The sequence below is a fragment of the Garra rufa genome, chromosome 6 (genome assembly GCF_049309525.1).
Source record: "Garra rufa chromosome 6, GarRuf1.0, whole genome shotgun sequence".
Taxonomy (NCBI): domain Eukaryota; kingdom Metazoa; phylum Chordata; class Actinopteri; order Cypriniformes; family Cyprinidae; genus Garra; species Garra rufa.
In genome coordinates this window covers 36,968,683-37,072,238 of record NC_133366.1, presented here as the reverse complement: position 1 = coordinate 37,072,238, position 103,556 = coordinate 36,968,683, and the positions used below count along the sequence as shown (strand labels likewise).

Sequence of the window (103,556 nt, the reverse complement as noted above, 5' to 3'; positions counted from 1 at the left end):
AAAGCAGTTTCTCAGTGTGTAATTTGCTGCGTGAGGCTGCTTTAATTTGGTCAGTGTGGACCTCAAAATAGCTGCAGCAGCCTGCTGAAACAAGGAAGAGCTAAGAAAAAAACAAGCAGGCTATTGCTTATTTATACGTTTGTTCCATTGAACACATCTCAATTAGAATACAAACTTCTCTGACTTGAAGTGACAGTGAAGTGACTGTCAAAACGCTATCGGACTTCATGAAGCCAGATTTGAGCTCGTTTATCCACTCTCTGGTCTTGACTAATACAATTTACCGGCTATAACCCCGGGGCCCGGTCTGCTTTAACGCCTATTTACCTCAGGAGAGTTTAGTGCGAAGCCGTTACGGTTTAAGTGCGACCGTCACATCTGACAGAACAGAGCGCGCCGCGTCCAAGTACTTAAGCTCTAGGAGACTCGAACCTTTATAGCGCACTACTTTACAAACATAAAGAATAGACGCGCCGTAGTTTAACACCGTGGCGTCAAACCTTGTTAAAATATGAGAGAGACGGAGCTTACCTCAGTAAGAATGCCCTCAGGGTCTAGTGTTTTACAGCCTCAAAGCGCAGGCTCATCTTGAGTACTGCCCTCATATTCCCTCTCTCTCTCCCTCCCTCTCTCTCTCTCTCTGGAAACACTTCTTCCACAGCCACTGGAATATTAGAGTGCGCTTGCTGACTGGTACCGCTTATTCCAAACGTGCCCATTTCCCTGGAGATTAACGCGTCTCTCTCTCTCCTTCTCTCTCTCCTGACACACACATACACACAGATTAATTCCCCCCTCCCTCACGGCAAGGTAACTGTGTGTTGACGTCACACCATCAATCCATCAAGCTATGCCTCACTTAGCAAAAACTCCTGCACTGCATGACAAGCGCACTAGAATATTTGTAAACGGGCTTTGGTTAAAATGATTAAAGACTACAGCATGCATGACAGATGTCAGAGGGAGTAGGTAGTAAACAATTCAGTGCAAAGATGTTCTTGACAGGAGGGGAATCTCCTTGGTTGGGTGGAACAGGAAAGATACCTTTAAGAAGCCTAAAGTACAGTCCTGGCCAAAAGTTTTGAGAATGACACAAAGATTAGTTTTCACAAAGTTTGCTGCTAAACTGCTTTTAGATCTTTGTTTCAGTTGTTTCTGTGATGTACTGAAATATAATTTTATAAATTTATAATTTTCTCTTTCATAATCACTTCTTGGAGTTTGTCAGAATTAGTGGGTTTTTGTTTGTCCACCCGCCTCTTGAGGATTGACCACAAATTCTCAATGGGATTAAGATCTGGGGAGTTTCCAGGCCATGGACCCAAAATTTCAACGTTTTGGTCCCCAAGCCACTTAGTTATCACTTTTGCCTTATGGCACGGTGCTCCATCGTGCTGGAAAATGCATTGTTCTTCACCAAACTGTTGTTGGATTGTTGGAAGAAGTTGCTGTTGGAGGGTGTTTTGGTACCATTCTTTATTCATGGTTGTGTTTTTGGGCAAAATTGTGAGTGAGCCCACTCCCTTGGATGAGAAGCAACCCCACACATGAATGGTCTCAGGATGCTTTACTGTTGGCATGACACAGGACTGATGGTAGCGCTCACCTTTTCTTCTCCGGACAAGCCTTTTTCCAGATGCCCCAAACAATCGGAAAGAGGCTTCATCGGAGAATATGACTTTGCCCCAGTCCTCAGCAGTCCATTCGCCATACTTTTTGCAGAAGATCAATCTGTCTCTGATGGTTTTTTTGGAGAGAAGTGGCTTCTTTGCTGCCCTTCTTGACACCAGGCCATCTTCCAAAAGTCTTGGCCTCACTGTGTGTGCAGATGCGCTCACACCTGCCTGCTGCCATTCCTGAGCAAGCTCTGCACTGGTGGCACTCCGATCCCGCAGCTGAATCCTCTTTCTTGGATGCCCTGAAGCCTTCTTAACAGTGCAGTGGAAAGTTTTTTTTCGGGATTAAGTTAATCATGGCAAAGAAGGACTATGCAATTCATCTGATCACTCTTCATAACATTCTGGAGTATATGCAAATTGCTATTATAAAAACTTAAGCAGCAACTTTTCAAATTTCCAATATTTATGTGATTCTCAAAACTTTTGGCCACGACTGTATATGTTGGTGCATTTTGCCTATAGTCTACATTGTGGAGACCAGTCATCCAGAATGAAAACATCTTAAACAATAGAACACATAATTCTTCATATTATCATTTGTTTGATCACAAAGCAATAATATTGTGACATACATATTACTACAATTTAAAAATAAAAATTTTCTATTTTGATATATTTTAAAATGTAATGTATTACTGTGATGGCAAAGCTGAATTTTCAGTTACATGATTCTTCAGAAATCATCCTAATTTGCAGATTTGATGCAAAATTATTACTGCTGCTTAATTATTAAAAGACTATTTCCAGAATAAAAATTTCCTGGTAATTTACTCACCCTGAATTCACCATGTTTTTTGAGGGAATTTTTTTTTTTCCCCATATAGTGGACTTCAATGATGCTCAACAGATTGAAGGTTAAAAATGCAGTTTCAGTGCAGCTTCAAAAAGTTCTAAACAACCCCAGCCGAGGAATAAGGGTCTTGTCTAGCGAAACGATCTGTCGTTTTCTTAAATAAATGAATATTTATACACTCTAAACCACAAATACTGGTCTTGTAGCTCTGCGATGCACATGCGTACTCTGTGCACTCTGGTTTAAGACAGTTAGGGTATGTCGGAAAAACTCCCATCTCATTTTCTCCTCCAACTTCAAAATCACCTTACATCGCTGTTTTTTTCTTTTTGTAAAGGGTGTTTGATCATCTTTGCACTTTCACTTCGCAAACACGGTACTCGGTATACTTCTACAGCTATATAGGATGATTTTGAAGCTGGAGGAGCAAATGAGATGAGTGTTTTTCAATATACCCTATTGAACCGGAGTGCACAGAGTACGCATGTGCATTTTTAAAGAAAATAATCGATCCTTTCACTCGATAAGACCCTTATTATTTGGCTGGCATCGTGTAAAACCCTTTGAAGCTGCATTTTTAACCTTCAATCCGTTGAGCACCACTGAAGTCCACTATATGGAGAAAAATCCTAGAATGTTTTCCTCAAAAAAAAAAACTTAATTTCTTTGCGAATGAAGAAAGAAAGACATGAACATCTCCAATGACATAGGGGTGAGTAAATTATCAAAACATTTTTTTTTTATTCTGGAAGTAGAGTAATCCTTTAACAAACATTCTCATTATCGATGTTGAGAACAGTTTTTGCTGTATATATATTTGATTAATTTTTTTTTCTCAAGTTCTTTAATGATTAAAAAAGCTCCAAAGAGCCGCATTAATTTGACATATTTAGTAACATTATACGTCTTGACTGTCACTTTTAATCAATTTTATGAAATAAATCGTAATCATTTTTACTTACACCAGATCTGTATCACAGTTTCCACAAAATATCAGTAGCAAAAACTGTTTTTGACATTGATAAACAATGTTTCTTACTCAGGATATTAAAATGATTTCTGAAGGATCATCCCAGCAGGCAACGGACGCCAATATATCATCAGGTTGACGTCGACCCAAACGTCGGACAGATATTGCATTTTGGTTGAGAATGGAAATCGGGTTGACGTCAGTATTTGATGTCGACTTAACGTTGGATTATGGTTAAACAATCTAAGAACAACAAAATATCAATGTCAGCTGACGTCAGTATTGGACATTAAATTAACGTTGACGACAGACTTTGTATTGACATTAGTCACCTGAAATCACAACCAAAATGTAACCAAATATCAACGTCTTATGACATTATGTGCATCTTATGTGTGTGGGGTGGCAAAGGGTTGGTTGTTTTTAAAGGCTGACTTGAAAATATCTGAATAAATGGAGAAATATGTTGAAAAAATTACATAATTTGACGTGTGGCCAAGGATGGTGTCCCATACTTAGAATGTGTGCTCTGCATTTATCTCATCCCGGAACAGTGGGCAGCCGTTTTTGGTGCAGCGCCCGGGGAGCAATGGGGGTTCGGTACCTTGCTCAAGGGCACCTCAGTCGTGCTGGTACCGAGACTCAAATCCGGGACCTTTGAATTACAAGTCCGACTCTCTAACCATTAGGCCTTTGACTGCCTCACACAATGTCCTTTAAAACCCTCTTATAATGGCATTTGTAGTGGTCTTCATTATTATTTTAAATGCTCATAAATCAGCCATGAAAAATGTATTGCTTTATATGTGGGGGTTATATTTAGTAAAAACATTTACCAAATATTCTCTGCCATTAATGTCCCCTTGAATACAGTAAAAGCACACTCAGAATCATTTTTGCATGTCAGAAGCTAAATACTGCATTTGATGAGACGGTAACCATTTAGTATACGGCCCATTTCACACTGTTAACTAGTTGTTTATTAGCATCCATATTAATAGCATATTGGCTGTTTATTAGTACTTATAAAGCGCATATTCTGCATGACCATATTCAACATCCAAACCAATACCTAAACTTAACAACTACCTCACTAACTATAAACAAGCAGCAAATTAACAGTTTATTAAGGCAAAAGTCATAGTTAATGGTTTGTTAATAGCGAGAATTGGACCTTAAAATAAAGTGTGAACGGTGAGACTTCCCATTAAAATTACTAACCTAATTAAAAGCAAGCAACTTAGGCTTTTAAAGAATGTGCTACTATCACGAGTTCTTATGGAAATCACCTAAATAAATCACTTAGACTAAATATTTGTGACAAGGTATAGTCTTAAAAATAAAGGTGCTTTACCATGCCATAGAAGAACCTTTTTTGTTTAAATGGTTCCATAAAGAATCTTTAACATCTGACCTTACTGTTTCACAAAAGGTTCTTTGTAGCGAAAGAAAATTCTTCAGATTATTAAAAGGTAAGAAAGAGATGGTTCTTTGTGGAACCAAAATTGGGTTCTTGACATCTCTGTGAAGAACCGCTGTGAAAGGCACCTAATGTACATAATACTAAGAGAAGAGTAGGTTATGAGTTCTTAAACTTAAAATGTTTGAATTGCTCTATTGGAATCTTAGTCTGGGTTTCACACTGCCAGAACTCCAACACTAATCACAGGTTATCTCCAGGACTTTAATGGATGTCATCTGATCCACAGTAACCTCAGCAGCAATCCAATGTTCGTTGGTATGGAGGCGTAAGAAAATGAATTAAATAAAGAGGTGTTCAGCGTGGAGCTGCCAGATTGACTGACATAGGCTGTAGTTTGACTTGTCTTTGAGTCTGGCTGAGCCCTGAAATTTCCTCTAAATGAAACCCTCTAAACTCTTTGTAAACTCTTTAGCAAAATCACATGCACAACAAAAAGTCGAGCATATTTACAGCCATAACAAACTCTTGTGATTAACATACTTTCTAATCTTGAGTGATACTGCTTTCATTGATTCCAAAGACTATATGACCAATCCCAAAAGCTTGACCATTGGGAGGATCAAACTATTTTGGCTCCTATTCAATACATTTTTAAATAAAGTCTCTATTTGTAATACTTCTTCCCCTAAATATGATAGTCCCACATGACACACCAAACTGATGGTTGGCCGTCAGTCCATGTCGGGCCCTCATTAAGCATCTCGGCCCAGTTTTTGCTGTGTGTTCCACACTTTTGAAAGTAGTCGGTCACCATTGGTGGCTTTTTGGCTGATTAAGCATGTTGTATCAGCATTCAAGCCATTGTTCAAGCCATTGTCTTATCTCCTATGAGCATTTGCATACATTAATATTTTCAAAATGACATGACTGTCTAGAATGTTGCGATTAAAATGAAATGTGAAAATGAATTAAAAGTGTCAATTTACAGAATTACATTTATATTTGCTTACACTTTATCACATTGCTTAAACATGCTGTTTTTGAGCAATAGGGGTTTGGTTCCTTGCCAAGGGCACCTCAGTTTTTTATATTATTATTTAGTTTTATTTTATTTTTGTTGAATAAATCAGTTGAGTAAATAATTCAATGACTTACTAAAGCAGTCACCTGTTTAGTTCCTGAATAAATCAGCTTTTTTTCTGAACAAATCAGATAAATGAATTCTCACTGAACAAGACAGTCACTTGTTGTGACCTAGTGGCAAAATGATATCACCTGCAGAAAGAGTCACTGAGAAATTCCCACCACTACTGCACAGTCTTAGGGTGTGTTCACACTTTTGGCTTGTTTGGTTCATTTGGTCTGGACCAAAAAGGAAAACTATACATTTGGTCCTTGTCCGCTTAGCATTTACACTGGCATTTTTGACAGCAAACCTAACCAAACCTAAAGGCAAAGTGATACGGTTCACAACTGGATTGGTCAGGCTGAATGGCGTATACTTTGTGACGTAACTCCCCGTACAAGTTCACTCCAAACAAAAGGAAGAGGTGCGTTCGACTTAAAGCAGCGCTGCGGGTGTATGACATCAAAGTACTCATTCACTGATCGATCTGCTGTTCGCCGTTTTAAGTCGAATACATGAAATGCCGTCTGCTGGACTAAGCTAGCTCATTGTTGCGTGCATATGAATGAATGAATGATGCATTTATATAGCGCTTTAATTGTGTATTGCCGTACTCCCAAAGCGCTTTACAGTCATATGGGGGATCTCTCCTCAACCACCACCAGTATGCGGCATCCACTTGGATGATGCGACGGCAGCCACAGTACAACGGCGCCAGTGCGCTCACCACACACCAGCTACAGGTGGAGAGGAGAGAGTGATATAGCCAATTCAATGGAAGGGGATTATTAGGAGGCCATGATTGACTAGGGCCAGTGGAGGGAATTTGGCCAGGACACCAGGGTTACACCCCTACTCTTTACGAGAAGTTCAATGGGATTTTTTGTGACCACAGAGAGTCAGGACCTCGGTTTAACGTCTCATCCGAAAGACGGTGCTTTTTACAGTATAGTGTCCCCATCACTATACTGGGGCATTAGGACCCACATAAACCACAGGGTGAGCACCCCCTGCTGGCCTCACTAACACCTCTTCCAACAGCAACCTAGTTTTCCCAGGAGGTCTCCCATCCAGGTACTGACCAGGCTCAGCCCTGCTTAGCTTCAGTGAGCAACCGGTCTTGGGCTGCAGGGTGATATGGCTCTGCTCATTTAGTTTTGGATACACCGCTTGTTCGCTTCATGAAATCATATCGCATAGCATCGTATCTTGTCATTACTCCCTGTGTTTGGTTCGTTTAGAAGTATTTGGTCTGTGTTGCGTTCGAATTTCATTCCAACCGCACCAGAGTTCGTTTGTAGGCAGACCAAGACCCATCTTTTTAGTGGTCTCGCTCCGCTTCTTTGGTGCGCACTAGGGTTCGGATGGCAGCATTCACACTTACTCAAATGAACCACACTAACAGAGCAATCACACCAGAGTTCATTTTAATCGAACCATACATGACAAGTGTGAACACACCTTTATACTCAAATGGAGCTAAAAAGCCTATTTAAGTCAATGCACATGTACAGTCCAGTATTATGTGTTGCACTTTCTCCTATTCATAGTAATACTGACTTGGTATTTCTGGAATCAGTTTTCTTAGAATGCATGGAACACTGTTCAACCAATCAGATTTAAACTGTTGTATAACATTCTTCATGTTATTTTAAATAAAAACAGAGGCCTGTACATAAAGCATAGCAGCACTGACTCAAACAGTGCATTTAATGTGGATTTCACTGTATATATGCATATAGACTTCAAAAGAGTACATCCTATTTATTTGTATCAATTGGTTTCACACAACTTTTTAATAGAATTTTAGTATTTTTAGATATAATTACATAGAATTTAGATAGAATTAGAGGACTGGGCACAGACTGCTTTAGCGCAAGAGGTGAAGTCTGGTACACACTGTACGTGTAAGTGTGGAGTGAGGGACCGTGCCTTTTGACCCCCGTGTGTGACCTCAGTTCTGGAGTGTAGTGGAGTCCTTCTGTGAGTAAACACACACTCAGCCAACGGGAAGAGAGGATTTCCTCTGTTTAAACACTGTGTGTGAGAGTGTGTGTTCCAAGAGAGAGGAGACAGAAGCAAGGTCAGTGAAATGGATCTACTGAGATTTGAACATTTTTACTGTTATTTTCTTTGCATTAAAACCTCTAAAATTCTGATTAAATGGTGTCTTGCTATTATGCATCCGTATATTATAATATAAACAATTTCCACTCACATTTAGTACCTACAAAGGATGGTCAGAATATGTAATAGGCAAACCAGTAGACAAGGAGAAGCAGTGGAATGAAAAGAAAAGAAAAGGTTTACCATGCACACAATGCAAACTGTTTGCGTGTGCACTTCAGATAAGGTTTCCAGTTAAAACACAACTTAATTCAGTAATTGTTTATAATTTAGTTTGAATATAAACCGGTGCAATTGGAGGATTTCAAAGAAACAGAACAGCTGGAGAAGAAGAGATAGAAAAATATGCACTTGTAAAACGTGTGCTTGTACAGAAATGTCCATTTACAATTACATGAGGTACACAGTCAAGTCATTTCTGAAAGGAGCTGAGCTTTCAACCCCATACTAGCACACGGAAATCACCATGCTGTGATTTTCCTTAAGTAAAGAGTGTATGTGTGTGTCAGGAACTGGTGTCTCTTTGAGTCTGTGTCTCTGGCTGTGTGAGATATGTTTCCTCTCCAGAGTGGAAGTGCATTATGATCAGCTTTAGGGAGTGTGTGTGTGTGTGTGTGTGTGTGTGTGTGTGTGTGTGTGTGTGTGTGTGTGGACATTTCTGCAAGCACTTTGTGACTGAATGAAATCCTAACTTAACATACAGCATAAAAGAAAGTAATTTAAAACAAAATGATAAGTATGCACACTCATTCTGACTAAATGCCACTAAATATGTTCATTTAGCTTATTCTTACAAAGCTATTACACAATATCATTCCACGAAAGTTTAATTACATAAGGTGTGTGTGTGTGTGTGTGTGTGTGTGTGTGTGTGTGTGTGTGTGTGTGTGTGTGTAACTCACGGGTTCATGTGCAGAACCTTGCATTTTTTTCTCTCCCTCCATCACCTCGCTACGAAGGTGTGGACTACTCCAGATAAGATAAGAGCCATGCGGACCAAACCACTCTGGCTTTGTGGACAGGGGAAGATTGGACAGCTGAGGTGGCAGCGCCAACAGGAAATAGCCCCCTTTGAAACAGGAAAAGGACGTGAAGAGTGTTTGTCAAAGGATACTGAAAGGATTGTTACATCAACTAAAGGAGCTTCTGTGTGTTTAGGTTGGTGTGTGTGAAAGGCCAGATTACTGGAAATGACCTTGCGAATACAGTCTTTACTATAAAGGGACTAACTAATGTCTTATTTCACATCTAAATGCAAAAAGTATAGGGTTGCCTATGCAAACACACCCCAAGAACACAACAGTAAGTTCACTGATGCCTTTTGCATAGCTTATATTTTGCTTTGTTCTGGAGTTACACCTGTGAAATTATCAGTACTAAATTCAAAAAGTCAGACATATCTGCCATTTTCTAGGCCTGACCAATTAGGGTTTTGGGGGTTTTATCTGAATAAGCAGCAAATTGGACCAAACTTTATACTGTAGCTCTGTCACAGTATAGTATGAACAGAAAAAGACCTGGATGCCCACTGTGAGTGACCTTCACCCTAGTGTCTGTTTTAATCTTTAATAATAAGGAGTAAAAATAGCCAAGATCCTAATGAGACAGGCCTTCATTTCCATTCGCCTTGCCACATAGTTATTCAGAACAAAACCACAGCCGTTGCCTATTTGAGGGGGTCAAGCTTTTGCTGGTAAGCATGGGCAGGTTAGCCTCTAACCTGGTTAGCTCCTGCTAAACATGTCATGTTCTACAAAACGCATGTTTTACAGATTTTAAAAAGGCAAACAACTGATAAAATCACAAAAGGTTCATATTAGAGATAGCATTGTAGATATTTTATCTCATTTTACCACTGCCACAGTTTCTTCAGAAATGGATCAATGCACAAGTTACCCAGTAATTGCAGCAAAATTCATTTCTCAGCTGCACACCATCAGGAACCAAGTAGTGCCTTTATAAAAACACTCTTAAAAATAAAGGTGCTTTAAAAGGTTCTTCACACCATAGAAGAACCATTTTTTCTTACCTTTTTATAATCTGAAGAACCTTCTTTCACCACAAAGAACCTTTTGTGAAACAGAAAGGTTTTTCAGATGTTAAAGGTTCTTTATGGAACCATTTAGACAAAAAGGGTTCTTCTATGGCAGGGGTGGCGAACCTGTTTGGCATGATGAGCCAAAAAAAAAAAAAAACTTTATCACTGCAAAGAGCCACACAACAGATTCGCAAACAACAGTATATCTGTCACAATAATTTATACACTATTTAAATTAGCCTACCTCCTTTTACTTTTACATATCAAGCAGAATGGCTTTCCATTTCTTTCAACAACAAAAAATAAATCCTCCCATTCAGATAGTCATTGACAAAATTTTTGGTACCCTTGGTAAATATGGGCAAAGAAGGCTGTAAAAATAAATCTGCGTGGTTCCTCCTGTTGATCTTTAGTCAAAAAATCTGCAAAATTCAAACATTTCATTAAAAATAAAAAAAATTAAGTGGGGGGAATATAATATGATGAAATAAATGGTTTTCTCTAATACACCCTGGCCATAATTATTGGCACCCTTGTATTCAAAACTTTCTGCAACTTCCATTTGCATGAAAAACAGCTCTGATTTTTCCCCCCTTCATGCCTGATGAGGTTTAAGAAAATATGGCAAGTGATTATAGACTATTCCTCCATACAGAATTTCTCCAGATCCTTCAAATGTTGGTGCTCACTCTTCTTCAGTTTATCCCACTCATTTTCCATAGGATTCAGGTCAGGGAATTGGGATGGTTATGGCAGAATCTTGATTTTGTGTTCAGTGACCAGTTTTTGTGTTGATTTTGATGTTTGTTTTGAATCAATGTGGGGATGGAAGATCTAACCATGACCCATTATAATATTTCTAACTGAGCAAGTCAGTTTTACCTTTTTTATCTGTTGGTATTTGATATAAAACATGATGGCATGTATCTGAACAAGATGTCTAGGACCTTTGGTGTAAAATTAGGTCCACAAAAAAGAACATCTGGTGATATATTTAAATGTGGACATGAGGCACTTTTTTATCCCTGTGTGCACCAAACCTTTAATGTGTTCTAGCTCCAAAAAAAAAAAAAAATTCTCATTTCATATGGCAATAAAAGCCAGTCCTGGCTGAAGTTCCAGTATGGTAAATTAATATGGTGGAGTTTGTTTTTGCATGAGAGCAGATGATTTGTTTCTTGAACAGTGTCTGAAATGACTTGTTGTGATGGGGGTGCAGTTTTCCTTTATTTTTTTATATTTTTTTTCTGACACTAAAATTCAACTGATTTCTGCAATTTTCCATCTGTGATCTTTGAAGAGTATCTGGCCACTTAAATTGTTCTCTTCGCTGCACATTAAGACAATATTGTCACACATCATGTTTCAAGCAGATTTTTAACATCTCTAGTCCATTAAAACTTCTTAATTATTTCCCTGATGTTGGAAATGAGAATAATTAATGTTTTAAGTATTTGTAATTGTGCATTGTGTAAAGATCAACAATCTTTTGCTGTACATCAGAAGTATATTCTTTGGTTTTACCCATTGTGATGAATGATTAGGTTGGTTTGGGCTTTGTGTTACTAATATTTATTCATCTGTGCACCAAGACGTCATGACTGGACAACATCATGTTTCCAGTCACCTTGGTGTGCTAAGAAATTGGAAATTTCAATGGAAATATATTTAGGAGATAATTTACTCATAAGAATTTCTAAGGGTGCCAATAATTGTGGCCAGGGTGTATTTGAGAAAAACATTTTTTCATAAAGTTATATTCCACCTCACTTTAAATTGTTTAACTTTAATGAAATGTTTGAATTTTGCAGAATTTTTGACTAAAAGAGCTAAAGGAGAAACAATGCAGATTTATTTTTACAGCCTTCTTTGCCCATATTTACCAAGGGTGCCTACAATTTTGTCCATGACTGTAAAAATGTTCTGCGCTCATCTTCGTATTTACGCTTAGCTGTACGCTTCCCTGACTCTGCCATGACGATTGATATTAACGAACTGCACGTCACTCGTGTTAGTCAATTGGCTAATGTATGTTAAATCGCACAAGAGCTTGAGTAAAATAAATAAATAAATAAATAAAAATCCAAATTAGATTCGGCAAATGAATTTAAATGCATACACATTAATTGCAAAATAAAGTTTCGACATTTTAAAAATAAACTGCGATTGTAAACACAGAACATGTGGACAAATTGAAGAGCCGCACAAGAGCAGTGAAAGAGCCGCGGGTTCGCCACCCCTGTTCTATGGCATCGTGAAGCACCTTTATTTCTTAAGAGTGTATGATCGAAAATCACTACATATAATACAGTATTTTTTCACAATGTCTTGATTAATGTTTATTTTATTTTATATACATTAATTATTTTTTGTTATTTTTATGAATTACTTGCCATTTAATACTATTTTTATTGTTACTTGTTATAGTTACATTGTGTATTTCCTTTTCTTGTGATTTGCCAATATTGTATATGGGCCATTCTACAGAATTGGTCCAAACTGCTGTCCTACAACCAAAAAACACATTTAAAAAGAATTTACATATTCAAATCTTAGATGTTTACTAAGATCCTTCTATTATCTATTGAAACACACAATACTATTCAAAATATTAGTAAGCTTAATGTATATTAAATAAAATATATTAAAAAAATGTGTCCCGCATTTTTATGTCACTACCGAAACAGTGCAAGTTTTAGTCCCTTGGCGAAGACGGAATTTAACTACACCCCTACATTCATGATCAGGAAACTACATGGTGAGTAGATAGGCCCCATAATTTTGAGGTAAATGTGTTCAAAAGTCTGAAAAATCTGACTGTAACTTTAAGGAATGTCACTACCGAACACCTTTTTTCTGCAATTAAGCACACTTTTTTGGGAGTTTTTTCCATAACATTTAGTTGTTATATGTGTACAACTGTTTAGAACTTTGCTAGCTAACCATGTGCTGATTAGCATCTCTGAGCCAGGTTCAAAAGTGTCTAAAATTGGCACTACCGAAACAGTCACATGCAAAATTTTCGGTAGTGACATCTTTGTTTTTTTGGGTGTTGTTCCATAAATTTGTCACTACTGAAACAGCAACGACCAAAGTCATCATTGTTTCGGTAGTGACAAAAAGGAAAACATAATCTTCATATGGGACCCTAGACCACTAAACCAGTCATAAGGATCAATAAGCTTTTCATTGATGTATGGTTTGTTAGGATAAGATGACATTTGGCTGAAATACAACTATTTGAAAATCTGGAATCTGAGGGTGCAAAATATTTTTTGCCTTTTACAAAGAAAATTTGGATTCAAAATACAACAAATCGCATAAGTTACACTTGAAATATTGTTAAAAATGTAATTGCCTGAAAAAAATGTATAAACAAAACAAAAATACAAAAAACATTTTAATTTACAAAATATATATTCAATGTAGATGTAAGCAAAATCTTAATAGATCAATATTACCCTTCTAATTAAATTACATATTACTGTGTTTTGGTAGTGACAAATTCGGGGAGAGGACAAAAATTCCAAAACTTTCTGAAAATACATAAGAATGAACTGCACAATTACTAGAAATGTGTACCCTGGGTATTATACAATTAGCATTCATACAGATCTTTTAGAAAAAGATTTTTTATTCTCTCAAAATCATAATAATCTACATTCACATTTCTTTTGTATCTTTATTTTGTCCTTCTCTATATTTCATTCCTGCACCTCAACAGCCTTTTTCATCTTAGAAGTGTTCATCGATCTTTCCTCTGAATGAAATGGTCGGATTGACAGAGGACAGGAAGAAAAGGTGGTAGCTTGTCCTTCAACTGAGGGTGTGAACAGCTGAATCAATATAAATAAGAAAACTTCCTGTGCACTTTCCAAGTGCATCGTTGTACGCTTCAAATGACAGTGCACCACATTTTTTGGTTTGGAGAAGTGCTTGCAAAAATGACAAATATATTGTTTTGTGTAGTATTTGGTTGCTACATTTCTTGTCACGAGGTTCAGAATTGATAAGCTTAGATTTTGCAGACTTTATATTTGGATTAATAAGTGAAAATGTGAAAAACATGTGAGCATGTGTTTGAGTGTATGTGCCTGGGGTACTGACCTATCACACGCCGTCTCTGATTGGCTGTGGCAGGGTTCTGCCGGGGTCTGTGTGAGGTGTCTGTGGAGGTGACTGCTCATCTCTGTGATTGGCTGATCCCTAGCAGCAGCTGTTCTAATACATAAAACTCAAAGTCCAACAGCCAGCATTAAAACGCCTCCAGGGCATCTGTTTGTCAGACACCACCGCAGCCAGCAGGGAAATAGAGGGTCGGTGAGCTGGAGCACAACACAACACACACACATAAAGAAACAGAGTTATCACTGTATTCAGGATGTGACTTTCATTACAAAGACAAAGAAAAAGAGGTTACACTGTGCTATTTAAATACAAGGAGAGATGCAGAATCATGACAAAGAAGATAAAATTGAATAAAGAGTATCAAAAGAAAGTGAAAGAGGTAAAGGAACACACACTCTCTCACTCTCTCTCTCTCACACACACACACAAACTTAATTTAATTCCCTGCTGGATTCCCCTACAGTAGCCCAGCATGTATCATGATTAATAGATATAGTTTAGAAGTGTTTCATGGGTAATTGCTGCTTAGCTTGAGTCAGTCATAACCACACACACGCCAAAGAAAAGATTATAACGCATACCAACAAAATAGCCAAGACTGCCCAAGTTTAGACTATGCTCAGATATTGGTGCGACTAAACTAGATTTTTTTACATTCTATATATAAAAAAATGTGAGTGGTCCGAAATTCACTAACCTAATGCCACAGTGCTGCTACGCAGTTGCTATGGTACTTTTAGTGTTTTTTAGTTACTACAGTATATGGTTGCTGGGGTGTTCTGGGAGGTTACTTACTGGCTCATTTTAAAACAGTCCAATCCATCAGTATCTATAGTGTTCAGATCCCTATAAGGACTGTGGATCTCTTTCAATGCAAATCTTTCAGATTTTTTATTTTTTTTGCCAGTTTTATTGCCCACAAAGGGGACACTTTTATCATTTGAATTTTATCGATTCCGATTCTTTTCGATTCCCAGTTTCGATTCCAATTTAGTAAAACAACAACAACAACAACAACAACAACAAAAGTCAAACATTAATATATCAAACATGTTTATTTTCAGTGCTTGCTTGCCCCCTCCTTCTCGGGTAAATTTTGCAAGGCCCCCCTGACATTTCCTCTAAAGGTGTTTATTTTTGAACCTTTTTTATTAACCAAAACATTTGTTTTGCCTTTTTGTTTTTCTACTGCATGTTATAAAAAATTCAAACAAACTTTAAATTAAAGCTATACTTTTGAATTTAAAAGAAAACCCTCTGCTCTTTTTAACATCTATATACATCAGTGTTGTTTTCGTCAACGATGACGATGACGAAATCATTTCGTTGACGCCACTTTTTTCCATGACGAAAACGAGACGATGACGAGATAAAAATGGCTCGTTGATGACTAAAACATGACGAGAAGTGTGTGAGTTTTCGTTGAAGAGACGAGAATAGACGAAAATGTTAGTGGGTGGTCCGTCAGACGTTTAAAATGCATGACATTTCTGATTATTGTGCATGCCAATTAAAACCGAAAAAAGTACCTGCCGCTATGGCAAGCCGTTTTAGCATTAAATGCTCTTTGCCATACTAGTATGGCAAGCCGTTTTAGCATTCCATCCGTGTTTGTCTTTTATGTTTTAAAACATTCCTTCATTATTGTAATTATTAGTAAAAAATAGTCGATCCGGAAGCTCACATTGTGTTGAACTATAGATCTGCTATTTTCAGAACTTATAAGTGACACTACCCAACAGCAAAATACTTACTGACCTACATTAATTTGTTAAAAGACTACTTTTTCCCCTTTTTTGACTAAAACTAGACTAAAACCTTTTTGACTTTTCGTCGACTAAAACTAGACTAAAACCTTCTTGACTTTTCGTCGACTAAAATTGGACTAAAACTATCACATATAGAAGTGACTAAACTTTGACTAAAACTAATAACCATTTTAGTCCAAAAGACTAAGACTAAGACTAAATCTAAGATGGTTGTCAAAAACAACACTGATATACATATACAGATTAAAAGCTCCTGAATTATTTAATGCAGACATTCTTCACAACTTCGGAGTACTCTTTCTTAAGTAAGTGAACCTGCCAAACAACAGGGAGATGCCAAAATACCACTCACTAAACCTGTCCTTTTGAACTGGACTGACTGAATATCTACTGTTTGTATTTATTATAAAATAAACATAAATGAAAAAATACAGTAAATACATTCTAAATCTGTTGATGCTGGTGCTTATATGCGCATAAACACCACTGACCCTAACAAGATCCACCTCTATGGGTAAGCATTCATTATTAAACGCTCACAGGACATTCATTTTGACAACTATGCAAATATTTCTAAATTTCACGCAAAAATACTATGGATCAGAGCCCCGAAATCATGAATAGTTGTGTGAATAAACAGCGGACGGACTCATGCGTACCTAATGTACATCTCCGATATACAAGAATGAATACATTAGGCACGCGCAAGTTTGTTACTATTACTCTGATCATCTTTGCCTTTACATTAGCGGGAGGGTTTGTTTCATGCAGCCAAGAGATGAAGTAGATACCTGTCTTCCTGCGGGGGTATAGGTTACTTTTATGTGGGCTTTTGCGGGCGGGAGTGGGACGAAATAACATACATTTCTGCTGGAGCGGGTGGGCGCGGGACTAAAAATCCGTCCCCTGCAGGGCTCTAAGATGAAGTTTGCGTGCAGCGGTAGCTTTGTCTTCGGTTTTTACAAAGCGTAGCCAAACTTTTGAGCGCTTCCAGCAATCCATTATAGACTGATGGTAGACTGATGTTTACATTACCACATAAGGTCCTGGCAGATTGCTAGATGAAAAAAATGCACCCAGGAATCGATACGAGGAATCGAAATTTTAATTTTATAACAAGTATCTGATTCTTTATCTTAAAGGAACACTCCACTTTTTTTGGAAATAGGCTCATTCTCCAACTCCCCCTGAGTTAATAAGTTGAGTTTTACCGTTTTGAAATCCATTCAGCCGTTCTCCTGTTCTGGCGATATCACTTTTAGCATAGCTTAGCATAGATCATTGAATCCTATTAGACCAATAGCATCGCGTTCAAAAATAACCAATGAGTTTCGATATTTGTCCTATTTAAAACTTGACTCTTCTGTAGTTATATTGTGTACTAAGACCGGTGGAAATGCAAAGCTTAAATTTTCTAGGCTGATAAGATTAGGAACTACACTCCCATTCCGGCGTAATAGTCAAGGAAGTTTGCTGCCGTAATATGGCTGAAGCAGGAGCAGTAATACCACGCAGCACATGTGCAAACGCTAAACTAGCTGGGAACTCATTTCTGATAATACTCCGCCTGCTTCTGCCATATTACGGCAGCAAACTTCCTTGACTATTACACCGGAATGGGAGTGTAGTTCCTAATCTTATCAGCCTACACTGTAAACAAAATCTGTAGAAATTACAGTATTACTGGCAGCTGGTTGCCAGTAACTTACTGTAGATTTTAATTTATGCTATTTACTGGCAACAGTTTGTTCAAAGTTAATTGAACATTAAACATTAACAAGTCTTTATCTTTACAGAATAAAACTAAAATAACAGCCTCATGCAAAGCATTCTGGGAACCAAAATCTGAAGGAAAAAAACAGAAAAAGGTTGATGAAGGTTTCTGGTTCCCAGAATGCTTTGCAGTAGGTTGTTATTTTATAGTTTTATTCTGTAAAGACAAAGACTTGTTAATGTTTAATGTTCATTTAACTTTGAACAAACTGTTGCCAGTAAATAACATAAATTAAAAATCTACAGTAAGTTACTGGCAACCAGCTGCAGAACTACAGCACATTTTTTACAGTGTAGAAACTCGCAGCTTTGCATTTCCGCCGGTCTTAGTACACGATATAACTACAGAAGAGTCAAGTTTTAAATACAACAAATATGGAAACTCGTTGGTCATTTTTGAACGCGATGCTATTGGTCTAATAGGATTCAATGATCTATGCTAAGCTATGCTAAAAGTGATATCGCCAGAACAGGAGAACGGCTGAATGGATTTCAAAACGGTAAAACTCAACTTATTTCACTGTGCACTGATAACATTAACATAAACTTGTGTGCAATAAGACATGAAAGAGAACTTAGTTTAGTACTCAGATACCGTGAGACAGCCACTTTCTGTGTGTGTCATCAATTGGCACGGAACGGAATGCCACTGAACCGAATGAAACTTGCATATTTTGCTGATTATTGCTGCTGAAAATGGTTAATTGTTGTCATGTTTTGGGCTGTACTAATTGCTCGGAAAAGGGAAAACATTTGGAGTACTATAGACTGCTAAAAAAGTTATAACAAATCAAGGAGAAGAGCGCAAAAAAAACTGTCTGAGGAACAAAAGGTGTTTATGGTTGGCCAAACTAAATCAGGATTTCCAGGACAAGAATCCTGACAGCATTTGTGTGTGTTCTAATCATTTCCGGTCAGGTTAGTGAAATATTAGGCTAATATTTTAATTAATACTGCTCATATTTATCTTTACCACATATTAACTTTACTTTGTCAAAATATTGTGCCCTTTGCTGCTTACTAAGTCCTTCTCCATATGATTTAGCAGCTTCCATGCTTTTTTCCATGGTTTAGACAGCATAAATTAACAGAGCAACGCATTCAGTAGTACATTAACCATGCAATCCATGCTGTTGTTTACATCCAAGTATCATCAATATGGCCACGCATCTGGGTAACTGACAAATCGTGATGTAAGTGCAAACCTTCTATATCTAATATGGCTTAAAAATGCATGATTTCAGTGCGCTAGACATGATAATCAAAAGAAAACAGATGTATCTGAGCTACGAGATGTAAAGGCACAGCCCTATTCTGGAAAAGGGGGCAGGGAGCAGCAACTCATTTGCATTTAAAGAGCCATGCGTGAAAACAGCGTGTTTCTGCATCTGCTCAAAATAGGCATTTTCAAAATGATATAACCAATGATCAGTGGGGTATTTTGAGCTGAAATTTCACAGACACATTCTGGGGACACCTGAGTAACTTATATTACATCTTGAATAAAGGGGCATAATATGTCTTAAAAAAAAATTTTCTCTCAAGGTTAATTGCTTTTCCTGTTTATAATACTCTGTAAATAGACCCTGGGTTCTAAAGGCTGTTAAAAAATAATAATAATATATTTTATTAAAATCTAGGTCTAGCTAAACAAAAAAGTACTTTATTTATTATTATTTTATTTAAAAAAATGACAATAGGGATTGTCACCACCATTATTTTATTTTGTTTTATTTTATTGTAGAAAAATAACAATAGTGATATTTGTTACCACCACAGAGAATGCCAAAGCATGTAAGACAAAAAGACACTATTGGAGAATACAAGAAAATCACATTCCATTATTACCATCACAATACAAATACTGGACCCAGTGACCCTTTCCAGCATCTCCTCCTTTCTCTCTCTCTCTCTCAATCCCACACACACACACACACACACACACACACACACACACACACACACACACACACTGATACATACATACATACATACAATCACACCCCACAGACACACTCTCATACACAAACATTAACATAAACTAGTTCAAACAGACAGAAACTCACAAACATGAATGTGAATCTCTCTCATTATTCTTTCTTTGTACACACACACACACACACTCACAGATTAGGATGGTGTTCACAGCCCACTGATAGGAGGATATTTGGAGAAAGAAGAGAAGGTTAGGCCACCCAGAAGAACAAAAGAGAAATACAGGAGGGAAGCGGACAGAGGAGAGGATTTGAAACAGTTCTCAAATCAAAGCAACGCTGCCTCACACACACAAATATCCCTTTCTCCCACACACACACTTGAATGTAGCATGTGACCATGTCTATCACATGTCTTTTTCAATCCTGATCTCTGCATTTCTCTTTTGTGTTCTTTGATTTCAACTTTTGTCTCATTTTGGTAGAGTTTATGTGTCTGTTATCCATTTAGCACCAGGCAGAGATCCACAGGACTAAACTTTTGGACTTTAGGTTCATAATGTGGGCATCTTATGAACAATAGCCATCATGCATTGACTAAAAATGAGGTAAAACAACATTCTGTGTCAGTTCATATGTTGGCGCATTTAGAATTAGTCTCAATGACATACGCATGTGTGAAACACAAGTAGGCTACGTTTAAATGCTACCTATGTACATGCTGATTTAAGAGGTTCTAAGAACTTCTCCTCTAAATGTCTACCGTAAGTTGTCATTCATTGTCCATTTAGCCAACATTTACCATAAAATGTTTCAAGAGCGCCCTCTGTTGATGCTCACAAGAAATGTCTATTAATGGTTTCAAATTAATGCCACTTCAATCATTAAATATACAGTATGTGAATTTGTACTTGCAATATTTATACATGTATTGCACTTGTTTCATTTCCATACATAGGCATAATCTCTTCACATGGCCTTGTTTGAAAACAATAACAACAACAACAACAACAACAACAACAACAGAACTTTCAGGAAAAATGCAAAGGGAGAAACAATCAGAAAGAAAGTGACCAACATGCCAAAGTAAGCCAAGACTCCATACATACTCAAGTGCAAAAGTAATTGGCCATTTGCGAAAACTTTGTGCTGTTGTTTAATGCATTCAATTAGATATTGGTGTCAGCTCTCATGGGAGACTGGAGCGCATGTGTATTTTTAGCTCTAATTAAACACATATCAATGCTACTCTCAGCCCTCTCGCCGGGAAGTAATGAGAGAAGCGGACCTTAGAGACATAGTATTGCTGTTTTAGGCATTCTGAGATCCCTCTGGGCCAACAGGAGAACTGCCATACAGTTGCTGTCTCCTCTCTGATCAATAGTATTGATCAGGATTATGCTAATAGGCAAGGAATGAATAATGGGTGAGACTGCTTGGATCTGCTATGCCAGCAACTATACAGAATAGAGCTAAATAACGTGCCTACACAACTTTACATAACTGCAGAACTTTGTGAATAGCAGTTGAGTGGCAGAATTCAGTTTTAAAACTTTAACTTTGCTGAACTTATGACCTTTTCACAAACTTGCTTAATCTCAGCGACAAAATAGTGACAAGGCCTGAGTCTTAAAGGAATAATTCACCCAAAGATCAACATTTGCTGAAAATGTACTCACCCTCGGTTCATCCAAGATGTGGATGAGCTCGTTTCTTCTTCAGAACATATTTGGAGCATTACATCACTTGCTCACCAATGGATCCTCCGTAGTCAATGGGTGCCGAAAGAATGAGAGACCAAACAGCTGCTAAAAACAACTTGTAATGTGAAAAGCTGTGTTTGTAAGAAACAAATGCATCAAAGCATTCTTGACAAAATATGACACACAATAAAATTTCCTCAGTCAAAAAGTCAATCCCCTGTTGTCCTTTTGAAATATATATACATAAATTGATTTGTTGTTGCACTTTGACCCATTTGACCCTAAGGAATCATTATGTTTTTGACAATTAAACGGCCAATTTTTAAGAAATTTCTTGTATCAATTGCTTTTTTATTGCCAATGTGAGAACATCTTGTAAGGAAACGTAAAAATCAAGACCTTCCCCGACTTCCAAGGTTGTTGATAGTGCTGGGTAAGATTAGTTACAAATTGTAGTCTGTTACTGATTACAAATTACATGTTGAACACTGCAGTCAGTAACTTTAGATTACTTTTGACATAACATAATTACATATTGACTTTGTTTATAGATCTCAAAGGGATTATTATAAAAAGACAATAAAATGTAATTCCATTAACCGACATCAGAGAACAAAACAAAAGACTGTTTTTTTATGTGTAAGACTCAGGATGTTTTTGTTGGGAAAACCAAAAGTGTGTGGTGCTTACGCACATGAAATAAATGCTTACAGTGCTCAGGATAATACTGAAAAAGCCATTCTATATAGAGGGTTTACAAGGGGTCACGATTATGAGGTCAGTTACCCGGATGCGTGGCCATATTGGCAATACTCGGATGTAAACAACAGCTAACAACTAAACAACTAAATCATATACAGAAGGACTTGGTAAGCAGGAAAGGGCACAATATTTTGACAAACTAAAGTTAATAAGTGGTAAAGATATGTACAAGCAGGATTAATTAAGATATTAGCCTAATATTTCATCTACCTGACCAGAAATGATAAGAACAAACACCAGTGCTGTCAAGATTCTTGCCCTGGAAATCCTGGTTTAGGTTTGGCCAACCACAAACACCTTTTGTTCCTCAGAAAGTCTTTTGCACTCTTTTTCTTGATTTGATACAACTTTTGTCAGTCTATAGTACAGTGGCCAAAAGTTTTGAGAATTACATAAATATTGGAAATTGGAAAAGTTGCTGCTTAAGTTTTTATAATAGCAATTTGCATATACTCCAGAATGTTATGAAGAGTGATCAGATGAATTGCATAATCCTTCTTTGCCATGAAAATTAACTTAATCCCGAAAAAATCCCGAATCATTTCAGTAATCGTCTTGTTAACTCAGGTGAGAATGTTGACGAGCACGAGGCTGGAGATCATTATGTCAGGCTGATTGGGTTAGAATGGCAGACTTGACATGTTAAAAGGAGGGTGATGCTTGAAATCATTGTTCTTCCATTGTTAACCATGGTGACCTGCAAAGAAACGCGTGCTGCCATCATTGCGTTGCATAAAAATGGCTTCACAGGCAAGGATATTGTGGCTACTAAGATTGCACCTAAATCAACAATTTATAGGATCATCAAGAACTTCAAGGAAAGATGTTCAATTCTTGTTAAGAAGGCTTCAGGGTGTCCAAGAAAGTCCAGCAAGCACCAAGATCGTCTCCTAAAGAGGATTCAGCTGCGGGATCGGAGTGCCACCAGTGCAGAGCTTGCTCAGGAATGGCAGCAGGCAGGTGTGAGCGCATCTGCACACACAGTGAGGCCAAGACTTTTGGAAGATGGCCTGGTGTCAAGAAGGGCAGCAAAGAAGCCACTTCTCTCCAAAAAAAACATCAGGGACAGATTGATCTTCTGCAAAAAGTATGGCGAATGGACTGCTGAGGACTGGGGCAAAGTCATATTCTCCGATGAAGCCTCTTTCTGATTGTTTGGGGCATCTGGAAAAAGGCTTGTCCGGAGAAGAAAAGGTGAGCGCTACCATCAGTCCTGTGTCATGCCAACAGTAAAGCATCCTGAGACCATTCATGTGTGGGGTTGCTTCTCATCCAAGGGAGTGTGCTCATTCACAATTTTGCCCAAAAACACAACCATGAATAAAGAATGGTACCAAAACACCCTCCAACAGCAACTTCTTCCAACAATCCAACAACAGTTTGGTGAAGAACAATGCATTTTCCCGCACGATGGAGCACCGTGCCATAAGGCAAAAGTGATAACTAAGTGGCTCGGGGACCAAAACGTTGAAATTTTGGGTCCATGGCCTGGAAACTCCCCAGATCTTAATCCCATTGAGAACTTGTGGTCAATCCTCAAGAGGTGGGTGGACAAACAAAAACCCACTAATTCTGACAAACTCCAAGAAGTGATTATGAAAGAATGGGTTGCTATCAGTCAGGATTTGGCCCAGAAGTTGATTGAGAGCATGCCCAGTCGAATTGCAGAGGTCCTGAAAAAGAAGGGCCAACACTGCAAATACTGACTCTTTGCATAAATGTCATGTAATTGTCCATAAAAGCCTTTGAAACGTATGAAGTGCTTGTAATTATATTTCAGTACATCACAGAAACAACTGAAACAAAGATATAAAAGCAATTTAGCAGCAAACTTTGTGAAAACTAATATTTGTGTCATTCTCAAAACATTTGGCCACGACTGTACTCCAAACGTTTTTTTCCCGGTCTGGTTTATTAGTAAGGCCCAAAACATGACAATAATTGACTATTTTCAGCAGCAATAATCAGTTAAATATGCCAGTTTCGTTCTGTTCAGTGGCATTGTTTATGTTCCTTGCCGCCAATATGCCCAACTGATGACGAGTCCTGAAAATACATTTATAATATAAATGAGTCACGCAAAGAAAAGTGATTAATTCAAACTACAGTTTTACAAGTTATATATGGTCTTATACCTCAAAAATCTTTATAATCAAACTATAATGACAGTGTAATTTTAATTACCTCATGTGTCATAATGTCAACGAATTGCGGATCTGGTGAAAACATCCACATTGATTTGAACAAATACTTTCTCAACTTCTGTTTGCTTATCGCTGTCATTTTTGTTGTGTGTTTACTTTGTTATTAAAAGCAAAGCGTGCAGTACACATTTACATAATCATCTGAATGTCGCTTTTAGCAGCGTGTAACTGGATGTTCATTAACAGTATATTACTGCAAAGGTATTTACAACTTTTTTAACTTCTAAGCAAAGAATGTAATACTCAACTGGAGCTGAGCTTTGTAGTATGGTAGATCTCCAGAAACAGGGTTGGGCACCCCTGATATAGAGGGTTTGCATTTATGTCACGGTTTGGTCAGTTAGTTGGATGCACAGCCATATTGGAGATACTCAGATGTAAACAACAGCATCAATTGCATGGTTAAAGGAGTAGTTCACTTTCAGAACAAACATTTACAGATAATATACTCACCCCCTTGTCATCCAAGATGTTCATGTCTTTCTTTCTTCAGTCGTAAGGAAATCATTTCAGGATTTCTCTCCACATAATAGACTTCTATGGTGCCCCCGAGTTTGAACTTCCAAAATGCAGCTTCAAAGGGCTCTAAACGATCACAGCCGAGGAAAGAAGGGTCTTATCTAGCAAAACGATCTGTTATTTTCTAAAAAAAAAAAAAAAAAAAAAAAAAAAAAAAAAAATTGAATTAATATATATTTTTTTAACCTCAAATGCTTTTCTAGCTCTTTGTGTACTCTGTGTAGAGATTAAAAAGTATATAAATTGTAAATATTTTTTAGAAAATAACCCATCGTTTCACTAGATAAGACCCTTCTTCCTCGGCTGGATCATTTAGAGCCCTGAAGCTGCATTTAAACTGCATTTTGGAAGTTCAAACTCAGGGACACCATAGAAGTCCATTATATGGAGAGAAATTCTGAAATATTTTCCTCAAAAAAACATAATTTCTTTACGACTGAAGAAAGAAAGACATGAACATCTTGGATGACAAATTTTTGTTCTGAAAGTGAACTACTCCTTTAATGGACTGCTGAATAAATTGTTCCGCTGGCTAATGTATGCTCTCTAACCATGAGAAAAAAAACATGTGGAAGATGCTAAATCATATAGAGTAAGCAGGAAAGGGTGCAATAATTTGAAAAACAGGTGGTAAAAATACGTACCAGAAGTATTAATTAGGATATTACCCTAATATTTTTACCTACCTGACCAGAAATGGTAAGAACAAACATGAATGTGGTCAAGATTTTTGCCCTGGAAATCCTGGTTCAGTTTGGCCAACCACAAACGACTTCTGTTCCTCAGACAGTTTTTTGCAGTTCTCCTTGATTTGTTATAAATTTTGTCCGTCTACAGTACTCCAAATGTTTTCCCGTCTGACCGATTAGTACAAAAACATAATAATCAGAAAAATATGCGTTTCGTTCGGTTCAGTGGCATTATTTACGTATCATATCTTTTCCATATGATCAGATGCTTTCTCAATTTGTTTCAAATTGTTGTGTGATTATTTTGTTACTGAAAGGAAAGCGTTCAGCAAATTTTCATGTTCATCTGCAAGTTTTCTCGGTAACGTTAGCGTGTACGGCGTCTGGATACATATCACTGCAAAAGTATTTCCAACTTCTTTTAACTTCGAAGCAAAGAACTAAAAAGAACTTCGCCGTTTATATATTATGGACTTGAATAACATAGGGCTTTATGAGACTCACTTTATGAGCAACATACTGTTTCATTTGAGAGACAAACAACATCACACACACAAACAAAATGCTTCATGGCAACCCGTCAAAATAAAAGTTCGGTTTAACGCAAATAAATTACTATATAGACCTTTTTCCTGAGTAAACGATGAGCGCGCCATTACGAATTCTAACGTCAGATTGAATGCTTTTCTGTTCCGGTTTCCATAGGGACCCACTCAAATAGCGTCCATCTGTTTTTAATGTAGCTACCTTCCGCTGCTTCGTGTCATCTACACACTCATTAAAGTGAGGCACTGACAAATGACGGTCATTGCGACATTGCCAAGTGATGGCGCTATGGAGCCATGTGCTTTTTAAAAACATTTTAATATGTTTAACATTAGTTTATTAGCTCGGAATATACCCTAATTTGACTAGAAACAATGCAGACCGGAAATGCAAAGCATTCTTTCAGTTAAGAGTCGGACTTACTTCCGTGTTCAGGAAAAACGTCTATACTATTATAGAAATATTTATAGAAATATATTACTATTATAGCGTAGAATGTAAGTCTATAAATTATTATTTGAATTAATTTTATAATAATAATGAATCAATTAAGGAATAATTTTCTTCCAGCAAAAGCTTTCAAAGTTTTAACAAGTCTCTCAGTTTGTTTTTATTAAATGAAAAATGAATGTTGTATGTCTTCATTTGTTTACCAGAAAATTTTAAAAACATAACACAGAATTTCTGAGTAAAAACAAATCATTGGGCCCTATTATTGTTAAAAAAAGAAAGAAAAAAAAGTATTATGAATTCAATTAAGTACAGATGCGTTTGATTATTAAAATAAAATAAAATTGAATGCAGAAAAATGAAAACAAAAACACATAATTTGGTTTAAAATATAATAATAATAATAATTTTCATGATTTCAATCAATTAGACATGCTTTTCGATTCATCAAATTTAATTTAACCATTAAAATGCAGCCAGAAAAACAAAAAACAAAAAAACATATAACCATTTAAACAGAATCCAGAAAAATTAAAATTGAATTGGAAAATTAAAACGAATTTCATAGGGCTCTACATTCAGTCTCTTGTAAGTTGAGTGCACCAGCAATAAGATGCTGGCTGCAGTTCACTTAACGACCACTACTGTCGCTAATAAAAAGGGTTTGGTAATTTTACATACTGGTACATATGAATTCCCTTTAATTTAATAACTTTTTAAAATTGTTTGTTGACTGAGCGTGAGTGAATTGCAACTTACAATTAAGTAACTGACTGATTAGTTTCTAGACTCTACATTAATATTAATTAGTACAAATATTAGCATTTGCAGCTAATGTGATGGCAGGTGGTTTCTCATAGAAAGACAGACTGACAACAGAAAGGGAAGTTTATTTTGGTTGCGAATTGCATCATTAAATTAAACCATCGTTACATTCATATACAAGACATACCACTGAAATCTCAAAGGAGAAATACATAAGCCGAGTTGAAATGCCATTTCATGGCACTCACTTTGAAAGTTTAAGCTTGGGTTTCATTTAGATGTGCAAATCAGAGGGTTAACATCTGGATCAATGAGAAATTCGAAATGCAGGATTACAGACTTGATCATAATGTTGATTGATTTAGCATTAACATGTGCCATTTCATTATTACAGAAGTACACAAATTATAAAGATACTGAAACAGACCAAAAAAAAGACAATATATTACAGAATGTTCAATAAAGACTGCAGATGGGCACAATTGTGCATTTTGGTATAGATTACAAAACCATCAGATCTAAATAAACTGTTTAAGTTGTGCCATTAAAATCTGCTGTTATATGATCTAAAATGAAACTCTCTGCTTTACAAACAAATAAAACAGATTTATAGCTATCTATCATATGTTCATAATTATTTCCTATATAGTTCTTATAACACAAGGTAGGAGTTCAATTGATAACCTCTTCCATTTTCTCTTCATCTGAACAATCGTCTGGATATGATATTCAACGTTAATTAAAGTGTTTGTAAATGAAGCAGGTTTATCAAAAGCACTCCCATTCAAAACATCAAGCATAATAATTTGATTTAAACCCATAGGACAGTGTTCAAACAGAAAGAGACTTAGGTGTAAATGATGCTGTCTACATTGGCTTCAGTCATAATCAGTCACAATCAGAATAAATAGTAATATTCATTGCTGACATGTACATTCATCACAACACAGTGCTCTCTGATTGGTTGGTGTGATTGGTGACCATAGCTACAAAATAATCGCACAATATCAATGTAAAACACATTACAAAAGAGTAATAGTTCGGTTAAACGGCCTCCACAATATCAACTGTCTGTGTTATGCGTGATTCTTTTCGGCCTGTAACCTTGCATGCCTGCAGGAAACACAGGCAGATGATACATCATGCTTTAAAATAACACTAACCTGGTTGATCAAAATCGCAAAAACCCTTGCAACAGGATCAACTTTACTTTAGGGGCACTTCATCAGACCTACATGTATTCATCCATATTTACAAGGACAACCATATCTGCAAATACAGTTTCTTAATCAACATGTATAAATGGCTTTTGCGCATATGGCTGTTGTAAGTATGTTCGAATGCCAATCAAAACAAAACAAAAAACGGAATTATTTTAAGTTGATGAGCACACACATACGACAACAATAAATAGTTTACACCCATAATGCTTGTGAAGGCGTCTGCCTCATGTACTGTAAGTTAGAAGTTGAGTGTCTCTGACATCATCTTCCACCAATCCATGAGCTCCTCCTTCTCTTCCTCTTTCCTCTCTTCCAGCGACTCCAGCTCAAAGTCCAGCTGTGAGAGTTTGAAAAATGGAGATGTCAGAATAGGACATGAGATTTATTGAGAAGAGGGAGAAGATAGAGGGTCTGTGTTTACCCGAGTAGCAGGGCTGTGGGGAACAGCTACTTTCTTGACCACAGTGAGGTACCCGTTAGCAGATGCGGACACCTTGTAGTTACCAGGAGCCAACAAGCGCCAGTAATCGCCATCCTTAGCTAAAGAAAAAATAGAGTGATTTGCATTTGAAGTCTTACTTCCATAAGTAGCAGTAAATGACCACAAGAGGGCAGACCTACACACTAGAGTTCATGTCTTAAAGGTCCCATATTGTACACATTTCTAGAGGTTTATTTAAGTTGTTGATGTCCTTAAGAATATATATTTGCGGTATAAGTGCCAAAATCCATCTCAATATATTTTTACAGCTCCTTTTTTAGGAGCTCTGTCAAAAACAGGTCGATTTTGGCCCATCTAATTAATATTCATGAGCCTCTCTTCTGATTGGCCTGTTGTTTTCTGAGTGACGCACAGCCAGGCCAACCACAGGTAACTACGGTCATGTATGCTTTAGCCGAGCCCAGAGCCATAGAGAGAGCCTAGCCTGCTGATACTCAACAGGATATTTCAGAATGATCATTAATGTTTTTTCTTTTTCAAACACTGAATGCAGTAAGCTACATAACTGTTGCTTTAGTAAAGCCCATTTCACAATGCGCGCTGATTCTGGAAAATTACGGGAACAAGCGCTGTGTGAACAAAAGCCAGAACCATAAAGGCAGTGTTGTAGTGATGATGCACGTTACCCTGTGACACTTCACGACGAAAAAATACGTGCAAAGTGGAATGAAGCAGCGATCGGGCAGAGCCAGCTCCGCACTATCAGCGCTGAAGCACAGTTTGTTCAGGTTAGTTTAGGTTTAGTGAAACGTACGTGTCGCATTACATCTCACATCCAAACGTCACATGTCTTTATGGGTTGTGTGTAAAGCATGCACAGGTTCCTGAAAACAACTGTGAATGAACCAAATCAAACAACTCCGGAACAGATCATGGGACACATTATCCGTGTATTTACCGGAATCACTGTGTGAAAGAGGCTAAAGTTGACGTGCCACTGGTCTCTTATATTCACGTTGTTCTGAAGCCTGTGCAATGATGTAGTTTCGACATGATCTATAGACTGAACAGGGTTTTCTCAACTTGTTTTCGTGTTGTTGTTGCTTAGCAATGTTTTGGACACGATATTGTCTGGGTTTGACAAAAGGAGGGTGGGACTTGATTGGTACTCGGGGTGGTGACTGAAGGCGGTGACTGAGTAGATCGGGCGTCACATCTTTACGGAAGTCGCAGCGGCTCGTGAAAATGAACAGCTACTTTAAGCAGGCTGTGTGCAGTTTACTGTGGATCGACTGTTTTGAAACTCATATGGTAGTTACATAGCCTCTAGACCTCAGTTATCATGAAAAAAGCCAGGAAATTTCGATTTTGACAATATGGGACCTTTAAAGGAGAAGTTCACTTCAAGAACAAATGTTCATGTCTTTCTTTCTTCAGTCGTAAAGAAATTATGTTTTATGAGAAAAAACATTTCTCCATATAATGGACTTGAGTTTGAACTTCCAAAATGCAGTTTAATGCAGTTTAACTTGAAAGGGCTCTAAATGATCCCAGATGAGGAAGAAGGGTTTTATCTAGTGAAATGATTGATTATTTTCTAAATAAAAAGGACAGTTTATATACTTTTTAACCTCAAATGCTCATCTTGTCTAGCTCTGAGTCAACTTTTAGGGTATGCCGAAAAACTTCCATCTTATTTTCTCATCCAACTTCAAAATCGCCCTACAATGATGCAGAAGTACCGACTTTGTGTTTACAAGGTGAACGTCCCAAGAAGATCAAACACCCTTCACAAAAAAAGGTAAAACAGCGATGTAGGACAATTTTGAAGTTAGAGAAGAAAATTAGATAGATATTTTTTCGACCTACGCTAACTGTCATGAACCGGAATATATAGAGTACACACAGAGCTAGACAAGATGAGCATTTGAGGTTAAAAAGTATATAAATTGTAATTTTTATTTTTAGAAAATAACAGATCGTTTCACTAAATAAGACCCATCTTCCTCTGCTGGGATCATTTAGACCTGTTTGAAGCTGCTTTTAAACTGCATTTTGGAAGTTTGAACTTGGAGGCACCTTAGAAATCCACTATATGGAGAGAAATCCTGAAATGTTTTCCTCAAAAAACTTAATTTCTTCACAACTGAAGAAAGAAAAACATGAACATCTTGGATGACAAGGGGGTGAGTAAATTATCTGTACATTTTTGTCCTGGAAGTGAACTTCATCTTTAAAGATGAAATGTTCTGTTAAGATACTTTATGTACCAGCTTAATTTGCAGAGATAAGCATTTTTTTGTTCCAATAATAATAAAAATAGTTTATAAAATAGTTTAAAAGGACTTCATTTAATGAACAGCAAAATATCTGTTAAAGGGATAGTTCACCCAAAAAATTTAATAAATCTGAGAACTTTCTGACCCTGCATAGACAGCAACTTTACTACCATGTTTAAGGCCCAGAAAGGTAGTAAGGACATCATTAAAATAGTCCATGTGACATCAGTGGTTAAACCTTAAATTTATTAAGCTATGACAATACTTTTTTGCACAATGAAAAGAAAAATAACGACTTTATTCAACAACTTCTTCTCTTCCTCATTTACAAGCAGAGGAAGACGCACGCTGTGCATACAACATGTCTGAAGATTTCGACAGAGAAGATGATATGCAGTTTTTGCCCAACCTTAGTTATCTGAACCAGACAATGAACTACGAGTTGGACGTAGGGATGTTACAATGTCAAAATCTCACAATACAAAAATAATATTGCAATATGAAGCCCACAATACAATATTTATTGCAATATTTAAAAAAAAAGACAAATGTTGACAAATTTTGTACAGTTTAAAGTTAAATTATTTTATCTAATTCACTTGAGAGCTCAAAATTAAGAGCTCCAACCCATGTTCTTAACTAAGAAAACTTCTTAACTAAGAAAAAGTACTTGAACTTTAAAGAGGGACTCAACCCTCTTTTTAGTCTAAATTACATTCACACTGGTGTTTTAGTAAGCCAAACAAATTAGAATTTAATTCTAATACCAACAACAACTATGACAGCATTAGCCATATATTTTGAAATTGGACTGCAGTAGTGTTACCCATTAGCCTAGCGGCAGGGAATTACATTTGCATCCAAGGGCAGTCTAGTTACTCTCAGTCCACTCGAGATTTCGAAAAATCCAAGATGGACCAGGCCAATCACGAGTCAGTGGGCGGGCTTAACATGATGACGACTGACCCGCGACCATAAGTTCCGTCAGACATTCTCTGGTTCTGTGAATTACGCGTTAGAGATAGAGCGATGGCTGCTGCTAGCGAACAACTTTCTTTCGAATCGGCTTTGGCCGCCACTCTGAAAGACTTGGAAGTTAAGCTTTTCTCTGAGAAAAGAACAAGAAACTGGTCGTACTGTTGTGATTTGAAGATATCTATTATCACATCTCTTCATCAAACTTTTCCACAACACACATGCAAGGAACTCTCTTTTCCGTCGCTCTGACTACGTCACCTTCTTCGTTGCTCTGATTAGTTGTAGCGCTATCCTATTGTGTGGAGAGGGAGTTTGAAAGACAACCGTTTATCCCACCCCTCCGGTTGAGCCCTGTCTATGGAGAGTGCCCAGACCCTACATTTATGTGGTTCTGGCTTGTCAGGATAGTTACCCATTCAAACCACTAGCTCTTTGCAATTTATACCGCACTTTTAAGCTGTTATTTTGACTTATTTTGAAACTGCAGTAGATTATTTTGAAGGAAAACTACAGCTTCAGTGAAATCTGTGAAGACACAGATACTGTGTCAAAGCATAATGGCCCAAAACACAACTATAAAAAGACCTTTTATGTAAGACAAAGAAGTTTAAATATATTTAAAAAACTACACGTTTATTGTTTCGTATCGTCATGTGACCACAATAATATTGAGACAGTTTTGCTATCGCGATATCACAATATTGATAATAGCTTTAGATCCCTAGTTGGACGTAAAAATTATTGTTGTAGCTTCATAAAATGAAGATAGACTATTTTAATGATGTCCTTACTACCTTTCTGGGCCTTGAACCTGGTAGCTGCGTTGCTGTCTATGCAGGTTCAGAAAGCTCTTGGATTTGATCAAAGATAGCTTAATTTGTGTTCTGAAGGTGAACAAAGGTCTTACGGGTTAGTTCTAAAGTATATGCATACATGTGCTTGTTTGTGTACCTGTGGTGATATCGTGGTCAATTCCTTCAATGGAAATCGAAGCATTTGATATGGGGTTCCCTTGGAGATCATGGACAAATCCCGCCACTCCTCTGTGAACCTGTGAAGGACACGAAGGATCAAGAGGGATGAAACTACCCCCTTCTAATCCTGACTCATGAGTCTGAGCTTTACAGAAAACAAAACAACTCTCTCTGCCTGTCAGCATTTTCAGATGAAAACTAGGCATTAGAAAGCAAAGGATTCGGTTGTACCTGCTCTATGTAGCTGACCAGCGAGTTGCGGTTCTGGTCCCAGTACTGCTTGAGTGTGTCCTCAGGAGGAAACTTATCACAGCTCAGCTCCAGAGTGATCTCAAAACAATTGCTGCTCAGATAGTTGAAGTCCTGCATACCTGACAGAGAGAGAGAAAGGGAAGGATCAAAGGACAGCAACTGACATTAAGTAGCATTTTTCTTGGTAATTTTTAATTTTTAATTAACATACACTACATGGGCAAAAGTATGTGGACACCTGAACATACACTCATGTTGCAGCTTGTTGCACATTTAATTAATGACAAAACCATCTGCATTAATCCCCTCCTGTAACAGCTTCCACTATTCCAGGAAAACATTCCACTAAATGCTGGAACAAGGCTGTGAGGATTTGATAGAACATCAGTCAGGTCAGGAACCATTGTTGGGTGGAGCCTGCAGTCGCCGTTCCAATTTATCCCAAAGATGTTCAAGTCATGCTGTCAGGCTCTCCCCAAGCCACAAATTTGAAAGCACACAATTCTCTTTTTTGCAAATTAATTCTCATGCCTTGTTCATAACATTTGAACAATCTGGTATTTATGGTAGCCTGTTTCCACCACTGAATAAAAAAAATAAATAAATAAAAAGGTTATTGGGACTTTTTATCTTACCAAAAAAAAAAACTTTTTTTCTCAGAATTGCATACTACAAACTCTCAATTCTGCCTTTTTTCACAGAATAGTGTGATAAAAACTCACAATTTTGAGAAATAAAGTCAGAATTGCAAGATAAAAACTATATTTTCATATTTGTTCTTGCAATTGCAAGTTTATATCTTGTTCAAAAAGTCAGAATTGTGAGTTTATATCTTTCTTCTCAGAATTGCGTGATATAAATTCACAATTGTGAAAATTATTCTTGCAAATGTTATTCTTGCAAAACTGTTCTAGAATTGCATGATACAGACTCACAATTCTGACTTTTTTTATTCATGCAATTCTGACTTTTCTCAGAATTGTGAGATACAAACTTGCAATTGTCAGTTATAAAGTCCAATTTTGAGGTAGGGAGGCTATGTTCTCAGAATTGTGTGTTATAAAGTCAGAATTGCAAATCGAAATTCTGAGAAAAAAAATGAGAATTGCAAGTTTGTATCACGCAATTCTGGGAAAAACAGTCAGAATTTCAAGTTGTAAACTCACAATTGCATCAGAAAAGTGTCACAATTACCTATATATTTTTTTTTAACCAGGGGCAGAAACTGAATTCCATAGGTATTAAACCTAATGAAGCATATTATTCCATGGCATTATACTGTATATACCGTTAAAAAAATATTATTATAAAAGTTATTATTTATATATATATTAATTATTATTAATTATTTATAAAAGTATATAATAATTAATAATATCTTTAAAAAATGTGACCCTGGACCACAAAACCAGTAAACCAGTGTCAATTTTTTTAAACTTATACATCATCCAAAAGCTAAATACACTTTCCATTGATGTATGGTTTGTTAGAATATAGGACAATATTTGTCCGAGATACAACTTTTTAAAAATCTGAAATCTAAGGGTTGCAAAAAAATCTACATATTGAGAAAATCACCTTTAAAGTTGTCCAAGTGAAATTCTTAACAATGCATTATCACTACTTCAAAATTACATTTTGATATATTTATGGTAAGAAATTTACTAAATATCTTCATGGAACATGTTCTTTACTTAACATCCTAATGATTTTTGGCCTAAAAGAAAAATCGATAATTTTGTCTCATGCAATATATTTTTGGCTATTGCTACAAATATAACCATGCTACTTAAGACTGGTTTTGTGGTCCAGGGTCACAAATAAACAGAAAAAGTAGCTTTGACAATATACACTCCTTCATACAGATGTAAAGCACAATTAATACATTATTATGCTGTATGTAATACCACTACTTATTATTATTATTATTTTTGTAATAAATCACAACACAACACAATTAATACAACATATGAGTGATTTCCTGAAGCTGTGCATTATACCTCCAGGCACGCTGTACCAGGCTCCTCCATTAGTGATGCCCTCTTTGAAGCTGGAGTCATCATCATTCTTGCGGCATGGCGGCCGGTTTTGGTCAGACATCACTGGGTTATAGCTGGAGTAGGCCTTAGCCAAAGATTTAAACACCAGATCATCTGGACTAGCGCTATATTCATGAGTAGAACCTGATGAACACAAAAAAAAAAACAGGCAAATATCCAATCAAATTGTATGATAAATTTTCTTGGTTTAATTCTATGAAATTGTAACAGATTCACTATTACATGTGGGGCCACATTTTGGTAACATTTTCTATTAGATCAAATGATGTCAAATGATGCAAACAGGTGCAAGGGTCAGGGTTTCTGTGTAATTATATTACACTGCTGTTTAAAAGTTATTTATGTGATCAAAAATACAATTAAACAGTAATAATGTGAAATATTATAAGTGAATTTAACTGTGTTCTATTTTAATATATATTTAAAAATGTAATTTATTCTTGTGATGGCAAAGCTAAATTTCTAGTATCATTATTCCAGTCTTCAGAGTCACATGTTCAATATGCTGATTTGGTGCTTAAGAATCTCTCATTATTACCAATGTTGAGTTATAGTCTTTGTTTAATAATAACACAATATACTGAATGTATATGTTCATGTGTGATTGTTTTTGTGTATGTATGTGGTTTCTCACCACTGCGTGTCTCATCATATGGGTAATTGGCCACCACGTCTCCTCCATGCAGATTAGCTGACAGGACAAATGGAATGTCCATAATCCAGTGAATGACAGCCTTAGTCTCTGGTGCCAGCTGTAACACACACAAGTCAAAAAAAATATTTTATCATCCTAAAAACTGATGTTCCAAGATGTGTAACACTACTAATACCATGCTGCAATATTTAACAAACCCTCTTTCACCTTAGTGTTTTCATCCACAGCTTTCTTCATGTTTTTCAGGAGATGGTTGTTGGCTCCTCCCTCTCGTTCATTCATGTAGACGATACGATCAAGATCTGGAAAGTTCCGGTTCAGATCAATGCCTTGAGCGTTGCTGCGGCCCACAAACCAGTCCTTCATATCACCAGGCTGCAAATATATATTATAATAATGACAGCATTAGCAAAATTACCATATCTTAAAATATTTTTTTTTGTTCTAATTATCATAAAAAATCATTTTTAAAGAATCTTTATAAAGGTGTGTTTTTCTGAGCTTAATAGCCAAAGTTATGAAAGCCCATTTCCAGCACTGAATGAAGTATTGATAAAAGGTTATTGCGATTTTTTTAATCTCACAATTCAGACTTTTTTGCTCAGGATTATGTGATATAAACTCGCAATCGTGAGTTATAAAGTCAGAATTTCAAGGTTATGTCTTGCAGTTTTTCTCAAAACTGCATGATATAAAATTTTAGTTGCGTGATATAAAGTCGCAATTGTGAGAAAAAAATGAGAATTGCAAGATTTAAATTTGCAATTCTGAGAAATAAACTCACAATTTTGACTTTTTTGAGTTTATATATCAGTTGCGAGTTATTAAGTCAGAATTGTGAGACATAAACTCGCAATTTTGAGAACATATCAGTCTTTTCCCCCCTCAGAATTTATAACTTGCAACTAGGGCTGCAACTAACGATTATTTTGATAATCGATTAGTTCGCCGATTAATTTTTCGATTAATCGATTCGTTGGCTTAAAAATTCCAATTATTTATTTATTTTTTAAATCACACTATTCCACATTCTGAATGCTATGAAAACACAGTGCTTAACCATTTACAATAATTCACCTGTTGTAATAAAGAGAAAGGACAAATATCTGAAGAAAAACACACTAACAAGCATAAAATACAGTGTTTCTGCTATTTATTGTGCCGTGGCGGTGTTTAGTGTCCCACCGCAGCAGCGAGCGCAAGAGTTCCGCGTTCAAATGCACGCAGTAAGCTGAAGCTGGCCCAAAGCCCCAGCTAAAGTAATTAGGCCTACCATGAATGTGGAGGGGAAAAGTAAGGAGATATTCATATTATTTATTAATAAACTAGTATTTTCTGAGTGCATCTTTATGTATTAGGCCTATAGCTAATAAAAGAGTTTTGTTTTCGATTTGAATTATTTCGTTTTATAGTAGTGAAGTAATAATTTAAATTAAATTTATTACTCTTACATTTATGAGCAAAAATGAAGTTTCACATAGCACTCGCACCTCCATGTCCTGCAAAGCTTTTAATCTCCGCACAAACTATTGGATATGCGCCTATTAGTAGCCTACACATTTATCTAGGTTAAACGATTAAACTAATATTGTGATATGCTTAATTTTTTTTTTTTTTTTTTTTATCTAAGGATTTTAATTTAAATCGTGATGATTTGAGAAGGCTAAACTGATCTATCTGCCGCCGGCCGCTTTGTCGTTACTTTAAAAAACAAAAACTTGAATTTCACAAATAAAACATGTTCCAAATATATTTCTAAATTAACTTTATAAACTAAAGAAACGAAAATAAATGTAATTACTTTGCTATTAAAAACAGCAGCTGTGCAATGGGAAAGAGAAAGAGAACTCGGCCAGTAATTCTGATGAGCTGTAACGTTAGAGGTTGTAGGAATTTTTGCAACGAATGTTTGTTTAATAGCCTATTTAACACTTATTTAGGCTACTTTCTTATTTAAATGTATTATTTCGTTGATTTATTTTAGTGTTTTGTAGACAGCTTGTTCACCGACAGAAATTGAAAAACACGCACGTTCGTGAATAATGTTTAAGCCTCATTTATTTATATATAAAACACCGCACCACCGGCGGTGGTTAAAATCTGCCACCGTCACAGCCCTACTGTTCATACCCTCCATAAATACGCGCACTACATGTTGTATTTAAATCTAAATTTAACATTCAACGACAGATGTTTCAGCACAATGAATGTTTTTGCGCTGAGTTGAGTATTAATTGTCTCCCTTTCTGTGTTCTGTGTTCCGGCTGTCTGACACGCTCATTCAGTAAAGATTTAAACTTACAGACTGCCAGAATGGATTTTTAAATGGAAAATCTCGAGTGAATTTGTGACATTTACAGATAAGGATATGACCACAAACTGAAAGTTTTCATGCTGAGGACGCAAACGGATCTCAAAGCGCCTCACAAGGCAAGCCATCACTCTATTAGTTTTAAATAAGGAATTCTCATGTTTTGAGCAGCTTGGATCACGTAACTCTCCTGCAGCATCTCAGTCTGTTTCCTCCACTATTTTTAGATGCATTTTGTCTATAGAAATGCGTCATTCAGTGCTGTTATTTGACGTGATCCTCTGAAGTTGTACGTGCACTGTGGGCGGACCCGATTCATCGATAATGAGAATCGTTGTCGACAAATTTCATTATCGATAATAATCGATTTTATCGATTAGTTGTTGCAGCCCTACTTGCAACTGCAGAAGATGAAAACACACAATTATCTTTTTTTTCTATTACTAGTCACTATCAACTGCAAACTATATAATTGTGTGTATATGTTTTTTTTGTGTGTGTGTGTGTGTATGTATATGTATATATATATCAGGGGTGGAGTGGGGTACTAAAATCCACTGGGAAAATTCTGACCGCACCCCCCCCCCCTTTAATATAATACTAAATCTTTTTTTTATTTTTAATCTGGATGAAAAAAAACACAAAACAATTTAGCGCTTCGGAATTTTTACCAATATAGCTGATGGAAATGTCTTATCGATAAAATTTCTCATGTGTCGACATAATCTTTTCACGTTTAACTTTAGCGCATAAATTCTAAATCCATACTTCAAATGTCGCAAAAATCTGTTTGGAAACACTTTTTTGTAGAGAAAAGGGGCTTTGCCACGTTGCAAGTTAAAATTTATTCATTTTGTTAAGATCTTGTTTTACGTAAGTACAACATTTTAAATTAACTTGTTGGCTTGTTAGCTTTTTATATTTTTGTTCTTCTTGTGTTATGAGTATTGTTCCATTAAATTTAAAGGGTTTGTTCTGAAATAAAAGGGGGAAAATAGCATTTATTTATTTTATTTATTTATTTACTATTTATATAAATAGTTTTTCAATATGTTTGGCTGACTGTATTTTATTATGACAATGAAGCTGCGTTGTCGAGTTAGTAATGCTTAACTGCGTGCAGGAGGCGCCGACACAATCATTTGTTTTTTTTTTCCCCCTTGTAAAAGTGGAAACAACTTACAATAGCCTACTCCTTCGTTTGTGGTCATATAAGAGTAAGACATTGTTACAAACTATTCTAAATATTTATTTTATTAATGCACATTCACAATAAAAACAAACAGTGTGCTTTTGTAAAAAGGAAACCAACAGGATGCCTCAAGAGTGCATCAGAAAAATTAAACTAAATTCTGCATTGGTTGATATAGGCTGCTAATTGTTTCACATTTTTTTCTTTCGTTTTGTTAATTCATAATTTATTTAGAAAATAACTTTATTTTATTTATTTTATATATAGCTGTATAATGTTTTCCTCCATTCGCAGAAGCGCTGCAGGTGCGTGACCATGTGAATCCTCACACTCTGTTGTTTATGCTGCTTTTTGCGTGTATAAAATTAATCCATGGAAAACAAATGTAGGTATTTTTAATGGGTCACAGCCGCGTATTAATTCAAATTTCCTTTAATTGTAATTTAACAATCTTGTAAGTTAACGGTTAAAAATGTCTTAACGACCGTCGGTTGTCAGGAGAAATAAAATAACCGAAATGAACATTCCCATTTCTAAATAAAAGTTCATCAGAAAAATGATAATAATACAACTGCTCCTGTTTATGATTATTGTTGATGATCAAGTAAATAGTCTATAACAAAGTACAAAAAAAAAAAACTCATGACACTTGTTAATAAAAATTAGCTAACATACAATTTAATATTAGGTTTTGTTTCAAATGGATAAAGAACAGTCTACTAGCCTATATAATTTACGCAATATAGGTGAAATTATGTATGGAAACAGCTCAAGGGCAGTTTTTTTTTTTGCGATACACCAAAACGTTTTTTTAGGGATGAGGTCATTACGCACACCATTTTAATATGTAAAAGGCCGGTTGGAAGGAAAACAGGATGTAGGCAGCAAATTTAGCAGTTTTTTTACACATATTCTCTTTGTCGATAACAAAACAGTGCAAAAACTGGATGGAAACTTGGCTATTGACAGCCACGCGCTTTGCAACGTAATGACTCGGACCACTAGTGGGGGCCCCCTAGTGGCGGCGGGGCTCTAAGCAGCCGCTTAGTTCGCCTATAGGGAGGGCCGGCACTGATAGAGAGTGAGCAACTGATATAAATATTGTTTGGACGTTTAGGGGGGAGTATGTGGGAGTATTTGGCTATTCGCGGAGAATTTAGTAACGTCAATGATTCTAATAAGCTCAGGCCGGTCGCGTTCGCCTCGGCGCCCGCTCAATTTGTAATCCGCTGTGTAAATCCTTCGGCCGGCCGACCAGAAAAAGTCCCGGTCGTCCCGATTGCCACTCTGCCCCTGATATATATATATATATATATAAAACAGTAATATTGTAAATTGTTATTTTCTCAGAATTCTTTGATGAATAGAATGTTTAAAATAAAAGCATCATTTTAAATAAAAAACTTTTGTAACACTACAAATGTCTAACTGTCATTTTAATGCATCCCTCCTGAATAAAGCATATTATTATTGTCTTAGAAACTTTTAGAAGAAAGTGTATACATATTTATAGTAATTATAAGAAATACTGTAATACTGCAATTTTTTTGCAAATATACTGACCCTAAACCTCTGAATGGTAGTGTATATTTATAGGAAACCATTAAAAAAGGGGGTTTACGTTTAGAGTGAGATGTGGAAAGTTTCAGACTCAGGAGGAAATCACTTTGGCTACTTGTCATTTTTCAGACATTACAGGAAATGCCAAACTGTTGTAAAATGAGTCTAGCTTAAAACACAAAGTCTGAATACAACCGTTACTGTTTTAACATGCAAATAAAACCATATCACCCACGATCACAACAAGCTTTTATTCCATCTGTGATCCTACTGAAACAATATTCTAGTGAATTCTTTGGATATGCAGTTCTCATAAAAGATGTAAGCTTTGTGCTTATGTTTGCCAGGACAGGACTTTCCTTCCACCTCTGAAACAATCACAAAAGCCCTCAGAGAATGCATGTTTGCTGTGTGGCCAAGATATACATTTATCACAGCTGAAGCAGTAAAACATTGTGGTAAACCACATCCCAGTAAGGTGTTTAATAATCGTTTGGTTTCCCCTAAACAAATGTGAAAATAAAAGTCCAGGGACCTCATGTATAAAATATGTCAAATGTGTCGTGAAATGTCAAAGCCCACACTTGTTTGAGTGCAGGCTGCAGAAGGATGTGGTAAACCACAGTAAAGTGTTATGAAATCAGCACAACTGCATTCTGCCAACAAAACCCTATGCTAAAATAAGGTGAACAATTATTTGAAATGGAAACCGGGGATTTTTTTCAGTTCAGTGGTCAAAATTTCACTTGTTATCTATGATTTATTTATTTATTTTTGTAAATTGTTGTGGGTTTCATATAATGCTATTGATAAAATTAATTAATATGATGTTTGAACTGTTTAGTGATACCTGACAACTCAAAATAATGTATAACCAAGGCTTGGTCATCTGTCTTGTTTCATAGTTAGGGCCGAAGCACCGATGGTGTGAGGACCCTATTGGAATTGCTCCCTTTATTATTATTGTCCTCAAAATGAAACGCATTTTTGAGGGCCTAAACATACTCGAAAACTGACGAAACTTTGTACACACATCAGACCTGGCGAAAATTTATGTCTGATATGTGGTAAAATGGCTCAATAGCGCTACCTTTACACTAGTTCAGCGGTGTGCGCTTTCAGCTTTGCTTCACGTACATGCACGAAAACTGGTACACACATGTAACACACCAATACCTACAAAAAGGTCTCTTGGTGCAAATCAGCAAATTTTGTGTCATTTTTGCCATTTTCAAGCGTTGTACTTGAACAAAGTCCTCCTAGAGATTTTTTCAGATCAACACCAAATTTGGTCAGTCTAATCTATATCTAAAGGCCCATGTGACGTTAAATTGTGAAAATCTAGAGTTTTCGTCGGAGGGCGTGTCCGTGGCAGCCAGACAGATTTCGATGTTTCGCCATGAAACATGAAGTTGTTATAAATTAGGCATACAAAGTCTGGTCCGCCCCAAACTTCACATGTGTGATAACACTCCTGACCTGAAGATATCTACATGCCCATATTTAGCTATAACTTCCTGTTGGCAACAGGAAGTGTCATGCTTTACGCTGCAACAAACTTCTCCTAGAGATTTAATGATATCAACATTATATTTGGTAAATTGCCAAATTTAACAAAGATCTTGAGTTTTCATTAAAGGGCGTGTCCGTGGTGGTGTGACAAATATTCTCCAAAATCAATTGCATTTTTAGGGGCCTAAACATGCTCGAAAAATCATGAAACATTGCACACACATCAGAACTGGTGGAAATGTACACCTGATATGGATTTCAGAAATGGGTATAGCAAAATAGCTTGATAGCGCCACCTATATACGTTCAGCGGTGTGCTCTTTGAGCTAAGCTTCATGTATACGCATTATACACAGCAATACCTACAAAAAAGTCTCTTGGAGAAAAATCCTAAACCCAACAGGAAGTTGGTTGATTTTCATTTTCTCAGCAAATTTCGTGTAATTTTTGCCATTTTCAGGCATCGTACTCCTAGAGATTTAAAGATATCAACATTATATTTGGTCAGCCTAATCTAAAGGCCTTTGCGATGTTAAACTGCGAAGATCTTGAGTTTTTGTTAAAGTTTTTGTCTGTGGCAGTGTGACAAATTTTGATGCTTTGCCGTGGAAAAGAAATTGTTATAACTAGATCTGCCTCAAACTTCACAGGTTCAATAAGTCCTGGCCTGAACACATCTGAAGGCTAATATTCTCTCATTATCATAGCACCACCTGTTGGCAACAGGAAATTACTTGTTGTATGTGCTGGCCTGAACACATCGACATGCCAATAATTAGTTATAGGCATAGCACCACCAGCTGGTAGCAGGAAGTTTGGCACATATAAATGACTTTGACATATTTCTCCTATATTTGCTATATTAAAAGCATACTGCCCACCGATCGCTGTTTTCCTAAAGCCACCGGTTCCTAAAGCCCGGGTGCGAGGGCCCTTTCATCGCTGCAAGAATTTAATTTGATTTGATGAAATTTGATTCTCTTCATCTTCAACAGCTTATGAAATGATACTGTTACCATTATGTTCTTTTAGGCCTGGTTTCACAGACAAGGCTTAGACTAAGCCAGGATTAGACCATAGTACAATTGTTGTTCGTGTTCTACACACTGATGCATCTATTTGTCTTTGGCTTAATAAATTTAGTTTTTATTTTTGTATCCAGTCGTCTTGACAGATACAACTGTAGTCTGTTTTATATTCTTCTTGTGTATAGTGTGTGTGTTTACCTGTGAGGCTGCTTTCTCAAAGCCATCAGGATTCATGGAGGGCATGATGTGAATGCGTGTGGAGTGGATCAGGTCGATGATAGTGTCGTTGCCCTCCTGGTACTCATTACAGAGATACTGTGCCAGATAGATGAGCAATTCTCTGCCCACAGCCTCATTACCGTGCATGTTCCCAATGTACTTAAACTCCGGCTCGCCTGTCACAAGAAAACAAACACAGTTAATGACACGACACTGTATACACATTTGTGTTAAATGAACTGACACAATAACAACTAAATGATGCTGTCCGAGTTATTTTAAAGCACTATCTCTTAAAAAGTGAACTGTACTTTTTGAGTGGTATGAATCACAGGTATAAATGTCAAAAATAACATAACCAGTATCTTGGTTAAGTCTTGGACAATTGGTCAATCATTTATCAATTATTATAGAAATTTTATAACATATTTTAACACCACACAGATTTGTCACGTAATACTTTTTTGGTGCATCACTCTATTTGATTACTTAGTATATATAACCATCATCCACTCTCACAAAAAAATAAATTAAAGACTAAGTCATTTCTACTCTAGGAGGTCAAACTAAATATTTTATGAGCTGATTTATATTCTATTCATTTTATATGAGATGCTGAACTTCCTCTTGGTTATTTTTAATGTCCTTTTCTGTGTTGTTTCAAAAGCAGCCCCTTTGTTTGCATAATCAAGACGTGGTCTTATTTGTTAACTTAAATGACCTTGGTTTCCTCCTGTTTATAGAGTTTGTTGCATGATTCTGGTCTAGGTTGTGGATTTACTGAGAATTACTCCTCTGAGAACACCTAGCCAGATGTCAAGATCAACACACTCACATAAAGACAGAGAGAGAGGACATTAATCTGCATAACATCCATAATGCGGGATTGACTGAACAGATGGAGTAGTAAATTAAGAACGCATACATGACATTTCAAATATTTTCAGATACACGTGTCCGTACATGTTTAAAGACAAGTCCAGCTGAATAATATACAGAACAGAAGTGTTTTCCTGCAACAGTGTTTTGTGCAAACACTGAACTATCTGCAAATCTGTGGTCATCAAATAATGTGATAACTTCCTGCACACAGATTTAACCTTACATTTCAAAGCTGTTAATATTGTGGTGCCAATACTCATATTTTATATTATTTTAGCTGATAAAATATATTATTATTGGGGATGTATTAATGCACCCTGTGCTGAACATTGATTTTTAAAAATGTGATGATTCAAGTCAGTGTAGATGTTAAACGAATCACAATAAATTTGGCAGTGAAGTTTATGATTTTTTTTCTCTGAAGAGAAGTGACTGTTGTCAAACAAGTTTAGGTAGCATTTTATTTTCATTTTCCCTTTGTATAATACATATTAAAGTAGTGTTTATAAGCACAGCACTGCTTTGTTTACAACGGTATCCTAGGAAATGCTGTATTACTGCTGTTCCATAAGCACCACCTGCTGTCAGAGAGTGAATTTGCATTCTCAATCAGCCCATCTGCTGTTTGTGTTTTGTTCAGATGTCTCACAGTTGTGACTTTAGAATTGCATGATATAAATTCATAGTTATTTATAGTTAAATAAAGTCTGAACTGCAAGATAAAAACTCCAACTCCAGTAATTCCAACAGAATTGCGTGATATAACATCACAATTCAGTTTTTTTTTCTCAGAATTTCATGATATAAACTTTCACTTGTGAGTTATGAAGCTAAAATTGCAAGATATTAACTCACAGTTGTGACTTTTTAATAATCGTGTGATTTAAATTCACAGTTGAAAGAAATAAAGTCAGAATTGTGAGATAAAAACTCATAATTCTGACTTTTTTCCTCAGAATTGCTTGATATAAACTTGCAAATGTGAGTTAGAAAGTTTTTCTCAGAATTGTGAGATATAAACTCAATTGCAAGTTTTTAAGTCCAATTTTGAGGGGAAAAACAGACTGATATGTTCACAGAATTGTGAGTTTATATCTCAATTCTGACTAACTTGTTGTGTGTTATAAAGTCAGAATTATGAGGCATAAACTCGCAAGTCTGAGAAAAAGTCACAATTATGAGTTTATATCTTGCAATTTTGACTATTTCTTAGAATTGCAAGTTTATTTCTCAGAGTTACAAGTTTAAATCTCACATAACTTCATAACTTAAAATTGTGAATTTGTATCACGCAATTCTGAGAAAAAATCAGAATTGTGAGTTTGTATCTTGCAATTCTGACTTTATAACTTACACACATCACAGTTTATATCACACAATTCTGTTTTTTTAACTCGCAATTGCTAGTTTATATCTCACAATTGTGAGAAAAAGGCAGAATTGTGAGTTTGTATCACGCAATTCTGAGAAAAAAGTCAGAATTGCACAATATAAACTCGCAATTGCAAGAAAAAAAGTGTGAGATAAAAAGTCACAATTGCTTTGTTTTATGTTTTATTCAGTGGCAGAAAATGTCTTCTTCTTCTGTAAAAATCTGACCATTCTGTTCTTCTAATTTAAATCAAAAACTGTTCATGCTGCATGTATGCAGCATCTTCGTTTGGATCGTAACTGAAACGCAGCAGTTGCTTCTAATTTTAAATGGAAAGAGCACAGTCAAATACTTAAAAAAAAAAATCTTTTATTTGTATAATTTATTTGATTTGTTTTATTTGTTTCCTTTTGTTATTTGACATTCTATCAAAATCTAAAATTCAAAATAAATTCTATTATTTTTAAATTTTCTGTTAATCAAAGAAGAATGTTTTCAACATTGATAAAAATAAGAGTATTGTAAGAATGATTTCTGAAGGATCATATGACACTGAAGTCTGAAGTAATGGCTACTGACATTTCAGCTTAAAATTAAATTTTTAAATATATTAAAATAGAAACAGTTACACAAAACCTTGAGCATAGAAGGCGTCTTTCAAAAACATGAATACATTCCTACTAGAATGGCAGTGTAAAGTAAAATATATGTGTGCGTATACAAAAACCACAGACATTATATATCAACTGCTGCAAACACTAAACCCAGTGCAAACGTTGGCTCAGGTAATGTCCTTAGAGCTTCTAGAATCCTCTCTGCTTTCACACAAAAAAGCCCTGACCCACTTAAACCCTCCCCAACAATTCCATGCTCAAACATGAGCACTAACATAGACAAACACATTTCATCTCTCAGGTAACAAGCACAAATCATCAGAGAACTGGAAAGGACAATAGACGTCCTCTTTGTTATTCTCAGAAACATGAACATCTGAGAACTCTTCTGTCTGATAAGCACACCCCACAGACATTTTATTGTAATGTAGACCTTACACATAAACACAACACGAAAACCTTTTTTTTTTTTTAAATGTTTACCTGGCATTGCGTGGTGCACATTATATAATAAATAAGCACCTTACGGGCTCTAAAAAGGACGTTTACATTGAACAGACCAGTTTGGAAAAGCCAACACACCAGCTAAGTAAGAAAACAAAGGCATACAGTACTGAATGCACATCTATTTGCCATGCACACAGATTGGAAGCAGATGGAAGCGCTTTTTTTTTTGTTCAGCAGGGGTCCTTGCAGGCTCTGGCCTTTTTATAGCCATCTATTTCATTGCCTCCCCTGTACATCTAAATATTCTACATCACACAATTAAAGAGCAGCATGTGCAGAATATCCACAGTGCGTGTGTGTTCGAGCTACTAAATAAGGACGTATGTCCCTGTCACATTTACAACCAGACTTTGAAGCTCCAATTACTTCAAAATGAAATTACCGCCAAGCTATTTTGCAGATGTTAACGTCAAAGCAAAGTATTCCCAGGCCTGTCCATAGGAAATGTGCGTCTGAATGTGTAATGTGTGAGTGAGTGTGTAGATTGGTGGGTGGGTGAGAAAAAGTGTGAGAGAAAGTGAGAGACAGAAAGTAAAGGTGTTTTCTGATTGGATTTGTTTTTAACATATGACAGGATGTGCTGTGTGTGATTTTCATGGAGTGTTTTTTAATATATTTTATATCATCTAATAAGCAGTGCAATCATGCAATAAATATAGTTTCAATTGCACCTCACAGTGAAGATACAACCTATTTTTAAGACTAAATCTATGAGCTAATACTTGAAATCTGTCAATTTACTTTAAAGTTTAATTAACAACCTAACGATACAACATATGTAAATTAAATTCAAAGACTTTTTTATTTGTTTTGTTTTTTACAAGTCATATTTGCAAAAATATGCTGATAACTTGAGAACAAAAATTGTACTTTGATAAATTACTGACAAAAAGAATCTGATATAAAAAAGATTTTTAATTAGTTTATTTCTGCAATATTGATTATAAATATTTAAGGCGAGACACTGCAGGTGAACAGGGTAAAAAATGAACTAATAGTTATCACCTTACTTACCCAGTTGATTGGTTACATTGATAATTGCAAACATTTTTTTGTATTACAAGTTTCTAAAATGTTAGGTTTAAATATGCAAATGAAATGAGGCATTATTTAATGAAATATGCACTAATTTGCATTAGGGCTGGGCCGATAAACGATATCATATCGAATCGCGATAAAATTTATGTTAATAACGATGATAGGCTCAAGACATTTTTTGCTCGATATGGATTAATCTAAGAGCCAATCACACAGTAGAAATATGCGACAACAGCCAATCAGCGTACAGCGTGCGTGTGCACGTCAAAGTACAAAGTTCATTTCCTACCGCACTTTGCGAAGCAAACTTAACACCAGGACGACAAAAAAAGAGAGAAGAAGCAGCGACGAAAGTGAAACTAACTTCGAGTTATTATCCAAAGATGTTGAAATTGTCGACAAAAAAGGTAGCACGAATTCCGTTATATAAGTGGTTTGGCTACCTGAAAAGTGACTCTTAGCTCAGCTGAGAGTTTGGCGCGATTGTTAAAACTGAAACCGAAAGCAAAAAACGCACGCGCATTCAAAAGCAATTTTAATCCCCCCAATGCACGCAAATTAGGCTACATGACATATCTAGGCTGTTATTAGTATGTAGGCCATGATAGGTTGTGTATGTCTATAGCTCTGTATCATGCTTGAAATATCCGTCTCTATTTGCACTTTGAATATTTAGAGAGTAACCTACTTTGATTATGGCTGAATTGTCTGCACTTAATACGATTAAGAAAGAACCGTGTCGTAATTTTTTGTTATTTATACTGTAGATTGTTTCAAAATGCAGTGGTTGCCTCTAATTTAAATAGCTCAACCTATAATAGAGAAAATAAACAATTGTGTTAATAATAATAATAAATAAATAAATAAATAATTGTGTTACAAATTATGTTTTTACAATAATTTTATGTTTACATTTTGTACATTTACTCTTATTTACCATACTCTGTCACAACTTTTATTTTTTTAATTTATTTTAGTAAGTTGTTTTAATTTTTAAGGCCAAATCTGTAATCTGTTTTTTGTTAATAAACTATACTTTAAATGTAATTTAATGAACCCTTTCATTTTTGTGGCTTTAGTCATTGTTGGGATACTATTTTAAAGCTGGCAACATCAACAGCTTATATCGAAATATATATCGTTATCGTTCAATATGGGGAAAAAATTATTGAGATTACATTTTTGCCATATCGCCCAGCCCTAATTTGCATACATTTCTAGTACAAAAATCTAAATGAATTCAGATTCATAATTCTTTTAAAAAAAATTGACATATTACAGTCAAACATTTTTACAGAGGGAGTTTTGGGTATCTAATTTTGTCACGCCATAATTCAGAAAAAAATCAGAACAGACAGTAAACACTATATATATATACATATATATATATTTTTTTACAATTTTTTGGGGAATAAAATGTTGTATAAAATCAAACTAATTATATATGAACAAATCCCTCAGTAAAAACCTTCAGGATATACAGTAAGCAACAAAAATGTAAAGTTGTGTGTAAGTGTTACTGAAGTGGAGATTTATGGCTCAGTGTAGAAGAAAAACTCATTTTGAGAAAACGGCATTTCAAAATATGCACTGTAATTGAAATCTATTGACATAAACAGATGAAGTGCTATAAAAGAAACAGTGTTTAACAGTGTTTTTTGGATGTTTTCTTTCCACTAGTCTGAAAAAACTTGATAGGTGCATGAAAAAACTGTGTTTTTGCCTGCAGTGTCTCCCCTTAAATAACAATATTTATAACATTAAAGTTAGTAGTTTTGGAAATTTCACTTGTAAAATAAGAGCACCTGCTAAATGTCTTATGGGCTACAATGTGAATATTGGTAAAAGTATCAAACTCAAAGGCAAACTGTAATCTGAATGTGTAATCAATTTGGTATTATTACAGTCAATTCCATAAGTGATGCTGTGAAATTTTAGTGTCAAAACAGTTCCAAAATGAAATAATTAATGCATCGGGTGGGAAGTTTTAAGCAAAAAGTGTGAAATCCCACACAGACTGTAGGGAAAAAACTTCTCGTTTATTATTAAACACAGTCATAAATTTGTATCTTATCCAAATAAAGCAAAGCTGTTTTGATAGCAGTAATGAGGAAATCATCTGCTGTACAGATGAGGTGAGGCACGGGCAGGAAGGGGGAAAACTGCTAATCTATCAGTGAATCAGACAAACAAAAAGACTAAAATAACATGTTTCAAAGCCATACGGTCTACAAAACTATTCTGTAACATTAACACCATCTTTCACACACTCAGCTCATCAACTCTCTCCTCTCTTTGATTCTGTTTCCGACCTTTCTATCCCTTGATCTATTTTGCCCCCCTTTCTAACAAAGAAAATATGCATAGAAAGAAGAACTGTCACACGGTATCATTTACCCTCATTTAGGTCAATACTCAAGACAAACATTTAAAGACACAGGATTCTGTTTCTTAGTCATAGCTTTATGATTTAAGTATACTCACATCTGATTTTAAGACATTTATTTACATTTACATTTATTCATTTAGCAGACGCTTTTATCCAAAGCGACTTACAATTGGGAATACAACAAATAATTCATCCTAAGGAGGCAGATCGACATAGGAAGTGCTCAAAAGTACCATATGTCAGGCGTTGTCAGATGAGTACGGGCTAGAAAGGGAAGATCAGGAAAGAGAGGAGAATTTTTTTTTTTTTTTTTTTTTTTTTTTTCAGATAGTCAGATAGTGTCGAAAAAGATGGGTTTTCAGCAGTCGCTTGAAGTCAGTAATGGAGTCAGCGTTTCGGATGGGGGTGGGAAGATCATTCCACCAGGCAGGGACATTGAAGGAGAATGTTTTGGAAAGTGATTTCATGCCTCTCTGTGGTGGTACAATAAGGCGTCTTTCGCTAGAGGATCTCAGACTTCTGGAGGGAGTGTAGATGCGTAGTAGTGAATGGAGGTAGGCCGGTGATGAGCCGGTGGCTGTCCTATAGGCCAGCATCAGTGTCTTGAATTTGATGCGTGCTGTAACCGGTAGCCAGTGCAGGGATATGAAGAGAGGTGTGACATGGGCCTTCTTGGGCTCATTGAAGACGAGCCGTGCTGCTGCATTCTGAATCATTTGTAGAGGCCTGATTGTACATGCTGGAAGACCAGCTAAAAGAGCATTGCAATAGTCCAGCCTGGAAATGACCAGGGCCTGGACAAGGAGTTGTGCAGCATGCTCTGTTAGGAAGGGCCTGATCTTTCTGATGTTGTGCAACGCAAACCTGCAGGATCGAGCAGTTTTAGCTATATGTTCTTTAAAAGTCAATTGGTCATCAAAGATTACACCAAGATTTCTGGCTGAAGTCGATGGGGTAATTGTTGATGAACCTAACTGGATGGAGAAGTCATGTTGTAAAGTTGGAGTGGCGGGAAAGACAAGGAGCTCAGTTTTAGCTAGATTGAGCTGAAGATGGTGTTCCTTCATCCATGCAGAGATATCCGCCAGGCAGCCAGAGATCCTTGCAGCTACTGATGGATCATCTGGTTTGAAAGAAAGATAGAGCTGTGTGTCATCAGCATAGCAATGGTAGGAGAAGCCATGTGCCTGTATGATGGGGCCCAGAGATGTAGTGTATATGGAGAAGAGGAGGGGTCCAAGAACTGATCCCTGAGGAACCCCAGTGACCAGTTGATGAGTTTTGGAAACCTCCCCTCCCCAGGCCACTCTGAAAGACCTACCAGAGAGATAGGATTTGAACCAGCGAAGTGAAGTCCCTGTGATGCCCAACGATGAGAGGGTAGACAGAAGGATCTGGTGATTTACCGTGTCAAATGCTGCAGAAAGGTCCAGTAAGATGAGTACTGATGATTTGGAATCAGCTTTTGCAATCCGCAGGGCTTCAGTGACAGACAGTAGTGCCGTCTCAGTTGAATGGCCACTCTTGAACCCTGACTGGTTAGCATCCAATAGGTTGTTCTGTGAGAGAAATAAAGATAGCTGGTTGAAGACAGCTCGTTCCAGTGTTTTTGCTATGAACGGAAGGAGAGGGACAGGTCTATAGTTGTCTATGAGTGAAGTGTTAAGTGTAGGTTTTTTGAGCAGTGGGGTTACCCGGGCCTGCTTAAATGTAGTGGGGAAAGTGCCTGTGAGAAGAGATGTGTTGATGATGTGTGTGAGCGCTGGTAAGATTGTAGGAGAGATTGCTTGGAGAAGGCAATCTCTCCAAGACAAATCCATAGCCTTCAAATATCAATGTAGATAACACTTTACAATAAGATGTCATTTGTTAACAATAATTAATGTATTAACTAACATGAATGAATGATTAATTGAATAATTTGTTGTTCATCGTTCACGTTAGCTCACAGTGCATTAACTAATGTTAATAAACACAACTTGTGATTTTAATAATGCATTAGTAAATGCTGAAATTAACATGAACTAAGATCAATAATAGTTTTGCATGTATTGTTCATTCTTAGTTCATGTTAACTAATGTAGTTAACTAATGTTAACAAATACAATCTTATTGTAAAGTGTTACCTAAATGGAACTAAATGTTGTTTAAATCGGTGTGTGTTAAAAGTGGGTGCTTCAATAAAGTCATATTTAAGTGAGATTTAAAAACAGATAGCGGCATTTATCAAAGGTTTGGTAAACATGCAAGAATATTACACTTGCAACTATCTTCCTCAAATAAAATGATTGAGTAAAGATGAAATATCACAGACCAACTTGTAAACATACCATAATTCTTTCAGCAAGCAAACGTGCTGTGTATTGGGTCACACGGTAAGATAAATATATACATTAGGACTGTTGACACATACAGTAAATAACAATTAATCTAATACATTTATGGAGTTAATCTCAAATTTTGCAAGATTTTGTATATTAGGCTACATTTATTTGATCAAAATACTGTAAAACTGTGAAGTATAATTTTAAAATTTAAATAAAATTAGAACAAAAATTAAAATAACTTTTTTCTAATTTTAGATATTTATATAAAATACTTAAATACTTATATAATGTATTTCAGAAATAATTGTAATATTATAAATTGGTACTTATTATCAGCGTTGAAAACTGTGTGTGTGTGTGTGTGTGTGTGTGTGTGTGTATATATATATATATATATATATATAGAGAGAGAGAGAGAGAGAGAGAGAGAGAGAGATTTTATTGTGTGTATTTTAATACTTAAATACTTATAATGTATTTCAGAAATAATTGTAATATTATAAATTGGTACTTATTATCAGCGTTGAAAACTGTGTGTGTGTGTGTGTGTGTGTGTATATATATATATAGAGAGAGAGAGAGAGAGAGAGAGAGAGAGAGAGAGAGAGATTTTATTGTGTGTATTTAAATGTTTTTCAAGAAGTCTCTTCTGCTCACCAAGCCTGCATTTATCTTATCCAAAGTACAAAAACTGTAAAAAAAATTTTTTACTATTTAAAATAACTGTTTTCTATTTGAATATACTGTATGTTAAAATGTAATTTATTCCTGTGAAGAAAGAAAGAAAGAAAAATACTGACTACAAGCTTTGGAATGGTATAGTGTATGTTACAAAAGCTTCTTTTTTCCAGATAAATATTGATCTTTGGATCTTTTAATTTATTGAAGAATCCTGAAAATATTTACTCAACTGTTAATATTGATAAAAATGTTTCTTAAACAGCAAATCAGCATATTAGAAGGATTTCTGAAGGATCATGTGACACTGACAACTGGAGTATGATGCTGAAAAATTTGCTTTGAACACAGGAATACATTACATATTTAAACATATTTAAAATGGAAAACAGGTATTTTAAATAGTAAAAATATTTTAAAATTTCTATTTCAAAATTGTACTGTTTTTGGATTAAATTATTATTAGTATTTTTTTTTGCAAACTATGATACAATATTCAGGATTCTCTGTTCAAAATAACAGCCTTTGAATGAAATAGAGATCTTAAATTATAAATGTCTTCAAAAATAAAGACATTTATAATTTAAGATTTCTATTTTGACCAATTTAATGCACCCTTGCTGAATAAAGCATTAATTTGCATTACTCACATTTAGTTTTGCATGTGTTAATTGAGTTAATGCATGCATAAACACAATAAGATGCAATAAACATGTTTATTGATGCCACAGCAGTGATCTGGTGTTCTTCACTTTAACATTAATAGATCTGCCTGTGTTTTACCCAAGTGATATTTAATATTTATGCAGCTAAAGAGTAGTTCCAGTCTTCTAATCTTACTGTCCAAGTGCCGTTAAAACACCAGAGTATTATATGTGAACACTGCAGAACAGAAGCGTAATGAGGAGTGCGTGGGTTTTTTAAATTGGGCATTAGCTTTGGATTCTTTTCAAACATTTTTAAAGGAAAAATATTGAAACTAACCAGCCAAATGTAACAATCCAATAAAGACATGTTTAACATCAGGTTTGCCGCTATTAATTATTGCTGCAGTATCAAAAAGTATTGATTCCAAAGGAAAGCAAAATACAGATTCCTTATGAAAAACACATCACACACTGAGCACAGCATTATGTTTACTGGAGCAGGCTGCCCTTTCACAATCTCTCTCTTGCTGTGTTTTAGCCAGAGAGACACACGCTGAGAGAACAGTGAGAAATGCAGTGCCTTAGAGAGCAGAAACTGCTGTCTCATCTTCATGAGAGGAAAAGAGAGTAGAAGAGAAAAAGGGACTTTATTTTAATCACTCTGATCCTCATATGACCACATGATAACAACTCACAACATCATTTACATAACATCAAAGACTCCATTCGTCTCTAAAACCTCAAATATCAAAAATGCAACCTCAACCTTTCTTAGATCCTTCCCTTTCTACTAAACCCATCCATCCATGAATCCATCAATTACAATCAGTCAGGAAATGTGTGCTTGTGACGCAAGTCTATAACCTCCTAAAGACATACACAAACAGTTCCAGTAACGTCAAAGACACGCTGGTTTCCATGGCTATGTTGACCAAAGGAGACCATTAACTCAAAATAATTGATTCAGCACACTCCTTCAGTGGAAACACACACATATTTCATGAATGGCCAGGCCATGTATGACATAAGATGCATCTCAACAACAGATCTGACTGTAGAGATGTCTCTTTGAGGGAGATAAATATGATTTAAAGAAAATACAGAATGCTGTACAGTGTACACTGTTCAAAGACTAAACTATATTCCTGTCTAAAATAACAAATGATCTGCTAGAACAGATCCATAAAAGAGGGAGATAAAGATGAAAACAGATGTGGAATCCCTCTATCATGTATTATTAATGAGCTTTCGCTCACTGGCTCACCATTTTCTTCACACCCCTTGTTCAAAAAACCACAAAGAGCTTCAATTGCTTCAGATATGCTCTTATTTTTCTGTGCAATACATAAATACAATACTGTGGAAAATGTATAGATAGAATGTTTTATATGACAGTTTCTATGAAAGGATAAAATTCTTCATTTTCAAACAAATGGACAGTGAAAAGAGGTGATTAACCTTTTAGAAAATGGTGATTATCAACCTTAGCCAACGTAATCTCATGGCAAAAACGTACCTGTGGAAAATTTTTCGCAAGACACGATACGTACTAATAAGTACATAACTGTGGTTACCAACAGAAATGAACAATAGAGGTGGTAAAACAGCGAGCACTTGTAATCGTTTTCGTACACAGTTATGATTACAGCTCCATACGTTTAGCTTTCCGGATGTAACAAGCTTGCTCGGTAGCTCAGCCAGCACAGAAATGAATTGATTCCTTGGAGACGAATCCCGTAAAAAAACATGACTCATGATGAAAGAGCTGAAAGATGAGAGTTTGAAAAACAAGCTATGGCTAAAACGACATGCTTGCAAATGCGTTTTTATATCACATTTGTTCATACTATCTAGGTTTAGATGTAGTCTTGCATCTCCCAAAGGTACGTTTTCGTCATGAGATCAGGTTCACCCTAAAAAGGTCAAACTATTGTTCACACTATCGGGTAGGTTTAGGTGTGGTCTTGCTTCTCCCAAAGGTATGTTTTCGTCATGAGATCAAGTTCACCCTAGGAGGTCAAACTATTGTAAATGAACTATGTATGTTCTATTCATATTTTCCAATAAACGTTAAATAAACATCTATATTAAGGGGATAGTTCACAAAAAAATGAGAATTCTGTCATCACTCAATTCATAAGGGTAAGTAAACGATGGCAAAATGTTCATTTGGGGGGTGAAATATCTGTTTAAATATTTACATTAATCTAAATTACATTTGTACATTATATTTTTAGACCAGGCTTGCTAATTTAGCCTGAATTTAGCTACCACATAGTAGGGTTGAAAGAGCGAATTTTTAGTTTGTAGTTATTGATAAACTTTTTAATTTTTTCCCAATTCTCAATATTTTTTCTTACAATAGCTTGAGCAACAGGATTGAATGATTGAGTCTGATGAATGCATGCAGTAAAAGGGCTGTACAAAAATTGTGGGATAAAGCAAAATATGACATTTTGGATATTTATGTATTGAATAATTACCAATTATTAATTGTTTTTTTACAACAATGAATGCTATTTGGGATGTGGGATGGAATGTGCCCCTCAAATGCTTGAAAACAAAAATGTCATGGAATACCAAGTGTATTTGTGTATACAAATATACACTACCAGTCAAAAGTTTTTGAACAGTAAGATTTTTAAAGTCTCTTCTGCTCACCAAGCCTGCATTTATGTGAAAATATGGCAAAAACAGAACAATTTTGAATATTTTTACTATTTAAAATAACTGATTTCTATTTGAATATATTTAAAATTTAATTTATTCCTGTGATCAAAGCTACATTTTCAGCATCATTACTCCAGTCTTCAGTGTCACATGATCATAGAGAAATCATTCTAATATGCTGATTTGCTGTTCAAGAATTTATTATTATTATTATTATTATTATTATTATTATTATTGATTTTTAAAACAGTTCAGTACATTTTTTTCAGGATTCTTTGATTAATAAAAAGATCCAATGGTCAGCATTTGTCTGAAATAAAAAGCTTTTGTAACATTATGCACAATACCATTCAAACGCTTGAAGTCAGTATAATTATTGTTTAGAATTTAATACTTTTATTTAGCAAGGATGCTTTAAAAGTGATGATAAAGACATTTATAATGTTACATGTTACAACAGATTACTATTTCAGATAAAGCTGTTTTTCTCAACTTTTTATTCATCGAAAACAAACTGAAAAAAACTACTCAGCGGTTTTCATCATCATAATAATAATACAAATATTTTTTGAGCAGCTAATCAAAATATTAGAATGATTTCTGACTAATCATGTGACTGGAGTAATGATACTAAAAATTCAGCTTTGAAATCACAGGAATGAATTATATTTTAAAATATAATCAAATTAAAAACAGTTATTTTAAACAGTAAAAATATTTCAAACTTCTACAGTTTTTGCTGTACTTTGGATAAAATAAATGCAGGCTTGGTGAGCAGAAGAGACTTCTTTAAAAACATTAAAAATCTTACTGTTCAAAGACTTTTGACTGGTAGTGTACATATGTAATATTAATATACAAGAAACCTGATCGGTACGAAAAGCTTAAGACTCTGTTTTAAAAAGAGGCAGTAAAAAGGCTAGATCTTATCATGTGTGACTGTCTATATCTGATAAAGGTATTGTCACATGCTCACTCAGCAGAGCACCAGATGGCCTGTTTCTGAGCATGTCCCAGCCCCTGTGGCAGACGGCACTGCACGCTAATTCTTCCACTCATCCTCCTCCTCATCTGACTGAGTACAGGGAAGCGCATGGCTCATGGTGCTAAGCTGATCTGTCTCCAGGGCAACTGCTATTTTTGCCCAGCCGTAACACTCAACACTAGCAGCACCCAACTGACGACGGGGCCTCTCTTTGAAATCCCGTTCTCCTTCTCGCATCTGTATGCTGCTGCTGAGGTGCAGCTGGTTGCCCAGGGTGTGGGTGGTGCTGGAAACTCATCTGGTAGCAATAAAAGACTTAATGCAGTGAGTCATATCTACGCAATCACACATACAGAGAGCCAACCATACTATTTAAGGAACAGAGGCCCTACCTTTAGGATAACTGCTCCCCTCTTACTACTCTCACTTGTACACACAGAGCTCACCATCAACACAAGACTGTGAAATAGATAAACTTAAGGTGCCAGTAATAGATGTCCAATGACATCAGCATTTTCTAAATAAATGAAATATTCTGTCTTTTTATAATATATGTGCTGGGACTACAGCTGAATCCATTTTCGGAAAGGCACAAAAACAAACCACAAGTTCTATGGAGCCACTAAAGGGACATGGTCAGCCGCTTCACAGCGGTAGCCTGTTATACATTACATTACATAACATTTCACTTACCACATAAACAAAGTAAGGAGAGATGACTGATAAGACAATGGGAGAATGATTTGCAGATCCTGAGGACCACTGACAAACATCAAATTGTAAAATGGTGGTAAGTACTGCCACTCAGAGTATGTGTGATCACGAATCTCCAAAGTGAAAATAAAAAGTAAGCATATTAATAACGGCTCCCTGATGTCACAATTTACAGCTGAGGTCAAATGTTTACATTCCCTTTTCAGAATCTGCAAAATGTTAATTATTTTACCAAAATAAGAGGGATCATACAAAATGCATGCTGCTATTCACATAAAAGATGTTTACATATAGTCCACAAGAGAAAATAATTGTTGAATTTATAAAAATAGCACTGTTCAAAAGTTTACATCCCCTTGATTCTTAATACTGTGTTCTTACCTGAATGATCCACAGCTGTGTTTTTTTGTTTAGTGATAGTTGTTCATGAGTCCCTTGTTTGTCCTGAACAGTTCACCTGCCTGCTGTTCTTCAGAAAGATCCTTCAGGTCCCACAAATTCTTTGGTTTTCCAGCATGTGTGTGTATTTGAACCCTTTCCAACAATGACTGTATGATTTTAAGATCCATCTTTTTACACTGAGCGACTGCAACTATGCAACTATTACAGAAGGTTCAAACGCTCACCGGTTCATCCAAAAGGAAAAACTTTTAAACAGAATAGAGATGTACTTTTTTCTTATCTTTATTTGGTACTGCCCTTCAGAAGCTACATAGTTACATGTTTCCCAGAAGACAAAATAAGTTAAATTTACCCTGATCTTCTGAAGCATCAGTGAGCATTTAATCCTTCTGTAATTTAAGTTGCATATGAGTCTCTCAGTTGTCCTCAGTGTGAAAAAATGGATCTCAAATACAGAGATACATTCATTGTTGGAAAGGGTTCATATACACAAAAGTGCTAGAAAACCAAAGAATTTGTGGAACCTGAAGGATTTTTCTGAAGAACAGCGGGCAGTTTAACTGTTCAGGACAAACAACGGACTCATGAACAACTATCACGAAACAAAAAAACAGCTCTGGATCATTTAGGTAAGAACACAGTATTAGGAATCATGGATGTAAACTTTTGAACAAGGTTATATTTATAAATTCAACTATTATTTTCTTTTGTGGACTATATGTAAACATCTTTTATGTGAAATATCTTATTCAGGTCAGTACCAAATAAAAAAGAACATGCATTTTGTATGATCCTTACATCTTATTTTGGTAATATTATTAACATTTTGCAGATTCTTAAAGGGGGGGGGGGGGGTGGTAAACTTTTAACTTAACTGTATAAACAGTATTTTTAAATAAAAATATTTTTTTCCTTTCATCTTGTATTTATTCCCATTAGGGATTCCATAGAACAAGTCATTTCCTTTTCGAACACGATATTCGTATTCGGCACATCCCTAATGGGAAGTGTATAGACTGGTGTGTTTTTGTATCAAAATTCTGGTGCATTTGATGTCCATTGTGCACAAAAACATTTGATAAAAAACTGATTAATGGACTGATTGATCTGACTGAAAATTGTGATTAAAAAAAATACATTAATCTTTTTTTAATCAAACTGTGACCCCAAGAATCAATATGAATTGAATTCTGAGGTACCGAAAGATTCCCACCCCCAAAAGAAACATTTGTTGAAAGATGAAAGATGAAATTACCATTTTTTCTTTATCATTCTGTCAAATCACTCACACACAATAGCGAGGGGTGTCAACACTGTTTCCTATGCAACAAGGCCAGCCAATCATAACAGTGGCTAATTACTGAGAAGCCTTAAAGGACACGCTCCTTAAAAACAGGAAGTTTCAGACAGATGGCCAGAATGAGGTTTGAAAATAATCATTTGTTTTATTTTTGTGCCAAAAAACTTGAAGTAAACCTCAAGGAACATATTAAAATAAAAATAAAAAACTATGTCAAGACCCCTTTAACATTCCTAAATAATTGTAGGTTTCTATGTAGGTAACTGGGTATTCTTTTGTAGGTAACTTTGTAGGTTTCAATATGAGGTGTTCAGCGATTAGCTTAATCCGTCAGCCTAATTCCAGACTGTAAATGGAGTAGATCCAAAATCCAAAATAGGGCACATTAAATGAACTAATTAGTATACAGCTTCAGATCAAGGATTTAAAACCATTGTAGCAATGCCTACAATACACAAACTAAATGATAGTATGAATATTATTTTCAAGTTTCAACTTATATTACTCAAACCTTAATTGCCTGCCTAGTGTGACCATTAAGAAAATGGTACAGAGCAAGGCAACAACATAATTGGCCTTCATTTAGGTAATGAAGGCTCCTTCATTCATTGCTGAACTCTGCAGTCTGCATAAAAGTAAGCCACAAAAATAATATACGATAAAATTAATATTTATGTCAAAGTATCTATGTATTTGGTAAGAAGTAGTGTAATTGAGGTTCTAATTGCAATTATAAATTCATTCTGCAACCCTCGCAAAATGGCGTCCACGCGCACAGTGAGCTGCTGTCATCACATTTTCGTGAGCGCGCAGACACATCAAAGCGCACCTGCGCATCACAGAGAGCAGAGACAGACATCCGTGCGATGATTTATGAAACACTTGAAAAATAATTAAATGGCACAGTGCACACCATTGTAACCATGTCTAGATGTCTCTAAAGCAATGACTGTTAAATTTCAAAAGGCCTATTACAGAAAAGTTAGCTTTATCAGAAATTTTAATGTTGAAATTATAAATTTCAATAGCTATTCAGTTGATGTCTCCGTTCGCCATGGGAGCAGAGGCTGTTTTCGCCTCGTTTATGAACCTCTCATATCGAACCAAAGAGAGCAGAACGTGAAATAAATATAAAAAAACTGGCAATATGACAAAGGTGGTTATTACTGGATGGGCGAGTGTAATTTGAGAACCCCCTTTATTGATTTGTTATTGATTAATGGCCTGATCTAATTTCATGTAGAATGGATAAACATGGCACACAAAGGAAAATGCTTGCTTATGCTGCTCATTAGATAATGCTATGATGGTCTGTCTTCTTTTTTTATATATAATCTGGCATAATTAATGACTCTCACCAGGCTCATGGATCCCAGGGTTGTCGCTCATCTCCAGCACGAGCAGCTCTCGGCCCTCGTAACTCTCCCCCACCGTGTAGATGCGGGTGATGGAGGGGCACTGTAGCCAAACGGACACCAGCGCTTTTCGCATCTCCTCATATCGGTGGTACTCAAAGGAGATTCCTCCTTCCCCCGCAGCATCCCCGCCCGAGGCCAGGGCAAGCATCAGCAGAGCCCCGCAAAACACCGCCGCCGTCATTACTCCCGTCTCTCGAAACACTCGACACTTCGCCTATGTCTGTTGTCTCTCTTGACACTGCTGTCTGTCTTTGTTTCTTTTCTTTCCTGACTGTTTCTCTCTCTCGTTTTCTGTGTCGTGCCCCGTATGGAACCGCAGAAGTGATGCGTGGGCGCGAGTCCTGACTACCTGTTTAGCCGCGGGGACGCGCGTGATATAGCGGACGTGCACCGCGAAGCTGCTGAGAGCACAAGATTACACACGCGCAATTGGTGAACGCGCACGGTGCTACCCCTGCAGGGGCGTGGCTTATGTAATGACGAACGAGTTTACGGTACAGTTGTCGGATTTAATTTAATGTAAAAATCCTCTCATGGACAACATTAACAATCATTAAAAGGATTGCCCACCTAAAATTAAAAACTGTCATCATCATTCACTAATCCTCAAGACACTTGAAAAGCATGAATTTCTTCTTTTGCAGAACATAAATTAATCTTGTAATTTTAATCATTGTTAGATAACGTTTGTTCTTAATGTTGCTACACCACTTTATACTGAATTATTAATTTTTATATTTAAAAATTAATTCATTATACCATTAATTTATATCTGACCATTATGCCTAATGTACTGTAGTGCCATACAGTCATAAACTCCTAATTTTGTAATACTATCATTATTTGTAAATTATGTTGAAATTTTATACTTGTGCCCTTAGTTAAAGTAAAGTAATAGTTGAAAATCTGTGATAGTTAATATGAGGAAGTAGAAGTATAATATGTGACCCTGGACCACAAAATTAGTCTTAGGTAGCACGGGTATATTTATAGCAACAGGCAAAAATACATTGCATGGGTCAAACTGATCGATTTTTTCTTTATGTCAAAAATACTAAGGATATTAAGTCAAGATTATGTTCCATGAAGATATTTTGTAAATTTCCTACTGTAAAAATATGAAAAATTAATTTCTGATTAGTAATATCCATTGCTAAGAACTTAATTTGGACAACTTTAAAGGCGATTTTATAGGCGAAATAGTTGTATCTTGGGCCAAATATTGTACAATGGAGAGTTTATTTATTTAGATTTCAAATGAGTTATAAGTCTGAATTTCCCCAAAAAATTGACCCTTATAGCTGGTTTTGTGGTCCAGGGTCACATATCATAACTAGAGCAACTGGTTTGTAATACCAAAAAACCCAGTCTTTGGTAATATCCAGCTAATTTTTCACTGCAAGTGTATTATTAAAGCATTATAAATATTCAAACAAATTAATTTAATTAATTAATTTCAAAAGTATACATTTTCTTTTTAAAATGTATAGTTCAGTAAAAAAAAAAAAGTCAGCAAAAGTATTTATACTGATGTAAAGTAGAAATTTCCCAAAACTGTATTTAAGTACAGTAATGAAGTATTTGTACTTTGCCACTGTACACATTTGTGGACTTGCGTACAATTGCATTTGGACTTTATTGAAAGTATGTCATCTTTTATGTCAAATTCAAAAGTGTATCCTGTATTTAAAAGCTTTTTTTTTTTTTTTTTTTTTTTTTGCTTTTTTTCAAAATTTCTATTTAGAACTGCTTTTAGCTGGTCATCCAGGCCACTTCCTTAGTTGGTCAGGCTGGGAGACCAGCTGGAACAACCAGCTAAAACCAGCCTGACAGCCTAGCCAGGCTGGGAGACCAGCTAAAACCAGCTAAGACCAGCCAACCAGCTTATGCTGGTTTTAGTTTTTTTTTTTTTTTTTTTTTTTTTAAAGAAGAATAAGTTACCAATCAAATAAAATCAGTATTAACAAAATTAATTTGTACCACAGAGGTACCACAGAAGAACACAAAAGTGGCATGTAGGTATATTGACAGACATTGGGCTCAGAGTTGGCAGGAGTGCAAGTAAATTCATAAATTCATTTTTAGATTATAGAAATATTAAATAATTTAAATAACTGAAATGATACGTTGAAAATGAAACTAAAACTGCCAGTAGGTGGTAGCAAGTCACTGATTTTGTCACTGAATGATTCATTCATTTGATTCGTTTAAACGGCTGATTCATTCAGGAATTAAGCAAGTCACTGTCTTTTTGAATGGGAAATTGAATCATTGACTCACTAGATTCATTTAAAAACGCTAAACGAAACACCACTGTGTGCTTGGAGATGCGCGTCGGCTCAGCTGTGCCTTTGTTTCAAACTAACATTATTTTCAACATTATTGAGCAAATCAGGCCAAATTAGCGATACTCGGATGTAAACAACAGCATGGATTGCACGGTTAATTTATGCTGTCTAAACCACGGAAAAAACGTGCGAAAGCTGCTAAATCATACACTCTTAAAAATAAGGGTGCTTCATGATAGACATAGAAGAACCTTTTTTGTCTAAATGGTTCCATAAAGAACCTTTAAGATTTGAAGAACCTTTCTGCTTCACAAAACGTTCTTTGTGGCGAAAGAAGGTTCTTCGGATTATAAAAAGGTAAGAAAGAAATGGTTCTTTATAGAACCTTTGACTGAGTGGTTCTTTGTAGAACCAAAAGTGGTTCTTCTATGGCATCGCTGTGAAGAACCTTTTAAAGCACCTTTATTTTTAAGAGTGTAGGTTATAGAGAATGACTTAGTAAGCAGGAAAGGGGGCAATAATTTGACAGACTAAAGTTAATAGGTGGTAAAGATACGTACGAGCAGTATTAATTAAGATATTAGCCTAATATTTCACTTACCTGACCGGAAATGATAAGAACAAACACAAATGTTGTTTAGAGTCTTGCCCCGGAAATCCTGGTTCAGTTTGGCCAACCACAAACGCCTTTTGTTCCTCAGTTTTGTGCACTCTTCTTCTTGATTTGTTATAACTTTTGGCAATCTGTAGTAACTTACTCCAAATGTTTTTCCCTGTCTGACAGATTAGTACAGCCCAAAACATGGCAGTAATTGACCATTTTTAGCAGCAATAATCAGCAAAATATGCTAGTTTTAGTCGGTTCAGTGGCGTTGTTTACATTCAGTGCCGCCAATATGACAGATTGATGATGCATCGTGAAAACACCCTATAATCATTAAAAGCTCTCCTTAGTTCATTGCAACCTCACAAAGTTCCATTACAAGCAACAAAGCTCTCTAGACTGCACATTCAATCTCCCATTTACACCCCGTCTACAGTGCGACCATTTTGTGGTCTCACAATTTAAACAGAACACAACTGCACACATTTTTGTTAATTTGTTTTTATTAAGTTGTCTTTAAATTAACAAGCTAACATCTCAATTAGCTTTCTCCCTTAAGAACCATGTTTTTCTTTTTCTTTTTTTAATAATCTTTTATAACCCAAAACCTTTCCAAGGCATGTCTATATGCTATAGGTGGTCACTGTGGAAAGTTATAAAATCTTTACAGAAATTGAGCAAAAAAAAATCAGGTAACGCAACCCAAGCAAGAAGCCATTACAAAAATATAAGTTTAAAACATTCTGTCTTTGTTTAGGTGAAAGTAAAGTGCTTCTGAGGAATAAATGTCATTATTACTTGAAACAGATGAATGTTTATAATAACTGAAAGCACAGAAAGCTGAACTTCTTTAATTCCTAACAAACAGTCCATTGGAGTACTATGACCAGTGGTCTGATGATGACTGTGGGGTGTGTTTTTTTCTTTTCAAAGGCACATTGCTTTAAGAAGCTGGCATTGATTTGAATCCATTCAGTCCGATTTTAAATACTTTACAGTGAGTGTGTGCAGCAGGAGGCGATGCAAACGCATCAGACCAGCCAAAACCAACACAGGAGTCCATGAGAGATAGATTGTTCTGGGTGATGGTGAAGTATCAGTGTATGCGAATGAGTGTATCTCTGTCAATCAGTCGCTCTTCACAGCTTTCTGATGTGAGTAATGTTTCTTAAACTGGGAATCGGTGTCGAAAAGCCTGTCCCACCAGGTGAAAGTAGATCCATAGTTGCCCACAAAATTCATGTGGTGAAAGTCATGGAAACGAGCTCCAGCGTAGAATGGAATCAAATGCAGGGGGTTCAGAGGAATGTCGTAACCACTAAAAAGAGGACAAAAGAAGCAAAGTCAAATAACGCAACATACATACTATAAACATAAATTATAGGATGAAAGAATAATTATAAAACATTTAGTAAGATCTATGTCACCCTGGACCACAAAGTCTTAAGTTGCATGGGTATATTTGTAGCAATAGCCAAAAATACATTGTATGGGTCATATAGCAATAGTTCTAGAACTTCATTTAGACAACTTTAAAGGTGTTTTTCTCAATATTTCGATTTTTTGGCGCTCTCAGATTCCAGATTTTCAAATAGTTGCCTCTCAACAAAATATTGTCCTATCCTAACAAACGAAACATCAATGAAAACTCAATTTAAAAAAAATGGACGCTTATGACTGGTTTTGTGGTCTAAGGTCAGTAATTGTGCAAGGCTTTCAAATGAATTCCTTATCAACATAGTGCCCCCTAGTGTCGCAATAAGTTACTGACACTGCAGTTTGTCAGCTATTTTATTATTCTTAGTCCTGTGTCAAATGTCTTTTTAGATTTTATCATACTTAGTCAACCTTTCCTTTTTTTTTTAGTTGCCTAAAAGTCTGTGAATTTTATTTCAGGATTAGTTAATAAAACTCAATATTTTGCTCAAAATTGTAATTGTAATCATTATTACTGATCTGTTGTAATTTTTTTATTACATCTCATCAGAATTATTCCACTTTCACACAAATCAACAGAATGTCAACTCAAATGCATTGATTATTTTACTCATTTATTATCGAAATAATATTCTTAGCTTTGATTTATTATGTTATCATACAAATAAACACTCTCTACATTAAACTGGTAAAACTCAAAATCTAAAACTGTAAAATTCCTAATGTGACCCTGGACCACAAAACCAGTCATAAGGGTCTATTTTTTTTTTAATTGAGATTTATCCAGAAGACCATATTTGGTCGAGATACAACTATTTTAAAATTAGGAATCTAAGTGTGCAAAAAAAAATATTGAAAAAAATCACCTTTAAAGTTGTCCAAATGAAGTTCTTAGCAATGCATATTACTAATCAAAAATTAAGTTTTGAAATATTTATGGTAGAAAATGTACAAAATAGCTCACCTGTGAACATCAATGGTTTCAAGCAGCCGGAAAGCGACCCAGGCCCAGAGCAAAATCATATGATTGCAGAAAACCATGATGCCAATGAAGAATCCAGCCCCTAGAATAATAGTCTCAGCAGGGTGGGCATATTCTGCCTGCATGCCAAACGGAGCCTAACATACAATGAAATAGATGACAGATCAGCTATCATTATTAGGAATAAAATATAAAAATAAAATAAGAATAAAAATAAAAGACTGAAACTATAAAGTACTATGGGTTTAACAATGCATGTTTTGGTTCAAGACATGATACAGTACGACCTAATTCTAACATCTAAGACATATAAACAGCTAACAAAAGTGAAACCAGCATATAAATTCTGCATTTGTTGATTAAAAATACAGAAAAACTGTAATATTGTGAAATATCATTGCAATTTAAAATAGTGGTTTTCCATTTTAATAAACTTTAAAATGCAATTTATTCCTGTGATGCAAAGCTGAATTTTTAGCATCATTACTCCAGTCTTCAGTGTCACATGATCTTTCAGAAATCACTATAACATGATGATTTATTATCAATGTTGGAAACAGTTGTGCTACTTTTTTTTTTCTTTGATGAATAAAACATTAAAAAGAACAGCATTTATTTAAAATATAAATCTTTTGTAACAATATACACTACTGTTTAAACTTTGGGGTCTGTATTTTTGATCAAATAAATTTGATGAGCAAAAGAGACTTCTTTAAAAAAAAAAAAAAGTCTTACTGATCCCAAACGTGTGAACAGCAGTGAACATTGATCACTGTTTATATATGAATAAAGATCTAAATTAAAAGTTACTTTTTGGGTGAACTGCAATCTACTGAAATCTTTGGGTATACTGCCATCCACAATACATGTTGATACACATGTAGATATTACAATATACAACTAACAAAAAACATATAATAGTATAAATTCACCAAATGTATTTAAAATGTCTCTACAAGTCTTGGCTATCATATAGTTTCCTTTTATAAGCACATTGTGTGTGTCTTTGTGAGAGTGCGAGTATCTTACAGTGAAGTCGTGATGAACTTTATGAATGTACTTGTAGATTCTGCGATGATGTAGGGCTCGGTGAAGGAAGTAATGCCATGTATCTTCAATTACTGCACAACCAAAACACTGGGCCAATACAAAGGGCCTGAGATGGTGAAACAGTTTATTAAAAAAATGATCAAATCAAATCAAATTATCAAACCAAAAAAAATATTTGGCTGAAGCCACAGTATAACCTCAGGACTCTGTAACTTCATAGACCTACACTACCAGTCAAAAGTAAGATTTTTAATGGTTTTTAAAGTAGTCTCTTCTGCATTTATGTAATCCAAAGTACAGCAAAAACAGTACAATTTTTAAATGTCTTTCTATTTGTATATATTTTAAAATGTCATCTATTCCTGTGATTTCAAAGCTGAATTTTTAGCATAATTACTCCAGTCACATGATCCTTCAGAAATCATTCTAATATTGTGATTTGCTGCTCAAAAAACATTATTATTATTATTATTATTATGTTGAAAACAGCTAAGCAGCATTTTTTTAAGGTTTCTTTGATGAATAGAAAGTTCATAAGAACAGCATTAATCTAAAATATTAATCTTTTGTAACATTATAAATGTCTTTATCATCATTTTGATCAATTTAAAGCATCCTTGTTTAAAAAAAAACAATTATACTTTAATGTGTAGAATGTTACAAAGGCTTTTTATTTCAGATAAATGCTGATCTTTGGATCTTTCTATTAATCAAAGAATCCTGCAATAAAATGTTCTTAACTGTTTTAAGTGTTGACAGTAATAATAATAATAATAAATGTTTCTTGAACAGCACATCAGCATATAAGAATGATTTCCGATGAATCACGTGACACTGAAGACTAGAGTAATGATGCTGAAAATTTAGCTTTGAAATCACAGGAATAAATTACATTTTAAAATGTATTCAAATACAAAGCAGTTATTTTAAATAGTAAAAATATTTCACAATATTACTGCTTTTGCTGTATTTTAGATTAAATAAATGCACGCTTGGTGAGCAGAAGAGAATTCTTAAAAAAACATTAAAAATCGTACAGTTCAAAAGTTCTTTTGACTGGTTGTGTATTATATTTTTTTTTACATTTTTTATTCCAATCATTTATAAAAGTGAGAGGTGTTCTCACCAGCGAGGCATGGAGTCCCAGTCATAAGGGATGCTGAAGAACTCAGTAAAGTAATATGTCCCGCAGATGAGCGGTAGCTGGATACAGAAGTGATTAAACAGCAGCATCTTAAAGCACTTCCACTGTTTCTCCCATGTCTCTGGTTTATCCTGCAAGCACAATGACAAAAACATAAACGAGGAGTTAATAAAAACAAGATCATTTTCTATTTTTAACATATACAATTCCTTTGATTCCACATACCGCTTGGATCTTATACTTCTGCATGAAAGGAAGGAACTGAAAGATAAATCCAGGCAGACAGAACAGGAAATAGATCAGTTCATGGACGATAAGCGAGCCCCAGGTGGCGATCTGGAATTTAGTATAGTTCTGCAGCATGTGGTTCCATGCATGCTTCAGAGGTTCCTGCAGTGGATTTGCTGGAAGAAACGAATCCACAAATTCCACCGCCAGATACGCCGAAGACAAAATGTTGGCTGTGCCGTTCACCTCCATGGCAGCGAGTCAGTGGGACTCTCCGAATGAGTGACTGTATAAACAAATGACATGAATAAAGATCAATAAGGCTCACTTATCTAGAGTCTGAAGGACAGGTAGTTAATATGGAACTGCATCATATCAGGACAGTGTCATATATGAACATGAATTACAGCCTGACATGTTAGTAAATGCTAAAATATAACAGAGACACTATAATTGGTTATTTTGGATCATATTTTTGTAGCCAAACAAGACTAAATCAGCCGGTCTGGTTGCATAACCAATCCCATAAATAATCAAATATACAAATGTTTAAATATAATGCTTAAATGTGACCCTGGACCACAAAATCAGTCTTAAGTAGCAAGGGTATATTTGTAGCAATAGCCAATATACATTACAGGGGTCAAAATGATCAGTTGTTCTTTTAAGCCAAAATTCATTAGGATATTAAGAACATGTTCTATAAAAATATTTTTTACATTTCCTTCCATAAATACATCAAAACATAATTTTTGATTAGTAATATGCATTGCTAAGAACTTAATTTGGACAACTTTAAAGGCGATTTTCTCAATATTTAGATTTTTTTTTGCACTCTCAGATTCCAGATTTTCAAATAGTTGTATCTCATACAAATATTATCCTATTTTAACAAACCATACATCAAATAAAATGTTTATTTATTCAGATTAAAATCTCAATTTCAAAAATGTACCCTTATGACTGGTTTTGTGGTCCAGGGTCACAAATATCCTATAACTTAATGGTTATTAACTGGCCAGTCTATTAAATCACAATTACTATGATCTATAAACATTTTATTTATCTCTCAGATCCAAACATATATCGAAATTATTTTCCAAACAACAAATGCACTGTGTTTTACAACAGTAATATTTAATGTTACGCTAACGTTACCTTCTTCTCCCGTGTTTACATATTTCTGCAACTCTAACTATTTAGGCCAGGTAAAACGCGGAAGTATTTCTTTATCTAGCGTTTCTAAAATAACATTCCGACCAATATCTTAATGTAAGAGTCTGCATTTCTGCACGAAGTGGTTGCTAACTCACCTGTGAGAAGCTGTTCTTCTACCTGCGCAGGCAGGACGGTCGCTTTTAATGTAATAGAACTTTGCATAAGACCATTGGCTGAAACAAGAGGAGACGATGTGTGAGGGCTGAGGCTGGGCGCTGATTGGCTGCGGCAAGAAGGAGACTGACGTATGCGGGCAGAGGCCACGGACTGATTGGTTGAGGGAATGAACTGACGATAGTGAGACCTCGAGTTTCCGCAGCACCAACCAATCATAAACGCGTTTGTCTTTCATAACCTGACTGGACTGCACCTCCAAGCAATGAGGTGCTCTATGAAGTAAGGTTTTTTTTAGTATTTAGATGCTAGTACGGACCCCAAATATTATCATCGTCGTGAGATAGACCCCCCATTTTAAAAATTGAAAGAGAACTAGTTTCTTGTAGAAAGATTTGAGACAGTATACAAAAAGTATTATAAATATGCCTAAAATATATTTTAGATAATATTTAGTTTCTATTATTATTATTATTATTATTATTATTATTATTATTATTCTATTACTACTATTATTATTGTTTAAATTATTAAGTTTTTTTCTACTCATAGTACTTTATTTTTTTAAATATTTTCTTTTGATTTTTTTCCATGTTTTACTATTATCTGTATTTGTAAATGATTTATTCACCCACTTATTTATTTTAGTCTAATGTTTATTTGTTTTGATTTATTTAAATCTCGTTTATGTATTTTTAGTCTATTTTTAGTTTGTATCTATTTGCATTTATTATTTATTACATTTATTATTTTAATTTATTTTTATTGTATCTTAAACTTTAAAAAAATATTTATTTAAATCTTTTGTTAATTTATTTAAATAATCTTAATTTTTTACATTTATTTTCAACATTAATTTGTTTTGATCAAATTTATTTTGACAAATCTTATGTTCGTTGATGTATTATTTACTTTTATATATATATTTTTGTATCTATTCGAATTTATGACATTATTTTTGTTAATTTATTTTATTCTTATCTTAATCTTTTACAATTATTTTAAAGATGAATTTGTTTTGATTTTAATTATTATTTATTTTAATCTTGTTTGTTGATGTATTCTTTTTAATCTATATTTTGTATCTATTTGCATTTATGACTTATGATTTATTTTAATCCCATCTTAATCTTTAAAATGTATTCTCGAAATTAATTTGTTTTGATCTTTTTTATTTATATCCTGTTTATTGATGTATTTATTTTTTATCTATTTGCATTTATAACATTATTTTTGTTAAATTATTTTAATCTTATCTTAACCTTTAAAAATTATTTTGAAGATTAATTTGATTCTATTTTTTCTGTTAAAATTTATGACATCATTTTTGATATTTGAATCTTATCTTAATCTTTAAATTTTATTTTCAACATTAATTTGTTTTGATTTTATTTATTTATATGTGTATTTTTTATTTATATTTTATATTTATTGGTATATTATTTTTTTTATCTTTCTTTGTATCTATTTGCATTTATGGCATTATTTTTTATTTATTTTAATCTTATCTGAATCCATTTATTTATTTTCAACATTAATTTATTTTAATTTAATGTATTTATTTAAATCTTGTTTGTTGATATATTATTTACTTTTTTTAACTCTTTTTTGCTTGTATGTATTTGCATTTAGACATTATTTTTATTAAATCATTTTAATCTTACCTTAATATTTTACATTTATTTTCAACATTAATTTGTTTTAATTTAATTAACTTATTTAAATCTTGTTTGTTGATATATTATTTACTTTTTAAAATCTTTTTTTGCTTGTATCTATTTGCATTTATGACTATTTTTATTAAATACCTTAATTGTTTTACATTTATTTTTGACATTAATTTGTATTGATCTAATTTATTTAAATCTTATATTTGTTGGTGTATAATTTACTTTTTTTGTATCTATTTGCATTTATGACATTATTTTTTGTTAATTTAGCTTAATCTTATCTTATTTTTTTTTTTTTTCTAAAAGTGGAGTATTAATAGTGGTGTATTCAAACAAGATCTTCTTTCACTCTCATTTTCTCTGCATAATTTAGTATTAAATACATAATTTATCAAGATATATTTTAAGCAAAAAAAAAAAAGTTACTGTCACATTGGAAATACTCAGTAGCTAACATTATATAGCAAACACAGACACTCTCCCAAACGCACACAAACCTTAGGTGTATTTACTAGAAGCATGTTTATTATTAATGATATAAAACAAGTTATGAAACTTCAAGAACACAACATTCCTCTTGACTGACAATTAATAATACACTGTTGTATATATATGTATAATCATTAATAGGCTTGGTGACAGTAGTTAAAGAGAGTTAAATACTAAACAACAAGAGCAGAATAGAGAAAGCCACTGAAGATACAGAAAATAAAGACGTAAAAAAGAGAGTGAAGAGGAAGAGAACAAAAAGAGAGAGAAAGAGAAAAGAAAGCAAGATTTATATAAGAAGTAGTACCTTTATACTTCTTCAGTGTTCAATACCGCTAGTACAGAGAGCACGTCACGTTGGTTAGTGAGTACAGCAGTAGTTTAAGAATGGCACACAAACATCAGTATTTAGAACCATGCAAAGCGGTTTAATACCCAAGCAACCAGCATCAGTCCACAGTATCGTGCATGCCGAAGCATTCGCGTTAACGTTTCAAAGATCGCAATTCTCCAACGATCAGACCACGAGAAAAAAGCCAGAGGATATTAAAAGAAAAAGAAACAACAACAGACGGTTCAAAATTTAAGACTTCAAATGTTGTTTGGCAAACAAATTGCAAAATGTAAAAGTTTGTTCGTCTTCAATAGAGAGCCTTCTCGCAAATGCGCAAGCAAAGTTTCAGCTCTAGCCATAAAAACGAAATTCACATCATCATCATCCAACCTTCATAAAGAAGATGGTTTAAGTCCAGTGACTTCATAAACAACCTTCCAAGAGGCAACAAAGTGCTAGTCCTACACTAGACACATTTTCCCTCAAACTTTATTTGAACAAGCGAAAACCATCGAAAGAGGTTCCTTCGGATCAAAAGATCAAGCAGCAAACATCGCTGGCCGTCCCCTCAGATCAAACGCAGACGCGCTGGCCAAATATTTGCACCAGTCTTTTCTCAGAGAGTGTTTCGAATCTGCTTCGTCAGTGCTCCTCAAAGTGCAATAAACGTCATCATTGACTACTCTCAAACAAGAGAAACAGAAAGAAAAGAGAGATAAAGAGTGTGTAAGTGTATATACTAGAGACAAAAAGAGGTAGTGTGTGAATGCTTGTAGTTACGTCTCTGAATGAGTGTGTGAATGTGTGTGTGTGAGAGAGAGAGAGATACAGACAGAGAGAGAAAGAGAGATAGAGAGAGAGAGAGAGCAGTATTCTCCAGGCCTTGTCCATGGTGAAGCAGTTCCAGGATGAAGCCTCAGCCGTGGTAAGAGCTTCAGTGTGAGCGAATCCTCTGCTGTACGTCAGCTTCAGCTCCAGTGTTCAACAACTCCACAGCCCCTCAGAGAGGCTTATCAATGACGGTCACACCTACACACACAGACGAAGTGACAGTATACTTTTTCAGACAATTAATTCATATTAATATGTTTTTACTTTTATCTATTATTTAACATCAATATTCTGAAAGAAAACTGAATCTCATTCATTGCTGTAGATTCTGGAATTGACATAGGCTGATACAGATAACAAAAAAATGGCCAAATATAACCTTGTCTGATATTTGGGTCTCCCATGCAAAATTATTGAACATTTGTGAACCTGAACCACAAAATCAGTCATAAGGGTTGATTTTTTAAAATGAAATTTTTAAATCAGCTTTATTGTATTTATACTACTACTACTACTACTAAAATTAAAAATAATATAATATTTATTACTATTATTTGTTATACTACATTAACTCAAAAACAAATCCCAATCATAATGGTACATTTTTTGAAATTGAGATTTATACATCATCTGAAAGCTGAATAAATAGCTAGGATAGGATAATATTCGGCCAAGATACAACTATTTGAATATATGGAATCTAAAGGTGCAAAAAAATCTAAATACTGATAAAATCACCTTTAAAGTCGTCAAAATAAAGTTCTTAGCAATGCATATTTAATCAAAAATTAAGTTGTGTTATATTTACGGTAGGAAATTTACAAAATATCTTTATGGAATATGACCTTTACTTAATATCCTAATGATTTTGGGCATAAAAGAAAAATCTGTAATTTTGACCCATACAATGTATTATTTGGCTATTGCTACAAATATACCCGTGCTACATGAGACTGGTTTTGTGGTCCAGGGTCACATTTGTGACTTCTAAACATCAGGTCCTATGCAAGTGCACCTGTCTGCAGCCTGCAGATCGAGGCGGGGCTGAATCTGGGGCGGGGCTGCGCGTGTCACCCCGCCCACATGCCTTCTTATTGGTTGTAGGTGAATTAATGACGTCGACGCAACATCCCTCCCACAACTCATCTCATTGGTTAGTGAAATGGATTGACGTCACTGCCACGATAAACAGGAAATGCAGTTGGAAACTATACTTATGAATTATACGTTTTATATAAACGCTGAATCCTTTGCTTATTTATTCAGCTTTCAGATGTGTACAAATCTCAATTAAGTTTTTTAAAAACGTACGCTTGTTATGACTGGTTTGTGGTCCAAGGTTACATACATTTACAAGCAAGACATCTTTCCGCTGTTTAGTTATCCCATTTCTGGCAATCCGTGACTATAAATCAAAATGTTAACCAGTGGTGTTTATTTACAGCTTTTTTGATTATTGTCTTAATTGTTAATGAGATACATATATGTGTAAAATTCTCAGCAAGAGTATCCACTATCCTTATGTTATTAAATTAATAAATAGAAAAGGGTTGTTAAACATCAGAGTTGTTTATAAATACAAACATTTATGACACATGAATGAATTTAACTGTTATTTATTTAAGATAATAATGTTCAAAGTTATTACAAAGCTATAACAATCTGTTGACCCTTCCCGAAGTATATCTACTAAATTGAAACATATTTTCATTTCTTCTAATTTCGTGCACTCTAATATGACGTGTTCCACTGTTTCTTCATGCCCGCAATATTCACATTTCCCTGTGCCATGTTTACCTATTTTCAGTAATGTTCCATTAAATCCCGTGTGTCCAAACCGAAGCCTTGATATTATTGTCTCTTCTCGCCTATTCCTCCCTGTACACCTTATTTCTCCCACTCTCCTTTGAATCTTATGAAACCATCGTCCTTTCCTAATTTTCTTCCCATTGTTGTTGCAATTGTTTCTTTAATTTATTTTTAATAATACTCTTAATTTCTGTTCTACTGATACTAACTGTAAAATCAATTTGATTATTTTTAGTAACTTCCTTTGCTATTTTATCTGCTATTTCATTTCCCTTAACTCCATAATGTTTTCAGCGTCATTACTTTGCCACCAATGAGATGAGTTGTGGGAGTTACGTTATCTCGACATTATTAATTTACCTACAACCAATGAGAAGGCATGTGGGCGGGGCGACACGTGCAGCCCCGCCTCGATCTGCAGGCTGCAGACAGGGGCTTCTCGGTCCTATGTGGTCCAAATGCCACTACACTAAACAACCACTAGATGGAGGCATTTTCCACTCAATGCTCTATTTTTTTTAGGCTGGTGGAAGACTGTAGTACCTTGGTTAATATTTGACCCATTCCATAAAAGAATTTTAATTAAATCAAACCATGATTCTGTTCTTAGAAGGCGTGTGTTACCTTACCCGTAACTGATGCACTGGTGATGTTCTAAACAGTTTACCAAAACATTTATAAAGGTGTTTTCGTTTAATGTGACTAGTAATAAGCAATTTTAAAACATCTCTTCTACTTGAATAATTTTCTTTATTATGCAAATTGTGTCTACACTACCAGTCAAAAGTTTTTGAACAGTACATTTATGTTTTTAAAGAATTCTCTTCTGCTCACCAAGTCTGCATTTATTTATCCAAAAATACAGCAAAATCAGTAATATTGTGAAATATTTTTACTATTTAAAATAACTGTTTTCTATTTGAATTTATTTTTAAAATGTATTGTATTCCTGTGATCAAAGCTAAATGTCAGTGTCACAGGATCCTTTAGAAATGATTCTAATATGCTAATTTGCTGTCTAAGTAATATTTCTTTTGTTATTATTATTATTATTATTCAATATTTAAAACATTTGAGTACATTTTTTTCAAGATTCTTTGATGAATAGAAAGATCCAAAGGTCAGCAATTATTCTCTATAATAAAAACCTTTTGTAACATTCACCATTCAAAAGGTAAATGTTACAAATACTTTGATTTAGCAATGATGCATTGAATTGATGATAAAGACATTTATAATGTTACAAGTTTTTATTTCAGATAAACGCTGTTCTTTTGAACTTTCTATTTATATACTCAGCTGTTTTAACAACATAATAATAATAATAATAATAATAATAATAATAATAATATGTTTTTTTGCAGCAAATCAGAATATTAGAATGATTTCTGAAAAATCATGTGACTGGAGTAATGATGCTAAAAATTCAGCTTTGAGATTACAGGAATAAATTACATTTTAAATTATATTCAAAAATAAGAGAGTTACTTTAAATAGCTAAATATTTCAAAATTGTACTGTTTTTGCTGTACTTTGGATCAAATAAATGAGCAGAAGAGACTTCTTCAAAAAACATTAAACATCTCACTATTCAAAAACTTTGACCGGTAGTGTATGTACAAAGAAAATGATTTTTTTCATTCCACTATACAGTATATTTATATCAGTATATTAAGATGAAAATGATATTTTTCTTAGTTGAATTTGTATTTGTACATAGAATTAGGAGAATTATTTTATTGTAGCCCCCTGTTTGTGTTTAGTTTTTTTTCTAGAAATATTTCAATATTACACAGTCAAATAAAATAATAATGTCAGAAGTTTTTTTTATGTTTTTGAAATAAGTATTTTATGTTCACCAAGGCTACATTTTTGCTTTGGACTGAACAAAACAGCATACAAGCTTATTGAAAATGCACATTCATTCTCTACCAGCAGATGGCGCTTTTGGAACTGCGGAAATATAGCGATTATGGCAGTACACGAAGCAACGTAGCACCTGACTTTCACACATACAGTCTTTACAGGTAAATTATCATCATGATTTACACACGATAATCATCATGTGTAAACAGGACCTTTCCAAAAATACCCGTAAATTTGTTCTGAAAATTTACCGGTATGAGAAGTTGTAATGCTACCAGTAAATTACTGGTAATATGCTCTGTGTAAACGTCAAACAAGATTACCAGTATGAGCATGTAAGACTTAAGGCATCTACTCTTGGGCTAATCATAACATTCTAACGCAGATGGTGCATTTACTCCATGCTGTGTAGGTTTGACGTTGTCTAATAAGACGTCTCTGGGCCAAGCAGCTGCATGAATGTAAACATTTGACACAAAAATGAAAACAACAACAAAAACCCTGACCGTGTATACCCTCCATGTTTACAAACAAAACACTGGGAGGCGCAGCCGTTTATAGGTCATTTCAGGTCGATGTGGTCACAGAATTTACCAGTATTTTGAAACTGATCTGTGAATGGTGCTTTACCGGTAAAAGGATGGAACATTGTTGCCTGTTGCCATTGTTGTGAAAAGCAACATTTTTGTATTTACCAGTAAAGTCGTTCATCATCACATTAAACCATATCGCAATTCTTGTCTTTCCGTCCCCAAACTTAAAACCTCTTGAAATCATAATTTAGACTTTCTTGTACTATTTGAGACTTTTTATGGCTCTACATTAAATACAACAAAATTTAAGACTTTAAGAACCCACAGAAACCCTGTTTTTGTGGAAACAGAAAAAATTAACCTTCGAATACACAAAATATATACCACAAAGAGTAGTGGTTTGCTATTTTGAACACAGCCTCATTTTCTAACCTGCATAGCTGCGTCCTGTGCTCATGCAGGTGGGCAGTAGAGTCCATTTATCAGTGTTTGGATTGTAGAACTCCACTGACGCCAGGTTACATGAGCCATCATCGCCACCAATCACATATAGCAGGTTATTTACGGCACACACACCTGAAACAAAGACAAATTTGAATGAAATATACTGTAAATCCAAACCTATAACAGCTGTGTGTGTCAGTTGGCAGAGTAATGCATGTTGTGCTGTTCAGCAATGATTTGACCAACTCACCTGCATTCCTTCGGCACATATTCATATCAGCCACCTGTTTCCATGTGTTAGTGGCAGGGTCATAAACCTCACAGCTCTTTCGAACCAAGGGGCCGTCGTGCCCCCCTACAGCATACAGCAGACCTTTTAATACACCTACACCTGTCCAAAACAAACATTTGTGGTTTACACAAACATGCGCTGTGTTAAGGAATGTGTAGGATTGTGTATGTGCGTTACCTGCACCACTACGGCGGGTTCCCATCTCTGCTGTGTAAGACCATTCATTGGTGTTGGGGTTATACGCCTCAACAGTACTCAAACACTGACGTGTTGCTCCGTCATACCCTCCAACTGCATAAAGCAGACCTGAAAAGAAAGTTAGAAAGTTTTTTTTTTTTATCAGCTGTTCAATAGAACACAAAAATGTTGAAAAAATTGCATTGTCAAGTTTACATAGACCTTGCTGAATCTGCAAAATGTTAAGAGGGATCATACAAAATGCAGAAATGTAATTTTTCATTTAGTACTGACCTAAATAAGATATTTCACATAAAAGATGTTTACCATATAGTCCACAATTATAATAGTTGAATGACTGTTCAAAAGTTTACATACACTTGATTCTTAGTTCTGTGTTGTTACCTGAATAATCCACAGCTGTTTGTTTTTGTTTAGTAATAGTTGTTGAACTGTCTGCTGTTCTTCAGCTCCCACAAATTATTTAGTTTTTTTAAGTCTTTTTGTGTATTTGAACCCTTTCCAACAATGACTGTAGGATTTTGAGATCCATCTTTTCACACTGAGGACAACTGAGGGACTCGTATGCAACTATTACAGAAGGTTCAAATGCTTACTCATGCTCCAGAAGTAAAAATGATGCAATGTTCAAACTTTTGAACAGAATGAAGTTTTTTTTTTTCTTATTTTGCCTAAATATCTTATTTTTTCAATTTAGTACTGCCCTTCAGCTACAGAAGATACATGTTTTCCAGAAGACAAAATAATTAAAATTTACCCTGATCTTCAAATTCAAAAATTCAATTTTCAACCCCTGGCTCTTAATGCATTGTTTTTTCTTTCTGGAGCATTAGTAAGTGTTTGAACCTTCTGTAATAGTTGCATATGAGTCCCTCAGTTGTCCTCAGTGTGAAAAGATGGATCTCAAAATCCTACAGTCATTGTTGGAAAGGGTTCAAATACACAAAAAGGCTGAAAAAGCAAAGAATTTGAGGGACCTGAAGGATTTTCTGAAGAACAGTGGGCAGTTCAAGTCAAACATTTTTATAAATTCAACTATTATTTTCTCTTGTGGACCATATGTAAACGTCTTTTATGTGAAATATCTTATTCAGGTGAGTACTAAATTAAAAATAACATTCATTTTGTATGATCCCTCTTATTTTAGTAAAATAAGGAACATTTTGCAGATTCTGCAAGGTGTATGTGAACTTTTGACTTCAACTGTAGGTATTGCAAAAGATATTAAGAAATGTAGAAAGCTAAACTTCAGGTAATGTTTCATTTTACTCTGAATTCATCAATATCAAATGGCAAACAAAAGCAGAACACCCATGTACATCTATTGGCGATGGCTGTACATATACAGACGGTGATTGGCTTCTTGGCAGTCACTAACCTCCAACGACGCCAACTCCAACACTACTACGCCGCGTGTTCATGGGACTGACATGGAACCACTCATTGGCCTTAGCGTTATATGCCTCTACAGTAGCTAAACCTGCAAACCAACATCATCATTATAATGGTCAAAGATGTAGGAATACAGTATGTTCATCATTTCAATTTTTATTAGTATCTTGATAATAATGAGCATTGTTACTATAACTAAAATAACAGCTATGATATGATAATGGATATATTGTTTGTGTAATTACCTGTGCTGCCATCAAAGCCCCCAACAGCATAAAGCAGTCCGTTGAGGACAGCGGAGCCTAGAGTTGACCTCCGGTCCTGCATGCTGCTGACACAACACCACTCGTCTTTTACTGGGTCATATGCATCCACCGTCCTCACTCGCAATGACCCGTTAAAACCCCCGACAGCATATACAACACCACCCATGTACACCACACCTACACATACATACATAAAAAAAGTCAACTCTATCGTTCAAACTTCCAAAATGAGTAATGAAAAAATAAACACATTTTTGTTATTTATTACATTATTATTATTATTTATGCTCAAAACATCTTAACTTGAAATTTCCTTTTTATTTTATTTTTCACCCATACAGGGTGTCCAGCATGCCAGTGATGTTGCAGTCACTTACATACATCACCAGTCAAAAGTTTTTTTTAAGATTTTTAATGTTTTTTTAAAGAAGCATCTCCTGCTCATTTGATCCAAAGTACAGCAAAAACAGTAACATTTTGAAATATTTGCACTATTTAAAATAACTGTTTTCTATTTAAATATATATTTTAAAATGTAATTTATTCCTGTAATTTTAAAGCTAAATTTTTTGCATCATTACTCCAGTCACATGATCCTTCAGAAATATTCTAATATTCTTATTTGCTGCTCAAAAACATTTATTATTATTATTACGTAAAATAATTGTATTTTATTTGAAATACAAATCTTTTGTAACATTGTAAATGTCTTTATCATCATATTTGATCAATTTAAAGAATCCTCGCTAAATAAAAGTATTTATTTCTATAATTTTCTTCCCAAATAAATAAATAAATATACTGACTCCAAGCTTTTGAATGGTATAGTGTATAATGTTACAAAAGCTTTTTATTTCAGATAAATGCTTATCTTTGGATCTTTCTGTTCATCGAAGAATCCTGAAAAAATGTACTCAACTGTTTTAAATATTGTTAATAATAATAATAATAATAATAATAATAATAAAATCTTTCTTAAAAAGCAAATCATCATATTAGAATGATTTCTGAAGGATCACGTGTCACTGAAGACTGGAGTAATCCTGCTGAAAATGTAGCTTTGATCACAGGAATAAATTATATTCTAAAATATATTCAAATAGAAAGCAATTATTTTAAATAGTAAAAATATTTCACAAAATTACTGCTTTTGCTGTATTTTGGATCAAATAAATGCAGGCTTGGTAAGCAGAGGCTTCTTTAAAAAAAATCATTAAAAACCTTACTGTTCAAAAACTCTTATATAGTAGTGTATACTGTCACTTAACATCATTTTCATCACCAGGGTAAATGAAACATTATTGTGCCACATTTATAGCAGCATAGACATCACAACAGATTCTCCAGCAAACATTCAACGCACCCCAGAGTCTCCAAAATTATTTTCATAGTACATAGTTAATCAGTATCACCATGACAACCTTTAGAACCAAAGCAATTACAGTAAGCAACACAGCGGTCAAGTCAGTATTGGAAGGATGAAGTGAAGTTTTAACAAGCAGAGCTGTTGAATGTGAGATCAGGGTGAATCATTTTGGTGTCTGCACAGAATGCCGGTCATTGTCAATAATATGAGTGTGCAGCTCACCTGCTCGACATCGTCTGGAAGGTAATTCTGCCACTTGAAACCATCTCTCCTCCTCGAAATCATAGCACTCCACACTGCGGATGGCTTTAGGGGCCTGCCCCCCTACCACCATCATCAACTTTAACACACAGGAGAAAAGACAACAATCAAAACCCTTCTCTACACTTTAAAGTCCATTTTCCACAAGTTGACATGATTCTTTAGGGTCCGTGTAAAACAAGTCTCTTTTTACCTTGTCAAAAACAGCTCTGTTGACAGCGACCCGTATCGGTGCATGTCTCTTTAAATGATCATAAGCTACTGCTCACTTCACCCCTCTCTTCCAATTTGTGTGTATGAAGTGGCACGTTACTACCAAAAACGAAACTAATTCACTGCATCCTCATTGGCCCTGATGTCGGGAGGAAATAAAAGACTCTTATGTTCACTTTTACTTTCAAATACAAAACATCTGCATTGCTCACGAGACTCGAGCAAGGAGAAAATGGCGGACAGCATAAAACTGGCTGAGGGCGGAAGCATGCTAATACGGGACAGTTCTTCAGAGCTCGTGGGCTTGATAATTGAGACCGTTTAGGTTTTTTGGGGATTAAAAATATAGTAAATGGATTTTTACACAACTGCGACTTAAGTCAGAATTGTACAGATATAAACTTGCAATTCTGAGAACATATCAGTCTCAAAATTGGCTTTTATAACTAGCAATTGCAAGTTTATATCTCACAATTCAGAGAAAAAAATTCAGAATTGCGAGAAAGTCAAAATTGCAAGATATAAACTCGCATTTGTGAGAAAAAAAGTCAGAATTCTGAGTTTATAACTCACAATTGTGAGTTTTTATCTCACAATTCTAATAAAAGAAGTCATAATCGCGAGAAAAAGTCAAAATTGCAAGATATAAACTCGCATTTGTGAGAAAAAAGTCAGAATTGTGAGTTTTTAAATCTCAGAATTCTGACTTTATAACTCCCAATTGCCAGTTTATATCAAATAATTCTGACTTTATAACTCGCAATTGACTTTATATCACATAATTCTGAGAAAAAAAGTCAGAATTGCGAGAAAAAAAGTCAGAATTGCAAGATATAAACTTGCATTTGCGAGAAAAAAGTCAGAATTGTGAGTTAAGGCTACGTTTACATTAATCCGGATACATTTGAAAACGGAGTTTTCATTTTAAAACGCTCTCCGTCCACACTAGCGTTTCCAAGCGTTTTCCAAAAGTTTCTCATCCACACTGAAACGTAGGAAAACATCAAATTCGCCTTACTGCGCATGCGTAAAGCCTCCAAAATTATACAGACGTAATAAGTTTTCACACAATTCTTCTGGCGGGATAATTTACGGAAATATCTCATCATCCACTGACGCGTCTATATCACGCTCATTCATATTTTATCTGAAAAGCAGTTGTCGTCATGTTTTGCAGGACAGCAACTGTGAGTACATTTTCTGTCATCATTTTAGGACTGTAATTTGAAGAGTGTACAAGGTAAATCTTTTTAGCAGCAGTGTGACAGTGAATAGCACAGGTGCAATTACTGCTGTAAACATAGATATCTATTGGTACAAAATGCGTCATATGACTATAAATATGCATCATCGTTTTCAAAAGCTCCGTTTTCACAGTCCACACTACAACGTGAAAACGGCGTTTTCAAATTTATCCACTTTGGCCGGAGTTTTTAGAAATAATCGTTTTCTGTAATAAAAACGGGGTTTTCGTGTAAATGAGAGGCCAAACCGCAGGGAAATATCTGTGTCTTCCCTTCGTGTAAACGGGGCCTTAATCTCAGAATTCTGACTTTATAACTCCCAATTGACAATTTATATCACATAACTCTGAGAAAAAAGTCAGAATTGCGAGAAAAAGACAGAATTGCAAGATATAAACTTGCATTTGTGAGAAAAAAGTCAGAATTGTGAGTTTTTAAATCTCAGAATTCTGACTTTATAACTCCCAATTTCCAGTTTATATCAAATAATTCTGACTTTATAACTCCCAATTGCCAATTTATATCAAATAATTCTGACTTTATAACTCGCAATTGCCTTTATATCACATAACTCTGAGAGAAAAAGTCAGAATTGCAAGATATAAACTTGCATTTGTGAGAAAAAAGTCAGAATTGTGAGTTTTTAAATCTCAGAATTCTGACTTTATAACTCCCAATTGACAATTTATATCACATAACTCTGAGAAAAAAGTCAGAATTGCGAGAAAAAGTCAGAATTGTGAGTTTTTAAATCTCAGAATTCTGACTTTATAACTCCCAATTGACAATTTATATCACATAACTCTGAGAAAAAAGTCAGAATTCCGAGAAAAAGTCAGAATTGCAAGATATAAACTTGCATTTGTGAGAAAAAAGTCAGAATTGTGAGTTTTTAAATCTCAGAATTCTGACTTTATAACTCCCAATTGACAATTTATATCACATAACTCTGAGAAAAAAGTCAGAATTGCGAGAAAAAGACAGAATTGCAAGATATAAACTTGCATTCGTGAGAAAAAAAAGTCAGAATTGTGAGTTTTTAAATCTCAGAATTCTGACTTTATAACTCCCAATTTCCAGTTTATATCAAATAATTCTGACTTTATAACTCGCAATTGCCTTTATATCACATAATTCTGAGAGAAAAAGTCAGAATTGCAAGATATAAACTTGCATTTGTGAGAAAAAAGTCAGAATTGTGAGTTTTTAAATCTCAGAATTCTGACTTTATAACTCCCAATTGACAATTTATATCACATAACTCTGAGAAAAAAGTCAGAATTGTGAGTTTTTAAATCTCAGAATTCTGACTTTATAACTCCCAATTGACAATTTATATCACATAACTCTGAGAAAAAAGTCAGAATTGCGAGAAAAAGACAGAATTGCAAGATATAAACTTGCATTCGTGAGAAAAAAAAGTCAGAATTGTGAGTTTTTAAATCTCAGAATTCTGACTTTATAACTCCCAATTTCCAGTTTATATCAAATAATTCTGACTTTATAACTCCCAATTTCCAGTTTATATCAAATAATTCTGACTTTATAACTCCCAATTGCCAATTTATATCAAATAATTCTGACTTTATAACTCGCAATTGCCTTTATATCACATAATTCTGAGAGAAAAAGTCAGAATTGCAAGATATAAACTTGCATTTGTGAGAAAAAAGTCAGAATTGTGAGTTTTTAAATCTCAGAATTCTGACTTTATAACTCCCAATTGACAATTTATATCACATAACTCTGAGAAAAAAGTCAGAATTGTGAGTTTTTAAATCTCAGAATTCTGACTTTATAACTCCCAATTGACAATTTATATCACATAACTCTGAGAAAAAAGTCAGAATTGCGAGAAAAAGACAGAATTGCAAGATATAAACTTGCATTCGTGAGAAAAAAAAGTCAGAATTGTGAGTTTTTAAATCTCAGAATTCTGACTTTATAACTCCCAATTTCCAGTTTATATCAAATAATTCTGACTTTATAACTCCCAATTGCCAATTTATATCAAATAATTCTGACTTTATAACTCGCAATTGCCTTTATATCACATAATTCTGAGAGAAAAAGTCAGAATTGCAAGATATAAACTTGCATTTGTGAGAAAAAAGTCAGAATTGTGAGTTTTTAAATCTCAGAATTCTGACTTTATAACTCCCAATTGACAATTTATATCACATAACTCTGAGAAAAAAGTCAGAATTCCGAGAAAAAGTCAGAATTGCAAGATATAAACTTGCATTTGAGAAAAAAGTCAGAATTGTGAGTTTTTAAATCTCAGAATTCTGACTTTATAACTCCCAATTTCCAGTTTATATCAAATAATTCTGACTTTATAACTCCCAATTGCCAATTTATATCAAATAATTCTGACTTTATAACTCGCAATTGCCTTTATATCACATAATTCTGAGAGAAAAAGTCAGAATTGCAAGATATAAACTTGCATTTGTGAGAAAAAAGTCAGAATTGTGAGTTTTTAAATCTCAGAATTCTGACTTTATAACTCCCAATTGACAATTTATATCACATAACTCTGAGAAAAAAGTCAGAATTCCGAGAAAAAGTCAGAATTGCAAGATATAAACTTGCATTTGAGAAAAAAGTCAGAATTGTGAGTTTTTAAATCTCAGAATTCTGACTTTATAACTCCCAATTGACAATTTATATCACATAACTCTGAGAAAAAAGTCAGAATTCCGAGAAAAAGTCAGAATTGCAAGATATAAACTTGCATTTGTGAGAAAAAAGTCAGAATTGTGAGTTTTTAAATCTCAGAATTCTGACTTTATAACTCCCAATTGACAATTTATATCACATAACTCTGAGAAAAAAGTCAGAATTCCGAGAAAAAGTCAGAATTGCAAGATATAAACTTGCATTTGTGAGAAAAAAGTCAGAATTGTGAGTTTTTAAATCTCAGAATTCTGACTTTATAACTCCCAATTTCCAGTTTATATCAAATAATTCTGACTTTATAACTCCCAATTTCCAGTTTATATCAAATAATTCTGACTTTATAACTCCCAATTTCCAGTTTATATCAAATAATTCTGACTTTATAACTCCCAATTGCCAATTTATATCAAATAATTCTGACTTTATAACTCGCAATTGCCTTTATATCACATAATTCTGAGAGAAAAAGTCAGAATTGCAAGATATAAACTTGCATTTGTGAGAAAAAAGTCAGAATTGTGAGTTTTTAAATCTCAGAATTCTGACTTTATAACTCCCAATTGACAATTTATATCACATAACTCTGAGAAAAAAGTCAGAATTCCGAGAAAAAGTCAGAATTGCAAGATATAAACTTGCATTTGAGAAAAAAGTCAGAATTGTGAGTTTTTAAATCTCAGAATTCTGACTTTATAACTCCCAATTGACAATTTATATCACATAACTCTGAGAAAAAAGTCAGAATTCCGAGAAAAAGTCAGAATTGCAAGATATAAACTTGCATTTGTGAGAAAAAAGTCAGAATTGTGAGTTTTTAAATCTCAGAATTCTGACTTTATAACTCCCAATTGACAATTTATATCACATAACTCTGAGAAAAAAGTCAGAATTCCGAGAAAAAGTCAGAATTGCAAGATATAAACTTGCATTTGTGAGAAAAAAGTCAGAATTGTGAGTTTTTAAATCTCAGAATTCTGACTTCTCCCAATTTCCAGTTTATATCAAATAATTCTGACTTTATAACTCCCAATTTCCAGTTTATATCAAATAATTCTGACTTTATAACTCCCAATTTCCAGTTTATATCAAATAATTCTGACTTTATAACTCCCAATTTCCAGTTTATATCAAATAATTCTGACTTTATAACTCGCAATTGACTTTATATCACATAATTCTGAGGAAAAAAAGTCAGAATTGTGAGAAAGTCAGAATTGCAAGATATAAAAGTCAGAACTGTGAGTTTTTAAATCTCAGAATTCTGACTTTATAACTCCCAATTGCCAATTTATATCACATAAATCTGAGAAAAAAAGTCAGAATTGTGAGATAAAAAGTTGCAATAACCTTTTTTTATTTTTTTTATTCAGTGGCAGAAACAGGGTTTCATACTTTACAGCTAATGTCTAAAATGTCTAAAAAAAAAAAAAAAAGCCCATAATTAAGACCGTCTAGACAAACCTTTGGGTAGCTGATGGGTGTTCTCACTCTGGTCCGTATGGTCTTCATCAGAGTGCGCTGCTCGGCCGGCAGCAGGTGGTACTTCATGGCTTCAATTAAGTAGTCTTTACAGGCGCTGCTGTTCTTCACTAAAGTTTCCTCTTCCACCCTCTACATACACATATAAAATGAAATTACAATTAAAGAACAAAGCAAATACTCACTTACTAATGCATTACTCATGCACGCACATGTACCTGTACAAGGTATTCTCTGGAAAGAAGGGGCAAGCGAACATGCTCCATCAGATGAGCCATGTGTTCCTGACGCACATCTGTATCATGTGTGACCCAAGCTATGACCGCTTCAAATACCTACAAACAAACAAACAAACAAAAAAAAAACAGTTTCATCTGCTATACCTGTGATTCAATCACAAATCATCAGAATGAAACACAGGTGTGAACAAAGTTGAAAACATTTGAGCTCTCATAAATGCAATCACATACTGAGACAGTCAAAAAGGCATGTGACCACATCACATCAGAAGTAGTGTATTGTGAACACTAATATGTTGCAGAAAACATCAAAGCACTGCCCACTCATCTGTCAATCATTCCATTGCACTGACAAATGAAAAAGCATCCACAATAAAGAAACATAAAAATAATTTTAATTAACATGTCAAGTTCTCAAAAACATACTCTTTATATCCATGTTTAATGTTCAACTCTACACTACAATGACTCAGTATTATAGTTTAACTATAACACTACAATGAAAATTTGTTCATCATTTATTCACCCTCATGTTGTTCCAAATCCAAACCTGTACACAATCACATTTGTTTCTTATGTCAAACACAAAAGAAGATTTTAAAGAACCAAACAGTTGGTCCCCATGTACTTCTACAATAGGAAAATAAATACTATGGAAGTCAATGGGGACCATCAACTGTTTGATTACCAGCATTCTTCAAAATACCTTCTTTTGTGTTCAACACAAGAAAGAAACTCATACAGGTTTGGAACAACATACGGGTGAGTAAATGATGACAAAATTAAATTTTTGCCTGAACTATCCCTTTAATGTGGAGGAACCATCAAGTAAAAAGCATAACATATCTTATTACATCTTGAATACGTGTGAGTGCTTATGATGTTTTTTGGGTTACTGTAGAATTATTTGTATGCTATTATATTTTTATTCATAATTAAAAATGTTATATTTATATTACCAGTTTTAATTTTAGCTAAATTTTTGGTAATTTTGGTGTTTGTATGTTAGTAAGTTATGTGATCTCGTCATTTTTAATTAATTTTTGTTTTTTAATATTATTTTTTATGAGGGCTGTCAAATGATTAACCGCAACAATAAATCGCATCCAAAATAAATGTTTGTGTTCACATAATATATGTGACCCTTGACCACAAAACCAGTCATAAGTGTAAATTTGTCGAAAATGAGATTCTTATGCCATCTGAAAGCTGAGTAAATAAGCTTTCCATTGATATATTGTTTGTTAAAATAGGACAATGTTTGTCTGAGTCTGAGATACAACTATTTGAAAACCTGGAATCTGAGGGTGCAAAAAAATCTAAATATTGAGAAAATCGCCTTAAAAGTTGTCCAAATGAAGTTCTTAGCAATGCATATTGCTAATCAAAAATCAAGTTTTTATATATTTATGGTAGAAAATTTACAAAATATCTTCATGGAACATGATCTTTACTTAATATGCTAATGATTTTTGGCATAAAAGAAAAATCGATAATTTTGACCCATACAATGTATTTTTGGCTTTTGCTACAAATATACCCGTGCTACTTAAGACTGGTTTTGTGGTCCAGGGTCACATGTGTGTGTGTACTGTGTATATGTATTATGCATACATAATAGACCCACATTTATTGCATTTATTTAAGAAAAATGCTACCAGTCAAGAAAAATGCTAAAAGTCTCTTCTGCTCACCAAGCCTGCATTTATTTGATCCAAAGTACAGCAAAAACAGTGAAATTATGAAATAGTTTTACTATATAATGGGAGACACTGCAGGCACAAACACTTTTTTCATGCACTTGTCAAGTTTGTTTTTTAAGACTAATGAAAATAAAACATCCAAAAGACACTGTTGAGTGTTTTTTTTCTATTCTGTGTCAATAGATTTCAATTACAATACATATTTTTAATGAGTTTTTTTCTCCAACACTGAGCCGTAAATCATCACTTCAGTAGCACTTACACATACCAAACTTTAAATTTTTATTCCTGTATATATCCTGAAGGCCTTTACGGAAGGATTTGTTTATATATAATTTGCTTGATTAAATCCCCCCAAAATTGTAAAAATATATTGCTTTTGGGTTGTTATAAGTATTTTCTGAATTATGGAGTGACAAAAATGAGATTCCCTCTGTAAAAAAAAAATTGACTCTAATATGTCCAAAAAATTAAACAAGAATTTTTACAACCGACTTCATCCAGCATTTAGATTTTTTTACTGAAAATGTATGCAAATTAGGGCATATTTCATTAAATAATGCCTCATTTTCATATTTAAAACATAACAACAAATTTTAGAAAACTTGTAATACAAAAATGTTTGCAATTATCAATGTAATCAAACAACTGGGTAAGTTAATAACTATTAAATTTTTTACCCTATTCACCTGCAGTGTCTCGCCTTTTTCATTTCAATGTTTTAAAACTTAATTTATTCCTGTGATTTCAAAGCTGAATTTTTAGCATCTTTACTCTGATTTATTCTGATTTGCTGCTCAAAAAATATTTATTATTATTATTATGTTGAAAACAGCTGAGTAGAATTTTTTCAGGGTTTTTTAATGAATAGAAAGTAAAAAAAAAAACAGCATTTATCTGAAACAGAATTCTTTTGTAACATTATAAATGTCTTTATCATCACTTTTGATCAATTTAAAGCATCCTCACTAAATAAAAGTATTAATTTCTATAATTTCTCCAAACTCCAATGCATTTTATTTCAGATAAATGCTGATCTTTCTGTCTTTTTTATTCAAAGAATCCTAAAAAAAAATGTACTCAACTGTTTTAAATATTGATAACAATAATAATTTTTTTTTTTTTTTATTGAACAGCAAATCAGGATATTAGAATGATTTCTGAAGGATCATGATGATAAAAAAAATGTAGCTTTGATCACAGGAATAAATTACATTTTAAAATATACTGAAATAAAAAAGTTATTTTAAATAGTAAAAATATTTCACAATATTTCTGCTTTTGCTGTATTTTGGATCAAATAAATGCAGGCTTGGTGAGCAGAATAGACTTCTCTAAAAAACATTAAAAATCTTCCAGTTCAAAAACTTTTGACTGGTTGTATATATATATATATATATATATATATATATATATATATATATATATATATATATATATATATATATATATATACACACACACAGTATATATGTGACCCTGGACCACAAAACCAGTCTTAAGTCGCTGGGGTATATTTGTAGCAATAGCCAAAAATACATTGCATGGGTCAAAATTTTTGATTTTTCTTTTATGCCAAAAATCATTAAGAAATTAAGTAAAGTTCATGTTCCATGAAGATTTTTTGTAAAATTCCTACTGTAAACATATCAAAATGTAATTTTTGATTTGTAATATGCATTGTTAAGAACCTAATTTGGACAACTTTAAAGGTGATTTTCTCAGTCTTTTCGATTTTTTTGCATCCTCAGATTTCTGATTTCAAATAGATGTATCTCAGCCAAATTTGTCCTATCCTAACAAACCATACATCAATAGAAAGATTATTTATTGAGCTTTCATATGATGTATAAATCTCAGTTTTGTCAAATTTAACCTTATGACTGGTTTTGTGGTCCAGGGTCACATATATATAAATATATGTAAAAACAAAAAAAAGTTGAAAAATAACAGGATCATTTATCAAATTATCCGATATTTTGAGAGACTTATTGACCTTGACACAGTCATTAGAGTCTGCAGGGCTATTCTGTATATTATTTCCTGTTATACGTTTCTTTTTTTCAGAAACAAGCATTTGGTCAAATTTGAATGCATGTAGTTAAAATTAAACGCATTCTCCTCAAAATCTGATCATACGTGATCACAAGAAATGTTTCAGTGATGCAGTCAATACCAGGTTTAAATACCATTCCGTTATGGCTGAGACAGATGTTAATACCAGGTTGAACAAGCCAGTCGTAGCACTAAAATTAACTATTAAAAACACAAAAATATGATATCTTTAGAAGCTGCAGTTGCCATGGCAAAAAAACAGCATGGTGCCCACGCCTTGCATCTTCCAACTCCTGTTTCCATGACGACCAACAAACTCTCACCAGCAGCTACAGCTATTCCCATAGTGTTATTGTACCAGCAGTGTGTTTCCATAGCAACAGAGCTGCGAAAGTCTGCATGCTAAAATCACCTGTGTGCTGCTATAGTTACAGCAGCAATACGAGCCTCTCATCGAAACATGACGTTACCTTCTCTTCTGAAGTAATGGTCAGTTTGTCACTCGCTATGAGGCTGCACACTTGCTCCATGCCCAGATTGAGAAACTCCTCACTCTGCACGACCTCTGAGAAGTGTTGCTCTGTGAGTGTCAATGAGTGGGAGAGAGAGAGAATGAGGCTGTCAAACAGTATAACTGACACACATCCAATAAGGAACATGACCATTATGACTATGGTGTGCATGAATTTCTCAGTTTGTTCATTTATTAGACAGAGGACACACACCTGCGTACGTGTTGGCGAGATTGAGCAGCTCCGTGCAGGCGTGCAAATCGGCAAAAGCGCGGATACCGAGGCAGTTGGTTGGGTGAAGTTGAGTTATGAGAAACTCGCAGCAGGCCTTTTTAACTTCCTGTAGCTGCAGAAGACCAGCAGCGGGCAAGAGCACCTGAACACACACACACACAAACAGAAAAGACCTCACACACAGCCTCAAAAGAGCCATTTGAGAATTGTCTGCTGTATTTTTACTTGTCCTTTCACATGCATTAAAGGAATAGTTCACCAAAAAAAAAGAAAAAAAAAAGTAATTAATTACTCATCCTCCTGTTGTTCTAAACCGTAAAACCTTCGTTAATCTTTGGAAGACAAGTTAAGATATTTTTCATGAAATCCGAGAGCTTTCAGACCCTGCATGAACAGCAAAGCAACTGCCACGTTCAAGGCCCAGAAAAAAAGTAAGGACATCGTTAAAATAGTCCATTTGACATTAGAACAAAAATAACAACTTTATTTAAGAATTTCTTCACCGCAACACGTGTGTGAGTTTTTTGTAAAACATTATGGTTAAACCACTGATGTCACATGGACTACTTCAACGATGTCCTTACTACCTTTCTAGGCCTTGAACGTGTCAGTTGTGTTGCTGTCTATGCAGGATGAGAAACCTCTTGGACTTCATCAAAAATATCTTTATTTGTGTTCCAAAGACGAACAAATGTCTTATGGGTTTGGAACGACACGAGGAAGGTATAAACACAGAACTCTCTCCTGTGAACCTATACTGGACGTGTGAAAAGGACATCTTTGCATTGTGTCTCACTGTTTTTTAAGCATCTCGCACCACTGAGTGTTGCATCAAGTTAAAAGTAGGCCAAGTTGCACTTCAGCTAGCTGTTTTATTAGTGCAACAAAGTGTCCTGTATATACACCCTTCACAATTTTGCACCTCTACTTGCTTTATGAGAGAATTTGATATCGCATGCGATTTATCGTGAAGCCATAGAAGCAAAGTTTCCTTAATTTAAAGGAGTAGTTCACTTTCAGAACAAAAATTTGCAGATAATGTACTCACCCCCTTGTCATCCAAGATGTTCATGTCTTTCTTTCTTCAGTCGAAAGGAAATTATGTTTTTTGAAGAAAACATTTCAGGATTTCTCTTCATATAATGGCCCCGAGTTTGAACTTTAAATGGCTCTAAACGATCACAGCCGAGGAAAGAAGGGTCTTACCTAGCAAAACGATTGGCTGTTTTCTAAAAAAAATGACAATTTATATACTTTTTAACCTCAAATGCCCATCTTGTCTAGCTCTGTGTGTACTCTGTGTAGAGATTAAAAAGTATTTAAATTGTAAATGTTTTTAGAAAATAACCGATCGTTTCGCTAAATAAGATCGTTCTTCCTTGACTGGGACATTATTTAGAGCCCTTTGAAGCCGCATTTAAACTGCATTTTGGAAGTTCAAACTCGGGGGCACCGTAGAAGTCCATTATATGGAGAGAAATCCTGAAATGTTTTCTTTAAAAAAAACATAATTTCTTTTACGACTTAAGAAAGAAAGACATGAACATCTTGGATGACAAGGGGGTAAGTACATTAGCTGTACATTTTTGTTCTGAAAGTGAACTACTCCTTTAACAGGGCAAACTAGTCTACTCTTGGTTTATCATCCAATCATCCAACATTTTTCTTTACAAATGCTCCTTTTGTACTTCTTATTCATGACAGGTGTTTTGTTTTGCTCTCTCCTCTCTGCTTCCGTGTTCGTCACTTCTCTGCGGCACATGCGCAATGCATACGTCCTATGTCGTCTTCTGTGTATGTCAGTTAGCGCAAGCTAGAGAAAAATGATTATGATGTTTTAAATACGGACACTTTTCTTACAAAAATGCATCGATTAACTACAGAAGTTCTTATTTAGCCCCTGGAGCGGTGTGGAACACTTTATTATTATAGATGGATGCACTTTATTGGACTTCTTTTGGTCTGTTGAACAGAAACACCTGCCCACTGATTTTATAAACTTGGAAGAGCAAGTATAATTTTTAATATAACTCTGGTTGGATTCGTCTGAAAGAAGAAAGTCATATACTCCTAGGATGCCTTGAGGATGAGTAAATAATGGGCTAATTTTCATTTTTGGATGAACTAACTCTTTAAGTCTTGCTTCAAAGTTTGCATTTAAGTCCCTTCCTTAAAAATTCGGCCTGATTTTAACACCCTCCGTCTAGTCAAATGTGCAGACACAGACACATAAGCTACTGACACCCACCCACACAACACACACGCATTGCACACTTCCTGGATGTGATTTTATGTCCTCTCAGAGTAATACCAAAGAACACAAAATGAAACGAATACACATTCAGTCAACTGTGTTTTGAGGTCATATTTTCAGAGCATGCAAAAAACAAACGTGGTGCTCCCAGTCACCCACACATTCAGTTACCTGCACATTCTCCTCTGTTACTTGGATCTCAGCAGTGTAAACATAGTCGATCAGCATTCCCAGAGTCCAGCCGTCGATCTCTTTGATTCGAACCTTCTTCTGACGGCTCTCGGTCATCTCTCCTACAACCACAAATCGTCACAAAATAATAATATATATTATATATATATATATATATATATATATATATATATATATATATATATATATATATATATATAGTGTTTCCCACAGGATTTTTTTGAGACTGTGGTGGGTGGACCTCAGTCCGGGGGCATGCTCCCCCGTAAGAAAATTTTGTACATTTTAAAGTTAAATTCATCTATCTGGTGCACTTTGAGAGTTCAAAATTAAGAACTCCAACACAGGTTCAGTGTGCAAAGCTGGTAAATTGACTTGTAATTAAAGTTTAAAGGGAACTCGGTCCTCTTTTTAGTTGTCTCAGCCTAATTTACACTCACACTGGTGAATTTGGAAGCCAAACAAATTAGAATATAATAATAATAATAATAATAATAATAATAATAATAATAATAATAATAATTTTATATATTTTTTCTTATGACAGTAATACATATATTGTAAAACAATTTCACTGTTAAATAAATGAGTAAATAAATTAGTTATTAGTAAATAAAATAAATGAAATAAAATGAGTATTTCACAGGTATTATTTTACCTTATTCTACAGTAGGGAAATTATATTACTTTTGTCCTAATTTCTATACTTGCAAGCAGGGCCTAAAACTAACTTCACATCTGCCAATGGCTGGTGACTTGAGAAAATTTACCAACCATAAATATTTTTTCCTGGCCATAAACTGTTTTTGCAGTTGCTGCTACTACAACAACTAAACATTTAATAATACACCAAAGAACCAAACATTGCATTTTAACCACAATACAAACAAAGATGAAACACGACTTTATTGATAAGTTTTTTTTCCTTTTAGTGTCCTCAAAATATAATAATTTGCGTATCTGAATCCCATTATTCCATATGTTTGTCAGTTGTTATGTTAAATAAAGCTTGCAACATGTCAGCCTGAAATATACAGCTCATATTATCCTCTCATGCAGTTATAAATGCAACGTTTTGACTGAACCTCTTCTACTTTTGCTGCACGAGGTAAGAACACTTTTTATAATTTTCTGAGTCATGAAAGAGTCTGCCGTTCTTTACTGCAAAGCGTTTGCTCTGTCTAGATGCGCTTAAATCTGCACTAAAGATGCGTTCCTGTCACGTATCACACATGCGCACTTCAATAAACCGACAAAAAGCGGGTTATTGCGTTTACATGCCGCCCGAAATCGGGGCAAGAGGCAGAAAATTACCTGTGCCGACCGGTTTATGTTTACGCCGATTATGACCTTACTCCGGTAAAAGAAAACGGTCACTGCGTTTACATGACCACGTGCGTTTTCGGCTTTTTAAGCACAATCGGTTTAAGAACTTGCATGCAAACGCGCTCAATCAAAGGAGCCGCTCTGACTCTGAGACGCGGCAAATGAATTAATGAAGTGCGCGCTTCGCTTTGCCTTGATTAGAGGATAACGCCATAATTACCCTTAGTTTGTTTGACGGACACTTTGCCAAAGCGATGGCACGAAACACAACGTTAAAGACATTTTATGTTAAAATGATAAAAAAATACACATTTATATTTTTCGGTTTATTATGAAACTGGCGGGACAGATTAGACTGTGGCGGGCCGCCGCAATCTAGTTAATGAATGGGAAACACTGTTATATATATAATATACATAATAAAAAAAATATATAGTGGTGTTTCTGTGTTAGTGGCTCCTAAACAATATGTACACTACCAGTCAGTAGTTTTTGGAGAGTAAGATTTGTAATGTTTTTCAAAGAAGTCTCTTCTGCTCACCAAGCCTGCATTTATTTGATCCAAAATTTATTTGAAACAAAAGCAGTAATGTCGTGAAGTATTTTTACTATTTAAATTAACGGCTTTCTATTTGAATATATTTTAAATTGTAATTTTTTCCTGTGACCAAACTAAATTTTCAGCATCATTACTCTAGTCTTCAGTGTCACATGATCCTTTAGAAATCATTCTAATATGCAGATTTGCTGCTCAAAAAACATTTATTATTATTATTATTATCAATATTTAAAACAGTTGAGTACATTTTTCAGGATTCTTTGATGTGCAGAAAGATCCAAAGATCAGCATTTATCTGAAATAAAAAACTTTTGTAACCATACCCCAGTCATTTTTTTGTTTTGTTTTGTTTTTGGGGAAAGAAATTAAAGAAATTAATACTTTTATTTAGCAAGGATGCTTTGAATTGATCAAATGTGACGACAAAGACATTTATAATGCTACAAAAAATTTCTATTTCAGATAAATGCTGTTCTGTCTATTCATCAAAGAAACAAATTCTACTCAGCCGTTTTCAACATAATAATAATTATAATGATTTTGAGCAGCAAATCAGAATATTAAAATGATTTCTGAAGGATCATGTAACAGACTGGAGTAACGATGCAAAAAATTCAGCTTTGAAATCACAAGAATAAATTACATTTTAAAATATATTCAAATAGTAAACAGTTATTTTAAATAGTAAAAATATTTCAAAACTGTACTGTTTTTGTTGTACTTTGGATCAAATAAATGCAGGCTTGGTGAGCAGAAGAGACGTCTTTAAAAAAACATTAAAAATCTTACTGTCCAAAAACTTTTGACTGGTAGTGTATATTAGTGCCAACTCCATCTCTATCTCCATTCACTGTATGAAAAGTGTATTTATAAGCCTCAGAAGATAACATTGGGAAGAGTGACTCATTTCAATTTCTCATAATGAAATCAAAGCTTTTATTACTTGACTTTTTTATGTAATTACACACTCAAACATAAGACACGCATATGTATAATGTTTTTATTTTTATTCCCAGGCTAATACTACAGTCCAGCAGCAGATGGACTGCCCTAATGTGACCCTCCACTGTTGTGAATGTGTGTGTGAGTTTGTGTTCTCACCTGTAAACATAGCGTGGAAGTACGGACACCCCGCAGCTAAGACGACTCGATGAGCAGCTATCTCCACATCCTCCGCAATGATGGTGACATCACACAACACACTCTGACTGCAGAGACAGGAAGGATTTCATAATTACATAGTGATCACTTCTCACACACAACACATTAGCTAATTATTTGGACAAAATATCTGAATGACACTGCATTAGACATTAGTCAAACCTGACAACATCTGCAATTACAGGAAGTAAGTCTGCAGAACTAACTTCACTTTTTCTGAGCAGTTTTGCAATGAGTTTTAAGCAGCTAGTTTCAATGTGTATGTGTGGATGTACACTACCAGTCCAAAGTTTTGAAACAGTAAGACTTTTAAAGAAGCCTCCTATGCTCACCAAGCCTGCATTTATTTGATCCAAAGTACAGCAAAAACAGTACAATTTTGAAATATTTTTGCTATTTAAAATATCTGCCTTCTATTTGAATATATTTTCAAATGTAATTTATTCATGAGATTTCAAAGCTGAGTTTTTAGCATATGTACTCCAGTCACATGATCCTTCAGAAATCATTCTAATTCTGATTTGCTGCAAAAAAAAAAAAAAAAAAACATTTATCATGATTATGTTGAAAACAGCTGAGTAGAATTTTTTAAGGTTTCTGAAAACTTTACAGAATTTTGTTCAGAAGAATAAAAAAAAACAATTATACTGACTCCACGCTTTTGAATGGTAGTGCATAAAGCTTTATATTTTAGATAAATGCTGATCTTTGAATCTTTCAATTCATCAAAGAATCCGGAAAAAAAAATTACTTAACTGTTAAATATAGATACTAAATAGTAAATATAGATAATAATAACAACAAATATTTCCTGAACAGCAAATCAGCATGATATAATGATTTCTGAGGGATCAGGTGACACTGAAGACTGAAAATGGCTAAAAATGTAGCTTTGATCACAGGAATACATTACATTTTAAAATATATTCAGATAGAAAACAGCTATTTTAAATAATAAAAAAATTCACAAAAATGCTTTTGCTGTATTTTGGATCAAATAAATGCAGGCTTGGTGAGCAGAAGAGAATTCTTTAAAAAACATTAATTCTTTGAACTCTTGTTCAAAATATATATTTATTTTAAATAAATATATATTTGTCAGTTTTGATCAGCTTATAGCAACCTTGTTGAATAATATGAATTTCTTTCTTCAAAAATATATCAAAGAAAAATCGGTAACACTTTACAATAAGGTTCATTAGTTAAACATTAGTTAATGTACTAACTAACATGAACTAACCATGAGCAATACATTTGTTACTGTATTTACTAATCTTTATAAACATTAGTTAATGGAAATACAGTTGTTCATTGTTTGTTCATGTTAGTTCACACTGCATTAACTAATGTTAACAAAATTTTAATAATGCATTAGTAAATGTTGAAATTAACATTAACAAAGATTAATAAATGCTGTATAAGTGCAGTTCATTATTAGGTTATGTTAACTAACGTGATTAACTAATGTTAACTAATGAACCTTATTGTAAAGTGTTACCGAAAAATCTTTTTAAAAATATCTTACTCACTCCAAACTTTTAAACAGTTGTGTTTAAATAAATAAAAGCCATGTGTGGTTTGTTATTATGCTATAAAAAGCAAGATCAGTTTTCCATTTTTAAGTGTGGTTAAAGCATCCAAATACGTTCTGTGGCCACTGTGTTAATATAAAACTCTATTTCAACAACAAGTAAGGTTTTAATGCACACACCTGCAAAGGTCAGTCTCAATTCATTGACGTTAAAAAAAAAAAATATATCGTCTTTGTTCACTCATTCTCATGTCATTCCAAAATTGTGTGACTTTCTTTTTTTCTGTAGGTCACCAAATGCCATATTAAACAGAATAGTTAACCTTACTTTCACTACATCTTTTGTTTTAATACAATAAAAGTGAATACTGGCAGAGTGAGAGATTAAGCCAACATCTTCTATGATCCACAGATGAACGTAATGACAGAATTTTCATTTTTAGGTATCCATGTAAGAGCAGACACATCAACAACAGTGTAAAGTGTTATTCAGAGGCACTGCATGATTTCTACCAGTATATCACACAGACACACACCTGCGGAGCTCGTTCATGATCCTGAAAGCTTTCCTCATGTGACGTGGATTGATGGTGACCGCACTCTGTTTCTCACACACATCATCCTTCAGCTCCACAGCTTTATGATGGCAAAGCTTAGTGCATCTGAAACACACACACACACACACACACACACACACACACACACACACACACACACACACACACAACATATACCATTACACAAGAACAAGACCATATGGCAATTGTCAAATGTGACATTAGTTGCTAAACATGTGACATAAAGAGTGTTGGAGGTATGTGGACAAAGACAGAGATGTCATGTGATCTTATGGCTGAACAGATTTACTCTATATTGACATTACAGTAGTGTGAACACACACAGGGCTCTCTCTCACACACATAGCTCTTACAGTGGATGAATCTCCATAGCGCTGGTTCCGTTCACATCAGTCTGCGTCTCTCCATCTCTGGTCGGGCTCTGTCGTTTAAATCCCCGCTGTGTCCCGTCCACCGAACCGAGCCGAACCGGGCTGGACTGAGTCCTGGTGTGCGGGTCCAGCTCCGCTAATGAATATACAAAAGAAAGTCGGCCTCAGACACGGTGTCAGTGTAACTGACGTGACCGGATAATGAGCGGCAGACAGGTCCGTTGTGTGGGTGAGGACAGGACACATCCAGAGACAGAAACGCTACAGCTCACATACAAAAACAAGAGTAAAGGAAAGACTGACACGCTCCTTCGGCGAAACACAAAAACACGAGCGGCCCCACAGCGCTCCCTACTGCTGGAAGACCTTATGACAGACTACTGAGAGACGATAATGTCTATTTGGTTACATTTCTGAGACAATAACTGTTTTGAGTCAAATAGTATCTTAAAGAAGACATCCTGTGTCGAGTTTGGGATCAGTAAGATTTGCATTGTTTTTTAAAGTCTCTTGTGCTCACCAAGGCTGTGTTTATTTGATCAAAAATACAGAAAAAACTTTAATATTACAATACTGTGAAGTATTACAATTTACAGTAACTTTTCTATTACAGTAACGTTTTCTATTTTAATATAGCCTACTTTAAAATATTATTTATTTCTGTTACGCAAAGTTGAGTTTTCAGCAGTCTTCAGTGTCACATGATCCTTCAAAAATCATTCTAATATGCTGATTATTGTCAATGTTGGAAACAGTTGTGCTGCTTAATATTTTTTTGAAACCTGTGATACTTTTTTCAGGATTCTTTGATGAATAAAAAGTTCAAAAGAACAGCATTTATTCAAAGTTGAAATCTTTTTAACACATCCTTGCTGAATAAAATTATTCATTTCTTTCAAACAAAGAAAGAAAGAATAAAACACAGGAATAATTTTTCTAAAGTATATTAAAAAAGAGAACCAATATTTTATATCAAAATATTTTTTTACAATATTAGTTTACAGTTTCTATAATTTAATCAAATAAGCACAGCTTTGATGAGCAGAAATTCTCAAAAACATAAAAAAATTGGTCACACTTTACACTAAGGCTCATTAGTTAACATTAGTTAACCACATTAGTTAACATGAACTAATAATGAACTGCACTTATACAGCATTTATTAATCTGTGTTAATGTTAATTTCAACATTTCCTAATACATTATTAAAATTTTGTTAACATTAGTTAATGCAGTGTGAACTAACATGAACAAACAATGAACAACTGTATTTCCGTTAACTAATGTTAATAAAGATTAGTAAATACAGTAACAAATGTATTGCTCATGGTTAGTTTGTGTTAGTTAATACATTGACTAATGTTTAACTAATGAACCTTGTTGTAGAGTGTTACCAAAAAATCTTACTGCTTAATATTTTTTTAGAACCTGTGATACTTTTACAGGATACTTTGAAGAACAAAATATTGAAAACAATTAAATTTATTCAAAAATTAATAACAATGTAACAATATAAGTCTTTACTATCACTTTTTATCAATTTAACACATCCTTGCTGAATAAAAATATTCAAAACAAAAAAGTACTAACCCCAAAATTTTGAACAGTAGTATATGGTTTCTAAACATTTCTATTTCAAATAAATGTTCTTTCTAACTTTTTTATTCATTAAAGAATCCTGAAAAAAGTAATATTAATATTAAGAATATATTAGAAAAAAAAAATAATTTATATAATTTTATATAATTTATATAATTTTTTCAGGATTCTTTGATGTATATAAAGTACTAAAGCACAGCAATTATTTGAAATAGAAATATTTTGTAACATTACAAATATACTGTCACCTTTTGATTAATTTTAATTCAATGCATGCTAGCTATATAACTGTACAAATTAAAAGAAATAACAATTACTCATTTTTACTTCAGTGAACATTTTTTAAAATTTGTTTCTGTATAGGTACATACCTTAAAGTCTTGACTACAAAGAAAAAGGGTTTATAAATAAATAAAAAAAAACGTTTTTATATATAAATAAAAACATTTAAAATAAACAAATGTATAGGCTATTTTAATAAATAAGCGTCTAAAAAAATAAATGAAAGAACATTTAAAATAAACAAATAGGATTTAAGTAAATAATTAAATAAATAGGCTTTTTTAATAACCTAATGAATAAAAATAAAACAAATAAAATAAATAAACAAATAATGTAACAGGCCTTATAAGTAAATAAAAGAACATAAAATAAACAAATAAAAAAGCTTTTGAAATAAATAAAACCATTTACAATAAACAAATAGGCTTTATAAATAAATGAATAAATTCACTGTTATTGCAAAAAAGTTGTTCATTAAACACACATTTTGTGACATTACC

At 34.5% G+C, this 103,556-nt stretch overlaps 3 protein-coding genes across 3 annotated transcripts; all 3 read right to left on the bottom strand.

The window, feature by feature from the left end:
- Positions 1-27,503: 27,503 nt before the first annotated feature.
- cpe (carboxypeptidase E) lies at positions 27,504-62,432 on the bottom strand. The gene is made up of 9 exons (XM_073842946.1): positions 61,967-62,432; positions 44,063-44,259; positions 36,469-36,636; positions 36,241-36,358; positions 35,547-35,729; positions 33,526-33,665; positions 33,272-33,371; positions 29,043-29,161; positions 27,504-28,958 (listed from the first exon to the last, which is right to left on the bottom strand). The coding sequence occupies exons 1-9, from the start codon at positions 62,205-62,207 to the stop codon at positions 28,860-28,862; spliced, it is 1,365 nt and encodes a 454-aa protein (XP_073699047.1). The 5' UTR covers positions 62,208-62,432; the 3' UTR covers positions 27,504-28,859.
- A 2,971-nt stretch (positions 62,433-65,403) lies between these two features.
- On the bottom strand, positions 65,404-71,188 carry msmo1 (methylsterol monooxygenase 1). The gene is made up of 6 exons (XM_073842764.1): positions 71,073-71,188; positions 69,757-70,045; positions 69,514-69,662; positions 68,367-68,493; positions 67,320-67,474; positions 65,404-66,236 (listed from the first exon to the last, which is right to left on the bottom strand). Exons 2-6 carry the CDS (start codon positions 70,009-70,011, stop codon positions 66,047-66,049), a joined length of 876 nt encoding a protein of 291 aa, XP_073698865.1. The 5' UTR covers positions 70,012-70,045; positions 71,073-71,188; the 3' UTR covers positions 65,404-66,046.
- A 2,097-nt stretch (positions 71,189-73,285) lies between these two features.
- On the bottom strand, positions 73,286-101,476 carry klhl2 (kelch-like family member 2). Its single transcript, XM_073841941.1, has 15 exons — positions 101,158-101,476; positions 100,763-100,888; positions 98,636-98,742; positions 95,629-95,750; positions 93,183-93,345; positions 92,928-93,037; positions 88,679-88,795; positions 88,443-88,592; positions 82,804-82,921; positions 81,195-81,392; positions 80,936-81,037; positions 79,537-79,665; positions 79,318-79,458; positions 79,056-79,199; positions 73,286-74,613 (listed from the first exon to the last, which is right to left on the bottom strand). The coding sequence occupies exons 1-15, from the start codon at positions 101,172-101,174 to the stop codon at positions 74,585-74,587; spliced, it is 1,773 nt and encodes a 590-aa protein (XP_073698042.1). The 5' UTR covers positions 101,175-101,476; the 3' UTR covers positions 73,286-74,584.
- Between the last annotated feature and the right edge of the window lie 2,080 nt (positions 101,477-103,556).

What these genes read in the sequence shown, in the direction of transcription:
- cpe (XM_073842946.1), bottom strand. Translation starts at nt 62,207, where the DNA reads ATGACGGCGGCGGTGTTTTGCGGGGCTCTGCTGATGCTTGCCCTGGCC. An exon ending in CCCTGGGATCCATGAGCCTG is followed by an intron (nt 44,260 to 61,966) that starts GTGAGAGTCATT and finishes TTCTTGTGACAG; the next exon opens with GCGAGCCGGAGTTTAAGTAC. An exon ending in TGGTCAGCTACATAGAGCAG is followed by an intron (nt 33,372 to 33,525) that starts GTACAACCGAAT and finishes TGTCCTTCACAG; the next exon opens with GTTCACAGAGGAGTGGCGGG.
- msmo1 (XM_073842764.1), bottom strand. Translation starts at nt 70,011, where the DNA reads ATGGAGGTGAACGGCACAGCCAACATTTTGTCTTCGGCGTATCTGGCG. An exon ending in AGAAGTATAAGATCCAAGCG is followed by an intron (nt 69,663 to 69,756) that starts GTATGTGGAATC and finishes TTGTGCTTGCAG; the next exon opens with GATAAACCAGAGACATGGGA. An exon ending in TGGGACTCCATGCCTCGCTG is followed by an intron (nt 68,494 to 69,513) that starts GTGAGAACACCT and finishes TCACCATCTCAG; the next exon opens with GCCCTTTGTATTGGCCCAGT.
- klhl2 (XM_073841941.1), bottom strand. An exon ending in TATGTGCCGAAGGAATGCAG is followed by an intron (nt 79,200 to 79,317) that starts GTGAGTTGGTCA and finishes TCTTTGTTTCAG; the next exon opens with GTGTGTGTGCCGTAAATAAC. An exon ending in CACAGGACGCAGCTATGCAG is followed by an intron (nt 74,614 to 79,055) that starts GTTAGAAAATGA and finishes CTGTGTGTGTAG; the next exon opens with GTGTGACCGTCATTGATAAG.